The sequence below is a fragment of the Genypterus blacodes genome, unplaced genomic scaffold (genome assembly GCF_046128005.1).
Source record: "Genypterus blacodes isolate CSIRO-AG114 ecotype Tasmania unplaced genomic scaffold, CSIRO-AGI_Gbla_v1 ptg000072l_1, whole genome shotgun sequence".
Lineage (NCBI taxonomy): Eukaryota > Metazoa > Chordata > Actinopteri > Ophidiiformes > Ophidiidae > Genypterus > Genypterus blacodes.
The window spans coordinates 3352858-3497036 of record NW_027466882.1 but is presented as its reverse complement, the minus strand read 5'-3'; the positions used below and the strand labels follow the sequence as shown (position 1 = coordinate 3497036).

The window sequence follows — 144179 nt, the reverse complement described above, 5'->3', positions numbered from 1 at the left end:
CTGGAAAAGGGCATAATTGTCCCCTGTGAGGATTCTCCTGTGCGCACTCCTATCTTTGCAGTAAAGAAAATCCGAGGGCCCAGCCAGCCCACGAAATGGCGGTTTATTCAAGATCTGCAAGCTGTGAATGCAGCCGTTCATGCTAGGGCTCCAATTGTGTCAAATCCACACACAAAACTGACACAGGTTCCAGCCTCCTCCACCTGCTTCAGCGTGGTGGACCTGGCTAACGCTTTCTTCTCTGTACCTGTGGATAGGGACAGTCAGTTTTGGTCCCCGTTCACATTCAAAGAAAAATCATACACATGGACTCGTTGGACGCAGGGCTACACGGAAAGCCCGTCAATTTTTCAAATTTTCAAATTTCAAATTTCAAATTTCAAATTTCCTGGTTCATTCGTGCTGCTTCAGTATGTTGATGAATTGTTGATTTGCAGTGACAAAGAGGAGACATGTAAAGCAGACACCGTGGCGCTGCTTACATTTCTCCCTGATAAGCCTTCTTGTCTCCATTACAGTTTGCTCAAACAGGGGTCCAATTATGGCCATTTAATCTCCTGATCCTGAAAAGCAATTCACTCAGTTTGTGGATGTGCGCAACATGTTTTTCCTGTTCTGTGTTGTGTCAAAAGCATGGGGATAGATTGCGTCCTGTGGCGTATTTCTCATCCCGCCTGGATGCTGTTGCAGCTAGGTTGCCTCTCTGTCTGCGAGCGGTGGCGGCAGCAGAGAAGGCCGTGGTTTCATCACGTGACTTAGTGGGTTACTCTGAACTCATTGTTGTTGTTCTGAATCCCGCCACCCTCCTCCCTTGTGAGGGTGACGGCGAGCTGCACTGTTATACAGAGATTTTACAAGCTGTGTGTGCGCCCCGGGTCGACCTGAGTGACGTGCCCCTGCCAAATGCTGGTTCTAATTGTTTGTGGATGGCTCTGCCTCTGCCTGATGAGAAGGGTAAGAATAGAGTCGGATTTGCTGTCGTCACGGCATCCGCCGTTCACACGGGGGTTTCTCACGTCGAACGCAACCACGTGGCACATCATCGGCTTCTGGTTCCTCTGTTTTCTACTCCACGAGGCCATTGCTGTGATTAAATGTGCGGTGCATACAAAGGCCTCAGACCCTGTCTCCAGAGGCAACACATGTACAGATGTAGCTGCAAAGTCTGCCTCGCTCACCCCTCCCAACTCTTCTTTCTGCTCCCCTCCTGAGTGTTTACAACTTCTCTGTGCCTCGACTGTGAATCTTGTTGACATTCCTACTCCCTCACCCGCTGATATTGCTCAGTGGCGGGCGGCGGGGGCAGTGCATTCATCTAATACACTGGGCGGCAGTGGCTTTTGGGGGCGGCAGTCGCTCAGTCTGGAGCAGTGCTTCTCAAATAGCACTGCTATTTGAGAAGCAGTGCTATTGAAGCAGATGCCAGGGCGCGTGTGACCCCGGGGAACATGCACGGCGAAACTTCCGTTTACTTTTTCATTGCCAGTTTTCAGTACCAGAATGTGTAATTGCACAGCCGCTACCATAGGTGGCAGTGGCGCTTTCACGCCAACATGTAGTTCTCAAATAGGTGTAATAATGAGAGTATATGGCAGGTAGTGTTCCATTTACTCTCATTGTTAGAGTTGGAGATATGAAGCACCGAACATCCGCACACACACACAACACAAAGCCGAAGCCGGCACAGAAGACACAATGGAAAAATACTTAACAGGGATGAAAAGAAAGGCAGAGAGAGACGGAGATATGACAAAGACAAAAGTATCCCGAAAGCCAAGACGAGGAAATATGACGAATCATATGTAAGCAATTGGCTTCACTGTGACAACGGTGGGAGACGAGGAAAGACTGGTGTGTTTATTGTGTGTAAAAATGTTGGCAGCGGACAGCATGAAGCCAAATAAATTAAGGCGTCACTTGAACACCTCACACCCCAACCACGCTGATAAGCCGCTTGAGTTTTTTCAGCGAAAACGTGCCGAATATGGCCAACAAACGGTGCAAAAAAACCCACACCATAGCAGAGGAGCTCATACTTCCCGCAGCAGTAGAGATTGTCTCTGTCATGCTAGATAACGCAAGTGCCGAAAAATTTTAAATTATCCCTCTGTCCAATGACACAATCGCCAGACGTTTACATGACATTGCTGACGATCTTCAAGAACAGCTGGTGGATAAACTCAAAGGCAAACGTTTTGCCTTACAATTCGATGAAGCACCTGACAGCAACAAAGACTGCTTGTTTATTTATATTCATTTGAGAACCTGCAGGAATTTATTGAAACTACTGACTATGATCCCACCTCAGTGATTCCATGTATTAAGCAGCAAATTTCATCACTGATGGGATTCTTTAAAAAGTACTTCCCTGAAAACAGTTCCCAGTATGACTGGGTGAGAGACCCTTTCAATACACCAGCTCCCACTGGTTTCAGTTCTGCAGAGGAGGACCAGTTCATTGACATGACGTCTGACTCCACATTGAGACTGAGAGGTTCACATCACAGACACTGAGTGAATTCTGGAGTGTAGAGAGGCAGTATTTATTCATTTTATTGAAGTTTATTTTCAGGATCAAAAGGCTCAATTAGTTGGTTAATGTGTTGATGGTGAAAATGTTTGGTATAGTATAGTAAAATAGTTTGCACTTTAAATATTTTCTGGTTCACACTAAAAAACAAGGTTAATTAAGTTATTCTTTGTTGTGGGTGGATCTATCTTTCTTTTCTTTTTCTTTTTTTTAGTTTTCCTTAATGTTAATAAGGATACAATGTTATTCAGAGGTGTACTTGTAACAATTTTATAGACAAATTATACTATTTATTGTCGTGGCAGAGGGTGGGGGGGGCGCAAAATTTTTTCTTCTTCCTTGGGGGGGGGGGGGGGGTCTCAACAGAAAACAATTGAGAAGCACTGGTCTGGAGGGTCGCTTGTCTGGTAGCCGAAGGGTCGCCGGTTCGAGTCTCAGGAAGACCAACATGAAAACGGACGATGGGCTGGTGGCTAAAAGGTATGCCAGCGCATGTCCTGGGCACTGCCGAGGTGCCCTTGAGCAAGGCACCTAACCCCCAAATTGCTCCTGGGCGCCTGCAAGAGGCAGCCCCCCCTCACTCGGCATCTCTCCGCAATAATTGTTGTATATGGACCTTATTAGCATGTGTGGGGGTGTTTACGTGTGTGTATTCTGTCTATGTACAATAATAATGCAATGCATACAAACTGAGTGAGGAGAAGAATTTCCCTTCGGGGATCAATAAGAGTGTTTGTGCTTTCTTTCTTTCTTCTAATCATTGGGTCAGCCCAGATGGAAGACCGTGCCTGCCTCGTGCTCTGTTTCGCATATGCTACATTATCGCATGGGATCGATCTTGCAGGCAAAGGGGAATGATGAAATCGGTAAATTCAATGTGGTTCACAAAAGGGTTTTCCGTTTTTGCTGCAGACTTTTGCAAAAAGTGTTTAATCTGTGCAGCACACATTGCAGAGGGAGCTCAAGCACCATTTGACTTAAAACAACACTGTGCGTACCACCCTTAGAGTGGAGGAGCAGTGGAGCGTCAGAATGGCACACTCAGGCCAAGTTGTGCAAAGCCTGTGATGAAACAGGAGTTTCATGGGTTAAACTTTTACCCGTGATTCTATTCCATATGCACACCAGACCACAGGGTGGGCTTGGTCTACGCTGTTCGAAATTGTTTATGATAGACCAGCTCTTACTGCCTTAACACCGACCATGACCCCAGACCCTAACCTACTTGTCCATGACATGATACAATATTGTGTGCGGCTTCTCGTCTAAATTGCATCAACAGGTGAAAGCTGTCCAACGGCCTACTGCATCAGGACCACAGCACCCCTTCAAACCTGGAGACTGGGTGCTGATCAAGGACTTCAGGCGTAAGCATTGGAAGTAGCGGCGCTACCGGGGGACATTCCAGGTTCTACTGACCACCTACAAGGCACTAAAGGTCGAGGGCCGGGTCGCCTGGGTGCATTGCAGCCACTGCAAGGAGCTTACATTGGACGGAGCGGCCTTTGAGAAGCCGGCTGACGAGGTGAAATAGTGATCCACTGACAGGATCACCTGCTCCAACTGCACTACACACACACACAATTCACACGACCAGGGTGTACGACGTGCTCTGCCCTGCTGATACTGACATCACCGAATTCACACGACCAGGGTGTACGACTTGCTCTGCCCTGCTGATACTGACATCATCGATATACGGTTGGATCCATAGCCAACCTGAGACCACAGGAACACCTGCAGAACATCAAAGACTGCTAATTGTGATTCTTTGCTTTTCAAGTTTAAAAAAGGTTTCCAATATCAGGCAAGTGATCATGCCCGATTGGAGACCACTCCATCGCTTTGGGCCAGGGCCAATTGCTTTCCGTGTCATTTTATTCTTTGTAATGCTCACAATTCCGTTTGTAGCAGGGTTGATATGGAGAATCCAGGGAAATTCCACAAAGGGGGAAATGGCCGCCCCGCGCACCAAATGTGGCCTATCTGCGGCTATCTGGCACACTGAGGGGCTTGCGAAGCACCATTTCCAAGCTAACGTCTGGTGCCGTTATGCCAATCACACCACCTTTTACAATGGCCAAACTAACTGTTATGTCTGTTCTATTATGCCCTCCTCCGTCTCACAGCAGTGCATATGGGCACACCGCGGATCCAAGGATACATGGATTTGTGCGTTTCAGGCATCTAATAATAGGGCACAACCCGCAACTGATTGTTCTGTTACCACATTGCCAGAGGAGCCCGAGGATAGATCAATTGGTGTTGTGACAGAGGGACGCAATCTGGTTAATCTAACTTGCTTTGCGTCACCCCGGCCTGTAGGTACAAAACCGGGTGGGTGAAACTTGGGTGTTATAGACTTGTTCCGATGCGGAACCATTCTGTCCCACCCTACGAAGTGCATCAGAGGGGCAAGGGTCCTTTACATAGATAGCCAGGGCATTGAGACAATTTGCAGTTATTGCCCCCACCACTTCAGGCACCATCTCAGTAAATTCCTGGGCTTGGATCTGTGGTGATCACCAGACTTATACATCTCTACCTCCCCTTTGGTCTGGCGTGTGCTCTGGTCCAATTTTCTGATCACACTTACATCGTGTCCGCTGACACGGTCCACATCGAGCGCCATGAGGCCCTCTACAAAACGCATGACCAGAAGGTGGCACTCTCCCTTTTCCCATGGGCCGGTGTTGGTAAGTTGTTGTTGCGCCTGGAGACTACAGAATACCACCTTCAATCCTTCGCGAACATTTCCATTACAAATGATAGAGCTGTGAAATCTGAATTGTGATCAAATCACCGCCCCCCCGCGTTTGTGTGTTACTAGGCGTATCCTGCTGCACCTACATTCCTGACAATGATGCTGATGGCCAGGTAATCGATCAGGCCTTGGCCAATTTGATCGCCCTTCGTGATCAATGACGGCTGAGGAGGTCACGGATGAACCGTTTGGCCTCTGGGCCATCCTAAAGTCATGGAAACACTGGGCTTCTGTAGTATCCGTCATGATCGTGGGAGGCTCAATTCTCCTGTGTTTGTGCTCGGTTTGTTGTGTCCCACTGCTGAGGCACTTTGTGTCTCAAATGATAGCGTCCTTTGCCTCGCGTGACAAAGCTTGCACCACTCATCCTCGCTTGGTCCCCGGGGAACCTCTGAAAATTCTTGTTTATGAGGTCTTGTTTGTGATATGCTTCTTCTCATCCCCGGTAGGGGCGAGGGAGTGTTGATGTCACAAGATGCTCCGAAATGTCTGTATTTAAATTCTGTGTGTTTTCCCAACTCCCAACTTCCTGTGTTTTTTCCCTTCCCTTTTGTGTCAATTGTTTGCATATCTGAGGGTTAACGAGTTGCGTGGAATGTGCCACCTTGCCCTGTACAAGGTGGGGTAGATATGTATTAAAGGTTTCCTTGTTATTTTTCTCTTCTAGAGTTTGTCAAATATGACAAAAAGTGGGGAATGTTGTAGAAAAATAACTATCTGTGTGTATTACATTACATTACGATCATTTGGCAGACGCTTTTATTCAAAGCGACTTACATTACATTACCACCCTTCGCAGAGGGGGGAGCAATTAAGGGTTTGGTGCCTTGCTCAGGGGCACCTCGGCAGGGACTTGAACCGGTGACCCTCCGGTTCCCAATCGGAAGCTCTACCCACTGAGCTACTGCCTCCCTAGTGTATGTATCAATAACCAATCAAATGTGTTTAATCATATATATTCATCAACATTTAATAACCAATCAATGTTGTAGGAGGACCGAGCAAAGAGTCCTCCAGCGTGTTCGTTGGGTTGGTGAGTTGAATGAGGAAAAGACGGACTGAAACTTTCAAAGAGTTTTATTGTGATAAACCGGAAGCAGCTCTGGTCATCTCTCAGCATGCGATGAAGAAAGGCCACAAATTATCTCCGGACATTTGCCTAAATGCTGTGAACTGGGGGCGTTCCCAAGCTCAAGATGACGCTGCGGTCAGAAAGCTGCGGATTGGTTGGCCGGTGGTTGCCATAGCGACGTTACTACAACCCCTAGTTGTATAAGCTATTTGCTGGGGGGTGCACAGGCATGTCATGTCCTGACTGTTTGTAGATGGTCATCCTCTGGTCAATTTCAGGTTATCTTCAGGTTATCTACAGCTGCAGAACCTCCTGGACTTTTATTGCCAGGTGTGGGCCCCTGCACATCTGTGTAATCACAAAATCTTAGCCCTCTAGCTTTTAGAATGGGCAACATATGTTTACTGCAGGTAACATAGTTTTACTACTGGGATAATCTGTCTGTTTTCTGTCTTATCTCCAGACTTGTCGGGGCCAGCACTCTGGCTACTGTGAACTATGTTCACCCCAGCTTCTTCATTCCATTCTAAATTTACTCTAAAATAATTGTTCTATCTCAACAATGTGTTTAGTTAATCAATATAGCCTGTAGTGTGAGGTACAAAATGATGTGTGTTACTTGGGCCTTCACCTTTTCCACATAAACCTGAAGATTGTTAAGGGTTTCCTTGTGCTTGTTGTCGCACTCTCCGGCCTTGGGTCGGAGGTGCCTGTGTATCTCTGTGCTGTGACTGGGAGCGGACACCCAGAGGCGCCCCTGACGCCCTGGAACCATCCAATCCCTACTTAATTTTGACTGTTTAAGAAATCATGTCATGTATTGCATCTTGGTCTTTCAGTTTAGAACCTGAGTTGACCCACTGCAGTGTAAAGGAATAAATTGATTCTTCATATTTACTCCTGAGTCTTATCAATTGTCTCACCGCAAATTTCCACCACAGTTTTGTAATTTTGTAACAATTTTGGTTTGTGGTGTGGCTTGTGATTTTTTTTAGGATTCTGCATCATTTATCGTATCTCCCCTGTACTTAACAAATTCTCCTTTGCCAATTGAATACACCACGTCCTGCAGAAGACAGCAAAAACATCTTCAACAAAACAGGAAAACTTATCCATTCTACCATTATCAATTAGTCTATAGTAATATGTATAACACACATCTTGAAGATACCGGGTACCTCCTGCCTAACAGGCAAGCACCTTTACCTGCTAGGTTACCAGGACGGCGGTTAATAAGTTATTAGCTATGTAATATTTGTTCTAACTCTTACGCTTAGATACTCCAAAAGCACTACTTAGATACCTTCCAAGATGTCTGGTTCTCTCTGGCTACCACCTCTGACAATCATTTGAATAACAGATCAGACTTGAATAGAAAACAACATGGGAAATCTGATATTGTGTATAGTTCAGCTGCTGCCTTATCATGCCCAATGTTAAATGATCCTACACTCTGATTTACTCTGCGCACATTGGTCCAAGGGAGATACCTGACATCCAATCTTAGATGCTAGTTCATCCATATTTGGGGTCAGGTTCTGAGAAGAGGAAATCCTAAGGATTGAGTGAAGGTGTTCATCAGTGAGATGACCCCTGTGTGAGGTTTTGTTCATCTTCATCAAAGAGAATAGTTGTTCATACAGACATGTGCTGTCGAACATAGAAAGCTTTTGAGCAGCTTGGGGACAGATATGGGGCATTGCGGATGAAACAAGGAAACTGTGCAACGCCAACAGAGCCATACTTTGTTGAGCGTGTCACTACACTGTGTTCAATCAGCTCCATTTGGAGGTTGGTTGGTGCGCTTTCCACGTCAACTGCAAACGGATGACTAAGCAGTCCAAACCCACATTTCTGGGCTTTAAAGTTGGCAAATTGCCGGGTAAACTCGGCTGCATGGTTTGGTAGCACGGAAAATGGTTCAAGTTTCCTTGCAGCATCCGAGTCTCCCACAGGCACAACTTGGTTTGCCCTCACGGCAGCGCACATGTCTGTAATGACACGGGCCCGCCCCTGAAGCTGCAGGTTGAGCACATCCAGATGGCTTGTGGGATGTGTAGTATTACCGGTGCATGGGCTATTTACCAGCGGGCCAGCTGTAATAGACATTTAATATTATCTCGCGGGCCAAATATAATTACACTGCGGGCCAGATTTGGCCTGTGGGCGTGACTTTGACACCCCTGACTTACAGTATATGCATGTTGTTGTTGTTGTTATTGTTATTAAAGTGGCAATCGAACAACAAAAATCTGCCACTTGAGGGAATTTGAAGTCCTTTCCAACGCGTCACGATGCAAGAACGAGGTCCTCCATTTGATATACCTTTGACATTTTATTTTGCCTTAGATGGAAAAAAGCTTAAACCAAAAACACCAGGCTTTGAATATAGAATACAGCCCGTAATATAAAACAAACAAAAACACTACCAAACAGGTTACGTTACCTTTACGTTGACGGTTGAAATACTGTGTGGCTTCCCAGTTCCTAATTCACCTGTGACTCTCCTTTATAGACTTCATGAATGATCACCTCCAGTGCCCTCTGGTGCGCAAGTGGAGCAGTAACAATAACACTCACGCAACTCACACACACACACACACACACACACACGCACACATGCGCACATGCACACACAATATAGCACACATCAAATTGGCTACAACACACTGGCCCCTAATTGTTACTGTAAAATAACACAACAATTAAACACCATACAAACAATGGAGCCAATGAAATATCCATAATGCTCATGTGAGTGTTCATGAGGTAAGAGGTACCCCCACGTAGTCTTGATTCAGCTTCCTGCAGAAGACCTTTCTAACTGGTCTCTCCAGTATGTTGCATTTGGTCTGAACTTTAACAGACCGCACAAGTTCTCGTGTGTCAGAAAAGGTCTGCAGTAGTTTCCCCAACAACCACGAACCGCGAGGGGCTGTAGAGTCAGCTACAATGACAATGTCTCCTGTGACGAAACTTCTCTTGTCCTTTAACCACCGTTGTCGTTCCTGTAGCAGTGGCAAATACTCCCGAATCCATCTGTGCCAGAAGAGATCTTAGAGGAATTGAACTTGCCTCCATCGTCGTTTGGTGTACAAGTCGCTTTTCTCAAAGAGCCAAGATGGTAGAGCAGGTTTGCCTTTCAACAAGAGGAGGTGATTTGGAGTCAAAGGTTCGAGATCACTAGGATCATCTATGACCTTTGGGATGGGACGATCATTCAAAATGGCTTCCACCTCACAGAGAAAAGTTTGCAATCCTTCATCATCCACACTTTGCTGATGAAGTACTGAGTTTAGCACCTTTCTGACCTTGCGAATGATTCTTTCCCATACTCCACCATGATGTGATGCAGCAGGAGTGTTAAAGCTCCATTTGACTCCAGACTGAAGTAATGAGTTTTGAATTTTCTTGTGGTTCAGAGCTGATAGAGTCTCTCTCAGTTCACGTTCAGCTCCCACAAAGTTGGTTCCATTATCTGATCTAATATGTGATACTTAGCCTGTTCTGGAAATGAATCTGCGCAGTGCACTTATGCAAGAACTGGTGTCAAGTGAGTATGGCCCTACTGGCCATGCAGGTGAAGATAACTCTGTAGCGTTTAATGAGGCTGTGGCCTCTCTTCACCTCAAAAGGGCCAAAATAGTCAATGCCCACATTAGTGAAAGGTGGGAGGTCAGGTTGAAGTCTTTCTTTTGGCAAGTCTGCCATCTTTTGTTCACCCAGCTTTCCCCTATAACGTCTGCAAACGACACAGGAAGAGAGGATCTTTCTAGCAGCCACATTTGCGCTGGTGATCCAATACTGTTGCCGAAGCCTGGAAAGCATTTGATTTCTTCCGCAATGTCCTAGTCGCTCAGGAATGTGGCGTAAAATGAGAGTGGAGATATGCTGGTCTTTAGCAAGAATGAATGGGTGTTTCATGCCATCAGGCATTCCTGCTCGGCTTAGCCTTCCTCCCACTCTCAAGAGCCCCTTTTCCAGCACTGGATCAAGTTTGTAAATGTGACTGCTTTTCTTTACTCCAGATGTTCCCCTTTTCAAAGCAGTTATTTCCTCACTGAACTTGTCCGGTTGACAGTACCTGTCAAGTTCTGTGTGTTTTATGTGACCACAATTCTGCCCAAACTTGAAAAACTGCTTGATCAATCGTTGAAGGATGCAAAGGACAACTCAATTCTTCTTATTCTGTGATTTTATTTTCTTGAAGATGTTTTGTTTTGGTTTGATGGTTTCAAAGACATAAACAGAATAGTGGAATAGGTTGATAACCTTGGAGATAAACAGAAAAGACATGCATTAGTTTTCACTACCTCAAATAAACACAAATAAACACTTTTCTTTACAGTATTTCTAAAAAATAAATGTATGCTAATGTGTACTAGACTCTCGAAGCAAACAAGGTCATTCAAATTAACATAGGATTTCAAACTAGTTAATGATTAAAGTAACAGTATACATACTTAACTAAAGTTTCAATAAAGTACATAGCTTCAATTAGCATAAGCAAAATTCAATTCAATCAATCCAACTCAAATTGCATGTGACTTACTAATTCAATCAAAAGGGCATAGAGAAGCATGACATCAATACATCATCCACATTCAAAGTTGTTTTATCCTACCAGTTGGGTCTTCTGACTGATCAGGAGCTGTGGTCGTGTTCTGTGTCCAGGAGCAGGTGAGAGAGCTCTCTGAGCTACTTCCAAACATTTCATGCCATGCTTTCCCATGGGTGCGCAGGCTAATATGGTCCCCCTAAGAGCACATCCTGAGAGTTGAGTTCCACCAACTAGGGCGTGTGGTTGCCCCCTGCAGGACTGGAGTGCACCTGAGTGCATCTTCTGAATGGGCTCAATGCAATGGGACTTGACACAACAGTACCGGATAATGGCACTTTCAGCAGTGGCATAATCTTCAAGAGACAAGGTTTGACCACCCAATGTGGCTCTGAATCTTTGCATCTCCTTTTCTACTTTGTTCTTTTGTTGAGTTATGTGAAGTCCACTGCTGGACACAGAAGCTTGCATTTCTTGTCTTGTCTGACTCAACAAATGTAACATCTTTCTCACCTGAAGAAAGCAAGCAACTGACGTCTTTAACCTTTTCCAGGAAGAGAAATAGGTTATCAGCTGGTTCGTTGCATTCTGTGCATTTTTGATGAAGACATGGTTATATTGCTTCACCAGCAGTTCCTCTATGTTAGCAATGGATAGCCGGTTAGCTGTAATGGCTGGACAGCTGTTCTCACTCTCATTGCCTCCTCTCAGTGGTCCATTGACGACCCATCCCAATAGGGTTCTGACAGCATAAGGCCCTTCACCCTTGCTGTTTACCACTTCCCATGGTTCCATCACTTTTGACACATTGGTCCCAATTAACAGCTCCACATCAGCATCGATGACTGGAATTTCCACAGAGTTTAAGTGTGGCCAAGCACTTAACTCTTCCTGTCGTGAAATGTTATTACAAGTCACAGGCATCTCACACTGTGTGTACACATCAGGCAATTCAATGCAGGTGTTACTGTTGAGAGCAGCTAGTTCCAATCCTGAGATAACGTGACTACTGACAAACCTTTCTTGGTTCATTGTTCTCAGTAAGATATTGGCGCTTCTTCCTTTCACCTTTAGATCCTTCATGAGTCGCTCGGAACAGAACGTGGCGTTGCTGTCGGGATCTTAGAATGCATAGGTCTTTAGTATTTTGCTGCCTTTCTTATCCTTGATCTGTACAGCCACAATTGGCAAGAAGCAATCCTGTGCTCCGGCCCCTATATGGCCACATGTCTTTGGAGAACCTGCATACCTCTTCCCTGCTGTTTGTTGCTGTGTGTCTTCTGATTTGATTGCCTTCTCCTTTGAATGGATGTGGAGGATGGTAGCATGGTTCAGGTTACAGAACTTGCAAGATAGACGGCTATTACAGTCTTTGCTCATGTGTCCAACAGACAAACTCCCAAAACAAACTCCTTTCTCTCGGTGCAACTTCTTTTCCATGTTGGGGCACACCTCCAATCTGTGCCCTTCTTCACACAGCAGACAAGATACTTTTGTTGAGTTTTCCTCCCTTTGCCTTTGAGTTGCAATTCCTGATTTAACAGCTGCCACAGAAGTAGCGAAACTGCTTCCTTTTCCCTTGATGCAAACCTGTGGGACTTTGCTTCCACTTCTATCCTTTAAAGGTGAGATAAATGTGTCTTGGATGTTTCCAAAGATTGGATTAGAAACAATAGACACTTGTCTCTCGATGAAATTGACAATGTCACTGAAACCTGCTTGACGACGGTGCTTCTCCTGTAGCTCATAGACAGTGTTTCTCCATCTTTCCCTCAGTTTATATGGTAACTTCAAGATTATAGCACGCATGTTGGATGGCATATTCATCTCTGACATGTGACAAAATTCGCATTACAGCAGACAAGTAGGAACAAGGCAAAGGCTTGCAAGGCCTTGACATCCTCCGATTTCACTGGTGACCATCCAAGAGCCTTTTCCATGTATGCAATGGCTAATCTTTGCTCATTTCCAAAGCGTTCTTGTAAAAGTGTCTTTGCTCTTTGATATCCCCTGTCAGGTGGCATGTGTTGACAGCTTTTGACCAGCTCCCTAGGTTGTCCTTTGGTGTGCTGCTCCAAAAAGTACAAGCAGTCTACACTGCTAGCAGCCTTTCCTTCCACTCCGTGCTCAAAAGCTCTGATGAATGTGATGTACTCCAGAGGGTCTCCATCAAAGCTTGGTATTTGTCTTGGGGGTAATAATAATGAAGATTGCTGCTGCACTAGTAGAGCTTTTATCTCATTTTGCCTTTGCATGATGGTGAGAAGATTGCCTTGGTCCACGTCGGTTTGTGCTAAACCAGCACGCTGAATGGCTTCATGCATCAAATGTGTGTCAGATTCCTGTGTGGGATGCATGGCGTGATGTGTTTGCTGAGATCCTTGAGGCATGCTTGGTTTGGGATTCAGAGCATGAACTTTTGGTCCTGGTGGTGGATGACTGAACTGATGGCTTGAGTCCTTGGGCTGTGCCTCCATTGGCACTGCAGCTATGCTGGCTCCTAGTGATGGATGACTGAACTAATGGCTTGAACTTTGAGGAACAAATTCCATAACAGAGCGTCTGAGAGAAGATTTCCGTTTTAAAACGAAAAAATGAATTAAAGCATCAGTTGCTGAACCTCCTTTGTTAGTTTGTGTAGTTTCTTTATCCTGGAATTCCTTTCCTTTTGATGTGATATTATTTTTGTTTCCAATGCTTTAACCGTGAGTTTGACCGGTCATTTACCAAGCTCCTCCTCCGTTTCATTTTGATTGACAGGTGCGCTCATGTTGGTCGATTGATTGATTGATTGATTGACAGTTTCTCAACAAAGCTTGTAGCCAGTTTTTCAACAAAGCTTGTAGCCAGTTTTTCAACAAAATATAGTGGCAATCAAACAACAAAAATCTGTCACTGAATTTGACGTCCTTTCCAAGGCATCACGATGCAAGAACGAGGTCCTCCATTTGATATACGTTTGACATTTTATTTTGCCTTAGATGGAAAAAAGCTTAAACCAGAAACACCGGGCTTTGAATATAGAATACAGCCCGTAATATAAAACAAACAAAAACACTACCAAACAGGTTACGTTACGTTTACGTTGACGGTTGAAAAACTGTGTGGCTTCCCAGTTCCTAATTCCCCGCTCACCGTTCACCTGTGACTCTCTTTTATAGACTTCATGAATGATCACCTCCAGTGCCCTCAGGTGCGCAAGTGGAGAAGTAACAACAATAACACTCACGCAATTCACGCGCACACACACACAGACACGCACACGCACACACATGCACGCACAATATAGCACACATCAAATTGGCTACAACAGTTATGACATGTGATATGTGTTAACTGATGTCAGGCTGTGGTGAAACATGAATGGGTTATTATAAACCTGAGCATTTGTGAGCATTGATGGGATGGTTTCCCATCTTTGCATATTCATAATACGGTGTATTGCCTCATGCTGGTTCTGTGAAGTCTAGTGACACAAAACTGTGTCACTCACTGTTGTCAAATCCTCTGTTTTATTGTTTCATTACCAAACTTGTCGGGCCAGTACTTTGCCTTACTGTGAACTATGTTGCCCCCCATTTTATTCTATATATATTTTTCCACAGTTGTTCTATATCAACAGACTTAAAAAGCAAATGTTAGGCCCTTTTCCTTCCTAACTATTAGCTATATGTAAGACAGGATTTTCCCACCCTAGCTGAGAGGGTTCTGAAATGACTTCCATTTGCAACCACTTACTTGTGTGTCTGGCTTTACAACCTTTAAAGTATAAAATACAGAGCACGTGTAAATGTGGAGAATGACACACATGTTGCACTGACATGAAGCCCAGGCTTGACAAACTGCGTAGGAGCCACCACTCCCATCAATGTGCTCTCTCAATATTTCTCTCTGCCCCCAGCAAATTGATTTTCTTTTTCATGGTTAATTAATCTATTTTTTATTTTGTTGTAGTAGCCTATTGTCACTGCGTTTAGTAACTCGCTTGCATATGAGGGGCCTTGGCTTGGCTGGAATGTTATGGTATATAGGTATATACATATATATATGTATACATATATGTATATATATATATATATACCATATATATGTATATGGTATATATTTGCCCAGCAAAGGATGTTCTTCCTGAGTCAGCTGAAGAAGTTCAGCCTGCCAAAAACATTGATGGTACGCTTCTACTGTGCCATCATTGAGTCCATCCTCACCTCCTCCATCACCGTCTGGTACGCTGCAGCCACTGCCAAGGACAAGGGAAGGCTGCAGCGTATCATCCGCTGTGCCGAGAAGGTGATCGGCTGCAACCTGCCATCCCTCCAGGACCTGTGCGCCTCCCGGACCCTGAAGCGGGCAGGCAAGATTTTGGCCAACCCTGGACACAAACTGTTTTTAACCCTCCCCTCTGGCAGAAGGCTGAGGTCCATCAGGACCAAAACCTCACGCCACAAATCCAGCTTCTTCCCCTCGGCAGTGGGCCTTATCAACAAGGCCTGGGTCTTCCACTGACTCCACAATAAACCCCTGCATGTTCACTTTATTAAACAGTAGTCTTAAGTTAATTTATTTTTTATTTTAACACCTTATTCATCAGCACTCATTTAGTTAACTTATTTAATTTAGTGTGTTTTTAATTCACCGAGCTGCTGTTTGTACATGTTGTTTTATGTTGTTTTATATGATGTCTTCTGTTGTATTTTTCTATATGTTATACGTTGCACCCAGAACCACAGCAAATTCCTCTTAAGTGCAAACTTAATTGGCAAATATAGTGATTCTGATTCTGATTCTGATTCTATCATGGAAAAGTTTAGGAACCCCTGCATTAACCAACTCAAACCGTCTTTAAATGACATTTTATGGCAGATCAAGTCAAGTCAGTTTATTTGTGTAGCACAGTGGGTCCCTCGGGAGGTGCAATTCCATGAGACATTCCCTGTCCATGAATGGCTTGGTGTGCAATAGGAACTTCCAGTGGGATTATACAGAGGTACAGAAGGCATGCAGGGCAAAACACATAAAAGTCATGCATTGGGAGATAGCATGCAACCAAGGGACGAGGGACAGAGAGAGAGTGAGAGAGTGGGAGAGGGAGCCGCAGAGTCCTGGTGGTGGAACACCCCTGCATCCTTCTGGGAAGGCGGTGTCTGTCACTGAAACAGCCATGGAGCTGAAAAACAACTGACCGCTAATCACTTTCCTGCAAGTAGGAGACTGTGCCTACTGCCAATTTAGCAGATATCGAAGTTTACTGAGAAGAAGTTTGTTTTAAGCGGGATTTGAAAACTCAGAGAACCTGCCTCTTTAATGGGTGCAGGAAGTGCGTTAAAGAGCAAAGGAGCACGGTACGAAAATGCTCTATTTCCAAAGGTCTTCGTCTTGACCTTCGGCATGAAAAGCAGGCCTGCCTACTGAGATCTTGTAGATCGCCCGGGAACGTACTTGGAAAGGAGCTAGGCCATTTAGTATCTCTTCCGGTTCCGGCGCTGTGCAAGCGGCAGCCAGCAACAGTTGCGCTCCCTCTCTTTCTAGCCTTTTAGCTGTCTTCTATTAATGTTATGTGTTTTTTGTTGGTTAATCAGTTGACTCAGTTGACTAGTGATTCCCTAACATCACATCACAATGCTGTGGAAAGTTGTCTCTGTTTTCTCTCATTTTTGGGACAGTTCTTCTCCACCACGTGGCCGTCTTTGCTCAACACTACGGCAAAGTCTTTGTTTACACACGCAGTCAGCTGGTTTATCTTCGGCCGACCGCGATGGCACGGAAAAAGCCTGAAATCCCCAAGGAATTGAGAAGGAAGTACAGGGGATGTAAGGCTGGGGTGAAACAATGAGAGAAGAAATGGAGATACAAACCGTATCTCCCTTCGATCACCATGGGGAACGTGAGATCGCTAGCTAACAAGACGGACAAGCTAGCGGTCTTGGTGAGGACTCAGCGGGCGAATCGTGAGAGCAGTGTTTTGTGTTTCACTGAGACATGGCTCCACGAGGACATCCCGGACTCCAACGACAAACCTTGGGGTCTCCTTTAATGAGAAGAAGAGAGCCTTCCAGGTCAGTGATAGGGAGCAGATGAAGCGCGTCCGGAGGCTGCTGAAGGAGAAGATCCAACAGGGCAAGGACACCTACAGAAGGGGGCTGGAGCGAAAGCTTCAGCAAAACAACCTGAGGGAGGTGTGGAGCGACATGAGAACCATCACTGGCTAGAAGCGGACCGGTAGCCAGTCAGCAGGAGGGGACCAGGACTGTGCCAATGAGTTAAACCTGTTCTTCAATAGATTTGACCACTTCTCCAGCTCTTCAGCCATCGACCCCCCTCAGCCCTCCAGTCACACTGATTCCCCTCCCGCCACCCTTCCCCCACAACAACACCATACCAGCTATCCTCCCCCTACCTCCACCTTCCCCCACCGATACTAACTCCACCCCCATGCCTCAGAACACCTCTGCCCCCACCACCACACACTGCACACCTTTCTTCAAAGCAGAGCAGGTCAGGAAAGAGCTGTGCAAACTCCGCCCAGGTAAGGCTGCAGGTCCTGACGGAGTCAGCCCAAGGGTACTGACAGCATGCTCTGCCCAGCTGTGTGGAGTCCTGCAGCATATCTTCAACCTGAGCCTCAGCTTGGAAAAGGTCCCGGTGCTGTGGAAGACGTCCTGCCTGGTTCCAGTCCTGAAGAAGTCACGTCCCAGCACCCTCAACAACTACAGACCGGTGGCGCTGACGTTCCACCTGATGAAGTCATTGGAGAGACTGGTCCTGTCACTCCTTCGGCCCCTGGTCAAACCGTCACTGGACCCTCTCCAGTTTGCCTATCAGCTGAAACTGGGAGTAGAGGACGCAGTCATCTTCCTGCTTCACTGTGCCTATGCCCATCTGTACAGACCCGGCAGCACCGTGAGAGTCATGTTCTTTGACTTTTCCAGTGCATACAACACCGTCCGGCCTGCTCTGCTCGGGAGGAGCAGGTAAACTCTCCCCTGGTTTCCTGGATAGTGGACTATCTAACTGGTCGGCCAAAGTTTGTCAGACTGCAGGGTTGTGGTTCTGACACTGTGGTGTGCAACACTGGGGCCCCACAGGGTACGGTCCTATCACCATTCCTGTTCACCCAGTACACATCCGACTTCCAATTCTGCTCGGAATCCTGCCACCTGCAGAAGTTCTCAGATGACTCTGCTATAGTGGGCTGCATCACTGAGGGGAAGGATTAGGACTCCTTCGTCGAGTGGTGCGAGCTGAATCACCTGCAGCTCAACACTGACAAAACTAAGATTATAGTATATCGCACTACACGAGCTGGTGGTGGACCTCTGCAAGAAGAAGTCACCGCCCACACCTGTGTCCATCAATGGGGTGACTGTGGACTCAGTGCAGGTATACAAATACCTGGGAGTGCATTTGGACAACAAACTGGACTGGTCTAAGAATGCTGGGGCCGTTTACAAGAAGGCACAGAGTCGACTCTACTTCCTGAGGAGGCTTCGATCCTTCAATGTCTGTAACACCATGCTGAGGATGTTCTACCAGTCTGTGGTTGCCAGTGCCATCTTATTCGCGGTTGTGTGCTGGGGCAGTAGGGCGAGTTCAGCAGACGCCAACAAGATTAAAAAGATCGTCAGGAAGGCTGGCTCCGTCCTGGGGGTTGAACTTGATTCGTTGGAGGATGCTGCGCAAGCTACGGAGAATCATGAACAATGACTCTCACCCTCTCCACCAAGTGCTGGCCTCATACAAAATCACCTTCAATAACTCCTCCTCCCAGGTGTACTACTGAACGCCACAAGAAATCCTTTCTCCCTGTGGCCATCGGACTCTATAATAAATCTTACCTCGGGTCTGGGTGGGACGTTGGGGACATAGGGATCTGAGCCCCCCCCCCAAACCTGCTTCACTGTCACTTTATAGTTCATCGCACTACACGTTGCTGTATATCATATAAACACACCGTTTATGCTGTAGTTGTATAGATCGTAATTACTCATACCTCACAGTCAGATGCACATTTGCACTTTGTAACCTTGTCCTCCTTATATACTTATACTGTCAGAATCAGAATCAGAATCAGAATAGCTTTTATTGCCAGTTAAGTTTACACTTAAGAGGAATTTTTTGTGGTTATTGGTGCGATATTGTGTGTACTTATAATCTACTTGCATTCTTGCACATTTCTTTATTGCACTAGTTTAGGTAATTTCTGGTTCTCGTTTTCATTCTGCACTGTACTGTACTGTACTTTCCCTTGGGATAATAAACTTTTATCTTATCTTATCTTATCTTATCTTATAGTGAGAAGTAAAACCTTAAAGTCAGCCCAGGCACTGACAGGAAGCCAGTGTAGCGACGCTAGAACTGGTGTAATATGATCAAACCTAGGGGTTTTTGTTAGTAGTCTTGCTGCAGTGTTTTGAACAAGTTGCAGTTTCTTAAGGACAGAGAAGTCCAAACCAGAGCTGAGAACATTACATTACATTACATTACATTACGGTCATTTAGCCGACGCTTTTATCCAAAGCGACTTACAATAAGTGCGTTCAACAAAGGTCGATAAACCTTAGGTCACTAGAAATCGTAAGCGCTCACAAGAAATCGTAAGCGCAAACATTACAGTAATCCAGTCTGGAGGTGCCAAATGCAAATCTGTTTCTCAGCATCTGCTTTGCTAAGAAACGGTTTGATTCTGGCTATATTTCGGATATGGAAATAAGCAACCCCTGTAGTGTAATTAATATGGCTGCTAGTTAGGTCATCATGAATGAAGTGATGGGACAATTTCCAAAATAAACTAGTAGATTTTCAAGTTTCTGTCTCTGCTTATTTGGTCCCAAGATCAGTATTTCACACTTATTAACGTTAAGAAGCAAAAACTTGCATTTTTTAGAAGGGGTTTAATGACAGCTGTTTTAAAAAGCAGCAGGCACAACCCCTGTAGAGAGCAACATATTTATAACTTCAAGAAAAGAGGCTCCAAGCACTGGGCATAGATCCTTTATCATTTTAGCAAGGAGAGGATCAAGTAGGCAGATAGTGGGTAGTGTTCAAACTGGCCAGTGAGACTGTCTCAAAAAGGCTTAGTGTACATGACAGAGACTGTCCCTCGTGGGGCGACATGAGAAAGTGATATCGTAGTGGGAGCAGAGTCATCAATTGTTGTTTTATATCATCAACCTTGTTCGTTAAAGACTCCATGAAGTCATTTGGTGCAAATTCAGTGCTGACTGTGGCTGCAGGTTTGCTCGAAAGCTTTGCCACTGTGTCGAAGAGGAATTTGGGGTTGCTCTTATTGTCATTAATTAGATATGCTTGAAATGAATATAATGTCAGGGACAATCATTGAACTGCTTGTGTTTATTACAATAAAAGGCTTTTTCTGTCCGTTTTGGCATTTTCAGCTTCTAAGACTACTGTTTTGCATGTTTTTACACAAGAATGTATAAACTCTTCAAACACCAAATTAAACCATCTGTTTTTATATTATATTATATTATATTATATTATATTATATTAGATTAGATTAGATTAGATTAGATTAGATTAGATGGGGAGGCAGTAGCTCAGTGGGTAGAGCTTCCACTTGGGAACGAGAGGGTCGCCGAGATGCCCCTGAGCAAGGCACCGAACCCTCAATTGCTCCCCCCTCTGTAATGGGTGGTAATGTAATGTAGGTCGCTTTGGATAAAAGCGTCTGCTAAATGATCGTAATGTAATGTAATGTAGATTAGATTAGATTAGATTAGATTAGATTAGATTAGACTATATTAGAATGAAATGCAGTTAGCATCCAACCAGATGTGCAAAAATGTACTATAATATATACAGAATAAACTATATATATATACAGGTAATAAATGTATAAATAGTGAGTAAAATAGTGCAAAACGGAGGTGAAATGTAATGATCAGTGCTAATACAGTACAGTTGTGCAAACGGCAGTGGAGTGCAAAATGATGCTGGTGGGGGGATCGAGTAGAGTTCAGCAGGGCCACCGCTCTTCCTTAGCCTGCTGGTGCGTGAGCAGAGGCCTCTGTAATGCCTGACGGATGGGAGGAGGGTGAAAAGTTTATTGTTAGGGTGGAAGGAGTCTTTAATGATGTTCTTGGTTTTTACCCAGACAGCGTTTACGATAGATCTGTTCGATGCTGTCCAACTGTGTACCAGTGATCCTTTGGGCGGTTCACCAGGATCCTAGGACAAAGGTGAGCTTTCTTAAGGCTCTGAAGATCTATTTTATGGTAGATCTGCTTGAAATCACTTTGTAGTGTTGTTTCTGTGTCAATCTTTAAACTGCCTGTATATATTAAAATGAAAAGTATTTTATGTCCATTTTTGCATTTTCAGCTCATATAACTGCTGTTTTCCATGTATTTAGGTAAAATTATTCAGAAACACTCCATAAATGTTCACTGCTATGCGGATGATACCCAACTATATCTATCAATGAAGCCAGGGTCCAGTCCATTAAAATATCTCCAAGCATGCTTTAAGGACTTCAGACACTACAGAAGTTATTGTACTTGGCCCTTCCTTGTGCCGGTCCCAAGCCCGAATAAATGCAGTGGGTTGTGTCAGGAAGTGTATCCGACGTAAAACCTACGCAAAAAAATCAATGATGCAAGTTTATCTGATTTCCATACAGGATCGGTCGAGGCCCAGGTTAACAACGACCGCCACCAGTGATGTTAACCTGCAGGGTGCTGATGGAAACTGGGCTACTGTGGGGCGAAGAAGGAGGAGAGGAGGAAGGTGTGTTCATAGGCAGAGAGAGAAGAGTAAAGTCAAGAGGCTAGGATTGAGAGTAGGGACTTTGAATGTGGGGACTATGGCAGGAAAAGCTAGAGAGTTGGTTGACATGATGCAGAGGAGGAAGGTGTGTCCAGGAGACCAGATGGAGAGGTAGCAAGGCCAGGAGCCTAGGAGCAGGATTTAAGTTGTTCTATAATGGTGCTGATGGTGCGGAGTTATCTTGAAAGAGGAGTTTGTTAGGAATGTTTTGGAGGTGAAAAGAGTGTCAGATAGAATGATGAGTCTAAATCTGGAAATTGAAGGTGTGCTGTTGAATGTTGTCAGTGGTTTTGCCCCACAGGTAGGATGTGAGATAGAAGAGAAGGAGAAATTCTGGAATGAGTTGGATGAAGTAATGCAGAGTAACCCCAGAGGTGAGAGACTGATGATTGAAGCAGACTTCTATCATCTTTTGAAATGTTGGTGCAGGCAACAGAGGTGATGAGGAAGTGATGGGCAGGTTTGGTATCCAGGACAGGAATGCAGAAGGACAGATGTTGGTAGACTTTGCAAAAAGGATGGAAATAGCTGTAGTGAATACTTTCTTCCAGAAGAGGCAGGAACATAGGGTCACCTTTAAGAGTGGAGGTAGGAGCACACAGGTTGACTACATCTTGTGTAGACGATGTTATCTGAAGGAGATTAGTGACTGCAAAGTAGTAGTAGGGGAGAGTGTAGCAAGACAGCATAGGATGGTGGTGTGTAGGATGACCCTGGTGGTGAAGAAGATGAAGAGGACAAAGGCAGAGCATAGGATGAAGCGGTGGGAGCTGAAAAAGGAAGAGTGTGGCTTTCAGGGAGGAGCTGAGATAGGTTCTGGGTGGCCAGGAGGTGCTTCGAAATGACTGGACAACTACAGCAAATGTGATCAGGGAGATGGGCAGGACAGTGCTTGGTGTGTCATCCGGGAGGAAGGTAGACAAGGAGACTTGGTGGTGGAATGAAGAAATACAGGAGTGTATACAGAGAAAGAGGTAAGCTAAGAAGAAGTGGGACACTGAGGGGACGAAAGAGAGTAGACAGGAGTACAGGGAAATGCAGCGTAAGGTGAAAGTAGAGGTGGCAAAGGCCAAACAAAGGGCGTACGATGACCTGTATGCTAGGTTGGACGGTACGGAGGGAGAGACTGATCTGTGCAGATTGGCGAAGCAGAGAGACAGAGACGGGAAGAATGTGCAGCAGGTTAGGGTGGTGAAGGATAAAGAAGGAAATGTATTGACAGGAGCCAGAAGTGTGATAGGAAGATGGAAAGAGTACTTTGAAGAGTTGATGAATGAGGAAAATGAGAGCGAACGAAGAGTACAAGAGGTGACCGTTGTGGACCACAAAGTACCAAAGATTAGTAAAGGTGAAGTTAGGAGGGCATTGAAGAGGATGAAGGGTGGAAAGGCAGTTGGTCCTGATGATATACCTGTGGAGGTATGGAAGTGTCTGGGAGAAGTGGCACTAGAGTTTTTGACCCCGTTGTTCAACAAGATCTTAGAGAGCGAGAGGATACCTGAGGAATGGAGGCGAAGTGTGATGGTGCCAATCTTTAAAAACAAGGGAGACGTGCAGAGTTGTGGCAACTACAGGGGAGTAAAGTTGATGTACCATACAATAAAGCTGTGGGGAAGAGTAATAGAAACTAGGTTACAGACAGAAGTGAGCATTTGTGAACAGCATTATGGCTCCATGCCAAGAAAGAGTACCACAGATGCAGTATTCGCTTTGAGGATGTTGATGGAAAAGTACAGAGAAAGACAGAGGGAGCTTCATTGTGTCTGTGTAGATCTCAAAAAAGCTTATGAAAGGGTACCGAGAGAGGAACTGTGGTACTGTATGAGGAAGTCTGGAGTGGTAGAGAAGTACTGTATGTTAGAGTGGTGCAGGACGGTGGTGATGTGTGCCGTAGGTGTGACAGAGGAGTTCAACATGGAGGTGGGACTACATCAAGGATCAGCCATGTGCCCCTTCTTGTTTGCTATGGTGATGGACAGATTGACAGATGAAGTCAGACAGGAATCTCCATGGAGGTTACAGGGAGAAAAGATAAAGAAGGTGGAGGATTTTAAGCACTTAGGGTCAACAGTCCAGAGTAACAGAGTGCGGAAAAGAGGTGAAGAAACGTGTGCAAGCAGGTTGGAACGGGTGGAAAAAAGTGTCAGGAGTGATGTGTGACAAAAGAGTATCAGCAAGAATGAAAGGAAAGGTGTACAAGACCAGCGATGTTGCATGGTTTGGAGACAGTGGCACCGAGAAAGGGACAAGAGGCAGAGTTAGAGGTAGCAGAAATCAAAATGTTGAGGCTCTCTTTGGGAGTGACAAGGATGGATAGGATCAGGAATGAGTACATAAGAGGGACGGCACATGTTAGATGTTTTGGAGATAAAGTCAGAGAGGCCAGACTGAGATGGTTTGGACATGTACAGAGGAGGGATAGTGACTTTATTGGGAAAATAATGCTAAGGTGGGAACTGCCAGGCAGGAGGCCTAGAGGAAGAACAAAGAGCAGATATATGGATGTAGTGAAGGGGATATGAGGTCAGTTGGTGTAAGAGAAGAGGATGCAGAGGATAGGGGTGGATGGAGACAGATGACTTGCTGTGGCGACCTAAGAAGGGAGCAGCCGAAAGGAAAAGAAGATTGTACTTGGCCCTAAACACCTTTGATATACGAACACTATCTAATGAGATAGCCATCATGGATGACGTTGGCTTTGCCTACAGTGCCACCTTAAGAAATCTAGGAGTCTTGTTTGATCAAGATCTGTCGTTTAACGCCCACATAAAACAATTTTCAAGACAGCATTCTTGCTGGCTTCAAGTAAAACTTAGAATAGAATTTAAAATCCTCCAGCTTACTTTTAAAGCTCTCAGGCTCCATATTACGTTTAAAGTATTGTTTGTGCTTCAGGCATTGAACTGCTTTTGGAAGTCTTGCAATCGCCGCTTTGGCTTTTTCAGCTTCGAAGACTTGTTTTTACACAAGGGTGTGTATGTATTCTTCAGTAACCAACTCAAACATCTATAAATCATATTTTATTGTAGATATGCTTGAAATTTTCGTTTGTCAAGTTATAAAAATAAATAAAAATGCCTAGAATCAGCTTGGAGTTTAGCGTGGTCATAATAGCTTCTTAATTCCCTGGTCCATACTCCAGTCCAAACGGTGGCGGTAATGAGAAATTGTGCTGGTCCGCAAACCAGTATGAGGCTAGAAGAAGAAGAAGAAGAAGAAGAAGAAGAAGAAGGGGGAAAAAATGTTGTAAAATCTAATTATACGCTACATTTGAATTGTTTTAAATAAAAGTTGTTGGAGTAGAATTGATGGAATGGTCTGAAAGACATGTCTATGTAATGGATGTGTTATAAAGGATGTGTGGGTTTGAAACAATATCACTTTAAAATGATGCTTCGGTGCCAAGAAGTTCGTCTTTCCGACAGACCTGAACGCAGCATTCGGCATGTTATGCCGGACAAGGACATAGCACACTTGGCTGGAATGACATTTGTGTAAGTAAGCCGAGTAATATCTAGTCGTTTAATAAAAGTGTGGTTCCCTTTGACGTTTCTCCACAAAACTCGAGCCGGGACAATCATAAACGAACCAATTACTTACTCGGAAACACTACTGGTACGTCGACAAGCTGATGCACGTCAGTTTGCTAGCTTAGCTTGCTTAGCATCTCTCCCTGGCAGGCAGTGCAGACAGCTAACCAGTGTGAAGCTTAAGGTGTACGTATATGGAATGTTGAAGAGTTGCCCGTCCTCATGTGCATCTTTGCAATCAAGAAATAAGCAGTAGGTTCACAACAATACAGCGAGGTTTCTGAAAAAGTAGTTCTGAATAGTAGCTAACGGTGAAAACCAGGGTACCGATTCCTGATGACGTCCAACAGTGGTTGGGGCAATCCACCTTCCTAAAACCCTGGACTGATTAATCTATTAGTCATCAGACGTAAGTGATTCATCCTGTAATGTAGGATATGAAAATGCGCAGCAAACACAGTGAGAAGATTTCGAATGTAGTGGTTGTTGAACTTTCCGTTTGAACCTCAGAACTGGAAGGATGCAGCCTTGTAGTCATGCTTCCTTGATGTGCAGTACTGTCTGACCCCTTGTCCCTCGAGTCTCTGATTATTGGTAAACATCAATCCAAGACCCATTGCAGTGTTTAGGATTGTTGATGACTGGCCTATTGTTAATGTCTGAGAATTTAGGATGACATTATGGATGACATGCCCAGTTTCTGTGTGTTCATAGACTGTTAGGTCACCATTTTCTCAGTCACTCAGGCATCAGTAATTGCTCAAGCGAGCATTAAGTTAACCCTAACAAACTTAAGAATCACATATGTATAACTTTTTCAATTGTATGAAACCACAACATCCAACAAAGAAAAGAAGGGTTATGTTCCACAATCAGTTCCTCCTTCAACATCTGTTTAGAACATGAACAAGGACATCACAAATATTTGATAAACAATTAGTCAAGGAACCAGTTTTGCTTGTCAATATGTCACAATTCTAAGTTCTCTGAAAATCAGAACTTATTGTTACTCGCTCTGACCTCTGTGTTCTCTTGCCTCCCAGATTTGTTGGAGTAGAGCGTGTGCTGCCATAGTTGAGAAACCATACCATCTCAAGCCTGCTGGTGTGGGTTTGTGGTGTCTGCTGTGCCTTGTGTGATGCTCAGCGGGTGAGATTCCCCACCCCCTGTGGTGAATGGCTGTGAGCAGAGGGGGCATCGCCTTCTGGGTGGGTTGTGTCAGAAGCCACGGCAGAAGGCTGCCCATCAAGAAACAGCAGTGGAGTCTGGACCAGGTAATTTACTATCAGCACTACTCTTTACTTTTAACGCAGTTTCCTCACAAAGCCTAGTCTAATTTTTTCAACAATCCTTTTTTGCGATAAATATTACATTTGTTGTCCCTAATGGTTACTCAAATTGAATACATGCATTGCACAATTGCATTTTGTCAATCTTTACCCCTTTTCTGTAATGGCAGATGAGGCCAGTAGTTTGTAGAACAGTACAATATCAGGATATGGATGTTACAAGTGCATACAGTCATGACTTAAAAGTGTTAGTAGCATTCCAATAATTTCAAAAAACACACTTTTCCTCTGAAATAAGTAGAAACTGAATGTAATTGGCGTCCGCCATTCTTCATTCCATATTTAATAGAGCTGACACTTTGCTTTTGATTGTTGATATAACATATTTCTTTAAATAATTAAATGGCATGGACACAATTATTAGGACCTAATATTTTCAGGCAGTCACTGCAATCAAGCACTTCCTGTAGCGTAGAATTAACAACACTTCTCAGCTGGTCATTTGTTCCAATCTTAAAGTCATTTTCCTTTTGGAGGAGCCCTGACTCCTCTGAGACTGAGACACAGCAGCCACATCCAGTGAGATTTGCTACAACCCCATTGACCTTAAACTTCCTGATAATATTAACACCTGTGGTCCCAGGAACATCATGCTGCTTGGAGATATATGGAGCTCTTGTATCCCTCATTCTGACCATGCTTGGCAGTTATTTTTATTCTCTTGTCCACGTTCAGTGTGGTGTACTCAAAGACGACAAACAGCACAGGGATAACTTTTGATGACTTAATGACTTATTATGAGATTGAAGACACCTGTGACAATTAAAGAAAGTATTCTGCCTGAAATTTGACTACAGTTCAATTACTTATTAACACTATTACCCGATGGCATATCAATAATGTTGTCCAGGCCATTTTCATTTAATTTCATTGCAAAGTATGAGTTCTATCAGAAACAGAAAAAGAAGAGGAAAAAGGGGTGGACACTAATATACTTTCTCAGTTTCAACCAATTACAGGGACAATTGTGGGATATCATTTCTTTGATTGGAACAGTACGTTTTTAGTTACATCTGTATATGTACAATTAGTGTACATTCATTCACCGAAAAGACAAGTCTTCGGGTCACAGAGATGGAAGAAGGCGTAGTTCATAGTTCTTTGGTTTCGTCCCGTAAAGAGACGGAAAAAACTCCACAGGATCCGGACGTGAGTAGAAGGTCTCTTGACAGCAGGCCCTACAACAGGCCTCATACTGTGATTGGTTAATATTCAGCAAATCATGGAGTTCTTTTCGATATAATAACATATTATAATCAGAGTATTGAGTACATTTAGTAACTGTCTTCAATTGGACTAGGTTGGGGGTTACAGGGGATTTTAGGGAACTGAATTTAGCATTGATAACAGCAGACAGGTGGGTTTTCAGTCCTCCGTAATGTTTAGAGGCTGCTTCTGCATTTTTGGGATCCATCATAATAAACCTCTCTCAAACCATTTGTCCTCTGTTTGAGATAGGCATATTAAGGGACTCAAACCTGTGTGTAGACGTGACAACTAAATCCTACCCTGTGTAATTTGCTCTATTGGTATTTAAAATAATCTTTTTGCTCATGCAGACAATTGCCTGGCAGTGGATCAGTCAGACTCGACCCCTCAGCAGTGCATCATGGTCTCTGGCACCCCCCAACAGCTTGAGGTACCAAAATGTGAAGCAGCCAGTCCTCTCTCACCCATTTCATCATGCCAGTCAGCCCCAGAGAAGCACCTACTATGAGGAGGAGTGGGAGGACGCATTCAGTGTATGTGTGTTGGTGCTACAGGGTGAACCGGACAGCCAATGCACTATGGTGGAGATCCCTCTGGTCAACCAGATTAAAATAGGAGAGCTTCTTGCTCCAGTTGGTTTTAGGTCCATGCAGCTCCCCTTCCCAATGACCACAGTAGATGGCAGCAGAGAGGATGATATCAGTGTGGGGATTAAAGCTGACTGCATAAACCATGCTGATGTTGTAAAGAAAGAACATGGACGTTTCCAAAGCCTCTTCGAAGATGAAAGATGCCCTGCACCGTTCCATTATGGCTTGCATTTTTATTGTTTTCATTGCCCGGTTATAGAGCTGGCTCCTGGCTGCCGGCTTAACTCCAGGCATGTTATTGGACTTCTGAACAAGCCCATGGAACTGCCTCTGCTGCTTCCTAGCTCCCTGTGTAGCCACGCAGAGATAGCAGGGGGTCATCCTGAACGAGACAAGGAAGGAGAGGAGAAACTGGCCTTAATGTATGAAAGGTTGAGGATAGAGGTAAGAACAGTAGCATTTAGTATGAAATTATGTGATAACAAACATTCAAATCATACCAAGTACCCAAGGGGGATTTGATATGATTTTGATATTAAGATTGCAGCGTAATGAATAATGCATATCCCATGTTTCAGACAGCTGCAGGCACTCCTTTTTTCTGGCAAACGCCACCCAATTTGCATACTAACTTGAGAGGTGCTCAATACTCAGCTATGACTGAAGTCTGAATTCGGAAGAGCGCAACTTTGATAGGGCCAATATTGGCCCACTTACACGCTTGTATTTCAACTATTAATATGGCCCAAGAAGACTACATTGGCCTTGATGTCTCATTCTGTAATTAAAATAATTCAGAAAAATGTTTTACTTTCAATTGAGCTTCAACGGGATAAAACTGGGAAAGCCATTGGGGAATATGTCTCAGTTAGCGGGGATGTTGCCTATCTTTTACTAATTCAAGCTGTATTTTATCATTAAAAAAACTTTTAACAGTGGACACCGAATATGTGAAACAATATTATACCTTATTGTTGAGAAATAAAATTTTACTATTTTCTTTTGCAGCTTCCAAGTTTCTTTTGGAAGAACCACGATTACAGCATGTACTCAAATGATGTGGAATTCATCAATGGGCTCCTAAATACAAAGACGAGGTGAATATGCTCATCCTTTTTTTTATCTGTGCCATTATCATACTCTTGTTGGAGAAATAAACCAATACTTCTGTATTTGCACTCTTTGTTGGGGCACCACATCCCAATGGGTAAATTAATTGATTAAATTTGACAAATTTGGAGGAAATTAATCAAACCAAATTAAGACAACTCAATTGAATCAATCTCATATAGGAACTAGTGAACTCTCACATTGACCCTTTGCACTCTGTTTTAAAGAAATGTACACAGACAAACCATTACCAATAAATCAATGTTTATTACTAAGTAAATAGACAAGCAACTGAATGAATGCAATAATTAAATTAAGTTGTTGCAGAATCAACACACGAAATGTACTGGAATTCAAGGCAGATTAAAATTACATATGACCAATGGTGAAGGGTAGAAAGGAATTAATAAATTAATCGGAAATAAAACCTGAACGCTGTTATGATATTTATTAAGTCTGAACTTCCTTTTAATCAGAGCTAACAGACACCAACTCTCTCATAACCTGTGCACCTGGAATGTTGTCCTCTGACCGGCTTGAAGCGTGAGGGCAATGATGGCAGGCTTGCTGAGTGATGAGGACAAAACCAGATGATGGGTTTGAGTGGATTCTTCACCACTGATCTGAGGATTGCCCAAGTTGATTGAAAGAGAGCTCAGTTGGAAATCCCTAGGGTAGGATTTTGAACCAGCAGTTTAACATCTTTAAGATCGGCTTGATCCAATTCAGCTGAATTCAGGCTTTGAGTCACAGGAAATTTAAACATTCAACGTAATAACTATAAAAAATACTCTCGCCAGCCGGTTGAAACTAAACTTACTTACAACTTAAGTGCGGACAGAATTAAAAGTAATGTGCTTAGCTTGGCATAGAAAAATAAGTTACTTCAAATAAGTAGCAAATAAATAAATATAAATAGCAAAATAGTAGAACACAAAAAGACTGAAAAACTAAAATTAAACTGAAGACTGAAATAAGTTGAAGACAAAGAAACAAGGAGAAAACTAAAACTAGACTAAGGAGAAGACAACTAAAGAAAAAATGAAAAACTGAGCAGAAGACTGAGCTTAGAGTAGAGTCTTCTTGGTTCTTGTCTCAAACCAGGGTGAGTGATAGGCTAGGCTGAGAAAGATTTTGGCCTAAAACCATGTACTTCTTTGTCCTGTCTGTACTTTGTAATTTACTATGGTTGTGAAATTCCGTGTGATCGAATCTTATACAGGTGCGGCTCAATAAATTAGAATATGGTAGTCTTCCCCTGTCACGGTTTGCAGAACAGAGGACCTAAGTGCAGATTCACAGAAAACACAAGTATTTATTAACACCGCAGAAGTATCCAGAGGAGCAGACAAGAGGCGGCATTGGGGACAGGCAGACTAGATCTGAGGGCTGGAGACGAGGTCAGGTACACATGGGTGGGAGACAGAAGACGTGATCGGGTTCAGGCGGAGGTCCGAGGTCGGGGGCACGGGAAAACACAGGGAATCGAGAGGGAGATACTGCCACGGAGGACACGAGAAACCACAGAACGGGTGCAGCAATGTTCACCAACAGGTCACTCGGTTCTGAGTAGCTCACGAGAGGTTCAAAGACTGCGTCCATTTAACAGCACAACGTCACTTGGTAAAGCTGTTTAAATCTGGTTCTGAATAGCTCGCAAAAGGTTCAAAGAATGAATACATTTGACAACACAACGTCACTTGGTAAAGCTGTTCAAATCCGGTTCTGAGTAGCTCGCAAAAGGTTAAAAGAAAACGTACATTTGACAACACAACGTCACTTGGTAAAGCTGTTTAAATTTCTATACAATCAAATTCACAAACATCTCGCCCCGGTTATAAGGCAATAAGCTGTCAGTCCAACAAATGACACTGCTGTCAAGTTTGATTACGTGACACCGTAACATTCGGCTGGCAAGCGCACGCCGGATTTGTTGATGACTGCCCCGATAAATGCAACAAATATACTATTTTCATGAGGAATTCAAAAAAATGTACCAATGTGAATGTCAAGTGTGTGCGTGTCTCATTTGCGGCGCAAACTCGCATGTGGAGCGCCACTTCACCAAAGTCCACCGGCTGCTAGCATGCGAGATGTGTCGTTAGCAAACAGGCCGGCTCAAAAAGGAGATACAAGACAGAATGATAGGATGGTCTTCTCTGTGTCATGAACATGGGGAAGGCTGAATGTTTGAACTGATGTTGTGCCGTTTGACCAATTCACGTGAAGACAGACAACGATCATAACATCAAGCAGGGAGGGGCGGGGTGTGCTGACGGTCTATTACAGGTACAGAGCAGGACAGAGAGTAGCAGAGCTGGAAAAAAGCAGCATTTGGATGCATTTTAACAATTGTGACAACATAAAGGCAGAATGCAGAATCAAGCAGTCACGTCGAGCAGGGTCCACAACAAAACCTTCACAGACATGAGAACTGTGCAGCCAACAGTTCAGTTGTTAGAAAACATAAGCTCCACCCAGGCTCTCAATCTAGTGTATGTTCTTCCAAACAGGAAAACACTCATTCCAAAAATGTACATAAAAGAACGTGCTTCACTGCCAGAACATTCCAGAACTATTTTAATTCCTCGTGAAAATAGTAGCACACTCTGTTATCTCACTAACATCAGAGCAGACTGAATGCATGTGAAGAACAGATGATATCGGAACTACAGGGAATTCCCTGAATTACACGGAATGTGAAGGGAAATTGTGACAGACATAAAATGTGAAATATTAGTGTATATATGTATCATTGTACATTAAAATAGTCAAATAAGTAACTAATAATATAAAAAAATAATAACATTGTTTTGTTTTCTATGAGATGAATATGATGTGAATTCATTAGTGTGTTGACACTGAACATGTATACAGAAAAAAACAAGCTTATATTGCTGAATTGAAGTGTTGGATATCAACATTTTGTTAATGTTCACATAAAAGACGCTTCTTCAGCTGGTAGAATCAGCCATGTGGATAAATGTAGTGATGTGTCCTTTCGTGGCGAGGCTTCGAAGCGTGTGTCGAGTAATCCAAGAAGATTTTTCACGAAGCGGTATCGAGGCGTGTGTTGGTGGCGTTTGTGGTGACGTTCTAAGCCTCGCAAACCTGCCGTACCACATGACTGATTCAGGAGCTGGTTCGCCGGTGTGGCGCACGATATGAGGGGCAGCGAAACACAATCGATCCCACGGCTGACGTGGTTCTCGGCTCGAGTGCTCACTGATTTTTCTCTTGGTGTACAAGATTTTCATATTGTAAAATTAACATCTACAATGCATATGCCTATATTTAGTAATACAGACAGAAAGCGGTCCGATTTCAATGTAATATTTCTTCACATATAATTTGTCATCACGCAAGCTTGACAGATGTCTCTAAGGAACGTTAATGTTCCAAACATGAATCATGTGCCATCCCACAACGGTGTGTGACCAGGCTGGTGACCACCATGAGGAAGAGGTGCCAGGCTGTTGTGGCTGTGTATGGTTCTTCCACATGCTACTGAGGCTCCTCTGTTAAATTGCCATTATGTGTTGTTTCATCAGACTTCAATCATCCAATCCACCAAACAACACCAAACAACAGTCAACAGCAAAAAAAAAGCTGTTTTACATTGGCAGAGAAGATTTTGCTAGTTTTTCAGGGGCGCAACCCATGTACTCAGCTCTGGTGCTCATCTCACAAATGCATGTTCCTCACAAATGTGGCAACATTTCTAAAAGGGACATTAACAGGCTTTCCAATGCCATAAGATTTATTGCCGAGAAGCACCAGCAACAAAGAAGTAATCTACCAAACACAAATTTCCTTAATTTGTTTGCTATGTTTATTTACATACATCTACGTATCCAAAATTCACCCATAGTAATGTGTAAACGCAATCAAATGAAGGAAGGGCACAAAACAATTCTGACCTATAAAAGGGGGCCCTGCAGAAAAAGTTTGGGAACCACTGGACTAGTGGATCAATTTCTAAACATTTCATTGTAACGTAACTCATGTATCTCCATAGGGATATACAAAGAGTTAGTTAGTGAAGATGCAATGGAGAGCACATGGTATGACATGAAATGTCTCCAAAAGGGGTTAGTGTTGCTCTTTTGTAGGTTTCATATAAATTTAAATCATATTTTGGTAATTTTTTGTCATAGAAACTTTAGAGTTGGATTGATTTTAATAATATGTGCTTTACAAGATGATCATGACATTTTTATTAACCACTGTTACAATCTTGGACTAAACTTGTGAGGAAGAAGAGAAGCAGATTAACTTCAGGAATGTGCCACAATTTACAATGTTAGACCTGGTGAGGAGGACGATCAGATGGAACTTTATTTATCCCGAGGGAAATTGTGATTGATTGAGAAATTGTGTTGAGCAAAATGACAAGACATTGAGAAAATATAATGCTTAGTCCTATTGATATAATCTCACTTTGTCCCATATAATACAGTACGTCGTACAATAAAACCTAAATTCTTTCTTTTGTTTTTATATTCCATAATCTCACATCAGGTCTCCTACACTCTGCAGCTGTCATTCATTTGGAATCCTTTAGGCCAAAGTAATACTTAAATGTCATTGTCAACATTGATCTGCATTGCACTGCATTTTTGTGCCAAAGGCTTTAACGACCCCAGGGCAACATCGTACACTACAAAGCACTTAAGCAAAGTTACATGTTTAAGTGTGAATCAGTTTTGCTTTTCTAATGCAACAATATTGAAATCAGAAGTCAACATGGAGCAGGCATTCTGCGATCAAGTAGTTCTTACAGAAATAATATCCCATGACAATGAGAATGGTTTGTATTTGGACTGATGACGATCAATGTACTATGACTATGTTTTCAAACCAAGAGCCCTTTTTCTGTTGACGTCTTGTAGAGGCCGTGTAGTGTACCAGCTGACCCTTTCCTTGTGGCGGCTTATGTGCCTGTGTTATTATGCTGAAGCTCGGCTGGAGGTCCTGAAGCTGACCAGGCACATGGAGGATGGAACCATCAATGCTCGCTGGAGGATCAGGGGTCTCCCCTTCCACTCTCTGCTGCTACGCTTCTACCGCAAGGACAAATCTCACATCTATAGGTTAAATACGTCCACCATGAAGCTTGTTCTGTGACACTGTTTAGACTGACGAGTCCAGTATTTTTAGCCACCAGTAGGAATGGAACGTCAGTCCGGCACTTTGGCTTGGAGTGAAATACCTACAGCTGCTTTATGGACAGCTGAATGACACAGTAGAAGGGCCACTGTTTGAAAGTTTTCAAGACTAGAATTGTAATATTTTGAGATCAAAAGTCACAACGTTATGAAAATAGTGATAATATTTCAAGACAAAAGTTGAAATGATACAATTAAAAAAATGTTCCGATAGTTCACAGCAGAGGCTCAGGACAATGGTTTTATGCCATAATACTGATTATAATCTTTTGTAATTTCTAAATTAAGTTGACTAGGATAAACTTTATTCCCCATACGGAAAATTAGGTTGGTCACTTAAAGGATTAGCACACAAAGACCGTTCAGATAGACACAAAGAAATTGACAGGACAAAAACACACCCAATGAATTAAATCCCTGAGGAACGAGGCACAGTCAATTGTTAGAAAAACTACTGTAGCATAGAGCAGTCTAACTATTGGACAGATGTTGAGATAAGTAAGTAAACAGCATAAACTCACACGTGACCAGCAAGCTTTACAACTGTTGGCACAAATGACAGTGATAAAGCTTGCTGCCTTTTTTATGTTCTTAAGAAATGTATACTTAATCAAACATCAGCAGACCCTCCACATGTCCATTCTGACACACAGGGTGACAGACTGCTCTGTTTGCGCATTTGCACAAAATTCACACTTTTTGGCTTGTTTTTCTTTAATTACAACATTATTACATCCTTAATCTATGTTGAATTCTTTTCAGCACTGACCCATACTACCTCTGTGACATTCATCCATGATTTCCAGAGGATAATTCAAACAGCAGAATTTAATTTCTCAAAGTTATGTTTTTTTCAATTAATCAAAGTGTGTTATCTCACAGGTCGTATGATGTTTTCTCTACATTTTACATTGGTCACGATGGGCTCATTCACTGTCATAAAGTTGAAAAGGTAAGCAGATAACACTACTGCTAATGTCTATATAATTTCTGTAGCATTTGGAAATTGTGTTTGTGTGTTTTGAATAGAAAGATACTGTAACTTTCTACATTTTGGCATTTTTCTTATGTACAAGACTAATACCTATCTGACTGTCTTTTTGGTCAAGGTTTTAATCAGGAGGTTATTAGATCATTCATAAATCATCCTCTCAGAACAAATCTTCCAGGATTTCATTACATCCCTAATGTGTGATGCTATTTGTATGGTGTTGCAGGTGATGCCGGCACAGCCCCCCGTGGTGCCAAGAGTAAGATCCCTCCTGACAGGGATTCTGGTAGCGCTTGGTGTGCAGGAACATCGTCCTGCCCTCAATCTGCTGCCCCTCCTCTTGTCCTCACTCCGACAGGACAGAAACTGATGGATGCAGCGGATTAATGTCTAAGAGCCATGTCACTGAATATTCACCAACATATAACTGTAGTTTCACCATGTTGTTGTTGCCTCTGGATGCTATTTCAAACTTTTGAAATGTCATTGTTAAAAATCATATAAATGACTGAAAATAGTCTCAAACACAAAACTGCGGCTTCAAATCCACTCTTTGCATGTTTAAAATCAACAGGCGTTGGAATAAAATGTAACCCAGTGTTGGATGAACATTTTCATTGTTATTTATTTTTTAAATGTTAAAATTGAACCTCAAATAAATATTGGTCTAAAATCATAGAAACATTTTATGTAAAGAAGCAAGAACGCCAGTAGACGTGTTTCCATTCTAGTTTACTGCAAATCATAGCAATCTTATAGCAAATGTTTATTAGGTAACAAAGTTCTAATGCAAATTGGCTGTGTTTCCGTTAAATGTTATATGAATATGGTTTGCTTTTCTCATCCTGTGATATTGAGATTAGATAACAACATTGGTGCAAGCTTTGCACCATCTTGCAGCTCTTTGATAATTCATAAATATATTCTCAAATCTATCTTTTGCTCACAAACAGGATGCTTGGGCTTTAATGAGACGTGGCCTTTCACTGACAAAGCATTTGTCATGCAGCCCTTGATAAATTGAAGTTTTATGCTGTTGCTTTCCATGTAATGTAGCAATTACATTAAACAATTACACATCTTTCAGTGGCTATTTGGAGCATGATGAGGCACCACAAAGCACAAATTACCACAAAATGATGTGCAGTTGACAGCTTATGTAATGCAATCATGTTGGCATGGAGCATAATTTCAATAGAATTTGTTTTAACATCTTGTGGAATCCATGCCACCAAGCAGAGCAAAGGGAACTCTTATCCAATATTAGTATGGTGGTCAGTGAATGTCATTTTGTAAACAACATTAAGAACAAAACAAACCATTTAATGATCACAGCTGAATTGAAAGAAAGCACATGGCGAACCAGCAAAGTTATGTTATGTTGTTAACACAGGGTATACAAAAAATGAATCTAGACAATGACAATATATCCCCCATTTCATTTTAAGAGCACCTCAAATTCACCAACCAAGTTAAAATCATATCCAAAAAGTAAGAATTTTCTTTGGAATTTCAATTTTGTCCTACCACGTAGTCATAGTAGTTCTCTATTGCTATAAATCAATCATTACCAGTAACTATGGAGAGGTACTATTTTACCTCTTCATAGCACCTCAAATCGCAGACATCAAGCCATCTAGCCAGCTATGTAAAAAAATTAACTTGAAATTCTTTAAAATGGTACAATAAAGGTGCTTGATTTTGTGTTAGTGTTCAGTTGTCTTGAACTCAAATACAAATCGTCTGGATTCGGATGTGTGTCCCTAAGTTTGCTGTGTCGTACGTGCCATTTCAATGCATTTACCATCACGGCGAGAATGTTTTTATCCCCCACAGCAGTGCTGGTCTGTGGCAAAATTGATTGGAGTTTGGCTGAAATATAAGGCATTTCAACTAAAACCATAATAATTAAGGTGTTTTTTGCATGAATGGCCCATATAAATTGAAAATCGGACAATACATGCACACAAACTCCTCAGATGTGAATCATGTATCTGCACGTGACCGTTCCATCCTGTAACTGGAGGTGCCAGTCTGGAGGGGACAAACACGTGAATTAGCGTTTCAGCATCCGTTTTGCTAAGAAACTGTCTGATTCTGGCTATATTACAGATATGGAAATAAACAACCCATGTAACATTATTAATTTGGCTGCTGAAAGTTAAGTCCTCGTCAAATGTAACACCCAGCTTTTTTGGGATGGGACCATTGTCAAAGTTAACTAGTAGATTCTCAAGTTTCTGTCTCTGCTTCCTTGGTCCCAAGAAGCATTTCCGTTTTATTAATGTTAAGAAGCAAAAAGTTGTCTGTCATCGAGCCTTTAACGGCTTGAAGACAGGACTCCAAATTGGAGATCCCAGATTGATCGTTGGGATTTATGGAGACACACAGTTGGGTGTCATCCGCATAGGAATGAAAATCTATCCCAAACTGGCGAATTATGTTCCAGAGAGGCAGGATATAGATAGAAAATAAGAATGGGCCCAGTACAAAACCCTGTGGAATGCCACATTTCACAGGGTGGCAAGATGAATCGAGATTGTTTAATGAGACAAAAAGAGATCTATCTAGGTAGGATCTGAACCAAGAAAGTGCAACCACAAACGCCGATGTGGGTCTCAAGGCGATTGAGTAGGATTTTATGATCCACAGTGTTGAAGGCTACACTTAGATCTAGGAGAATTAGAAATGGCACCAGAGTCAGCGATGAGAAATAGGTAGTTTGAGACCTTTGTTAACATAGTTTCTGTGCTATGTAGGGGCCCAAAGCCAGATTGGTGCGGCTCAAGCAAGTTATTTGCATCAAGGTAATCAGTAAGCTGATTTGCTACCAGACGCTCAAGAGTTTTAGAGAGGAAAGGGAGATTTGAGAAGGGTCTATAGTTATTTACGGTGTCGTGGTTTAAGGTGGGCTTTTTTAGAAGGAGTTTTTTGACAGCTGTTTTTAAAGCAGCAGGCACAACTCCTGTAGAGAGCGACCTATTCATGACTTCAAGAAAAGAGGCCCCAAGAAACGGGCATAGATCCTTTATAGCAGGGAGAGGATCAAGTAGACAGGCAGTGGGCTTGGAGAAGGCAACTTGTTAAAACTAGCCAGTGAGACTGTCGCAAAAGGCTCAATGTACATGACAGAGGGTCCCTCGTAGGGGTGACATCAGAAAGTGATATTGTAGTGGGAGTAGAGATATCAACATGATGATGAATAAAGTATCTTATCTTATCGTATGTTATGTAATGGCATATGGTCATCGTCCTTGAGCCATGTCTCGCAGAGGCTCAACATGTCAAGGCTATGCTCTTGAATCAGATCATTAACCAGGAGTGATTTGCCGGCTAGGGATCTGATATTAATCAGGCCCATATTAATGCCAGTCACTCTCACAGGGGGGCATGGCGAATCCTGTGCACATATGTTAATCCGGTTGTTAGTAATTGTTGAACGCACTTATTGTAAGTCACTTTGGATAAAAGCGTCTGCTTAATGACCGTAATGTAATGTAATGTAATGTAATGTGTCGAGTGCGAGTTTGCCGCACTGACACTACAGAGTCAATTTTTTGCAGCCTGTTAACAGGAAACTAGCAAAATTCTTCTCTCAATGGAGTGAAACAATTTGGAGAGTCTCCAACCTCAGCAGGCGAGTGCCTAACAGGTTCTCTGAGAGCCTTTGACCTGGCAAGCTCTAAATTAGCGAATCACTTTAGTGCACGGTTAATATTTTTGGAAAGTAGATGGGCTCCGGAAGCATTAGGGTGGAGGCCATCTCTCTATAGCAAGCCAGGTTTGCCCCAGAAGGAGGCCCAGGTGTGAACATTAACTAAGTGCTGCTCCTACAGAACCTTGCCAGCCACCGGTTCAGAGAAAACAACCTACTAAACCTATCATCGTTACCCTTTGCGGGGAGGGAGACAATAATTCGATGCTGACTCACCTTTCTAGCAAGGTCACACACCCTAGCCAAACTTGTTTTGGTGACCTCAGATTGTCTCATCCTAGTATCATTGATGCCGTTGTGGATCACTACATTATCAAAGTTAGTAACACTGTGAGAGCTATGTGTGTGCGAGTGTGTTTTAAGTACAACTGAGCTAACTGAGCTAGCAATTGACTATTCAGGCTACTCTGTTTCTCCTCAAGCAGATGTATTCATCTCTCTAACTCAGAAAGCTTAAAGCAGTAAGAGCAGGAGTTAGAGCAGGAGGGAGAGGAAGAAAGGGCCATACTTACCCGCGAATGAGCGAATAAAAGATGTTTTGCCAGCATATGCATGTATGCTGATTGATGACCCGGAAAGGGGTGCCTGCAAAGGTATTCGCTATTGATGGAGCAGCTGGTGATTGGCTGATTCTGACAGCCTGCGTACTTTAAAAGCCTGGGACATCCTACTGCTCTCGCTGACAGTTCACAGTGTCTTCTGTTCCCCAACTGATTGTCAGAACTCAGTGTTCTGTGTTAATTGAGTTGGTTGACCGTTTGGTGTTCTTTGTACATTGTTGTTGTTTATGCTAGTCGTTACTTTGATCACTGTATCACACAAGCACTGCATTCAGAATGTTTAGTGAGTGGCTGACTTGGGGACATTTGTACTTTTTTGTTTTTTACATTTATGGTGTGTCCCAATTCCCCTAGACCTGTTCAATAGGCAATATAGCAATACGAACATATTGTAATCTGAAATTCAGTGATAAAGTAAAAAGCTAAAAATACAGCTAAAGATGAATATTTATAATAACTAGAATGGCATTTCCTGAAGAAAACGCGCTGTGATTGCAACTGCTGAAAAAGATTGAGGGCTGGCAGGCATGTTCCTTACAAATGGGGAACCATTTAAAAGGGGACTAAACAGGCTTTTCAACGGTATAAAATGTATTGCCAAGAAGCATTGTTACAACAGAGAAATAATCTTCCAAATACAAATTTCCGAAGTTCGATGTTTACATGGGGGAAGGCTGAAAAATCTCAACTATTGTAAACTCGAGATATCTGAAGAACTAGAACTAGTGCCAGTAAGATTGAAGTCTAAAGGCCTGAAAAATGTTCTCTACCTGAAAGTACGAACAAGTTATAAGGGCCTGAATGTATTAAGTGCCTGAAAAAATTTGAATGTATTTTAAGAGGGATTTTTTTCAGCTAATGTGGACAATTATTAAAGACATGACTATAAAAGTCATTGTGTCCCGAATATTCTGAACATTTGAATATTTGAAAAGGTATTATAGATCATCAAAAAACTTAAGGAAGAACTGAAAAAGTATATGATTGCTCAAAGCAGTCACAGCAACTATTGAGGCAATCACTGCAATAATATGAGTCCTGAGAGCGAGAGAGCAAGAGAGAGAAAGAGAGAGATTCACACATGCAACTGCGGGCCTATTCGTGAATCTCTGCGCCTATTCAAACCAGGGACATGCGATCATGAAAATAAAAAATATTATTTGTCCACTCATCTGTGTTACATATATCTACATGGATATTCCAAACATTTTAATCATGTCAATTAAAAATCGCTGTATTTCTTAAATACTCAAATACAGGGAGATATGCGATGTGAGGCCGCGACAAGATGAGCTCACCTTCAATTGTGAGATATGAAACCAGTACGGTGAATTTAAGCTACTCTATTCAATTCATATATTTGCAAATCTCGACAGTTGACAGCTGGGATTGGCTCCAGCGACCCCGTGACACACTAGTTGATAAGCGGTGATACATAATGGATGGGTGGATGGATTGATTCTGAAAGAGTCAGTGCCTCACCACCAGTCACAAACCTCACCGCACGGCACTGATTCAAACGTGCCATGGTTGTCATGACCGGGCAAGGGACGGTCCAGCAGATGGCGGTAATGCAACAGAATGGATGCCGACTGTCAAAAAACCCAACAGATTGTCCTTGGAGAATTCTGCTCTCCGCACAACATTTACAGACATTACTGTAAAAGCCTGTTTCATCATAACTAGTAACCAAATTATTTTTTGCCTTATATCAGTAAAAATAAGGGTGTAAATCTTTGTCCCCAAGTCGATTCGATTATGAATAGGGAATAAATCACAAATATGTTAACCTCAAACACAGCTCGATTTGATCTTGACACACTTTGTTAAAGACAATTTTTATCTTCACTTAATTTACAAATAGAACCATGGTGACATAATTATTGTGGAGTACAAATAAGATCTTATTCTAGTAATATGCTTAAGGTTTACTCTTAATTACATTTCCCCCAAATCATCTGCAGCTGATCACTTCTTAACACCTCAAGCTCTCACATTAATCGTCTTTAGTCTGTCATACCATACGTAGGCTGTGAAGCGTCGTCACAGAACCCGCACATGAAATTTTACACACACTCATTTGGCATACAAGGTTATATTTTTATTGCTAAAACACACCTATCGGTGTTTATTTTAACAGAGAACCAAAAACAGACAATAAGACACTGAAACCAACAATGCCCTTTAAGTGAGTGAAGGAAGAATTCCAGCTTCACTTGGTGAACATTAATCCACTTGTGGCTGTTTCTTAAGGGTAATACTGGGGGAAGTCTTGGATGACTTTCAGTGCTTCGTTGTACAGCTCTAAATCTGTGGGTTCAAGGGGAGAGTTAAATACTTTAATACTACTATATGACAACCAAATTCCTGTTAATAAGAGGAAACCTACCAAAAGGAATGCCCTCATTCTCTCGTAGCACACTGAGGGATGTAGCCATTATAGCTCCTTTGTTGGACACCAGACCAATCACTTCCACAATTCCACTTAGCTCTTCTTCAAGCTGTTGAAAACAAAAGGCTTTTATACATTGAGAAATATTCAATTATTAATATATCCCCATTTCCTGAATGGGTCACTTATTACTTACTACTCTGGTTATGGGGACAAACAAACGAAAGAACAGAATAATCATATAAGGGGAAAAACAATCTCCCTGAATCCTGGAAGTTCTTGGACCTTTTCATTCAGACATTTGACAAGAAACTATATTGATATACGTTTGTTTGCTATGGGCATACATGTCATAAGGTGTGCAAGCACGCACACGTTGAAAAGCCATGTGACTTCACAATGATTTTAATTACATATTTCTTTATGAAAGTGTCAACAGAACCTACCTATGTGTCACAGAACCTAGAGTCAATAGGCATAGCATTTTTGTAGCCTCGAAAAGGGTGGGGGTTAGGTGTTACTCTTAGAAGGCAAATATTACAATCTGCTTGGGTCTGAGAAAAATCCCTCATTTGCATTAAAGAGGACTAGTGTTTTATTTCTTCCTGTGCTAAAGTTCACATTGCTTAAACTACCTTTGTTGCTCACGTAGCATTAGGGCTTGGGGTTAAGAAGAAGAACACCCTTTATTAATCTCAACCCTTGAGAAATTTGTTTTCAAATACATGCATCTACACTATATGCCAAACAACAATTCAATTCAAAAAATGAACTCTCACACATTACAAATTCATTACACACAAAGTGAAATATTTTGATATCTATTTTGATGATTATGGCTTACAGCTCATGAAAACCCAAATTCAGTATCTTACAACTATTGTGAAAAAGTCAAAATATTGTATTCTCAGGTGTCGCATTCTAATCAGCTAAATAACTCAAGTCACATGCAAAGGTTTCCTGAGCCTTTAAATCGTCTCAGTTTGGTTTAGTAGGCTACACAATCATGGGGGAGACTACGAGATTCTAATTTAGTGAGATGCACCTGTGTATCTGGTATTATATTGTCAATACATTTTCCCTATAAATCATGTCACTACACACATGTGAACAAGTATCTGAAACAGATTTGGGTGGATAATGGTTACCCTGTGTTTGCCCCAAAAAATACTTAGTTGAAAGAACTACATTACAAGTCAAACTACCTATGGTGTGCCATTCTGACACATTTCGGTTAATTCAAATGATTTTTACGACTGCATGAAACAAGCCATTCAAACAACCAAGAGGGATCATAAGCATAAAAATGAACACCCCTGGTTTAATTTCACTATAAAAAAAGGTAGCAGGAAAAAGTTTTAAGCGTCGATTTAAACAAGCTGGGAGTTGGAGCAGATCTCAGACCTGCTGGAAGTTTGTTGTAGGTCTGAAGCATATGCACTTCAAGCTGCTACACAAGTATGAAGCACGCTACTGACCGATTCCAAATACAAATACTCACAACTGCATCAAGTTCAACCGCTGTGACCGTTCCTTCTCCATCTGTCATTGTGAATGTTTTCCCCATTGGATGAACCTAGCAGAATCAGAAGAGACGCTTATTTTTTTTTACCATCACGGAGTTATGTAGGTTATCAACATTAAAAACATGTTAACTCGTGCTACAACCTTCTCAACACGTCCAACGAAGCATACCGGTCGATTTATGTGCTGTGAGAGCATTGAGCAGTTTATTCTCGGCTTTGGTGCGTCCGACGAAAGTGCCATGATGCGTTGCTGCTATGGCGTTGGTGCTATACTGTCTTCGCGGGAAATATTTTGTAGCATATATTTGTATACCGGGGCAGCCTCAAGGGGAGGGGTAAGGCGAAGAAACGCTGTGCGGACCGTTGTGGTGAAACCAGGAAAATAAATCGAACGCCTCCAACATTGTTCACGGTATATCCGGATCGTGGGCTAACAAACACGTCCGTCGGAAACATGTGATAATGGTTAGTTCTGCTGCTTACTCTGTCAAGATCCTTTGTGGAAGCGCTGTGTACGCGCTTATAGTTTCTACACGGACACGGACGGGATTCAGGCCAGTGATGTTGATATCACAACCATAACAAAACACTAAACGAAGATTACCTTGTTTTTGTGAGTAACACACCTGTAAACGTACCCTTATAAGAACCATACCGAAGTTAAACTATCCTGATGATTTGTATTAATGTTAAAAATCAGATCCTGTGGAACTCCGCTGGACAACATTTATGGACGGATGCTGTACTTAATAATAAGGGGAAAAGATAGTAAGACCGCCGTGATTGCGACGGGGAGAAAATAAACAAGAAATTTCGAGAATAAAGTCGTGATATTTAGAGGAAATGTGTGAATCTTGTTGATGAGCAACCAGGAGAGAGCAGTCTGTCAGCGTGTGTGTGATGATGATGAATGATAACATTTATCTGTATGACCATCAGTGAGGTCAAAGATGTACACTCATGTAAAGACATTGACACTACACACTGACATAAATGATTGTCATTCTAATCTTTTCTTCATTTTGATAACAGGATAAAACAACCATGTTCAGTTTTCTTGGACTCCGTAAAGACTCCAAGAAGTCAACAACTGAACAGGAAGTAGAGGGAGGCTTCGTTATCGTTGGTGAGAAATATGAGTACATATTAAAAGCAAATTCACATTTTGGAATGTTAAACGACATGTTTGGGCCTTTAGAGTAATCAATTACATTCAAGCATGAGCTGTCTAAGTTAACAATAAAGGTGAGTGTTTTTTATGGGTTGTATGAAGTGTTGCTTGGTGAATTTTGAGCAGATCTTAGTAGACTAAGATCTGAGTAGACTGAGTCACTGGCCAGCTCCATGCCAAAACTTTTAAAATTTTTAAGTTTAATATTGTACAATTATTGGTCCAGTGACTTTGAAAGCCAGAATGCTGCAGCGTGACCTAGAAATGAACTAATAATGCAAATAATGGAGCAAAACCTTGTTTAATTGACTATGTATGGATCATCTTTCACAGAATATAACGGTCGTAAATTTCACAATTTCTTCAGAATTTGGTGCGAAACCAAAGTGTAATAACAATAAAAAGCTTGAAGTGGTTCTTTACCCTGTAGTCTGCCGATATACTGAAGTGGACACAGATGGTTCTGAGCTTTGTATTATTATTAACTTGTTTACCATTTCAATTGAGATATTACCGTGTTAATTTGTGACAACAATGATAAATCATCAGTGTGATTATATACACTCTTCTGTGATTCAATTGGAGTTAGAGGTGATTTATTTACGTGATTTTTTTCTTTTAAAGCAAGGTTTTCTTTTTCACAGGTAGATTTCAATTGAATAGAACAATGTCACGGTTCTGCACCTGACGCAATGCATCAACCCCTTGAGGGTTGGATTCAAAATCAAACCGAAAATCTATCACAGCCTTATCCAACTTGCGTGAATTTCATCATGGCAACTCATAATGTGACACAGTAGTGTGTGTGGCCCCTGCGTGCCTGTATGCACTCCTCAAAACGTCTGGCCATGACTGATGAGTCGGAGGATGTTGTCCTCGGAATCTCCTCCCAGACCAGGATCAGAGCTTTAGTGAGCTCCTGGACAGTGTGTGGCTGTGCTTGAGGGCATTGGATGCTCCGATTCCTAATGTCCCATAGGTGCTCCATGGAATTTAGGCCAGTGGGGCCAGTCAACGGCATCAATGCCTTTGTCAGGAACTGCCGACACACACTAGCCACATGAGGCTGGGCATTGTCCTGCACCAGGAGAAACCCAGGGCCCACTGCATCACCGTAAGGGCTGACAATCGCTCTGAGGATTTCATTTCGGTACGTAACAGCAGTCAGGGTACCTTTGGCTATGACATGGAGGTCTGTGCAACTCTCAAATAATATGCCTCCGCAGACCATGACTGGCCCACCGCAAACCGGTCATGCTGGATGATGTTACATAACGTTCACCACACCATCTCCAGACTCTTTCATGCATGTGAACTTGCTGTCATCTGTGAATAGAATGGGGTGCCAATGACTGACTTTCCAATTCTGGTGTTCTCTGGCGAATGCCAATCGAGTTGCATTGAGTGCAGATCCCACTAGTGGACATCGGGCCCTCATGTTACGCCCGTGGAGTCTCTTTCTGACAGTTTGGTTAAAAAAATGCACACCAGTAGCCTGCTGGAGGCCATTTTGTAGGGCTCTGGCAGTGCTCCTCTTCTTCTTACTAGCAAGGGATCAGATACTGTTCCTACTGCTGGGCTGATTACCTTCTGCAGCCCTATCCAGCTCTCCCTGTGTAACGGCCGGTCACCTTGTATCTTCTCCATGCTGAGAGACACAGCAAACCTTAGAACAGCGCGTATGGATTTGCCATCCTGGAGGAGCCTGGACTGGTCAGAAGTGACAAGGCCACAAGCAGAACACAAAACTAGGGAAGAATCAGTCTGAAAGGATAAGGAGATGGTAATTGTCTCCACACCACATGCAAAATTCCCCTTTGAGGGGTGCACCTGTGCACCAAAGCAGTTGAAATAGATTCACAATCACTTGTGTTTTTTAAATGGACAGATTGATACCACTGGAGTTTAACTGAATTGGTGTTATGTTGTGATGATTAAGAGTTCCCTTAATTTTGTGAGCAGTGTAGTATTACTTCACCAGTGTCTGCACATCAGCAATGATTAATTTTCCACATGTTGTCTTCACATGAAACTCAGTTTCTGCTGGCAGAGGTTGACAGAATGACCAGCGTAAGGAAACTATCCCAGGTAACAGACCATGTATTTGTAAAGTTGACGGTGAAAAAGGATAAGCAAGGACTTCAGTGTTTTCCCCAAGGGCTGGCAGAGACCAAAACAAGCTGAAGAGAGAATTGTCATTTTTACTGTCTGCTCATTTTTTAGTAGTCACATTGTATAAGAAGCCATTACCACTTTGTCAGGAGTTTTGTTCAGAAGTTATTTCTGAGTTATTTTATCAACCTAGGGGCCAAACATTGATTGTGGCAATTTTAAATGAAATATTTATGACATGGCTTTATTTTTAGTAAAAAGCCAATAACTACCCTTTCCCCCCTCGTTTGTGATGGTGGTCTACAGGAGAAACTGTTGAAGAACAGCAGCGGATGATGCAGGCCATAAACATTGTCCAGCCATCAACAAACGTCATTGTGCATCCATCAAAGGTGAGCTTGTGAATGAGCACTTAAGGATTCTGTTCAAAATATAAGATAAGCTAACCTTGATGAATGTGACTCGGTTCTTTCAACTGCAGTATCCAAGTCTCTTCAGTTGAAGGCTGTGATTGTGATGTTTGAATTGGGCCTGGAGTTTTGAACCATATTAGAACCTGTAACCTGCAAGTGCTGTCTGTGTGTATGTCCAACCCGTCCTGACACAGTTTTGAATCTGAGTTTGAAAAATGTCTGACTGACCCCAACCCCACCAGTAGGCAACAGCATTCTTAAAAAAAGCATCTGTTTTTATCACAATCAATTGGTTTTATTTCAGTAAAAATCCTCCAATCATGCATCATTACTTCTTCTCCATTCACTTGCACAGGCCTTATGTGGATTCCGGTGCTCGGACCATCAACATTAAAATTTTTAGCCTGACCTGCGAACTCACACACCCACATTCACACCTATGGGTAATTTAGAATTTTAGTTCATCTAAACAGCATGTGTTTGGACTGTGGGAAGAAACTGGAACACCGTGAGGAAACCTGAACAGACAAGGAGATACCATGCATGCTCCACACAGGAAGGCCCCAGTCACTGTGTCCACCATGCCTGTAAAATGGTGTTGACAAAAACATTCATTTGACATATGGCCAAATCTAATTGAAAAGCCCTCTATTAAGCATTTAAGTTTCACTTTGTTTTTTAGCTGTGGAGAGTCGGCACTGTTTATTGACTATAAATCTGTGTCCTTTTTTTATTCAGTCTTCATGTTCGATCCCAGCACAGCACACAGATCCTAAACTCTCCACAGCTTTGACTGCCATCGGACCCACAGCAGATCCATCACTCCAAGATCTCCTTGGGGATGTCCCCTTTGCTTTGGCTCCCCATGTCTTGGCCATGCAGGCAGGGTTCACCCTAATGCCTGATGTCCTGCTATCCAGAGACATTAACTACAATCTGGCTAATTTCCACTATGACTTTACTCTGGAGAACTCTGTGCTTTATAATGTGTAGTGTGTCTGATTAAGGACATTCTGACAGTTAAAATGCTTTCACACTGTGAGGAACTTGGATAATTTGTCACTATTCTGAATCAGCCTTATTTAAATGTGAACAGATTTGTACTCATGGGAAATACCTTCTAATTCTAAAACCAGATGTGGCTGTTCTGTCGGCATATTTCTTAATTCTCTCCAATAAAATCTTTAAAAAATGTTTCTATAGCACCTTTGTAAGAACAGACATGATTTTCACATATCATGTGAAACTGGCCACATTTCCAACATATATACAAAACAACAAAAGGTTGATCACCCTTGGTTTATAGTTGGTTGGTTGGTTTTAAGAATGGCTGTACCACCTCTGTGAAATTATTTTTTTTAAATTGATAGGTATTTACTACATTGAGCCATTCAAAGAACAGTAAATGTGTGTGTCTGTTTGTGTGTGTCTAGCCATGAACAGTGCCCTCGGTCTTTCACTCCACTTTCTCACTCAGTAGCACATTGAAATGATTTAAAACAAGGGAGATGCAGACACACAGAAGTTGTGAGTACAAGTTATTGCAAAAGCAACAGGGGAATCTTATTTTAATAAATAATCTTCAAAACATGTATGACCTTTCCATGAAGGCAGGATCCTCCTGTGACCAGACGCATCCCACCGCCTCAGAACTCTGTGTCTAGGTTGATTTTCCAGTGAAAATACATTAGCGTCAGTTTTAGGGTTGGTGGCAGTGGTTTAAACACAGCTCGCCAGCTCAGCGGGATCAGTCCCAGTTTTGCTGGTTTTTGAGAGTCCCAGTCTACCACCCAAACACCTAAATTTCCATGTTACCTATTCCCATATTAGTTTGATAATAAAGGTATTCATTATCTGTGGTGGCTTATGTGGCTATTGTGCTTGGAGTGTACTAGGAGGGTTACCCAGATAAGCGAGACACTGAAAGTAGTCAAATCTTAGTTTACTACAGGGGGTTGGTACAGGGGTATATCCCTGGTATCTTAAGTAAGCTTGTTTGCTCTGCAGAGCCAGCTTTGCTGTTATTTATTTTGCCAAGTGCCTCTGTTGCTGTTGCTCATGTTTGTGTGTTGCCTGGGGTTCTCCCCACTTTGCCATTTTGGTGGTGAAGGCTGTTGCCTTCACCACCAAAATGGCCACTCACACACACAGCTGCCAGACTGCCAGAGACATTTTTAACTTACCTAACTTATTTAGTGATATAGCCTATTTAAATTTTTCACTCTGAAATAAATACTGAGGTCGGGACCTCATGGCTCGCTTTGGCCATGGTTTTAAGAATCCAACCTGAACCCTGTATCTGAACCTTTGGAATGCTGTAAGTGAATTCTTGTGCATTTTACACTAGACAAAACTAGTGTTAAAGAAATGGGGAGGGGTAGGGCCTGGAACTAGCTACCCTCCGTTTCCCAAGCCAAGTCCCTATGGACTGAGCCACTGCCGCCACAAGTGTTTTACTGAGTTCAGTTTTTATACATTTTCAAATATCCAACTGTATTAGTTGTTTTTTAATAGTTTTTTAAATCAATAGAGTTATGTTCTGTTACTGCAAATTAATCCTTCCTTAGAGTGCCTTAATGGTTTGAGTTCATTGCACAATTGGTCACAATCCTGTGAAATAGTTATAATAGAGATAATGTAAATAATGACAGAACATGATGACAGAAGGACAATATGTCTTTACAAATATTTCATTAATATAAAGTGAATATAGTTCAGTCAAGTGAATATAGATTCAGTCAATATAAAGTGTTTTATTTACTCCACAGAAAATACCAGGCAATGACTTATCATTATAAATTAATGTTATAAACATACATATGACACAAGCCTGTGATAACAAGCCTGATATGCTGTCATGAGATTATGACCTGGAATTACACTAAAAGTAATGTAATGGAGTGAGTGAATTAAATGGAATGATTTTAGATATATTGAATAATGTTTAAATTTGATAAGTGATCCAAAAGTATCAGAGTCAGACCTCTGAGTTGATGTCACACAGATCTTCTGTTTGCTCCCAAAGGTAAATCACAAGCTTGTGAAGCTGCCCTTAGTTTTAAGATGAGATAAGATAAGGTACTTTATTAATCATCATGTTGCATACAATTCACGGCAAATCGCATGCAATTGAAATTTGACTTGCACCCCCTCATATCATACACACACAAACACAAAATGCTCCCATTTGCTGGAATACTTTGATTGCACTAGATGTTCTCCAAAATTATCCTTGAACATTTGCCTACAAGTATTATTTTGATCACATTTATTTTGGTTTGTTTCTTCGAAAATTTGCGCTGCGATTGACTTTGGTTGACGGGGGGCGCGCTTCGAAATTTGCGCTCGCGATCTGTCGGTCTGACAGGAATTATAATCACAATATAATTATTTATATGACGTAATCGGAAGAGTGTCTGGCAGGCCGGCGGTTTCCCCCCGATTTAAACTAAACATTGACACCAAAACATTACTTTTGCACCAGTGTAAGTAAGTAAACATAAGTGACTAAGCTTGATGGAAATTTATATAAAAGATTTGTAATTGTTATATTTTCCTGTCGCCCGTCTACAATTATATCATACACACTCAAGGTACAAATAACAGGTGGTTTATTTCATATTCAGGTGGTTTAATTGTTACATGAATAGATAAACAAAATCGACATTTGCAAAATTTTCATCCAATAAAAATGCAGTTTAGTTATTTGGGAAGCGGTAATGAATTCAGTAGTACGAGAATTGAACGCTATTTCGATTCAGCAATGCGTCGCGAAAACATTGTAGAATAATGTGTGTCACAAAATGGTCATAACTGTTATTTGCCAGTGTATGTAATTGTACTTAAGGGGTATGCCAAGTAATACAATTGTGTCTTTGTCTGTCTGTTAAACCTTGTTGAAGCGTGTAGCGAGTGGTGTACTAACAAAGACCAAATGACATTACATATTACATTATAACGTCTTAGATAGCAGTAATCGTGCAAGTATTATTATCAGCAACAGCCAACCCATCTCAGCAGCGGGATAAACACCGCGGCTCCCCTACCAAATATTTCACTAGCCGTTGCTCCGGTCCCGCCAACCCGGGTGGAAGCTGCTCGGACAGCCGGCTGGTGCTGAGGCAGAGAATCACACCGCCGGACAGCAGTAGTTACTCGCTTGAACACTCTCCTTATTATTACCTGCTTCCAAAGGTAATGCCATCCTTTAAGGTAATTTACGCTTGTCTGTACCTACACATTCGATAGCGTTAAGCTAATGTGATGCTAAGTGTCGTTCCATCTCAAAGTGAGATAGCATTAGTTAGGCCAAATTACCTCAACAACTAAACAGACACCTACAACATCAATAGATTAACAATTACGCTCACTACATGATGGAATTCAGTAACTCCTCCAAATCACCACAGATCACCCTTATGTTCGGCATTAGTATAGTCCACCACTTAGCGCTTTACTTAAATAAAATTACACATTTAATAATTGCTTCTCACTGTTTACCATCCGCCACGGATATTTCAGGTTAAAGATGGTAGTACAAATGACAGGCAACTCAGTTGATCGAGTGATATTTTAATTGAAATGAATGCAGTTTGGTGAATTATTTGTATACCGAATTTTTAAACGGACGTAAAATACTCAGCAAATGTATAGGTCTTGTTTAAGCAGTCATACATTTAGCCACATTTTCATAGCTAGCTTTGGCGTAAGGTTCTTCCCTTGGCTGCGGTGGAAGTACACAGATGCTAGCCTAGCACTGCTAGCTTGCTGGCATCTAATGCTGCTTCTAGCAAAACAGGGAAATACTACACAATGTGACACAAAAGTAGACAACAGATACTGCAACTGTGTTCCAGTTTCCATCTAAAACGTTACGTCTTAACTACAAGACATTGAAGACTGATTTTGATTTAATTCGAATGAGTTACGATGGCGACGAAGATGGGATATGCAAGACAGTGCTGCTGTCAGAATCAGAAGAGCGTTATTGTCAAGTAAGTTTTCACTTTCAAGGAATTTGTTCTGGTCGTTGGTGCGATCAACATATAAGAGCAACAGTAAAGCTACAGTCATTTCATTAGAGGTATTAGAGTCATTACAGTACAGGTAGTTTTCTTCATAATTATCGTGTTTTGTTATATATGCCTGTGTCGATGATGCAGCTGTGCAGTCAAAAACAGCATTCACTTATCTGCACGATATGGTTGATTAGGATTATCAGATCTACTATTCACACTGAAACCACACACAGTATCACCATATATGACCGTTTGTGGTCGTTTACTGGCCAGCCTCTGCAACAAACAAACAAATAAACAATCTATCTCTCTCTCTCTCTCTCTCTCTCTCTCTCTCTCTCTCTCTCTCTCTCTCTCTCTCTCTCTCACTCTCTCTCTCACACACAGACAGACAGACAGACAGACATATACCAAATCCGATTGATTTTTTTGGTCAAATTTTAGGTTCAATCTTTTACAGGAATTAACAGGCAACATAAACCTGGCCCCAGTGATATTTTTGTCAATATAAAAACATCCATTAATAATTGTAATTATGTTTTCCATCTCATAGCTAATACCTTGTGGAAATCAAATTCAAGGATTTTGCATGGCCAATACATTAGTAACCTCTTGGCTGAGTTGTTTGGTTGCACACACACACACACACACACACACACACACACACACACACACACACACACACACACACACACACACACACACACACACACACACACACACACAGATCTGAGAACATATCCACAGGACCCGTTCAAGGTCCTCATGGTGTCTTGTGAAATCGGCTTTACACTTCTCTTTACACCCCCTTCATGAAAATGGTGATATCTGTTTTAAGTATTGGAAATTTGGGAAATCATATAAATGACAGGCAGAGAGTTATTTTTTGCTGACATTGCTAGCATCGTAACATCATACTCCACATCAAGAATCTTTTGACAGATGGGGCAGTCAATTAGTTAGTTAGTTTGACACCTTTTGCAATAACAACCTACTGTATTTGCTTTGTATATGACATATTTTTTATGATCTGACTCTAGTGTAGCTGCCCTGAATAATTGAGAGGGCCATTGGGAATGGAAAAAAGTAACCCCTGAAAGACTAAATACATTTTTCTTCAAAGAACATTTGTACCTTTCAAAGTACAAGTACAGGTTTTTGTTTTGTTAGGAATTACCAGTTCCTCTTCAGTGTTCCAATCTAGAGCTGATTGTAGTCGAATTACCATTGATTTAAGTTTACATTTAATTAGGATTTTTAAAGTGCAAAAAGCTGTGCATTAATTAATTAAGATACATTATATGTGTGTGAGTGAGTAAGGGAGCGGAAGCTGTAGAGCTTGGCTCTGAACATTTGGACCTGATCCAAACCTGTAACCCAAGTAGGGCTGCACCCAACGATTAATTTTTTAACGATTAATCTACAGATTATTTTTTCGATTAGTCGATTAATCTATAGACGCAATATAGCAATTATTTCCCCCAAAATACATTTTTAATTTATCTCATTTATATTCCATATTTTCTTCAATTATCTTCTCTTGAAAACAAACAAATGTAACAAAGTTTTTGCGATGCATTATTCCACAAAAAGCCACCTTTTGACTGATAATCTCCGTTTTACAATCCAACAAATTGCTTATTCAATTCAAGTAAAAGTGATTGTGCGCAATCTGCATTCAACAACAAAACGCAGGTCAGTTAGCGCTGTGATCAGACAGTCTGGGGGGGGGGGGGGGGAGACTTTGGGCTGAGCTGGCGAGCCACATGTCAGCCGGCAAAGAGTTGCATCCGGCTCGCTGGACACAAAGTGCTGCCGCCTTGACAACGCACTCAGCGATGCTTTCACATTAGACCATGGGCGACTTTTTTTGGCCGCAGCTTGTTCTCCAGTTGCGTGCATGCTTGCTGACGCAGCCACATGACGCAGCCACATGACGCGTCGGCGCATGGTTAAGCAAATCGACGTAGTTGGGTAGTCGGTTTACGTCGACACGTCTACCCACCCCTACAACAAAGTGTATCTCGAGGCACATTTCTTACAGAGAACATAAAGAGAAACCAAACATTCCTCGATGAGCAAGCAGTTTGGCGACAGCGGCAAGGACAAACTCCCCTTTAACGGGTCGAAACCTCAGGCAGAACCTGGCTCTAGGTGGGCTGCCATCTTCCTTGTTAGGTTGAGATACTTGATTGAGGTATGTCAGCAACTCAAATATCTATCCAGAACGAGTTTGGACTTCCAACTCAGCGAAACATGGTGTAAATCGCACATTGGGTTGCTCCTACAGAGTCTGTTTTTCTTAATTTAACTAGGCACTTTTTGTTCTCTTTTTACAGCTTAACTCTTACATAACTATTGGTTAACATAGTTATCTTGATCTGATCATTAAAATGCTGCTGAAGACTAATAAAGTTGGAAAAGCCAGTCACATCTGCGGCCTGCGACACAGGGTTTTCCTGGTAGAAGCACCGCTTTGCCACGAGAGGGCAGCTGTTGATAATACTGCGCTTAAAACCCTCTCTTCTTCTTCTCTCCGCTCTTCACAATGATATCAAATGAATGGAATTGTCTGGTAGCATATCCAATCAGATTTGTTACACTCAAGGGCAGAGTGACAGAAATGGAGTTGTCAACGTGCACTGATGGCATTGTTACGCCTCAAACTAAATGTTACTTTATTTTTCTAAGAACTTGTCAAGATGGAAAAGGATTTTGAGTATAGACCTGGCCGTCTGGATTGAACTCCAACGCTACGGCACCATCATCAGAAATATCCATGCCCAGCTAAAAACGTGTTCATGAATGTAACTTGTGGCCCTTCTAAGGTCTCTGGAATACCAAATGCGCATACATTCTTTCACATACTCCTGACTCCAGGTCCTCCATTTTGGTAATAAGCAACTTGTTGCACTTATCCAGTGTCTCAAATATTGCCTTGAGTATACTGATCCTGTTGTCATGTTCTTGTAGGGAGGTTTTGACCACAATGAGACGTGAACCAAATGAGTCCATGATGAACTGCAAAGTGCCCATTGAGCAGTGAATTCACCTGGGCACGTTTCAATAAGTTTGATCACAGCCACAAGGGATGGGTCTTCCTCGTTGTTGCCATGCTTGGATGATAGTGAGGGGTTAGCTTTCTCGCTGACACATTGAGATGGGGCTCAATTTGTACAATCTTGGCGAGAGCTACCTTTCCCCGCCATATTGAGATGTATCTTGAGAACTAAATAAAGATTATTTGAAATAGAGGGTCGGAATTATGTTTGTTACTCTTTTAATAGTCAAATATGTAGTAGCTGGAAAAGACGCAACTACTTATTACCCATACTCATGAGCGCCTCCAACTTGATTCTTGAAAAAAACGATTTAAAAGAATGTGAAGAATGCAGTAATTCACAGCATAATGTCCACCAGGCCCCTGGATAATTGACATCATTCGGAGTTCTCCTGGTCCAATCTGGTCACTTAGCCTCGTGTAGCTGCTTGTGTTAGCATTGTGCCAGCAGACTTTTAATAGCATAGAATTCTCTACTAGATAAGATAAGACACTGCTTTATTATTCCGAGGGAAATTGCTGTGCAACAGTTAAAGTACAGTGGAGAATGAAACAACAGAATCACCTGTAGTCCAAAAAGAGTTAGAAGTATTTACAATTTATGCAACTTATACAGCATACAAGTGTGGTAAATATGATATCAATGGTTGAAGAGCTGGGGGAGGGGTGGTCAGTGGACCTCTCATCAAATCTATTGAAGAACAGTTTCAACTCATTGGCCCAGTCCAGGCCCCCTCCTGTAGTCTGGCTACCTGTCTGCTTGTAGCCAGTGATGGTCCTCATGCCACTCCACACCTCCCTCACGTTGTTCTGCTGGAATTTTCTCTTCAGCCCCCTCCTGTAGCTTTCCTTGCCCTGTTGGATCTTCTCCTTCAGCAGCCCCTGGACGCGCTTCATCTCCTCCAGAACTTCCTAATGATATTTTGACATAACAAATCTTGATTGTAGAGTCTCAGAATGTTTGCTCGTTGTGTTGTCATGTCAGCTTTAATAGCAGTGAACCTTTCCTCTCTCCTTCAGCCATTTGTGGTGCAGCTCGTTTTAAAAAAAACTTTTTTAGATGCCAGCATTGTGAGAATATATTTTCTGGTTGAAATCCCCTATGCAGGAAAAACCCTGTGTAATATTGTGTATCACATTTGACATTTAACATATTGTCAAATCATTAACATCGATTTTCTTGATCTCCTCTTTATATTCCTCCAGTTGCTGTTGTCTCCCACTGTTCTACGATCTGCTCTTCCTCTGTTGGATTACAGCAAACAAAACTGAGGCAGTGGCTCCAGCAGTTAACAAGGATGATGCTACAATAAAGAGAAATACCCTTCAACACCATCACTTATTCACCCTCACTAGGACCATCAATAACACCTTGACGGCAGCCAGCCACTCGCAGGTCTAACACCAGACTGAAACGAAACCTTTGCGTGATAGTTTTATATGAAAATGCAGAAAAACACAAAAAATGCCAGTACTGGATATTTATGAAAGAGCATACATTGTTGTGTCACACAACTTTCCCAGAGTGATATGTTAATTTTCACGTTGTGCTTTATATTGTATTGCCCCCAGTATGTCTTGCTCAAGACAGTAAAACATGTTAAAGGCGTCTTGGAATTTAACAACAAACCTTCCAGTTTATGTGCAACCTGATTTACCACCTGTGCTACTATCACCTTTGCAATGGGTGATCATTGAATATATGTGGGACATAGATATTAATGCTGTTGTATATGGTGTACTCCCAATTTGGACAAAGTTTTGAACACATCTGAATAGAAAAGGAGGCCTCTCAGTCCCTAACTCAAATGCCCTGTGTCTCTCTACTGGAGCAGTTTTCCATGTCAAAATCGGCGCAGATGCCGCTGTCCAACACCACTGTGCCGAAGCCCTCCATTTCAAGAGTTCCCAGCAGCATGGAGGGCATTAACCACGAGCTGGAGAAAGTCTTTATCAAAGACAACGTAGAGAAAGAAGAGTTGAAGGTGGGTGTCCCATATCCTCATGCTTAGTTGGAGTACAAATGGCATTGATAGTGTTACACACTGGTCCTTTGACATGCTAACATTTGCTCTATTGGTTGTATTTGTAATGATTGCTGTTCTTTTTCATTTCTTCCACATGCTTTTTGGCACATACTTCAACCTACAGACACTATTCATTACAATGTTCAGAATATTTACACTATTGGCATTATTGCTATGACTTTTGTGCTCACACCTTTCATCCCCAGATGAAAAATCCCATTTAAAACCCACTAAAATGTCCTAAAATTTTGTCCAGGCACTTCATGCCTTCAGGCTGTGCTAATCTCAGGCCTTTCAGGAGAAACCATTCAAACATTTTTTCAGGCCTTAAGGCTTCTGTCTTTTAACCCCCTTTTCATCGCTCTCAAGTTTTTCTTGGTTTATCAGATATCGCAAGTTTAAAAATTGTAAAGACTTTTCAGCCTCTAGAGTCAGCTGTTGGAGAGTTCAGCTTCAAAAACATGTTCAACTCTTAAAAATGACACCTCATAAAACAATACATACGTAGAAAATGTTGTCTGCTTTCAGAAGCGGTCTTCTGTTTAACTCTTTGTGGCCAAATGTTACATTTTCAGCTAGTTTATTTTCTGACCTTTTTGTGCCATGATACAGCCTTACCTCACCATGGTCCAACCCGTACTCAGATTGGAGTTATGTTTTTTTCGAGAAAGCCAGTTGTTCGACAGGTGGTTTTCAGGCATTTTCAGCCTTCAGACTCTTTGTCTGCTTACAAGGGTGCCCCTGTGATTATAAACAAACGGCAGCTTAAATGTATTCCACCTGTCACTAATGACTTGTAACGTTTACATTCTTTCAGGTATAGAAACCATTCAAAAAACAATTTCAGGCCTTCAGGCATCAATCTTTCAGGCACATATGTAAATCTTTTATGGTTTCTCAGATAAAATAACTAAAACACTGCAGTTTTTTTAAGGTTATTCAGCCATTCCTTTATAAAATATACTCTGATTTCCATCAGGCCCTTCATACTTTTAAGTACAGAAACCATTCAAACATGTTTCAGGCCGTCACACAATTGTTCTCGCACCTCTTAAGCATTCTGCAAAAAGCGTCAGCATTTGCAGTCACAGCGCATTTTCTTCAGGAAATGCATTTCTCGTCAAACTAAAGCTACTGTGTCTCACTGTGCCATCAGTTTAAAACAGTGGTTCCCAAACTTTTTTATAGATCAGAATTTTTTCGCAGAAGTATCGGCTCATTCATTTACCTGTGGCGGTACTTATTCATATCGCTCCTCTTCCAATCCCGCGCAGTGCCCAGTTTAAAAGAATATGAAACAACAGTTTAACCAACATGGATTGGAAGTTGATACTTAAGTTGCAGCAGCTCATGACATTCACTACTATATGCTAAAAAAGTTCAATGCGGAATGTGGGTGTTTTTCCCAGAATATGTGGGGGAAAGCCTGTCAATGGGCGTCAGATCAAAAGCCAGAACATGATATATTCGTGTCCATACCAACGAGGCATCCATGAATAAGTTATATTAAAAGGGGCATTGTCAACTTCAAATATCAGCAGGCATGTGTTTCTGTCCAACACCTGTATTGCCCTGGCTGCTCAATTTGCATTTGTACTGCTTCTTCACCTCTGTGACTGAAGGCCCTGGAGGTTCCTGACGGAAGGAGAGCACCTTTCCCTCCACAGCAACGCAGCAGCAGCACACGCAGTGTAGACACGCGGACTCCTTCAGCCCATGGCAGGTCCAGCAGCTGCTCCAGCCTTTCTCCGTGCCCCTCCCCAGCCTGCCCACCACAATCCCATGATGGCAGTCCTTACTCCACAGATGATCAAGTATATGACCGAGAGAAAGGTAAAAAAAATAACCAAAGTCATTAAAGACATTTCAAAAACACTTATAATATGCCTTCCCTATTGATTTGGTTATTTTTAGTTAAAATGTTTGTTGCCAAAATATTACTTTTCATACCATTTCATATTATTTCAAATAAATTTGGTTTGAACATTATTGCACATTTTAATCAATAATGGCCTTCAAATAACTATTACATGGTAACTGACAATTGGACTCATCTCTGAAGTTGGTGAAATGTAGAGCTAAAAAAATTGCTTAATTTAGCTTCAGCCATGCTGTCAAGGATTTAACAAAGGGCAAAGGTGAGGACTGAAATGCAGGGCTCAAAACGTAAACTGTAAAGCAGTCTTGTATTCAATAGTGTACTGAGCAAAAATGAAACCGCAAATTCAAGTAGTGAGATACAGGCCAGAGGGCATAAATTGTCCAAAACTCGAAATGACCAAGCCAATGATATTCCCGGCTTTCCGTGCCTTACGATCTTCCCAAATTGATCTTCTTGATCAATTTGCTCTCCCCAGCTTTCCACAGCAGTATCCAAATCGCTCTTTTACGTTCATTTCCTGCTTTGAACTTTTCAGTAAATGCCGCGTGTTTGTTCTGGAAATGTCTTGGAATATTTTGCCTTTTACTTCTCTTATTTATTATAATTTCTCTCTCTCTCTCATCTCATTATTATTTATTATTATTATTTATCTCCTGTATTGTTGTCAGTGAAAGCTAATTTTAACTGTCCAGGCAGAGTTAAACTCTGTTGCTCCAAGACTTTTTCAGAGATTGTTCAGTTCACATTTCTACAAAGATGTGAAAATGTATGTACATTTAAAATCAAGTTGTTTTATTGTTTTTTCCCTGCAGAAAAAGTTTGATAACCACTGACTCAAGAAATTTCAAGTTGTTCATAATATGTTTTGTTAAAAGATAGTTCAATGACATTTGCAATATGAACCTGTACTTCTTTGCACTAAAAAACAAAAGGAAAAAATTATTATGCTATGATTTTACTACTCGGGCCCACTTGAATCTTAATTGGGCTGAATGTGGCCCCGAACTAAAATGAGTTTGACACCCCTGGTCTATTGTGACTGACATTGTCAGTATTCTATTCCCTTTGTAAAAAGACACCCCTGAAATTATTGAAATAAAAAGCGCAAGTAATTATCATGATATAATAAATATCGACATGTCATTTCTCCAGTTTCTTCTTGGTACGTCCCCTTCACTAACTAATGACAGACGGATAGACACTAAAATACAGAAAAGCGGGAATATTATTTGGTATCTGTATTTATCCACCCTGTTTTAATGTCACGCTCGAGAGAACAACTAATTTCGGTTAAATTGCGGGTAGATGCCTTCCTTTAGGTTTGAATAATTGTTTCATCTTGGTTTACTGACTTATTTTTTGGTGTTGTTCTAGTGTTAGTGGTTTGGAGAAAGTGTTCCATTCTATATTGTCATTAATCATTGATATACTGTATTTCCGGAGTGGTTTGCCATAATGTATACCGAACAAAAATGTAATGTAATGTAAATGTTACACTTAGGTGATAGTGGGTTCAGTTAACCAAAATAAATTCATCTAGCACTCATCTATTGATATCATGTGAATAAGGATCCAGATATGTAGACAACTTCCCCGAAAAAGAATATACCATGATTATCACTGCATGATTTAAATTCAACTGATTTTAAAATTGATAGTATTAAATATAATGTAGTTGTTGTGAATTTAATTTTATTGATTAAACGAATCCAAAACATGTCAGAGCATATCTATCTGCTAGTCTGTATAAACCCTGTGTCTCTGTATGCTTACAGACAGTGGAAGCAGCTCTCCACTGCCCAAGTTTGCTTCCTCACCAAAACCCAACAACAGCTACATGTTCAAGCGTGAACCCCCAGAGGGCTGTGAGAAGATTAAAGCTTTTGAGGAGATGAGGTATGGACCACAGAAAAGATTGTGTACATGAGTGCAAAAGTCCAACTCTACAATAGTGTTGGATTTCTGCTTTAGAGTAAGGTGCATAATAACCTGCATAAGTCTTGTTATTCTGAGCCACTCAATGCCCCTCAGCATCAAGCATGCAAGTATGTTGTCTGTTTTTATGGTCCTCACTTTTACCTTGTTCTCACTGCTTGTGGTTTGCATATGTGAAAAGCGGGGGGGTTGTACAAAATTAAGAATCACAACAAAATAAATGATTACATTAAACTATTGGCATCTAAATTCATTGTGTGGGGTGCTAAATACTTGCTCAGTCTCAACATCACTTTGCTACTTGCATGCATGCATGACATTTTGAGTGTATCCACATTGATGTTGATTACAGTACATTTCTGTGCTCTGCAGCTCCAGGCAATCCACCGCAGCATCGGCCCTACTCTTCTCCTGCCCTGACAAAAACAAGGTCAACTTCATCCCTTCTGGCTCAGCTTTCTGTCCAGTTAAACTCCCTGGCTCCTTGCACCTTAACCCAGCCTCAGAGCCCGAAGAGGAGGAAGATATCCCAGAGATGGGCCCCAGCCCAAGGCCACAGGGGGCCATGTCATTCTATGGTGCCCCCACTCAGGTCTCCACGAGCACCAGCACAGATGAGCCTCCAGAGGAGCCTGGCTCACCCTCAGAGACTGCTGCCTCCCAGAAGGACAGCCTAGCCATCAGCTAAACCTGAGCAGAGCTGGTCTCTGCCCTTGGATTTAACTAAAGCAACTGTCAACTATCACCACTGACTCTCCTGCCAACACCTCCCTCAGCTGTGCCTGGGTAGCCTCCCTCTCTCTGTGCTGACCGTCCCCGTCCCCCATCTTCTATCTCTGCCTAATGTAGCGACAATGTCCCAAATAGCAACACCTCCACAAAGATGTATCACTGCATTGTTGTGTTCTGCGTACTGTGGAAACATAACTCTTTAAGAGGTTCTCATATGCAAGCATTGGAGGGAAGACCAGAGCACTATGGATGGGTGAGCATGCATTTAAACTGCTAGTATATTTCTGATTAGATCATGTGTTTTGTGTTTTGTTCATTCACAGTATAAATAAGCTCACTACACACACACACACACACACAAACATATATATATATATATATATATATATATATATATACATACATACATACATACATACATACATACATACATACATACATACATACATACATACATACACAGATAACCTTTATAACCTCTTAAAGAGTAGTGTTTCCACATTGCACTGGGGGAGGCAGTAGCTCAGTCGGGCTTCCGTTTGGGAACCAGAGGGTCGCCGGTTCGAGTCCCTGCCGAGGTGCCCCTGAGCAAGGCACTGAATCCCCAACTGCTCCCCCCTCTGTAATGGGTGGTAATGTAATGTAGTCGACTTGGATAAAAGCGTCTGCTAAATGATCGTAATGTAACACAACAATGCAGTGATAAATCTTTGCGGAGGTGTTGCTACTATATATATATATACTGTTTATAGTCATACATATATCTCTATGAAAAGAAAGAAAAATGCTTGTGTTAATCCAAAACTGAGTTTTGCTGTGTTATGTACAGAATAAGATACAATCATCGGTAACATTCAGGATTATGTTTACAATGTCCATGTCACATGATGAGAAATTATGTATTTTAAGCAACAATATTTGGCTGAGACTGCTATGGTTACCAGGCAATAGATACATGTTCTTTTGCACAAGTATGAAATTGACATAGTGTATGGGTCTACTACAACAAAAACAGGAAGTAGTCAAGTTAAACACTACAAAAAAAAACATACATTTCATTTCCACTGACTGCAGCCGCTGCTGCTTAGAAAATGGCCACAGTCTGTTGCACAGTGTCTGCATCTTGCCTTGCTTCAGGTATTTTAATTGGGGTCTATACTCAGGTAAATTGGAATGTACAGTATGTCCACACTAATATCTACCGTTTTGATGGAGTGCTCATTCATTTCATCCCTGTTTTTCATACACAGACTACCAAAAAACATTCCCTTATCTTTTTTTCTGGTCTTGACTAGACTGGTTGACAGCTAGCTGTTCAAAGCAGACTTTCACCACTTGATTGACAGATAGCATTTATGGTTGGGTGTGTTCTGATGGAAGAATGCTGGAGATGAACTTGGATTATGTGGAATTGTTTTCTGTTATTTAAGCCTAATGTTAATGTGTAATTTGTTCTCCTGAGCTCTCAGTCTGCAAATAAAGATACAATTAGACTGAGGCGAATTTTGATTCTCCTCAAATGCAGTTTAGAGTTTTGCTTCAAAGGCCCTCATATCTTGAGCATTTGCAAAGCCAAACAATAAGGTTTTATTGGGTCAATTATTTATCTGTGAATCAAATGAAATCATAGCCCCTAGTCTCCTTCTTAATACTGTATGGGGGCGACAGTAGCTAAGTCCATAGGGACTCAGCTTGGGAGCCAGAGGGTCGCCGGGTCGAGTCCTGTATGGACCAAGAAAGTGGACTGGCAGCTGGAGAGTTGCCAATTTGCCTCCAGGGCACTTGAGCAAGGCACCGAACCCCCAAGACTGCTCCACGGGCACCGTATCATGGCTGCCCTGCGCTGACCCCTGGAAAAAGCGTGTGTGTGTGTAAGAGGGGCACGCAAGACAAATTCCAGATTGCCGTGTTTGCATGTGTGAGTTGACCCAATAAAGATTCTATTCTATTTTATTCTATTCTATTGTAATAAGTGTTGTAGGCACCTTGAAGTTACTGCAAAGCAAAAATTCACTTCATTACTTTAGGCCACACAGCACTGTTAAATGAACATTGCTCAAAGTGTAAATGATCCAACATTTTCATTTTAACAAGTCAGGAGAGAAAAATGTTATGGAATCTCTGTGTTGATGCATTCATGTGTTCTATATATTTGGATTTTAAACAGGCTCAATGCAGTGTTGTGGTTTTGTCTGTGTTTTCAGCACCTTACTAAGGCCTATAGCTTTTCCAATGTCCTATATACCTTTGGCATTGGTAAACTTGATGTGTGCAATAATTGGAAAAAAGCTGTCCTCCCAGATGTCGTCTGTTCTTTAAGACATCTGTCTCATCTTCCTTCAGTTTTTAAGACAACGGCTGGATCAGTATGTTTGTTGCTAAAGCCATCAGTCAATACAAAGCCAGCACTCAGAGTATCACTGATAGGTCGGTGTTCATTCGCCCATTTATTTGCCCACAGATGTGCATGAGGCTTTGAAAGGGGTAAAGGCCACAGTATGGCTCATCCGATGCATTCTGAAGATTTGGAACTTAAATGTGTTGCCTTTTCCATAAGCCCACATTGGAAGGTGGAGTGAAACACTCTCCATTGAAGAGTTAGGCTTTGTTTTGGTTATCTCAACACAATTTATCATATAAATGGGGGAAGTGGCGGATAACCGGAGTGCTTCCTCTGCTATGTTTGTGATTTTGACACGCTGATGAATCGGGATATAAAAACAAGAGTAACATGTAAATTCTTCAGTTACTTCTACTTAAGTAAGTGCGTAACTTCAGTACAATTCTGTCCATGGAGCACGGTCACATTAACTAAGAGAAGCAAGAAAGCTTCAAAGAGAAATATAGCCCTCCTAACTTTCACACCTTGTGGGACCCCTCCACCTGATTGTGTGTGTCAGATGAAGAACACTGTGGTCCTCTCTCTACTGTGTATATGTTGAGGCCATTGTAACCAGTTTTCAATTCTAATCAATATATATAGAAAACAAATTGAAGAAGCCATGTAGCATTTGGCTTCCATAACCGCTTACTCTGTTCCAGGTCTGAGCGCAAAGTTGTTGGTTTGGTGGGTTAGCTGATGAGCTTGGTGAGTACAGTCCATTGGTCCTCAGGTGCTGTTCTTGACCTGGTTACAGGTTACACTTGTCATTTCATTGGTAGCCTTTAATTGCAGTGAAATGTATGATCAAGGCACCATTAGATCTTGATTTGTGGATATCTTAGCATTCAATATTTTCCACCATTACAAAAAGTAAAACTTGTGGCTTCAGCATGTACTGTGTATACAGTAATATGTAGAGGTTCTAAACAATAATTATGAGTGAAATTACAGCAGGTTCTGTCCCATATTTAACAGACTTAATAAAACTGCATCTTTAACCATAGCGACAGATTTGGGAAACTCAATTGCGATGCCACATACAGATATTTTTTTGTGTGTAATTTGTTGGCTATGTTTGGCTGATTATTTTGTATTTTTAACATAGAAATATTGTGTCTTATTCAAATAAAGTTATTAGCAGAACCAAAAAGTCTCCTTCTTCCTGTGATTAGGATTAGGTGGGCCGGGCCTGCCTATAAAATGTGCTCATTATTTACACATAATTTTGACATGTTCTCTCCCTGTGTAATAATAGATAAAAGTCACGTGATAAATTGATATTATTACACCATGATGAAAACAGTAGTCATTTCATTAATTAAGACCACATTTCCCTTAAACACGTTTGCCTCTGATTGCGATGATGTGTAAACATGTTAGAAAGGAATTCATAAAACTCCCCCAAATTCTGTTAAGCTGTACTGCTCTGCAAGGCATGGTTGGTAAGGATTCATGATTAAACAATGTTTGATTAATTAACCAATGAAAAATTTTGAATATGTAGGTTATGTATGATGTCTCTCTAGCTTGTTCTTTTCAGTCCAAACTGGCACCTCAGTGTAAGTAAGATTATACTGTGCAAACATGAGCATTAAACAAAATAATTTACACTAAAAGGAGAAATAACGTGCCTTTAGACATGGTAGAGCAGTAATCATCACTTCACTTGAAATAACTTGAGAAATGCTACAGTCCAATGAAGAAGTGGTGTCACTGTGTGTCAAAGTGATTGTTGGACACCATTTGTATCAAATTAGTTTGAGACCTCTATATCATCAATACGAACACACAATCTGCTTCATGATTTCTGGTGGAGCATCAGTGCATTGCAGGCACTCGGGCAGTAGATATTCTTTAGAAGCTAGAACCTAAACATATTCACGTGAGTTAACAACATGGCATTTTGAACAGCACAAAGGTTTAGAGGCCCATACATACATAAAAGCCTACAGCTACTTAAACAATTAAAGTATTTAAATCTCATGTGTAAAAAGTTGGTTTGACTTGGTTATTGGAGATTTAACTGGCATTCATATAAATACATGTGTTACAAAAGTTTTATGATCTGAGAAAAACTAAATGGACTAAAAAGTGTTTCAATGCAATCTTGAGTTCTCATCAGTTCCGTTATTGCCATATATATGTCATTGTGTCTTTAAGATTGGCCATGAAATGGTATTTGGAATTGGTTTGATTTGGTTACTGAAGACTAAAATGACTACCATGTAAGTAGCACCAAATAGCACCAAATAGGTGCAATAGAGTAGATTTAGGGGCTGGAAATACCAGAGCAGACATAACAAGTGTTTTAATGCAAAATTCACTAACTATTCTATTATTGCCACAGAACAGACATAACAAGTGTTTTAATGCAAAATTCACTAACTGTTTTATTATTGCCACAGAAATTTCCTTATAACTTGATTTCAAGCTGATTAGCCATCGAATCAAATTTTGCTTCTCTAACACAACACAAAAAATTGCCTGAGGTTTTACACCAATTTTTGTGCCCAAATAGGTTTAAATCATAAGACAAGGAAACATCATTTGTCTTGGCATAGTGAACCATAGTCTTACACTGCCATCTACTGTCGTAGTGTTGTACAGCAGGGTTGTTGCTTTGAATGTCACAGCTTATTTGAAATAGAAAAAGATATAAAATAAATACATTTTCATTTCATGTCTTTGAAGGCTCTCAGTCGTCCAGCTCATGGTATCCAAGGAAAGTTAATCTGGCTAGCTAGAAAAATTGCAGTCTATAGAAACCACCTATGGTTCATCTTGAGATGCCAACAACACAGACTCATTCTTAACAGTTTGTGTCTAGGTTCCATGGTGAAAGGCCTAGAGCTAGGTTTATTCTAGAGAAGGCGCAATGAGGGTGAGACAGGTCAATTTCACCTTTGACGCATTGAAGAAGGACGCTGACGACTTAACTCGAAGTCACACCTGCCCAGTTAAATTTTGGAGGATGTCACTGATTTCACCAACAAGGTCCAAATCCAGTTGCCTAAGATTAACTTGGATTGGACCTCCTTGGATTTTGCACCTCCCCAAATTATTCTGTTAAACCTTTTAAGTTTGCAGATGATACTACTTTGATTAGTCTCATCACAAATGTTGATGAGTTCTCTTAAAGGGAGGAGGCTGGTGGCTTTGTGTCAGGAGGAAATTAGGGCAGTGGCGGAGGAGGAAGAGGGTCTTCAGGTTTAACTTTTTATCAACTGTGTAGTGCAGCCCCACAAATCATCCAGTCACTCCCTAACTTTGCCCACAGCCTTGAAATCCATAACCTGGCCCACAGCTCTGAACCCCCAGCTTATCATGTAATGTACGTAAGTCAGGGTCTGCTTGTGTGTTCTTTGTCTGTTCCTCCGAGATGCTTGAGCTGTTCAGACCCTGCAATCGTTTCATTCCTTCTCAGAAATTAACAACAAGAAAGACAAGATTGACTCCATTTCCTTATTAGCCATCAGATTAATAAATGGCCATGACATGATGAGCGGAAGTTATGAGGTCTCCACACAGCCATCAGATGTCAGATGAGAACCAATTGTGATCCCTTGCCCCTGTGATTAAGATTATTTTCATTTGTTATATCACATACAATTCAACTTTGTCCTGCACACATGCATTACAGAGGGGTCAGCGCAGGGCAGCCACTACACAGTACCCTTGGAGAGGTTGGGGGCTCGGTGCCTTGCTCCTCGGCAGCGACCCGGAGGCAAACTGGCAACTCACCAGCTACCAGTCCACCCCCTGTGATCCGGTGGGGGATGCCGTCGTTGAGTTGGTTGCTGCTTCCCCTTGATATGCTTCAAACCAAATTAGTAGTGATTGCATCATGGTGAATATTGTTGTCAAGAGACACATTGTGCCCCTGATGCCACACAAGCCTGGCAGCATGAAAGGATGCCAGGGACGTGGTCCTGGATGTTCCAAGTCTATATATTTGGTCTTTTCGCTCTATTCCGTCGGAAGGTTTATTGGTTTCTTCACTGAGTTTGAGACGGGCTAACCAATATAAGGTTAAACCCCCTTTGTAGTCAGACTTTTACCTTCCTCCAGAGTTGGCTTCTACGTCTTATCTATGTGTTGCGCTTCTTTTCATATGAGAGGTGTATCCATGACGTTCTCTCAGTAATCTTTACTGCAGTGGGGCTGGTTAGTAACACCTGATACGATCCTTCCCACTCTGGTGATGTCCAGTTCTTTTTATGACTCTCACGTACACCCCCTCTCCTGGGGAGACTTTTTCCAATCGTGTCGGGATGTCATCACCTGGAACAGAGTTAGCAGAAGAAACTTCTCCACAAGTTAGCAGATCTCTCATATATTCAGTCAGTATCTTATCTCTGTCCTCATCCTCCCTATTTTTAATATAGTGCCATTATGTCTCTCCCCAAATCCTACTGATTGTGGATGATAGGCACATGCGGTCTCAGATTTCCTTGTGCATTGTATTTATTAATTAATAGCATTAATATTTGTGTTACCATCCATCCTGTTGAGACATGGCTCAGCCCATGGCTCAATAAAGAAACACAAAAACTGAATTCCAATTCCAAAATAAAATAAATCTAAATTGTTTGTAATGTTTGTTAATAGTTGTACAAAAAGAAGAATTCATAAGAAATATTATTATTGTATTATTATTGTATCACTTCCTAGGATTTAGCAGTGATATTGTAGCTGCAGTACTGTTATGGGCCGGTGGAACTGCTGAGTCACTTTCTGAATAGATGAAGCTTGTTACTGGAAAATCTAATGCAATAATTATTTTGGGATTTCCCGACAAAAAATCCCTTTAAACTTCAGCAGCGTGTCAGCGGGTACAACTACGTGATGCGCTGAAGCTGAAAACCCCGGGAAGATCTTTCAACTTTCCACAAAGTGTGTGGAGGATGAAAACTTGTGTTCTCAGGCACACAGACACACACGCTCACGCAGCACTCTATACTGCTCCCGCAATCTCACACACACACAGTGACCCTCCCCCTTCTCTGTTCACTGCAAGTCACACACACACACACACACAGATACAAAGACACAAGATCAGATCTCTCTCACACAAACAAATCACACAAACTCATACAACTATCTCTCAGACACACATGCTAACAAATCACACACACATAAACTTCTTTCAGTCAGGAACGGCGATCATGCATCCAAACAGTCAGTCTCTCACTATCTCTCCCTCTCACTCACACACAGACATACAGCTTTGTTATGAAAACCACGTGTGGCCAAACACAAGTTTCACAGAACCTTCAAAGCAGATTACACTTTATCTACCAATATAATACAGACAGTTTAAAATGACATTACAAGAAGCCCCCTGGCTTTATCCGGACCTCAATAAACGATACTACAGACAAGAATATAACTCTTATACGAATATTCATCCACTTGACTATACGACTATCTCCTAGGCAGGACTTAACACAGAATCACTTGGAACGATTGTTAATTACTCAAAAGTCTGTTTATTCTTCATGTTGTGTCAGTAACCTGCCATTCCTCTGCCACAAGTGCTTGATTATTTAACTAATCAGGCTAACTATAACTGGGACTCAAACTCAAATGTGATTACGCCGAATCACGGGAACGCCTCTACATTCCAGATGCTGAAATGCTAATTCACACATTTGTCACCTCCAGACTGGATTACTGTAATGTTCTCTTATCTGGTTTGAAGTCCTCTGCCCTTAAGGAACTGCAGCTTGTTCAAAACACTGCAGCAAGACTACTGACAAAATCCCGTAGATTTGACCATATTACACCAATTCTAGCCTGCTATATTGGCTTCCTGTCAGTGCGTCTTACCTATAAGATACTACATGGCCTAGCTCCTGTGTATGTTTCTCACCTTAGTTCCAATTACGTTCCTGTGCGATCTTTCAGCAAGCAAGCCTGCTTGTCATTCCGAATGTCAAGACGAAGACCTTTGGAAATAGAGCATTTTCTTACCGCGCTCGATTGCTCTGGAACGCACTTCCTGCACCCGTTAAAAAGGCAGGTTCCCTAGAAGTTTTCAAATCCCGCCTAAAAACGATCCCCTTTTCAGTAAATTTCGATATCTGGCCCTGGGTCCACGGGTCAGCTGTTCATCAGCTCCATGGCTCCAAAACATGATCTAAAGCAGGGGTGTCCAAACTATGGCCCGCGGGCCAACTGAGGCCCGTGATCCATTTTTAATTGGCCTGTAGCAAATTCTAAAAATATAATGAAATATGGCCCGCACATGGGACTTGCACTTGACTGTATTGTATTTCTTAGTTTTAACACTAGATGGAGCTACTGTCTTGAACAAGGCACAAAACCACACACGCAACACAACACCACCACTCAAGAAAACCAAATAAACACTTTGAAAACACTCGCAACGAGTGACCGAAAATGGCAGAGCCAAAGAAGCGCAAGATAGCAAGTGAGTGCAGAAAATTTCAGACACGGTGGAAGAATGAATATTTCTTCCTAGAGGTCAAGGGGAAGTGCGTCTGTTTGATTTGCAATGAAACTGTTGCCGTGATGAAAGAGTATAATGTACGATGACACTACGAAACTAAACATTCAAACTACACGGCTTACACAGGTGCCGAGCGAGAAGAGAAGGTTAATCAAATGGCCGCTAGCCTGCTAGCTCAGCAACAGTATTTTTTCCGGGCTAACAAAACACAAGAAATTGCTACAATAGCTAGCTACAAAGTAGCTAAACCCAGCAATGACAGGCAAGCGCAACGGCGAGAAATCACGCTGTTGTCCACTCCCTTCCTGATGGATGCAGCAGAAGTTGAAGACAGTCTGCAATTAGAACTTATCGAAATGCAGTGTGATGATTCTCTGAAGAATCAACATCAACGTGAACAACTTCTACCGGAGCTTGGAAAAGGCAAAGTTTCCTATGATGCGACGCCACGCAAGAAGAATGAGGAGCCTGTTTGGCTCAACATACATATGTGAGCAAACATTTTCTCTCTTAACTCTGAACAAAAGCAGACTGAGGACCAAAATTACTGACAGCCATCTCTGTGATGTCCTTCGCATCTCAACCACCAAACTTACTCCTGACCTGCCAGCCATCATTCAGTCCAAAGCGCAAGTTCACTGCTCCCTTTAAGTGCTACGCTGTTTCCATTACAGGTAAGTCAAATATATATTACACAGTATTCATGTGTTAACAAGCCCAATTACTTTATAAATTCAGTCAATTAAAGTTGATAACATTTTCTTACAAACATTGATGTGTTTACAAGCCTAATCAATTTTTGCATAATAAGCTTAAATATCTCTCTCCCCTTTCCCCTTATTTTTCCCTCTTTATACAGGGCTGGGAAGGGGGATCACCATCCTGACTAAGAAGCTATGAGGCTGCTGTTTTGAGAATGTGCTGCCAACCCTTTTTGTTACAAAATAAATGAAAACCAATTAATGGAAAATTCTGATGTAGGCTGTTTTATTTCTTTAAGCATGTTCAACCATCAAGCATAATTAACCTACATTTGATTGATTTTGCTATGTTTAATATTGTAAAGGTGAGGCGACATACTTAATCTCTGGTGAATGGCCCAGACCTTTATATATTTTTCTGTATGTGGCCCTCAGTTTAAAAAGTTTGGACACCCCTGATCTAAATAGATACAAATGACAAAGAGAAACTAAGATAAATTAAGATAAACAAACCAGGTAATGAATGTCAAGAAGAAGTGAAGAATGGAAAAGGAAGTATAGAGAAAGAAAGAGCAAGAGAAGGAAAGGATCAGGGAGAAAGAGAAGAGCCAGGGAGACAGAGCCCCAGGTAGAAGAGAATATAGAAGAGCCAAAGGTAGCAGAGCACAGATAGAAGAGCCGAAAACAGAAGAGAGCGAGCCCTTTTCACAATGGCCTCTTAAATACCCTTATCCTGGACATTTACATACTTTTGCCAAAACCAATGAAAGACTGACTTTGGAACACCCACTGACAACAGACTGAGATGTGTGAATATATCCACTACTTTTTCCTCTCCCCTAGAGGTCAGTGGATTGAGACAACATTCTTTCACCATTTGCCTATTATCCGGCCCTCCATGTGACACCAAGGTATGAGGTGTGATCTGAGAACATTCCTTTCTTTCTTTTTAATTAATTGTCATTTTGCATGCAATTCACAGCAAATTGCATGCAATTGAAATTTATCTTGCGCCCCCTCATATGCAGGGTGCAGGGCAGCCATTATACGGTGCCCATGGAGCAGTTGGGGGTTCGGTGCCTTGCTCAGGGGCACCTTGGCAGTGCCCTAGAGGCCCCAAGGCAGCAGACCATGCAGCATTCCTTTCTGTGGTTAAAGCATCATCCTTGGCCTTTTATGTTGAAGTTAAGATAAGGTTAGCCCTGAGATCCCTTTGCAGTCTCTGCGTCAACACTTATTAGAAACTGGACAACAACAGACCCAAGCACAGTTACATTAACACAGGAACAACAATAAATAACAATTTGGATGTCCATTTTGGTCTTACAGCTTGGCCCTCTTGACAAATGGGCGATGACAAAGGAGTCCCATGAAGTCAACTGTGCTTGAATTGACTTTGCTTTCACAGGAACACAAGACGGTTGTCTTTTTCTGCCTTGCTTCCTCCTTCATTGCAAGCTTGGCAGTGTCATTTGATGGGGTCTCCTCAAGATGTCACATTGTCCTTTGGGAGCTCTGTTCATCTTTCTCCAAAGATCTGCCATTGTTGTCAACATGTGAATGCGAAGCCATTTGACAATTTTGAGGTCAGACAATAACTTGGTAGGGGGTAGTTTATCAGCCCCACAAATGGTTAAAGAGTAATTACAATTCCTTGATCCTTGGATTGGGACACAACATGGTTGTAAATGCAACCAAATAATAGGTACAGTGTTTGATAAAATAATGTTTATCAAAACCCATGTTTCATCAACATATATGGATAACTGTATATCTTTAACTCATGACATCCAGAGTCTTAATGAGGATTGGTACAATCAGAAAAGTCTCAAAAAGAACAACATTAATTAAGCACTGAAATCTACATTGTGATTTGTGCAAAGGTAGAGTCCAAACACTCATCACATTTGTATAAGATACCTGAGTTGGCTGTTAAAACACAGAAAATGTCTTTCGAACAACACTGCAGTCTATGCACCCTGTGCAAACAACTCACAAGTCTAAGAACTATATTGCCTTTAAGCATCTAAGAATTACATAAAGGGCTGTGACAGCAACCACAGTAAGTTTAGCTGCTGTCAGTGTAGTCAAATAGCATTGACATACTCTATCTGCTGAAAACAGTGACCACTTATCTCTACATTTCATGTGTTGCACCATATTGATATTTGTGAGATAACCATATAACTCTGATACTGCACATGCACAAAGTCTACACGTTCCGCAAATGGCATATAGATAGTGCCCAAATGCTGTGATGTGCAAACAGTAGATGCTGAAAAACTACCTAAGCATTAAGATCACACAAACAACTAATGAGTACAGTCTAAGTGTCCCAACAGCTACAAAAGCAGATGAGGCATTAGAGTTCACACATGCTCACATAAAACTGCTATTGGAGCATCAGCTTAGTGATGTGAATTAATTAACTAAAAAAAACCCTACTGTGTTCTTGGTTGAGGGCTTGGAGAAATCAAATTGACAATGAACAATTCCAAAATCATCAGCAAAGTATTTGTCCATGATAACATATTTTGCTTGGTCTTTTTCCACCGTGCCCTCTGTTGTTCCATGACAATAAATTGACTGAGTTACTCAAGTATCCTCTGTGCATTCTCCTCAGTGAATCTGAACTCTGAATCTGACTGGTCCGAATATCTTACAGTGGAGGACAGTTTCCTCTTCAAGAAATATGGTGAAGGCCTACCCCTGCCCAATTCCCGGCATTTCTGTGGCTCAACTCCAACTTTATGGCAGGTCTCACAGAACTTGTTGCTATGGCGAGATGTAAGCGTCTGACGTTTGGTGCTCTGCATTTTCGCAGGAATTGCACTGCAGCAACAGGAAAATTGTGGTTTTGGCTTTGACTTGAATTTGAATCGGTTTTGGAAGAAACCTCTTCAGTTGTGTATAACCGAGAATCACAACTGAGTATAGGGGACGTAACATGAATGCTTTACTCTCCGTTTTGTACACTGCATGTCTGACTTAGAGCTGTTATGCGCTCATTTTATTTGTCAGCGTTTGTAAGTTTGTGACTTATGTTTTATAGGTTTTCCAATTTATTTAGGTGCTCACGGAGGTTTACAATTTCCTCATAATATTTCTTGTTCAGCAGCAAAAGTACACCTCCCATTGAAAGGCGTCTTTTGTTCTTTGATTTGGTTTTGCCAATTGTATTCCGACATTCACAAATTTCGCTCTCACTTGCACTAGCAGTTTCTGTGAGTTTTTCAAATGTGTCACCAACTTCTGCAAGCCACAAATCATGCAATGCCATGATAGTTACGTTATCTCTGTCCCTGTTTGTTAAGCCCACGAAGATCTGAATATGGAAGCCTATGCCAAAGTTTCTATGGCACCGGGCTTTCAGATGGCTTCTGTGGAGCATCACGGCGGGGTCACCATTTGTAATCCTCGGGATGTCCTTCTCCCCGGCCCAATGGCGGTGTCCAGATGATACAGGATAGGCGTTGTTAGATCTCCAGACGTCACTGTGGGTTTATTCAACCACACAATTAAATGTGTGGTTGAATAATGTGTGTTCTTTGTTTATCTGACTCCATAAAATAAAATTACAGATTGTGACAATTTAACTCCAATTGGTGTGGTTCTGATTAAGAGAGGTCGCCAATTCTATATTTGGATTAAGAAGTTTTAGGTTTCTGATCGTTATTGTAGTACAGGAATTCATAATTTAGTATTGAACAACGCTCTTATTTACTTTAAGGTTATGTTATTCGTTCGAGCCCGGAATACTTACATCTCCCAAGAAGTAATTACCAGCTGGATAAATAATTCTATGATGCCTCCTGGTAGAGTTTGGGTGCTATGGACCGAATAGTAAAATACTCCCAAAAACTTGCCGGCAACTTCGTCCCCATTAAGGTGAACATGTTTTATAAGCCATATTTGTCATATTCTTTAACTAACTCAGAGATTTCAACTAAGCATGGTCAATAAGCCATATGTTTTACCTCACTCAGAGTTTTCGTTCACATTACCCTGCACACGTGTTTAACAAGGTTTTCTTTTAACTCAGAGACCTGGGTGCGTAATTGTCCTGAAAACGTGGTTAATCATATTCTTACCAACTTAGTGGCGTGGTAGCGTAAGGTTCTCCAAGTACAGTGTACCGATTCTGTTTTCTAAACAGTATCCAATGTCCATCTGGATGCATATAACAATCCCGAAAATCTTTACGCATTTGAGGCGCGGAAACGCAGGTCTCTCGAAAAATTCTGCAATCATAACACAAATAGTAATCAGAGGTAAATCAAAGTTAACAATTGACAATTCATTTCACTTTTAACATTTGGTTTTCTTCAAATCTACAGGGATAATCTTTTAGTCACGAAAATACATGATTGCACATAACATTTGAATTCCCATTTGTCAGGTATATTAGAACCTTTCACATACCTCATGACTATGTCAAGCAGCAAGTAGGGAGTAGTTAACACAGTGTTCTGACGTGGGCAGATCTGGAGACAGATGCTACCGGAATGAACCCTACAGCCTATCACGTAGCTACATGAAAAACACAGAATGTACGTGGGAGTCCCTGCTTACTGGGATTCTCCTTGAATTGTTCGTTGGATTAGAGTGGGTATGATGTCATCAGATTACTATGTGCCTTGTGAAGTTATTGTTGTACTTGGCCTGGCTCTGTGGCTCTGTTATACCAGGAGACTTTTAGTCTCCTGGTATAACATTATTACATATTGTTATTACTCATACTATATATCTTAAATTTGATGTTCATGGTAGGACGTAATAAATGTGAGTGTTTGGTGAGATGAAAAAAGCACACTCTGTATCTGTGGGGGGAGTGTGTGCGTGTGTGTATAATCCCCTGTCAGACCGTCAGAACGCAGTGCAAATTTCAAAACGCACCCGAGGCTGAGGTCCATCAGGACCAAAACCTCACGCCATAAATCCAGCTTCTTCCCTTCTGCAGTGGGCCTCGTCAACAAGGCCCGGGTCTTCCACTGACCACTTAGTAAGTTGCAAGTTCAACTTTAAGATTCAAGAAACTTTATTAATCGTCATTTTGCATGCAATTCACAGAAAAAGCATGCAATTGAAATTTATTTAGTCAATTTATTTATTTGATTTTGTTTTTTTAATTGGATTTTTTGCACAGTTGTTATTTTCTATGTTGAGCGCACTAACGACCAGAACAAATTCCTTTGAAGTGTAAACTTAATTGGCAATAAACCTATTTTGATTCTGATTCTGATTCTGATTCTGGTGTAGAGCAATCAGTTCTCTTGGTGTTGTGTATTAGAACATTGACAAAAAGTTTTCATTGAACCATATTTTCGTCAACAACCAAAAAAACGAGACCAAAAAGTTCGGGAGGGACGTATCAGGAAGCGAGCCAATCAGAATACCAACTGCCCTTAAAACACCAACAAAGGAGAAGAAGAATATCCAATCAGAAGTGTGTTTGCAGTCACGTGATTCCGACTCTATTTTACCAACAAGCATGCTACAGCCACAGCAATTAGAAGGTAATTACAGGTAATATCACAAAAATGTCAGCCGTCATTGGAAGAAAGAGGAGTGATATTTGGACCCACTTCACATTCAATAAAAAAAAAACAAGTATTTGCAAACAAAGATTAACCTCCCAAAACACAACAAACATGAAGCAACATCTGCAGACAAGCCACCCCAGCATTCATGTGAAGGTACCACACAACCTTTTTAACCTATCACAATCTTTAAGGACATAAAAACTATTATTTTTAGCGTGTCAATCAATCTCCACACGTTACGATACAACTTTGTCAGCTTACAGTAATTTATTTCGCATCCAGAGACAGCTCCGTTCAAGAAATGTGCAGTTTGAACATACAGTAACACATATGACACTCATACACATACAAAATTGAAATGTAGTATACTTTTATGTATTTATGTCTTGTTATACATAGGATGGGAGAAGGGAACAGAAATGGATCTGTGTGTGTGTGTGGGGTGGGGCTTGATTCACGTTTGCCAAATGTGACATCAACACTAGTCGGAGAGCAATGAAACTCACTGAAGGCAACAAACATTTTTCATGTACATTTACATTTTTGGCTCCTAAAACTTTATCAAATCTTTTAGAACGTCTTCTTTCTGCTTCCTGGAGTGCTGCATTGTGATTATCTTAATTTTTGTTCTATACTACACATGACCTAATTTTCTCTCCTCCTCCCCTCCTGTTTGCCAGAGGGGTGGAGATGTTAGGGGAGCAGCTCTGTGTTTATTAGTCCAACTGTAATTTGGTGTCAGAGACACTGCAGCAGAGCCTGTTTATAGTGATAGACGTGCTCATCAGAGGATGGCTGCACCCCGGAGAGGAGATCTGTCAGTGTCTGAGCGGAAGATCCTACAGGTTATTGCATCTGGTGAGAAAACCCTTCTCACACTCAATCTGCTCCTTTATTCCAGAAAGATATTATTATTATCACTTATTCTTTGTTCAAGTGTATTCAAGTTTTTCAAATATCTTTTGATTACAAATTACAATTGCAATACCTTTCGATTTTGCCATACCATACTTTTGTTAGTAATACACTCATTCATAGTTACTTAACTAGACTAATCTTATTTTGTTGTAATCTTCTTGTGATCCATTTTAATAGAGGTGCGTAACCTACTCCTAATTAAAAGTTTAGATAATGTGCATAGAAAGATACTTAGTATAAATGTAACAAATTCTTTTTCATTCATATTCATTATTTTCACTGTTTCTGGTGTGTAGATGATGTACAAGAAGCAGCCAAGCTGCTGGAGAGAAAAGAGGTACGAGTCAACTGCTTGGATGAGGTAAATAAATGAAATCCATACTTCAGTATTATTGAAAATGATTGAAAAGTTCTTCTCAAACTGACCTTACCGGACACTATAGCTTAGTAAATTTTACACTGGGCTGTTTTTATACTTATTACTACTACAAGTAATTTTATTGAATGGACATAAATCAGTCAAGATAGCAGGGAAAGTTAATGTTTTGATTAATTGTCCCTTTAATCCTGTATAGACTAAGGAAGAATAGAAAACATTGAAGCCCTGAAATGTGATAAATAACTCAAATTAGAAAAAGTTCACTGAGGCTTTTATTTATCAGCCAGTGTACCAGACAAGGACATTGGAATACAAACATCTGAAAGGTCAGATTTTTGGCATATGACTGAGGATAACAATGGTGTTTGGTGAAGGATAAGTTTGCTTTTTTTCACCTAAGCTTTTTTAACGTTGTTTGTCCTGAGCACAACAGAACTGATTTCACTTTTGAAGCTCCCAGTGAAAATGAATGGGAGTCAATAGGGCAAATTTTCAAGTCTCTAAAACCCCTACAAACCCTCAATATAAAAAGGAGACATATGGTTGGTTTGTAGAGGACTGTGAAAAGAAATATTGCCAAACGTATCTGGTTTTAATGTTAAAGAATATATTTGAATTTTGATTAGTGTATTATTGTGCCTGTACATGTTAAAAGCAGGAAGTAACTCTCTCACTCAAGTAGATTGCACAGTTTCAGCAAGAGGCTCAGTTTGTTTATGAGGTAAAGCTGGCTTCTGTCATCTGTTGTATCTGGCATGTTGTTTATTCAGTGTGTTCTCCAGGCGCTCTCCCTGTATTGGAAAAAGGAATTTGTAAGTAAAGTGTCAGGGGAAGAAAGGGCATGCAGGGTTTTTAGAGCCTTATCATTTTCCATTCATTTTGACTAGGAGCTTCAGAAGCAAAACTAGTTTGGTTAAAAATGCACCAGCCAGCATTGCTTTGAATGTTGAGGATGGGCCACAAACAATGTTGTAATAGAGCCTAGCTAAAAACAAAACAAAATGGAATTATCCTTATCCTAACATACAGATTCCAGGGTGTTTCCTTTCTCAATGACCCCTGGGATAGGCACCCTTGAAAAGAGAAGTGGGTATAGAGAATGGATGGATGGATGGATGTTATTATTATTGCAGTTGTTGTTGGTTTTACTATTATATTGTTATTATTATTAAATACCAATGTGAACTAAATTAAAATCATCAATTAAAAAAAAGTTCATCAATAAAACAGAGCTAAAAACTAGTAATTGTTTTTAGACAATCAAACCCTCATTGATAAGTGTTAGTGTGACAAATTGAAGAACATGAAAATGACCACCCTTCCCACCTCCACTTATGGAAGTGTAACATATGTTATCTATTGTCATGTAGACATATGGAGATGACTGTTGAGAGGTGGATGCAGCCCTTGAAGCTCTTTGATAATAGCATTGCGCCACTAAATGTAGCATGCAGACTCTTTTAGACAGCATGCTTCACAAGTGCCCCGTCTGTCAAAATCAGGTGTGGTGACACAGTCACAAACACATGGACGTGCGGTGACAGACCGTCTATGAATGTGATTTTGTTTGATGTAAGTTAATTTATTTTAAACTGCCAAAATAAGACACCAGGGAACAGAGAACATTACCAGTATCCAAAGAAGTCACTCAACAAAATCAAACATATCAGATCTTTAACTTGGAATCTATAATTACATTGAGGCTGATCAAAGCTGATGTTTTCTACTGTTGCTGAAGTTACAAACATCTTTCAAGTCTACATTTGAGTAATTATTACTCAAAAGATCACCTGTTTAGACTAATGGTTACATTTTAAGAAGTAACCTTAACCCCAGGGTGTCAAATTCATTTAAGTTCGGGGGCCTTATTCAGCCCAATTTAAACTCAAGTGGGCCGGATTAGTAAAATCATAGCAAAATAACCTGTAAATGGATGTAAATGGACAACTCCAAGTTTTCCCTTTTTTTTCATATTGCAAATGCATATTTTAGTTCATATTGCAAATGTTATTTAACTATTTTTTTCAAAACACATTATGAACAACCTGAAATTTCTTAAGTAAAACCAGGGGCGCCTGCAGAAATTATTCCTGGGGGTGGCCAGATGGGGCCACTGAAAGTCTTGGGGGTGGCCAACCAAAACGTCTGCGATCTTTGTGCCGGGGGTCGGAGGGGTGGGGGGTGTGTGTGCTGTCTGCGATCTTCGTTTTGGGGGGGAGGGGGTGCTGGGAAAGTGCTGCGACAAGTGCGCCGGGTGTACTGCGTGCCGCGCCAGCGCCGGTGAGTGCGCCGGCAGCATAGAGTGTGCCGGCAGCAGTGAGTGCGCTGGCAGCAGTGAATGCGGCGGTGCGTGCGCCGGCAACGGGGGGTGCGCGAAAGTGTGAGTGATGGGCGGCAGTAGCTCAGTCGGTAGGGCTTCGCTTGGGAACCGGAGGGGCGCCGGTTCAAGTCCCTGCCGAGGTGCCCCTGAGCAAGGCACCGAACCCTCAACTGCTCCCCCCTCTGTAATACGTGGTAATGTAAGTCGCTTTGGATAAAAGCGTCTGCTAAATGACCGTAATGTAATGTAATGATGGAAGGGCAAGTGGCCGGTGGGGGGGCCACTGGGGGGGCCAGCGATTTTCCAGGGGGGGCCGCTGAGTAAAGCAAGTCCAATTTCAACAATAATAACAATACAGTATTTATAAAACAACTTGTCACTCACTATCCATGGATAACTCCAAAAAAGTCTTGGAGGAACATAGAGTTAAAATCTGCCTGGACAGTTACAATTTGCTTTCACTGACAACATCACAGGAGATAAATAATAAAAATTAATGATAATGTGCTTGGTATATGGAGAGAAATTATACTAAATAAGAGAAGAAAAAGGCAAAATGTTCAAAGACATTTCCAGAACACACACGCAGCTTTTACTGAAAAGTACCAAGCTGGAAATGAAGCAAGAAGATCGATTTGAGAAGATCATAAGGCAGGGAAAGCCGTTCTCAGACGGAGATTATATGAGAGAATCATTTACTAAAATATCAGAGAATTTATCCTAGGAAAGTCACCTTCGTTTAACGCTGATCTGACGCTGATGTGGAAACGCTGCATCTTAGTGGCGGGATGCCGTCAGTTCGCGAGACACAAAATCGACATGCGTTGTGGGAAATGTAGTTTATGGACAATGTACGCTTATAGATTAGGGTTAGGGTTATTATTTTGCTCTTGCGGGCCACATAAAATGACGTGGCAGGCTGGATTCGGCCAGCGGGCCTTGAGTTTGACACCTGTGCCCTAACCCAAACAAACTAATTGGGTGTGCACACACTGAAACACAAATTACATGTTGTTGATATGAATACCACAAATATTACACTATCTAGCATGAACAGATTGGATATGTAGCAGGACTCTTAGTAGTTGCCTTGTTGTCATGTTGTCATGAGGCACTATAAATGCAAATGTATTTAATGGCTACACCACTGAATGAACGGAATTGAGTTGAAATGTTGTCTCTCTCTCCTTTGGTTAGTATGGAATGACTCCGCTGATGCATGCAGCCTATAAGGGAAACGCAGATATGTGCGAGCTGCTGCTGCAGCACGGGGCTGATGTGAACTGTAACCAGCATGAATACGGATACACTGCCCTAATGTTTGCCAGCCTATCAGGTATGTGGGTGCACATATACTATGCTATGTGGGGTGGTAGGAGCACCTGAGTTATAGAGGAAAGTTCAAGTCTCTTTTTCTGAATGTGTGGCAGGGAAGACAGACATCACCTCTATGATGCTGGAAGCAGGAGCAGAGATGGATCTGGTGAACTCTGTGGGCCGCACTGCGGCTCAGATGGCAGCCTTCGTAGGTGAGACAGGGAATTATCATAAGAGGACTATACATGTAGTGGCTTGTTGACAATCAGATTTACTACATCATTTTCTTGACTTCTTCTTTATAGGTCAGCATGGCTGCGTAACAGTGATCAACAATTTCTTCTCCCGTGCGAAGCTAGAGTACTACACCAGACCCCAGGGGTGGGAGATAGAGCCCAAGCTGCCACCCAGGCTGGCAGGACCCCTTCATAAGATCATTATGACCACCAACCTCAACCCGGTCAAGGTAAGATGGTCTAATTGAGTTGAAGCCTGCCCTCTAGTTCTGAAGGTGTATGAATTTGCTCAGTAGTTAGATACCATTTGATTTTGATATTTCTCATTTGTAAGTGAATGTGATGGTGGTGTGAATTGTTGAGATTTACTATGTCTTTCATGTTTTGCTGTGAATATAAACATGTTCCTTACATTAGGAGCTTTCAGCGTGAAGCATTTGTCCCTGCTCCTACATTTGGACCTTTTGTGCTTTGGGTGTGTTAATTTGATAATTTTTTCCTAATGAAGTAAGCTAATAGCAGTACTGCATGAGCCCAAAAGTCTAATTAAAATCTGCCAGTAAAGCATCGGAGGCTATCATAAGCTTTTTTAGAAGGAGATACAGATCTATAGCTAGCTATATTTCATCTGTTATCTTATTAGAAATTCAACATGAATCCTTTTTCTGACATGACCAAAGACAATACATAACACAGGGGCACACTACGGAAATTGGCCTCACTGAATCAAGTGTAAAAAATTTATGAATGACTGACACGCATGTATTTCACACTAGCACAAGTCTACTATTGGCTGACCTCAGGTCAGTGGTACTCAAACTTTTTCCGTCAGGCGCCCATTTGGAGAAAGCCCCCCTCCCTCCATCAATATGAACATGAGCATTCCTTTAAAAAAAATACAAAAATCACTTTGCTAGAACAGTGATTACAAAACAATCTTCCATAAGTCAAATAACAATAATTAATAATAAATGATGCAATTGCGCAATCCCTTTGCTAGAACAATAACTTATAATATTTAGCCACTTTGCAATCTGACCAAGATGGCGCCGCGAATGGCAGCCTCGGTGTCTCGGTGCGACTTGTTTTTTGTTATTTGTTTGTTTGCTTGTTTGTCAAACTCGGCTCTTGGGGCCTCTCTCAGCAGAGAGGAGCTCCTTAACATCAGGGGATCTACTCCAGTGGATCTTCTTCCTACTTTTCTAATTTCATCCGTAGAAATACTGGACATTCTAGTCAAGGGTTCGCTAGCCCTTGTTCACACAGCGAAACGCCGCAGGAGAGGAAAGCGAGCCGGCGCGCTTGTGCGTCTACGCAGGCGCGGATTGCGTACTCCGCTTCCGGGGATATTTCTCTCCAATGTGCGTTCACTTTGCAATAAACTTGATGAACTCCAGTCACTGGTTGGGAGAAACAGAGACTTCTCTACAGCGTCAGTTCTGTGCTTCACAGAGACCTGGCTCAGCGGTTTAACGCCGGATTCGGCGCTGCAGCTGACGGGCTTTGAGCTGCTCAGAGCAGACCGTGTAACCAAACTTTTCGGCAAAACCAAAGGTGGAGGTAGCTGTTTTTACACCAACAGTGGCTGGTGCAACGATGTGACAGTGATCCTACAGCACTGCTCTCCTACTCCGGAAATATTTATTATCAATTGCAAACCCTTTTATTCCCCCCGTGAGTTCGCTTCATTCATCCTGGTCGGTGTTTACATTCCACCGAGTGCCAATGTGCAAGAGGCTCAACGCGCACTTGCCGACCAGATTCTGTGTGTGGAACGAACCAATCCGGACTCCTTAGTAATTGTCCTCGGCGACATTAACAAAGGAAATTTCACTGATGAACTCCCCAAATTCATTAAATGCCCGACCAGAGAGGAGAACACCTTGGATCATTGTTACACCACAGTCAGTGGGGCTAATCACGCCGTCCCCCGTGCACCACTGGGTCACTCGGACCACGCCGTGGTCTATCTGATTCCCGCATACAGGCAGAAACTCAAACTGTGTAAACCTGTTGTGAGGACATCTAAGATGTGGTCCAGTGAGGCTCTGGAGAACCTGCAGGCGTGCTTTGACGTACTGACTGGGACGTTTTCAGGTCTGGGTGAGCTTTAACAACGACAAACCCTGGTTCACAGTCAGACTCATGCATCTCCGCCGGCAGATGGAGCAGGCATTTAGGAGTGGGGACAGAGACGGGTTTAGAGAGGCTAAGTACAGATTTAGCAAGGCAGTGAGAGATGCGAAAAATCTGTACTCTGAGAAACTGAAGCAGCAATTTGCAGCAAATGACACTGCATCTGTGTGGAAGGGTCTCAGAAAAATCACAAACTACAAGCCTAAACCCGCTCAGTCCCTAAATGATCTGTGCCTCGCCAACAGGCTGAATGCGTTTTACTGTCGCTTTGATGGTCAAGCTGCCAGTTCTGACACTGTCCCCCTCAACACCTACAACCATCACCAGCCCCCCCTCCCTCCCACCTCCCCCTCCCACCTCCTCGCATATGGCCCTCACAGTGACCCTCTCACTTCAAGAGAGGGACGTTAACAGGCTGTTTAAGAGACAGAATCCCCGCAAAGCTGTCGGTCCGGACTCTATCTCACCCTCTGCGCTGAAGCATTGTGCCGATCAGCTGTCTCCGGTGTTCACCGACATCTTCAGCACCTCATTGGAGACATGCCACGTACCAGCCTGCTTCAAAGCATCAACCATCATCCCCATCCCCAAGAAGCCAAGGACCACAGGACTTAATGACTACAGACCCGTTGCTCTTACCTCTGTTGTCATGAAGTCTTTTGAGCGCCTGGTGCTCCCCCATCTGAAATCCCTCACCGACCCCCTCCTGGACCCCTGCAGTTCGCCTACAGAGCCAACGGGTCTGTAGACGACGCTGTCAACATGGCCCTCCACTTCACCCTCCAGCACCTGGACTCCGCAGGAACCTACGCCAGGATCCTGTTTGTTGATTTCAGCTCTGCCTTTAACACCATCATCCCCTCACTGCTGCAGAACAAGCTCTCCTCGATCCACGTGCCCGACTCCACCTGCAGGTGGATCACAGACTCCCTGACTGACAGGAAGCAGCACGTGAAGCTGGGGAAACACGTCTCTGCTTCACGCTCCATCAGCACCGGTTCCCCTCAAGGCTGCGTTCTTTCCCCTCTGCTCTTCTCCTTATATACAAACGACTGCACCTCCAGTCATCAATCAGTCCAGCACCTGAAGTTCGCGGATGACACCACCCTCATTGGACTCATCTCTGATGGGGACGAGTCCGTCTACAGGCAGGAGATTGACCGTCTGGTGAATTGGTGCGGGCAGAACAATCTGGAGCTAAATGCTCTCAAAACAAAGGAGATGGTCGTGGATTTCCGACTGAACGCAGCCCCACCCTCCCCCATCACTCTGTGTGACTCCCCAGTTGACACTGTCGAGTCCTTTCGTTTCCTGGGAGCCATCATCTCCCAGGACCTCAAGTGGGAGCTCAACATCAGCTCCCTCACCAAAAAAGCCCAGCAAAGGATGTTCTTCCTGCGGCAGCTGAAGAAGTTCAGCCTACCAAAGACATTGATGGTACGCTTCTACTCTGCCATCATTGAGTCCATCCTCACCTCCTCCATCACCGTCTGGTAAGCTGCAGACACAGCAAAGGACAAGGGCAGGATCCATCACCCAGTCATACTGAGCACTGTTGTTTGGGAAGTATATTTGGAAAAATCCCATCAGGGAAGAGATGTGTTGCTTGAGACGGGATCACTGTGGTGGCTTCAGAATCACTGCTTTCTGCAAATTCAGTCAGATTCTCAAAGGCATCAGTATTTCCTTGATCAAGGCGCCTGCCCCACATCTCCAGCTTTTGAGTGAATGCATTGATCTTGCCTGCCAGGTGAGGTAGGTGCTTGTCTCTGCCTCGAAGCTGAAGATTTAATTCATTCAGCTTTCCAAATTCATCGCTGAGATAGGCCAGTTTCATCAGCAATTGTTCATCACTGAACTTGCTTGCAGCTTCATGCATGCTCTCCTCCCCCAAGAACATCCGAATCTCCCCTGTGAGCTCAAAGACTCGCGACAACAAACTTTGGACAAATTTTGTTTAGCTCGGGCTAAGCTGCCTTGATGCTAGCACCTCACTGTGAATGACACAGTGCGGCCATTGTGCGTTGGGCGAGACCCTCTTGATAAGTGCCTGCAGTCCCCTTCTTTTCCCTGACATGGTCTGTGCACCATCCAAAAAAAAACGGCCACACAGTTGTCCCATTTCAGTCTGTTTTCTGTCAGGTAACTGGCAAGGATCCCGAAGAGCCCATCAGCTGTTGCTCTGCGTTTGACGTACTTGCAAAACAGCAACTCCTCACTCAGTGACTCGGAATCGACAAAGCGAACATATGAAATAAACAAACAGTCTTTATTACTGTCAGTAGCCTCGTCCACTTGTATTGCAAACGGTTTGTCTTTTAGTTTCTCTGCGAGTTGTTCTTCAAGATCATCTGAAACGTTGCATATACGACTTTAAACTGTGTCATTGGACAGGGAGATAGCCTTCAATTTTGCGGCTGTTGTTTCATCAATCATTGTTGACACCATATCAAGAGCAGCGAGGAGTATGAGATCCTCCGCTATCGTGTGTGGTTTTTTGCACTTTGCAATTCTGTATACAAGTAGGTATGACGCCGTTTGGGCTTTGCTGTTCACTGATGCAGCTTTTACCATACAATTTTCCTGGTCACGGTATTCCTCTAATTTTCTCTGGAAGAAGTTGAGGGGCTTCTTGACATGACTGGGGTGTGATGTCTCTATGTGTCTTCTTAATTTGTTGGGTTTCATACTGTCAGCTGCAAGGGTTTTCAGACATAAAACACACAGGGGTCTCACCTCCCAACACATTCGCTGTGAAGCCAAGAGCAAGATACGCTTCGTCATATTTTCTTGACTTGGTTTTGGGTTAGCCTGTTTGTCTCTGAATCATCGTCAGTTTTTCTTTTCCCCCGGGGGAAATATTTCTCCATTCTGTAGGTTCGTTTACATTCCACTTTATTCTTCTTTTAACTTCGCCTTCTATCCTCATCATGTACGTCACACACCTGTGTCCTACAGCGCCCTCATAGTTTTCTAAGTGTAACTTTAGAGCAGTGGTTTTCAAACTTTTTACATAGGCCTACCCTAATCAGCTGCTATGCAAAATACACACAGGAAGCAAATTTATTCCTCATTAGAATATTATTTAATTTGACCTTGTCAGTCACAGCCACATTGTACAAATTGGTACTAGAACTCTCTCATATGAACAACTCTCCTATATGGGGCAGGGGGCAGTCCCTCTTACACCCACAGCATGTTCACACACACACACACACACACGTCATAGTCAGCTAATAGTTGACGTTTGCACAAAGCGCCACCACGGTAAGGGGTAGTTGTGTGCCGTGTGCAAACATTTATTTTAAGTCGCATTTAAATTTTTTCATGGTTCAGATTTTTTTTCCGCCATACCTCCGCGTACCACTGGTAGGAGCCTGCGTACCACCGGTGAATAGAAATTGCAACTTTCAAATTGCTGCTGGAATGTGGGCACAGACAAAAAGGTTATTACTGTATAAATGCATGAAGATCGTCATGCAGTAAATAGGAAACATGAACCACTTAACAACCTGCCCACTGCAATACAAACCAATCTCTGGACAATGAGACTTTTAATGCAATGTGTAAAAGTCACATTGGAAACTGTTAATTTATCTGAATTCAGATATTACATTTTAATTTGGGCTGGGCAACAATTAAAAGTTTTGATCGCGACTAATCGGATGATTTGCTGCAATTAATCACGATTAATTGCATTGTTATGCGCAAAATTCAATAATGAATTCAAAAGCAGTGTACTGCACACTTTGATTTTGAAAGTACTGCAATGTGAACAAAAGTGCAATAACATTTGGTTTGCAAACACTTAAAACAAATAAGTTGCTTCTTTACAGCAGAATTCCTTTTACACAGTAGCAATTAAAATATTTCTTGTAAATCTCAACTTACATTAATGTAATCAAATCAAACATAAAGTGTGTGTGTGTTTGTGTTTAATATGGCCAGGACACTGTCAAACGCACTGTTCTGCAGCACTGTGAGAACACTGGGGACTGTGAGCAACGCAGGGGGCGTGTTCAAAAGGCAGACGTCTCGCAGCAGCGGTCATATTTCTTGGACTATCTGTACTAAATGTGCTGACTTTATTTGAAACATTCCAGTGCTGTGCAATATGAAAATGTTCCACAGACGTTTCTGCAAAATGTTTTCTGTTTTCATTCCAGTCAGAGCATGTGAATGCAGCTCCCACTGTTCATCAATATAATGCACTGTAACCCCAAGGTAATCATGGTTACCCTGCAATGCCCAGTAGTCTCCAGTGAGAGCAACAGTTGGTGCACATTGTAACGCCGTCGCTTTTGTACTCCTCTCCTTTTCACACAACTCGTGTATTCTTCTTGTGATGGTGCGTCTTGAGGGAGGCTCATACGTGCCGCCATTCGGTGCGATCCTATTAACGTTCCTCAGACCGACATCTTCCACAATACTCATCGGCCTGCAGTTTGCAGCTAGTGAGCAACAGACTTTTTAAATAATAATAATAAAAAAAATAAAAAACTGCGTTAATGCGCGATGAAATAGTATAGTAATTGTCAGCGTTAACTAATTAATGATTATAACACATTATCTTACCCAGCCCTAATTTTAATGTAATGCATAATACATCCTAGACATGTTGGTATAACTAAGTCTCCAATCCGTCAGATAGTCATGCTGGTGAAGGAAACCCCTTTGCTCTTGGATGTGGTGGCCCTGGAGAAGTGTTACCGTGTCATGGACCTGCTGTGTGAACAGTGTGTGAAGCAGCAAGACATGAATGAGGTCCTGGCCTTGAAGATGCACTACATCAGCTTCGTGCTGCAGAAATGCCTGGCCTTCCTGCAGAAACAGGATGACAAGCTGGATGCGCTTATCAAGAGGTGAGTCCTGTAATACGCATGTCTCTTGAAGAGACAAGTACTCTGCATATGACTGGATATGCCATTGACATATTTATGTCACAATTGGGTTCAAATTTAGTGAAAGTAAATTTTGTGTAATGCATTTGCATTGATAAACACAAATGCTTGTTTTCAAATTAATTACAGCAAAAAGGAATCTTGATTTTAAGATGATAAATTGTCAAGGGGTTAGAGTTAAGGCAATATGAAAGCACAAGCCAATCCCACACAGTTTTATCAGACAGACACGCCTCAGACATGGAAATCTGCTTCTGAGCAAATGTAAGAATTACTCTCATTATCTAAGTTTTACTTTGCCTGAGTCATCATTGAGTTAGACGAAGCAGAAGAAGAAAGAAGAAGAAACACTTTTATTGATCCCAGAGGGGAAATTATTTTCCTCACTCAGTTGTATGCTTTGCATTGTTGTTGTACACAGACAAACTGACTTAATGTGTATTCAGTGCAGATCTGAATGCTAAAAATAACCATAAAACAAGAATTTAATGTTGCAGTTCCCGATCTGTGGTATTGTGAGAAGAACAGATCTTTCCTAAGCTTTGTCAACATGTGAATTATATACACAAAATCTGTGGTATAGCTTATCTTTAAACTTGGCATGGTCACAAAGAGATTGAAACAGCTTTGGGCTGCCCACAGCTTGCAGAGAAGCCGTGTCATAGAGGAAAAACATTTGCTTTGCATTTTTCGTTAATAGTTTTTATTGAATAAAACATTTTGCATGACAATGCGGTCATACATGCATTCATACAGTTATGGGACATTTTGGAGATCGTTTTTTGTATACAGAGAGAAGGGAAGAGATGAGAGAGGAAGCGAAAAAAAGGATTGAAAAGTGGATTGGGTCCTTGGGAATGTGATACACATTGTAAAATTATGAGGCTGTTCTTCGGGATGTCAGGGTAAGGTGGTGTACGGTTGTTGAAAAATACAACAAACAAGGTTTTAACAAACAAAAAGGCTTTTAATTCCCACACGGTTTAGTCCAAAAGGTTCAACAGAAAGTGTTCCGGTCCAAATAGACAAAACATAAGTCTCACAATAAAGCTCAATCAAAAGTAAAAAGGTTTGACAACGCATTACCAGTCTGTAGATCAGGCCCCAGATCATTCCTTTCATCCTCGCCCACTTTCCTTTGTCTGCTGTGGCAGCAGGAATGATATATGTAGGGTGAAAGGAATGATATATTGTATATATATATATATTTACACAGGCAAAGGAAAGTGATCTCCATATATAGGCCTGGGTGATTACCATCCTGATGTCCAACAGGTGTCCACCATCTTTGTAGTCTTCTTTATAGTCACCATTTTAGGTTTTGTAGTCTAGAGTTCAACCAGCAGAGGGAGACATGCCTCCCATCCAGGACTCAGCCTCTCGTGGTGTCACACATCCACGCATTTCCATGGCACTGGCCAGATCTGTTAACAAGTGAAAAATTGAACGCTTGAAGACTCAAAAACCATCCGATCACCCGACTGTTGGTTAATTTGTTTCTGGCCATCCAATGTAAAGGGGCATGTTGCGTCCTTAGATGGCCTTCATTCTATCCCTCATGGCCTCAACATGCTCAATCAGTATGCAATGGGGACAGGTCTGCTCCTCCCAAGCCTCCTTGGCAATATCCATCAGACCCTTGGGGTTTGTGATAATAGAGGAGATCTGAAGGTGAGAATCCAGTGGAAGACTGAGGCACTTCCCTTACCGCAAACATCAGGTGCAGAATCAGATAATCCCAGTTGCGTCCATCTCTGTCGATCACCTTGACTGACTACCTTAGTCAGTCAAGATCTCCTTTGGAATTCCAACTCTGTTACTCAAAAGAAACAATTCCTTAGTTACTTGTTTCAACGTGGCTTCTCTGAGGGGGGCGGCCTCAGGATACCGGGTCGCATTGCCGAGATTGCCCAGAATGTATTACTGCCCTGGGCACTTTTAGGAAGGGGGCAGACAATTACGAGAGCGATCCTCTCAAAGGGGGTCTCAATGGTGGGTAATGGTATTAGGGGGTTCCTAAAGGTTGGTTGGAGCAGTGATTTGGTCCTGAGCAACTACGACAAAAGATTTCAATCTCCTTGTGGACTCTTGGCCAAAAAAATGCTGTAAGACTCTCTCCTTAGTTTTTTCCCTCCCTAGATAGGCCCCCAATAGGTGGGTGTGGGCCAGGTGCAAGACCGTTGCACGGTAGACCTGGGGCACCAGTAGCTGCTCACAGGAAGTCTCGTCTTTCTTCATTACTTGGTACAGCGAACCACTTCGTACTGCAAAATGGGGTTCTGGGGGTGTCAGTCTGTTCCCTAGCACTACGCTCTCTACGACATGTACATTTCTTAGTGCATTTGTCAGAGTGGGATCCTGTGTATGAGCAGTTCCATATGGTCTGAGAGAGGGGGGTTCCACTTTGAGTTTCTGGGTTGTCCTCGCCGTTGACCTCCTGGGCGTTGGCCTGGTGTCCGTCTGTATCCTCTACCTCTGAGTCGGACACGGTCTCATCTGGGCAGTGAACCACACCTACAAGAGCCTGTGCGGGAGAGCGGGCTTCCAGAGGGTAAAGCAATCACTGGATTTCCTTCTCGGGAGTTTGGCCTTACCTCTATGCTTCCGTGGTTCCCTGCTCCACATTTTCCGCTAAAGCAAGGCAACCCATCACCGATTCAAATACCTCATCAGCGGAGTCATGTGATTGGTTTGCTCACGCCACCTGAAAGCGTCAGAGGAGCATAACTGTGCTGGCACATTTCCTTCGCTCATTGGAAACAGACACATGCAAGCAGAATCCCAAAATTGTTGATTGAGCTATGATAAAGTTGGGTCAGAATATCCCAGAATATCAGTAATGCACCCAATCATTCATTATGCTTGCATATACTGCATGTGAGAATGGAGCTATACAAATTACTCCTTTTTATCTGACAAAAATACCTGGTGTATGCTTTTGTAGAAAATGGCTAGGCAGACCGCGCTGAGTGTGGACTGATACACTACATAATTTTTACAGTTGTGAAAATATATAACAATATAAATAACAACAATAATAACAGTTAAAATTAAAAGTTACTCAGAGCCTTGTTTTCTGAAATGTATCGAATTTCTCTTCCAATGAGTGAAAAAAATTACCTTGATTGTCGACCTGTCAATCTCTTTAATGACTACTTCTCAAAATATAACTGCCATCACATGAATTGGAATGTGTTAGGTGTCCAACTTGGTACACATATCGCAGCAATCTCACAACTTCTATTTGACTTGACTACAACAGAACCTACAACCCTCGGCCTCAATCCACATGCACGACCGGTCGATCTTTTATCCTCGCTAGGGCGTTTGCCACTTGATTGACGTACAGAGATCTCTTCTAACACACACAAAGCAAGCCAGCTACCGCAATACTCCAGCAAGCTAAGTGACCTTGTTAGCCTTCCAATTTACCGTGGTCAATATGAGTAACTTAACAGTACGCAGGGAGGCAGTAGTCGAGTGGGTAGCGCTTCCGCTTAAGAACCGGAGGGTTGCCGGCTGAGTCCCTGCCGAGGTGCCCCTGAGCAAGGCACCGAACCCTCAATTGCTCCCCCCTCTGCGAAGGGTGGTAATATAATGTAATGTAAGTCGCTTTGGATAAAAGCGTCTGCCAAATGATCGTAATGTAATGTACGCAAAACACAGAGCAAATTGAAAATTGTCTTTCAGAATTTGACAAATGGTTTCAAGACTTTGCTTTACTCGAGCCAATCGCTACATTTATGTGCTAGGGTTAGGTATATGGGAAGCCTGCCTTAGGCTACAAGGAGTTACTGTCGGGACTGTGCATCCCTGGCTGCCTCCATTCAGTGCAGATAAGTAAGAGCAAGATAGTGACCATAAATTCACGAGTTCAGTTCAATTCAATTCAATTCAATTCAACTTTAGTCATATAGCGCCAAATCACAACAAACGTTATCTCAAGGCACTTTACATACAGAGTTTTTAAAGAAGCCTAACATTCCCCCATGAGCAAGCACTTTGCAACAGCGTCTGTTTACAGCGGGGAGGTTTTCGAAGTTCACATGTTGAGTCAGTTCACATGAGTGGACAATGCAAGACAATATGAAGCACTGTGGTGTTGAGTGGAAGTCTATCAAAGGACAGCTATATCAAGTCCAGAGGTTTTCAGGATCAATGAGTGAATCAAGGGACTGAATGCATCACATGTTGCACATCGGGGATATTGCATGATGTGATAATAGGACGGGGATCACTGGAAGAAGTGGTGATTGAATAATCAATATGGGGAAGACGCCACTATCATATCATCTACAATGCACAGGATGCATGAAGAGGGATCCCCACATTTGAACAGTGTATATTGTATGAAAATCCTGAGTTCTGGGCTCATTGAGTGGAGGTGTATACAGTTAACTGGGTTGCAGTCTGTGGACCACTGAAACTCAGTGAGACCTCAGCTGAGACCATGAGACCTCAGCTGAGTTATGCTCTGTATCATTATCATGATATTATATTATCAAAGAAAGTTATAAGCCTACTATTAAACATAGAGAGGGTGTCTGCACCCCTGACCAAATCTGGGAGATGGTTCCACAAGAGGAGAGCCTGATAAGTAAAGGCTCTTCCTCCCGTTCTGCTTTTGGAGATACTAGGAACCACAAGTAAGCCTGCATGCTGGGAGCGCAGTGTTCTAAGGGGGTAATATGGTACTATGAGCTAAAAGGTAAGATGGAGCCTGACCGTTAAGATCTTTAAAAGTGAGCAGGAGGATTTTAAATTCTATTCTAGATTTGTCTGGAAGCCAGTGCAGTGAAGCTAAAATTAGAGCTTCTAGCAGCTCTGTGGGCCTAAGTGTCCTAAAAAAAAGAACCAGTCACTCCCTTCCCAGTAAATTATCTGTGCTATTACTTGGCCATGGACCCAATGCATCCAATGAAATATTTTGCATGCTGAATTTTTTAGTTCTGGCAAACTGTCAATTAACTGAAAAGACATCCTCTTCTTAAAGCACTGCTGGAGCATATATTAAAACAAATTTACAAAATAATATAAAAACAAAAATAACAGTTCCAGAAAAGCTGGTGCAGATAAAAAACCCAAGGAAAAGCAATAGGGACCCATAATTGCGGGGACTTGGACCCCTGATATTAATAATAAAAACCTGGCCAAAAATAATAGGGTTCCAGCACCACTAGTGCTTTGACTCAAATTCATTGCATAAATTAATATGTTTTGGCCCAACTAACAATGAAACAAATTATAATAAAATGTTTAAACATATCTTTGATTATTATTTTATTGGGTAAGTATTATCACGTGATTTTGTGTTGCAGCCTGCTGAGGGGGAGAGACAGCGATGGCTTTCCACAGTACCAGGAGAAATTTATCCGTGACTGCATCAGGAAGTTTCCTTATTGTGAGGCCACACTACTTCAGCAGCTGGTGAGGAGTATTGCACCAGTAGAGATTGTAAGTGAAGAATACACGTTGATTTGGGAAAGTGTGGACTTGAGTCATATGTCAAACTTTATTTGGACAAGTCACAAATTTGGTTACATGATTTGAAACTTGACTTTGATAGGATAGTATGATGAGATACCAACGAAATGAAGAGCAGATCTACTCTACACATATTTTTTTCTGTGAAATTTCAGTTTCAGTACTTTGTATTTAATTTAAATAAATCATATACTTGTTTACAGGGTGACGACCCAACAGCCTTCTCAGTATTAACGCAGGCCCTTACAGGTCAGATGGCCTTTGCGGATGCTGAATATTGCGCTACATGTGGGGAGAAAGGAGCAGATAAGAGGTGCTCCCTGTGTGAAACAGTAAGACCTAAGTCCCATAATACCAATCAAAATTGTTGTTCAAAATCTCCCTGTTTATTGGCATCCAAGAAATGTTAATATTGTTCCATTTCTTGAAGGTGACATATTGCAGCTTAATGTGCCAAAAGATCCACTGGTTCACCCATAAGAAGATGTGCAGATCTCTGCTGGAGCAAGAACCCGACCAAGACAATAGCCCAAGACTGAAAAAGCTAAAAGGTAATCATCTACAGTATACAGAGGGGAAATTTCCTCTCAGAGGAAAGGAAGATTAGAAATTGGGTCTGTAATTATTAAGATATCTGGGTCTAGAGTACACTTTGGTAAGTTTGATTACTAAAAGCATTAGGTACAACCCCTGTGGAAAGTGACTTGTTTATAATATTAAGCAGTGAGGCCCCAAGCACCAGGTGTAGATCCTTTACAATTTTAGCAGGAAGAGTATCAAGCAAGCAGGTAGTAGGCTAGGAAGAGGCAACTAATTTATAGAAAGTGACCAATGAAACTGTCTCAAAAAGATTGCTCATAGTCAATGTTCCCTCTAATTTGCTGGGGGTGCTGTCCGCGATCGTCGCGTAGCGTAAATGACACCTGTCACTCACTGAGTTACATTGCAAATTGGTACAGAAAAAAAGGTTATTGGTCTAATTCATTTACAGTTTATGTTGAATTTTATTTTATGCGCAGCATAGTTTTTCTTTTGCGCTGAGAATGTGCGAGTAGTGCGCGATTGTGCAGGCGCGCAGCTTAGAGGGAACATTGCTCATAGTGTCAACATTGTCAATTAATGCTTTTATATTGAAAGTGTTGCCACTGTGTCAAATAGGAATTTGGGGTAACTCTTATTGTCATTAATCAATTTTGAGTAATAGGCCATTCGAGCAGAATGAAGTGCTTGTTTATAAGTTAGTAAGCTATCAGACCAGGCAAACTGAAAAACTTTAAGCTTGGTCAGATGCCACTTCCGTTCTAGCCATCTGTTAATGTAATGTTTTCTGTTAATGTAATGTTTCCTGTTAAAGTAGCGTTTTCTGTTAACATACTCAATGAGGCCTCATTAGGGTTCAATGAATTTAGAGCTTGCTGTAGTTTCTCAGCAAGCTGAGTAATAATGCTAGAGCTTATAATATAGCTAGAAAAGGCTTCGGACTTGCTTTTGTCGCAGATCAGTCCATCAAAGTGAAACATGATCAGTGAATGATCTGATAACATGGACAGAACGTGAAATATTTTCACACTGGTAACACCTAGACCATGTGCCAGTACTAAGTCAAGTGTGTGACCACCTCTGTTGGTTGACTCTTGAACTTATTGGGAGAAATGCGGTTGGAGTAAGCGTTAGTAATTCATTCTCAAAATAAATATTAAAGTTTACATGAGTTTACATGGAGAATCCATCTAGGAATGTAGTGTAAGTGCCAGAAGTACGGTAGATCACTACAGTACAAAATGAAAAGTGGTTGACTTACATAGAGCATGCTGGGTTAAGTATTAATATCTCAAAACACAAGAAGTCTGTGCTGGTGCATCTTTTGGTGGCAAGGTTAAGAGACTGGTTAAATTTAAAGCCTATACCACCACCTTTTTTGGACATGTGTCCAGCATAAGCATGAGTGAAGTTAGGAGGAGAGGCTTCACAGAGAGTACAGAAGATAAGGTCTGCTGAATGGGCCCCGGGGCAGGGACAGGGAGGTGGTGATGCAAGGGTTCAAACCTGTGCCATATGGGCCAGTCCTTCTTGACTTGTCCATGTCTGCCTATAAGATAAGATAAGATAAGATAAGATGAAAGTTTATTATCCCGAGGGAAATTACTGTGCAACAGTTACAGTACAGTGCAGAATGAAACTAGAATGAGAAATCCCCAAACTAGTGCAATAAACAAAACGCGCAAGAGTGCATGCAGATACTAAGTACACACAATAAGGGGTATGTACATGTAATCGGGGAACAGTACATGACAGTACAAATACAGTACATGACAGTACAAATGACTACAAATACATGAGGAGGACAAGGTTAGATGTGCATCTGCCAATATAACTACAGCATACACGTATGTATATATGATATTACATTACATTACATTACGATCATTTGGCAGACGCTTTTATCCAAAGCGACTTACATTACAGTTGCCACCCTTCGCAGAGGGGGGAGCAATTGAGGGTTCGGTGCCTTGCTCAGGGGCACCTTGGCAGGGGCTCGAACCGGCAACCCTCCGGTTCCCAAGCGGAAGCTCTACCCACTGAGCCACTGCCTCCCACAGCAGCATGTAATAAGGTAATTTAGGTCATGTAGTGCGACATACTATAAAGTGACAGTGGGGGGGGGGGGGGGGGTCCCACTGGGATCATAGGTGGAGAGGGTCATTGTTCATGATGCTACGTAGCTTGCACAACATCCTCCTCTCCAACACACGCTCCAACGAATCAAGTTCAACCCCCAGGAAGGAGCCAGCCTTCCTGAAGATCTTGACCTCGCCCGACTGCCCCAGCACACAACCGCAAAGAAGATGGCACTTGCAACCACAGACTGGTAGAACATCCTCAGCATGGTGTTGCATACATTGACGGACCGGAGCGTCCTCAGGAAGTAGAGTTGGCTCTGTCTTTTCTTGTACACTGCCTCAGCGTTCTTAGACCCGTCCAGTCATCCCATAGATGGACACAGGTGTGGGGGGTGACTTCCTCCTGCGGGGCTCCACCACCAGCTCCTTAGTTTTGTCAGTATTGAGCTGCAGATGATTCAGCTCACACCACTTGATGAAGGAGTCTACGACGCCCCTGTACTCCTCATCCTTCCCCTCGGTGATGCAGCCGACTTCTGCAGAGTCATCTGAGAACTTCTGCAGGTGGCAGGACTCCGAGCAGATTTGGAAGTCGGAGGTGTACAGGGTGAACAGGAGTGGTGATAGGACTGTACCCTGAGGGGCCCCAGTGTTGCACACCACAGTGTCAGACACACATCCCTGCAGTCTGACTAACTGTGGCCGACCAGTCAGATAGTCAACTATCCAGGAAACCAGGGGTGGGTCTACCTGCATCGCCGACAGCTTACTCCCGAGTAGGGCAGGTCAGACGGTGTTGAATGCACTGGAAAAGTCAAAGAACATGACTCTCACGGTGCAGCCGGGTCTGTCAAGATGGGCAAAGGCACAGTGAAGCAGGAAGATGACTGCGTCCTCTACTCCCAGTTTCGGCTGAAATGCAATCTGGAGAGGGTCCAGTGACAGTTTGACCAGGGGCAGAAAGAAATGACAGTACCAGCCTCTCCGAGATTCATCAGGTGGGACGTCAGTGCCCCCGGTCTGTAGTCATTGAGGGTGATGGGACGTGACTTCTTCAGGACTGGAACCAGGCAGGATGTCTTCCACAGCACTGGGACCATCTCCAAACTGAGGATCAGGTTGAAGATGTACTGGAGGACTCCACACAGCTGGGCAGCACATGCTTTCAGGACCCTTGGGCTGACGCGTCGGGACCTGCAGCCTTACCTGGGCGGAGTTTGCACAGCTCTTTCCTGACCTGCTCTGCTGTAAAGATAAGTGTGCAGTACGTGTTGGTTTGGGCAGAGGTGTTGTGAGGTATGGGGGGAGGCTGTGTGGGGCTTATACTGGTGGGGGGAGGTGGAGGTGGAGGCTGAGTGGTATTGGTATTGGTGGGGGGAGGGGGGGGGTGGAGGCTGAGTGGTTTCAGTATTGGTGGGGGGAGGTGGTGCCATGGGGAGGATAGCAGTGTTGTGTTGTTGTGGGGGAATGGTGGAGAAGGGGAGTCAGCGTGGCTGGAGGGTTGAAGGGTGTCGATGACTGACGAGCTGGAGGTGTGGGCAATGGGCCTCTCGTCAAATCTATTGAAGAACAGGTTTAACTCGTTGGCCCAGTCTTGGTCCCCTCCTGCTGTCTGGCTACCGGTCCGCTTGTAGCCAGTGATGGTCCTCATGCCACTCCACACCTCCCTCAGGTTGTTTTGCTGTAGCTTACGCTCCAGTCCCCTCCTGTAGGTGTCCTTGCCCTGTTGGATCTTCTCCTTCAGCAGCCTCTGGACGCGCTTCATCTCCTCCCCATCCCCAACCCGGAAGGCTCTCTTCTTCTCATTCAAGAGGGCCATGATGTCTCTGGTCACCCAAGGTTTGTTGTTGGGGGAGCAGCGTACAGTCTCTGTGGGAACAATACTGTCTACACAGAAGTTTATGTACCCTGTTACACAGTCCATGAGATCATCAATGTCCTCTCCATGCGAGTCACAGAGCATGTCCCAGTAGGTATAGTGTTTTGTTGTCTCTGGTTGGACAGTCCACAAACTGCTTGAAAGTGGGCAGTGTCGCTGCCAGAGAGACATGGTTGAAGTCCCCAGATATCGCAATGAAAGCCTCCGGGTGTCAGGTCTGGAATCCGGCCACAGATGAGTGGATGACGTCACTCGCGAGCGACGCGCTGGCAGAGGGAGGAATGCAACACACAAGAGGATAACATGTGAGAACTCACGGGACAAATAATACGGCCTTAGACTGACAGCGAGCAATTCCATACCTGGGCTACACAAACATTCTTTCACAGTGACATGTCCAGGATTACACCATTTGTTGTTAATAAAAATAGCAATCCCACCACCTTTTCTCTTGCCACTCTCTCGGTGAATCCTGTCCGCCCGAACACTTTGGAAGCCGTGGACAATAACGTTGGAGTCCGGGATGTCCTCATGGATGTCCTCATGGATGTCGTCAACTTTTCTGCATTTGGCCAGGACATTGTCAAACACTATCACTAACCGGAGTGCATTAAGTCTGTCTAGGACCTAAGTTTAACCTGGGTTGCCTAATCACTTTCCTTCAAGTAGGAGACTGTGCCTCCTGACCATTTAGCAGTTATCGAAGTTTACTGAAAAGAGGTGCGTTTTTAGGTGGGATTGAAAGCTTCTAGAGAGCCTGCCTCTTTAACGGATGCAGGAAGTGCGTTCCAGAGCAGAAGAGCACGGTATGAAAATGCTTTTTTTCCAAAGCTCTTTGTCTTGACCTTCGGAATGACAACAAGCAAGCCTGCCTGCTGAGATACTAAAGATCTAGCGGGAACGTAATGAGGAATAAGGTCAAAAAGCTACAAAGGAGCTAGGCTATATAGTATCTTATATGTAAGAAGTATCACCTTAAAGTCAGCCCTGGAACGGACAGGAAGCCAGTGTAGCGACGCTACTCTGGCGTCACTCACTGCTTACGGGCTTTTGCAAGTAGTCTTGCTGCAGTGTTTTGCTGCAGTTTCTTAAGGGTAGAGGAGTTCAAACCAGAGAAGAGAACGTTACAGCCATCCTGTCTGGAGGTGACAAATGCGTGAATTAGCGTATAGATTATGCTATATTACGGATATAAAAATAAGCAACCCTTGCAACGTTTTTAATATGGTTGCTAAAGGGGGGGTCCTCATTGAATGTCACACCGAGATTTGTTGTCCGAGAGGGAGCCAATGTGGGTCTCAAGGGGATTGACTAGGATTTTATGATCCATGGTGTCAAAGATCTAGGAGAATTAGAACCCAAAAAGCGCCCTAGTTAGTGGTGAGAAATAGGTTAATGCAGTCTCTGTGCTATGTAGTGGCCTAAAGCCAGATTGGTGCAGCTCGAGTAAGTTAGTTGCGTCAAGGTAGTCAGTGAGTTGATTTGCTACTTTTTCTGAAGGGGTTTAATGACAGCTGATTTAAAAGCAGCGACATATTTATAACTTCAAGGAAAGAGGCCCCAAGCACCAGGCATAGCTCGATTAGAATTTTAGCAGGGAGAGGATCTAGTAGGCAAGTAGTGCGCTTGGAGGAGGCAACTAACTTGTTAAACCTGGCCAGTGAGACTGTCTCAAAAGGGCTTAGTGTACAGACATCAGAAAGTGATATTGTAGCTCATTGTAACGGTGTCACTTTAGTAGTCTTCTCCTTTTCATACAACTCGTGAATTCTTTTTGTGATGGTGCGTCTTGAGGGAGCCTCATACGTGCCGTTAGTTGTTGCAATCCTAATAACGTTCCTGGGAACGACATCTTTCACAACACTAATTCGCCCTGCAGTTTGTAGCTAGTGAGCAACCGACTTTCAAAATGATAATAATGAGAACTGCGTAAGGCCCGATAAAATAATTTCAACGTTGATTTATAACTGCTATAACGCGATAATACCACTTTAACTTGTGCAGCCAGCATAGATATAGATATATAGATAGATATAGATATAAAGACAGATGTAGATATATAGACAGATACAGATATATAGATATTGATAGATGGATAGATCGTGTGCTTCTTCTGCTGTAAGCTTTTGAAAGTTGCTCCCTTGTGACCAAGGTCAACCTCAGCATAGGTAAATCAATTTGACAAGAGGGGCACCGGTGCTAGTTATCAGCAATTCCTGTTATTCTGATAGAAGCCTCTGCTTTAAGAAAGCAAGAAAGATACTTTATTGATCCCCTCGGGGAAATTATGTGATTTTATCCAGATGAGTAGTGTACTATTATGCCAGGAAGTAATATCTTGTTTATGTTTTAAGTGGTAGTGTGAGATGACCCTCGGAGGGGATGAGGTGGGATGCTAATTCCTTGATGCTTGCTCCCTGTAAGATGACGAGAGCGACCTGGTGTTGGAGACAGCCAACTTCCTGCAGGAGCTGTGTCTGCGGGCTGAGGAGAAGGTGGCTGCTGCTGGAGGTTGTCCTGCTGAGCTACTGACCTGTCCATCAGTTTCTATTTTGGGACCAACCAGCACCCAGCACCAGGGAGCCACAGCCAACCACGGCCCTCAACCAGACTAATATGTAATGCAATCTAATCACAAAAGATACATATGGAGAGAAGTTTGAATTTTGAAGCATTTTTATCTTCATTTGTGTTGGCAAGTAACTTGTGTTGAAAGTTGACACGCAGGAAGAATGTAATTTATTATGATGTTCTCAAAACCTTTACCAAAAATCTGTAACGCTAATGCGTTGGCTATATGGCTCAGAAATAAATATGTAGTTGCCACTCTGTTCATCCTGATATTAAACCCATAGGTAGTAGTTTCCATCCTAAGAGCTCTGTTAAGCCCACTACATGCTACCCTGTTTGGTAAAGAAATTTTAGTAGTATTGAGCAAGTCTGACAAAACGTAAGTGTTCAAAATGGTATCAATGCATCTTAAATCTAGAGCATTAATACCATGGAAGACAAATAATCCTTACCAGGCAAAAATGCCAGATTCAAAGTTACTCAATGTATATCACCACTAGTAAAATAAAGACACATATTATTTGAGGATATGATTATGAAGAGAGAAGATAAAACAAGACATGACACATCATCAGACCATGCATGTGCTTATGTACAGCGTGAATTTATATGATTAAGCTTACTGCATCTTCACCTTAGATAATGCAGTTCAGTTAGGTTTCCCCTCCACTCCATCCCTGCATTCATCTTGATATGAATTCATAGAAAGGCTGTATCAGCCAATTATATCCAAGAAAACTCGATCTTTGATCATTGTGCAGCAATGACTTGGAGAAAGTCTGCATTTATTAAACAAAAATGTGGTTTGTTCCATAAAAAGTAAAAATGCAGTGATTTCATGGTGGCAGTTTGTGTGTTCTTTGTGTTCAATTCAATTCAACTTTATTTGTATAGAGCCAAATCAAAACTAAAAGTTATCTCAAGGCACTTTATATCAAGAGTATTCAAAGAAGCCCAGCGTTCCCCCATCAGTGAGCACTTGGCAACAGCCGCAAGGAAAAGCTCCCCTTTAACAGAAAGAATCCTCAGGCAGAACCGGGCCCTAAGTGGGCAGCCATCTGCCTTGACCGGTTGGGTTGATAAAGAAAGAGAGAGGGAGGCAGAGAGAAAGAGAGAAAATAACAGCAACAGTAGAAAATAAGTAAAATTACATAAACAAAGTGAAATTATAATACATTTAAATAAATATGGCAAATGATATTAAAACTTATAGCAGGACAGAGTCTTTATCTCTACAGGACAGGCTTCCGCAGCAGCAGAGAGAACAAAGAAAACTCCAGGGTAGAAGTAGAGTTAGTGGAATGCAGTGGTAATGCAATGTCATGGATATGCACAGAAAGAGAGTGGAGGAGGAGAGAGGAACCATCTTGGGAGATGGTTCCACAAGAGGGGAGCCTGATAAACAGAAGACCCGTTCTACTTTTGGAGATACAAGGAACCACAAGTAAGCCTGCATTCTGGGAGAGCAGTGTTCTAGGGGGGTTACATGGTACTATGAGCTCTTTAAGTTAAGATGGAGAGACTGACAATTAAGAGCTTTAAAAGTAAGCAGAAGGATATTAAATTCTATTTTAGATTTTACTGGAAGCGAGTGCAGCAAAGCTCAAAATGGAGAAATATGACCCCTTTCCCTAGTTTGTTAGTATTTCTGAATAATTGTACCTAATGGAAGTAGATACAGAGTGAATAGTATTGGTCCAAGCACTGAAACTTGAGGAACACCGTGTCTAACTTTTGTGTGTATGGAAGATTCATTATTAACATGGACAAACTGAAATCGATCTGACAATTGTGATTTAAACCAGTTCAATATGGTTCCTCTAATGCCAATTAGAACAAGAACAGATAGAAGTCCTTTATCTGATGCAATAAGAAGGTCATCTGAGACTTGTCTCTGTGCTATGGTGGGCTCTGAATTCGGAATATAAACCTCAAACTATTCTCAAGTAGAAATTCACATAATTGGTTGGCGACTACTTGTTTGTGGATCCTGGAATGAAAGGGAAGATTAGATATAGGCCTGTAGGTGGCCAGTATGCCTGGGTCAAGAGTAGTTTTTTTAATAAGGCAGCCCCCCTCACACAGAATACTAAACTAGTTAAAAAAGCAAATCTGCTCACCTCTTTATGGTCATACTTCTGTGTTTGGAGACAGACCCAAGCCCTGCCCCCGGTTTGGTCATCCAGCAGGTTGCTGTTGTCAATCTTGTTTAAGTGACACCAATTATATAGAAGTTTCCAATGATCTTTTTTACCGAGACAGAATTGAGAGGCTTCTTCTTTTATTCAATCATACATGAGCGATGTATCACCAGTCATAGTGAACACATGCACTGAGTTATTCCTAGAGCAAACACATTTTTATATCAGAGTGTATTAGGGTGGATGCCTTTCCTGTAATCATTTCCTCACTAAGGTTCTATTGTAAATCATGGCTGCTTTAGCAACTATGTCACAATGACCTGCCAAGGTATAATTTTTTTTCTTCCGCTTGTATAGCGTTTTCCTCCACAGGGTTTACAGCTACTTTAAAGGATTGTGGTATGTAGCCTGCTACTAAAGAGAGATTGAGTATATTTAGTAGAGAAGTGCTATTTGAAGGATGGAAAGACTTGCTTGAGCAGCCTGGAATTGGGTCTAGAAGACAGTTTGATGATTTAGATGAGGAAATCATTGAAGATAGGTTAGTTAGTTAGGTCAATTAGAGACAAACTAACGAAATATATATCAGGTTTTACAGCTATTCCTAAGGTTCCAGTGATTGAGGATAAATCACTGCCTATGAGGGCAGGAGGTGATGTATTTTGTTTCTAATTGTTATAATTTTATCGTCAAAGAAGCTCTTTCTCTCTTGTGGATCGCCATATTCTCTCAAGTTTCCATGATGTTTGTTTTAGTTCACAGGTTTGAGTCTTGTACCACGGAGCTGATCTCTTTTCTTTGATTATCTTCTTTTTTTCAAGGGACAATGGAGTCAAGAATAATTTGCAGTGGCCCTGCTGTACGATCAACAAGATTATCAATCTGGGAGGGGCTAAAATCAGAATAGGAATTGTTAATATATGAAATTCAGTTCAGCGCTGATGGAAATGCTTCCTTAAATTTGGCTATAGCACTATCAGACAGACACCTAGTGGAAGTATTCTGCTCTGCAGGTTTTAGTCCAATAATTTAAATTTGAAGGTTATTAAGTAGTGATCGGATATAATAGAATAGGATTATGTCGGAAAACTATTAACTGATCTATATCGATGCCTTAGCCAGAACAAGGTCAAGGGTGTGGTTATGGCAGTGAGTGGGTTAACTTGCACTCTGAGAGAAGCCAATAGAGTCCAGTAATGAAATAAAAGCAGTGCTGAGGCTATCAGTATTGACATCAACATCAATATCAAAGTCATCCAACGATTATAATTTTATCAGTATCCAGGACTAAGTGTGATATAAAGTCTGAGAAGTTGGATAGAAATTTGGTGTATGGGCCAGGAGGACGATACAGAATAACAAATATAACAGGTCATGATGTTTTCCAGGATGGGTGTGTAAGAACATGAATAATGCTTTCAAATGAGGTGTAGTTGAGTTTAAGTCTAGAGTTCATTATAAGGCCTGAATTGAAAATGGCTGTGACTCCACCTCCTCGGCCAGTGTTACAAGGAATATGAGTATTAATATGACAGGGGGGAGTAGATTCATTTAAGCTGACATAGTCCTCATGACCCAGCCAGGTTTCAGTAAGAAATAATATGTCAATATGATAGTCTGAAATTAGCTCATTCATTAATAGAGCTGTTGTGTTGTGTAGGAAAGGCTGTATTTCACAACCTGCTTTTATTGCTCTTTCGTTCTGAAATGTACCATATAATAATCTTTATCTGCTCTTATCTGTAATGTTGGCCATATTAGTAGAGTATGTTCCTATTAAGAAAGACTTAGACATCTAGATAGTGGAGGATGGAAAGAATAACAATATAGTTGTTAGTACAAGATGGTTGATTACACAACAGGATATGACGTTTTCGGAAAGACACAACAACACACATATATTCTGTTGTTCTTAAATTTACAACTTATATAGTCCTTACATAGAAACAGCAGACACTGCAACATACATAATGAAAGATATATTGTCCAACAACACAAAACCTGTAAAAAATATTTACATGCACTTATACACATTTACTAATGTGTATTCATGTAGCAGACTATTTTATCAGAAGTGATATGAATGTGAGGTACAGTTCACTTTAACAAATGTTCAAACAGAAAAAAGTAATCATAATAATTTTTTTTCTCCGCAGATTTACAAAATGATGACTTCAGAATGGTTACAAAGGGTTTCTCTGGGGAAAAGGGGCTCTTCTCTCTTTGTTTCTCACACATGACGAACATCCTTTGGCAATGCCTCAGAATTCTTTTCTCTTCTTCAATGCATTGTTCTCCATTTTTCAGTGCTCAGGCTCCCATGGGAACATGCTTACACAGCTGCTCTAGCTGTTACTGACTGCACATAGACATGACTGGTGAGCATGGCTGTTTTCACCGCACCTGTCAATAGAGTCATAACTCAACTCAAACCCATACCCCTCCTGCTGCTGCGTCAAACAATGAGGACTGATCTCAAATTTCCGGTAGTTGAGATGTAACAATGGCCAAAAGCTCTGCAGGATTGAATAACTTTGATGATCTTCCTTCAAGCCCAAGTTTTTTTCCCTCAACCCGCCCCCATCTAGTCTATCTACAACCTGGTGATGCAATGTGGCAAACACTGCTTTTAGAGGTAACTGGAGATTATTTTGACCGAAAAGATAAGAAACAAGGAGCAGTGTCCACGAGGAGAAAAAAAAAAGTAATTGTGACAAAAGTGGAATGAGCCAGAATGTTTTTTCAAAGGGGTGGCAGAGCTAAGGAGAGTTGAGCGTTGTAAGATAACACCTTGTTCTTATGGGCAAAAATTTTGCAGATTGAAGGTGTAAAGAAGACTTTGTCTTAATACGACATCATTTTTAAAATGGACACAGTGACATGCAGTACATCATCACTGTGACATCATCCACACCACTTCGCCAGATAGAACCAATGGATCCAAAGCCTAATATTTTGACGAAAGTTACATTAATAAACAGGGCTGCACGTAAGCAGTACACAGTAAGGCCTTAGCTAGCCCTGAGGTTACCTTGGTAATTTTCACGGAGTGAAAAAAAGTGTAGAAATACTCAGGGGGTCCTGTTACTATAGCTCGTGTTAGTGTCTGTCTAGTAACTCTCTGTGTGTGTTGGACGTCGGCCCCTCCCACCCAGCACTCCAAGGATCCACAACTGACATAAGACAGACAGATCTCAAGCAGCTAACCCAGGAGAGCTGGCAGATGATGTACCACGTGTACTAATGTAAATGGTAACCTCACATTATGTACCATAATATTATTGCTGTTATTCTTGTGTGTTTTGCTATATTATTGTATGTCCCACCTACGGTTCCTATTGCACACCTGGCTGTTCCTGGAGAGGGAAGCTCTCTTTGAAATGCCTCTCCCAAGTTTTCTTCCTTTTCCTTATACATGTTTTAGGAGTTTTCCCTTGACTTCTTAGAGAGTGCTTGGATGTCAGGAACCATGTGCTGTTGTGGGCATGTACAGCCCTTTGAGACATTATTTGTGATATTGGGCTATAGAAATAAATTTGATTAGATTTGAAAAACTCAAATCTGATGATCACCACGTGATCACCTGGTGATCATCAGATTTGAGTCTTATATGAGACATGGAGGGAAATGTTCAATAAATACACATTCATGTGTTTATTGACACATTTACAGAAATGGGTTTGGGTTAGATAAATGGTGTATGTGTAGTGTATAATAATGGTGGGATTATAGTATGTTTTATAATTTGCTGATTGTACTGTACTGTTTGGTTTTCATCAAATGGCTTCACATAGTATTGAAATCACCGGAAATGCATAAATAACTTTCAATTTCGAGAATAAAAACCTTTTTTAGGTAACAAAGCAAATACTCAACTGAACTGAGTATTTGAGTCCAAGAATTCAACTGAAAAGTCCTTGAGGTTGTAGGTGAGTACTTGTGTAAATGTACTTCTTAGTCTCCACCTCTACTGCGCCGAGTGAGGTGGGTGTGTCTTGTTCATTCATAAAGTGTGTGAGCAGGTCTGGATATATAAGCTGTAGCAGGATAGAGGTTCATCTGATTTGTGTGCAGCAACAGCCAGGTGCAGCTATGGCCCACCTGACCAGAAGAACCCAGCTCCTCATTCTCATGCTGTTCTTCATGAGCAATGCAATAGCTTACCACAATGATGCCACAGAGACAACCAACACTCCAGGCAAACTTCTTCAAAGCACTCAGGATGAGCCTGCTAATGAAGCTGCAAACCAGGCCAGGAATGGTGGGAGACATCCAGGGGCTACTGTGCATAACGGTGAGTAAGAATACAAACTACATTAACTAGGTAGCATGGCTGTCAGGGGAAATTTAGTACACCAGTACCAGTGCAAATGTTGGACCTTTAAAAATGAGAGCACAACACAAGGGTGAGTAAAACATCACTTCTTACTTGTTTTTGTGACAGAGTCATAAAACCTTCTTCCTTATGAATGATCTTGTAACTTGTGACCCAGTGTCATCCAATTATGCAGTTTGAAACAGTGACTTCAAAACTTCTGATTACAAGTCAGAAAGTGGTACACTTGGAACCGCACAGAGATCTGATGACATAGACAGATTGTATGTGCCAGCTGTGTTCTGCTTCATGTTTGTTCTGGCCCTGCAAACAGAGGACCACTGCAGGATTGAGTGCAGGATTTGAGAAAGAAAGAAAGAAAGAAAGAAACAAAGAAACAAAGAAAGAAAGAAAGGAAGGAAGGAAGGAAGGAAGGAAGTAAGGAAGGAAGGAAGAAAGAAAGAAAGATAACCTCTTCCATCTAAACTTACAGCTGTAGTATAAATTAAACAACGTTAAATTCATTGAGCAAATGATGATAGCAAAAGATTTGGCAAGAGAGACATAAAACGAAAACAAAAATATCCTCTATCAAATGCAAAGTTATAGTACTTGATTAATGCTACTGTTGTATGAATACAAAAAACAACAGCACTGATATATACTGATATATATGCTGATATATATTGATAAAGGTATTTGGCGCTCCATATTCTGCTCTCGATATATTCAGCTCTCCATATTCCCCTTCATTCTGTATTCACTGTCTGCATACATTACAACACTAAACAACATTTAAACAACACTGGATCACCCAATTGATAATCACCTTAAAGCAACTAGGCCCAAGGTCTTTCTGGAGTTATTTTTAAATCTACACTACCCTAGATTAACTCTGAATATACCTCAGATACATAAATAATTATCTGTTTGTTTTTAGAATAGAATTTAGAATAGAAAAAAGAAATTAGTGGCATGGTAGCTCAGTGGCTAGCATTGCGGCCTCATTGCAAAATTGTCCTCGGTTCGATTTCCGACTGGGGGTAGGATCTTTTTGTCAGGAGTTTGCAAGTTCTACTCGTGTTTGCATGGGTTTCCTCCAGGTACAAACATGTATGTTAGGTCTCTGCTGTCAGTGGAAAGGCTATATATATAAAGGCTCCAAACCAATGACAAATAAAGCCTTCTCCTTCTATCATTAAGATGTACAGTGGTTTAGAGTAGATTCAATAGTTTAAACTCACTGCTATTTGGTGGCTTATCTTGTAAACAATATATCAAATATGTCAGGCAGAAAATTATGCATATGACATTAAGATGTAGATAAAAATCCAAGAGAAAATCAGAAGTTTAGAAAATGGTAATTTTCCTCACAGATAGCTCCAAGTGCAGTCGAGTCAGACTGCAGGTTACAGCAGCACTCTGCAGCTGATGTTGAGCATGTACTGTATGTAACTAATTTGTCATGTTACAGTTCCAGAGCAAAGCCAGGTGGGCTGCAGGGAGCTGAGGTCCACTAAGTACATCTCTGATGGCCAATGCACCAGCGTTAACCCCATCAAGGAGCTGGTATGTGCTGGTGAATGTCTACCAGCTCACCTGCTGCCCAACTGGATTGGGGGTGGGGGTTACACTGGGAGGTACTGGAGTCGCAGAGAAGCTCAGGAGTGGCGCTGTGTCATCGACCGGACCAGGACCCAGCGTATCCACTTAGAGTGCCAGGATGGCAGCTCCAGGACCTACAAAATAACAGTGGTGACTTCCTGCAAGTGCAAGCGCTACTCCAGACAGCACAACGACTCAGCACACATAGATCCAAATGTCGATGTCAATAACCAGAGGAACACTGGGCTCCCAGATGAGTCCAACAACTAAACAACACATACTTTTGCGTGGGGGACTGTGTCAGAAACCTTGGAGGTCCACTACAGAGATAGCTGTGTGAAAAAAATAATTACACAAGTAAAATATACCCACATGTAACCGGCCAGGGTGCTGCATTTGTTTCTAGATTTAGATTATGGTGACAGAGAAATCATTGTAAACCACCTAACCAGTTTAAGATAATCCTACAGGGACAGTCCAACCTTTTGGTATACTTACTATTACATAGGTTTTATATTCATTTAATGTCAGCTTGTCCAATGTACAGCATGTCCAGGATGTATTTAGGTTAGCTTAGCATAAAGACTATAATCGGGGAGAAACTGCTCCCCTAGCTCCATCTAAGGTGAAAGAACAGCCAACAGCTCCAAACTAGTCAGAATTACACATTGTATTAAGCTGCTTTACAAGAGTTAAAACACTAGATATTCAAAATGCTGTTGTACAATAATTTTCCATTTCTATTTCTACACAAGATGAACAACGATGATACAATACATTAATAATTTCGCTCTGGGGCTGTTGGAAGGTTTTTTCAAATGTGTGTTTTACCTCCTTTTTGCAAGGTTAAGGCCTCCCAGACCTCTCTGAACTGGACACAGAATGTGAAATCCATGTTAAACAAACACATTTCCCAAAATGTTGTTACTTTTAAGCTACAGTATGTCACTTTAATAGAAATGTTTTGTTGTTTTCACAACTCCGTAACACCATCTCTTTGTGAAAAATATCATCTCTGTCGCACTCCTACTGATGGAGTCTGGGTAAAACCTTCAAGCTCAAGAATTATTACCATGAGGGTATTGCTATCTCAACTGTCAATATGTCTTGTGTTATTGGACTCCTGAAGGCAAGAGGTTAGAAGGAGTGTAAAGTGTCATTCAAATTTCCTCCACAATTTTCACCTACTCCGCACTTACTGCTTTAACATGCAGGTAGTAGCCTAGTGTCAACTTGATTATATGATCATCAACAACAATTTTATGTTAATCAACAACATACCAACCTTATAACAACAATCTATGAGAGACATTTTAGGACACAATTCAGCTGTCACTGTGTGACCACCAGATCTCTGGACCTATAATTTGACTACAAATGAGTGCACATGAATGATCCCTCTCCACACAAGGTCTTACAAAGATTTACACCTAAAATGTGAAACTAAAGGAAAAATACACGTGAATGCACAGTGTAAATACACAGAGAACACCACTAGGTGTAGTGTAATCGGGTTGATTGGGTTGTAAATATATTGATCAGTTACAATTATCCAGGTGTAAATGCAAACTGTAGAGTTAGGACACATTTGTTAGATAATGTCCACCCATGAGTTGTAAACTTCAACATCTTTTTGTTCATTCTTATGAATAAAGGTCTTTGAATCTGGAGTTGTGATGTGCAGTAAATGCGTACCTGCACTCAAATGTCTACGGTGACATAGACAAAAAAGGTATATAAAAACATTAATGTTGCATGTCTTTGATGCAAGGAAGAAACACAAACCACCTTATGAGCTACCAATGGCGATCCAAACAGTTTGTAGCAGGATCCAGATAAAATAAGACAAGTTAATGATGTCAGACCTCCTAATCTACACCTTGTATACAGATTGAGAAGACATATTAATGTGAGGTGATAATTGGGCCGGTATGAAAAGTCTGATCAGTCTTAAACTTGGTTTCTTGTGTTTATCAACACAGGGAAGATTCATGGTTAAAAGCAGAATTAATGTCTGTGGAGGTCAGTCATCCTGTACAGTCATCCTGGAAAAACTTGTCAATCCAATATACCAAAGGTATGGCTGTGGGGCCAAAAAGTGTTTCTAGGATTCATAAAAAGATTTCAAAGTTTGAAAATGTGGAGTTTCTGTTCTGTATACCATACAGACTAAGATGCCTAGACATAGTTTGAAGCAGAGCATATTAAGGAGGGAAGTCTTTTTTTTCTTTCTTTTTTTTACCTTTCAGAGTGGATATTGACAGTATGTAATTTCTTTTTGTATGTGTGGTTTTTTTTATATATTCTGGTCATTATAACCACTGTCTGAAGTCATTTGGGGCTTAATAAATAGTTGAATGAAAACTGTTTATATGTCTGTGTTTCTGACAAACTGTAATTCTGCATGAAGCTACAGTCATATCAGACAGGCTTACTGCGAACAGGAACTCCTGAACAACAGAGGCATTAGTCAGTGACGAAATCCTCTTTTCAGCAGACCGCATACTTTCTCTTATTGTGAAAGGAATACCTTCACCTCCAGGCTAACAGGGCTTACTCCAGCAGCGGCAACATGTTGAGACGTTTTATTGTATCATATAACCATTCTTTTTTCTTTTTTTTTACAAAATGAAAGCTAGGGACTGAGGGACACTGAATAGAATCACCTGCACTGCATGAGTGCACAGGATGTTTAACTAGTGTTACCTAATGGAATCAGATGGGAGAACTAATGTGTCTTTGTCATAATACCCTGTAGGTACAGTGCTAGGAAACCACAACACAAAAGATGTGAACACTGCGTATGTCATGAACATTCGCCTGTGTGAATTAATAAAGGGCAACAGTGATGTACCGCCAAGATACTTCTCAAAGAAACACTTTCAATGAGTTCTTCTGAAAAACCATTTCTGGAAAGCGACTAATAAAAAAATACAGTAGTTATAACACAGTGTCTAAAACAGCTTTGAGCGTAATGCAAACTTGTCAACACAAGTCATACATGGAATAATACTAAATATAGCTTTTTTTTATAGATTTTTCTTCAAACTGTACGGATATGCTTTCTGGCCAATTGCGTCAGCTACTTTAACACTTAAATCTCTGAGGATCTGAGGATCAGTCGTGTCTTGATTTATGTCTTAAGCTTGAGATCTGTTTTTATATTAGTCTATATTCCAGTATCTTTATATGGTTTTTGTATGGTAACTGTCTGGTAAATGATACAATATTCATAAGATATGACAGTAGGAAAAGAGATTACCCACTCTCATCATTTGGGGCTCAAACCTGACTTTTGACATTGGATCGTTTTTACTAGTTTGCACAGACTTTTTGACTTTTAGGAGTGCCAAATGAAATTAACTTTTCCACCATTTTTCATTGTACTGCCTGCAGCAGGAGATGGTGTGTTGCATTAAGCAGGCTTCGATAGATGGAGCTGCTTTGGAATTACTTTTCTGGCTTGTGTCGCCAGCGCCGCTACTGTATATAATGGCTTCTTTTTACAAAGTTACACCTGCTTTTCAACTTTTACATTTGCAATGGAGCTGGCATTTGGAGTGTCACTGAAGCAGGGGTTGGCTCAGTTTGAGATGAGAGAAAGAAAGAGAGAAGACAGTGCAAGTGGATAAGAGATAATCAGAGAGTGTGACACATGCAGAGAGACACACAGAGAGAGGCACAGTAACAATAATAGAAAAAATTTATATTTCCAATGATAAGACGAAGAAGACAAATTTCAAGCAGGGCAGGATCTTCATCTCTATATGAGAGGCTTCCACAGGATCCTGTGAGAAGATAGAGCATCAAAAAACTCTGGGGAAGAAGCTTAGTGTTGTTGTTAAGATTGGTTATATACCGTAATGCAGTGGTTCCCAAAGTGGGGGGTGCGCAGAGCTACACCAGGAGGGGCGCGGATCAGGACCGGAAGAGGAGTGATATGAATAAGTACAGCCACCGGTAAATGAATGAGGCGATACTTCTTTGTGTCTGCAGGAGAATGAGCGTCCAGAGCGCCGCCCCCATCAGACTGCTCAGCTGTCCCATATTGTTTTATATCGTCAGCATATGGTTGGGTATTAGTTATCAAATATTTTGGGGACTTCTAGTATGAACAGCTCTCTGATGGCGTAAGGACTGCAATGATTTGGCAATTTTCAAATCTAATTTTGTTAACCAACCACCCAAGCTGACCACCAAATGCTTCATCTCAGCCAACCCGTATCCGCAGCAATTCAGATCCATCATACAGAGACAGACAGAAGAGGAGAAACACAGAGACAACAATGTAACCCTGCTGTACGCTACAAGTTCCGACCTGTATTTCTTCTTAATGAAAACAAATACTTTTTAAAATCTTTGTACAATATAAATATAAGTGAAAACCCACTCTTTGTGCTTTTCTGAATACCGTTTAGAATCTTTACTTCCTGAACACACACAGTGCATGGAAGGGCATGTTTGATTTATTGTTCCTGTTTTTTTGAAGACTAAACCACACACTTCATTGATGTAATTTGCAATGGGTAAGAATGCATTCGTTGTTGCAGCACTTGCAATAATGAAGGTGTTGTAGCAGTCTGTCAAGATGAAGAGGAAGCTTAGCCAGAAGACAAACCTTTTCGTTTAGTCCTAACATTCATTGCTAATCTACATATTGGTATCTGAACATTGAAATTAAACAATATTGTGGAATATGGCTGGGCTTTTCTGCATTGTAACTGGGCTGTCTTTGTATGTGAGGAGCTTTGATATCTTTAGGTTGGACTATAACCACCATTCCTTTATGGTGAAAGGTGTCAGCTGACATCTGAGCAGGATGCCTTCTGGACACCTTGCTGGGAAAGTCTTCTAACGTGTACAATTGGTGAGAGAATACAGAACATTTGGAATCTCACAGGGAGGAGAGGAGGATGTTGATTGATGCTAATCCAGATGAGGAGAAAAACAAAAATCTTCCATTTGATTTGATATAGTGGGCAAGCATTGTACTAGGTGAACAAGGTGAGCAACTAAAGATTACATAGGGTCACAATATCTATATATCTATAGTATATATATCTATAGTATATATATATATATATACTGTACCTGCCTTTTGAAGAGAGGCCACATGCATTCATCATGAATCAATGTGCTGCCTTGTGATCAGCAGTAAATGGGGGCATGAGCGCATTGGTTACTGCATTTTAAGGTGAAGTGCTAGCTGTCATAAAACACTCAGATAACAATTCATGTACATTTACACCTTAATTCTGGAAGTCATTTTTTCCAATATGTGCTTATTTCAAGTCAGAGCAAACAAATGCAAATACGCAAAACTTTCACATTTTCTTTGTGACCCTCCCGAAATATTTTTCTCCTTGATATTTCACTCACTTTACCCCAGCCCTATCCATCACAATAGCATTGGCTAGGAGAGGAGATAAATAATTTATTCATATTTATTTATAGAATCAGAGATTGCATGCACACAGGACTACCAAGACCACATTCTCACATGCAAAGCTTGCGCTAGCAGGCTCATTCAGGGCATGGGACTCTGGGAGTGTGCAGGTGAGCAATGAAAGTTTAAATTCAGTCAGATCTGCATATCAACAGACTGTTAAGCTGCCCAAGTGAGTGGTAGAGAAATTCACTGGACAAATAAGTCAGTGGCAAGAATTCTTGTCTGAATATGAAACAACTATTCATAACAAAGTTCAAAGTTATTTTTTGTCATGTGCAGTCATACAAGTATAACAACAGTAAAGTGCTTTTCCTAGTAGTTCTCCGACTATGCTTCATACAACACTAAAGGGTCATCAAAGGTGCATGCAATTTACTACTTAAAAGTTCATATAATTTTCGTTTTACAGCTCTACATAGTGTAGAGAAGAAAGAGAACTCATATGGACAAATGCAGTGGCGGGCCGAGCATTTCACACCTAGGCCTTCTGTGTTGTCCATTTCCACTAATAAGTCCTTTTCTATAGCCATGAGGGCTAATGCTGAAAGCCGAGTCTGTCCAGTAGAATTTCTGGCATAAGTTTTAATTTGCTTTAAGGCCGGGAATGACCGCTCGACAGAAGCAGTGGACACAGGGATTGTCACTGCCAGACATGCCAATGTGTAAAGCTGCTCTATGCTCTCACTTTTTATTTTTATTTTTTTTTCTGCTTAAGGAAATCAAGCAGATCAGTGGGACTTTTCCCTTCAAAATCAGTCATTGCATACATTACAGTCAGTTCTGTTTGTAGCCAGGACAGATCAAACAATGTTCCATGACTCTGTGTTTGAGAAGTTGGAGAAGGCTGTTTGCGGAATTTCTAAAACTCTTTTCACAATTGACTCACAAAAAATTGACTGTGTATTGTCAGTACGTCGCACTCTTTGCAGAGGTGCTCGCTACTCTGACACTAACAACCTGATAAATATATGTGCACAGGAATCACTGTGCCCCCCTGTGAATGGGACTGGCATTAATATGGGCCTGATTAACATCAGATCCCTAGCCAGCAAATCACTCTTAGTTAATGATCTGATCCAAGAGCATAGCCTGGACATGTTGAGCCTCTGCGAGACATGGCTCAAGGATGATGACCAAGTGCCTTTGAATGAAGTGTCCCCCCCCTGCTTCACCCATGCTCATGCTGGACGCTCCTACAAAAAGGGTGGTGGCGTAGGCTGTAATTTTAACCTGTCTCTCTCTCTCCTTGTCGCCAGGAAATGCATTAACTCTGTTTTCTCCTCGTTTGAGGTACTAACTCTCATCATTTCTGTGGTCATCTACTGCCCTCCAGGCCCTTATACTAAGTTCCTGGATGAATTCTCCACTTTTATTACAGATATGGTAACCCATGTGGACAATATCATAATTCTGGGAGATTTCAATATCCACTTCGAAAATGGAAACGATTCCTTGTGCAAAGCTTTTACCAACCTCATCGACTCAGTGGGTACGTCCAGGAGCCTACCCACAGAGGTGGCCACACGCTCGATCTAGTCCTGGCACATGGGCGAGGCGTAACCAGTGAAAGAATATTCCCGATCCTGCCCACATTATCGGACCATTCGTTTATCATTTTCCGTGTGGAGGGATTGGCTATTATTCGAAACTAATAAATGACAATAAGAGCAATCCGAAGTTCCTCTTTGACACAGTGGCACAGCTTTCGAGTAAACCTGTAGCCGCAGTCGGCTCTGAGCTGTCACTAAATGACTTCATGGAGTTCTTTACGGACAAAATTGATGATATAAAAACATCAATTGTTAACTCTTCTCCTACTACGATGACACCTGCTGATGTCCACCCTTCGAGGAACCCTCCAACCTGCAGATTGAGCCTTCTTCAGATGATCTCACTGGCTAGTTTCGACAAGATGGTTGCCTCCTCCTAGCCTACTACCTGCCTACTTGATCCTCTGCCTTCCAAAATGATAAAGGACCTATGCCCGCTACTCGGGGACCTCTTTTCTTCAGGTTATAAACATGTTTCTCTCATCGGGGGTTGTGCCTGCTGCTTTTAAAACAGCTGTCATTAAACCCCTTCTAAAAAAGCCTACCTTGGACCTGGATGGCTTACATAACTATAGACCTATCTTAAATCTCCCGTTCCTCTTTAAAAAAGAGCGTCTGGTGGCAAACCAGCTTACTGACTATCTTGATGCAAATAACCTACTGGAGCCGCACCAATCTGGATTTAGGACACTACACAGCACAGAAACTGCGCTAACAAAGGTCTCAAACGACCTACTTCTCACCGCTGACTCTGGTGCCTCGTCGGTGCTGGTTCTCCTGGATCTATCTGCAGCCTTCGACACTGTCGATCATGGACTCCTACTAGATCATCTTGAGACCCACATTGGAATCTGTGGTCTCGCACTCTCCTGGTTCAGATCCCACCTAAACAGACACCCACCTAGACAGAACTCATTTTGTTTCATTAAACAATGTCAATTCTTCCTGCCACCCTGTAAAATGTGGCGTTCCACAGGGCTCTGTACTTGGCCCATTGTTGTTCTCTGTCTATTTGCTTCCTCTTGGTAACATTATTCGCCAGTTTGATATTGATTTTCATTCGTATGCTGATGACACCCAACTGTATGTCTCCATAAACCCTAATGATCACTCTGGGATCTCCAATATGGAGTCCTTCTAGCTGTTAAAAACTGGATGACTAACAACTTTTTACTTCTTAATGTTGATAAGACAGAAATGCTGATCCTGGGACCAAATAAACAGAAGCAGAAACTGCAGAATGTACTTGTTAACTTTGACAATGGTCCAATCTGGCGCTCCGCAGTGGCTAGGAACCTGGGTGTAACATTTGACGAGGATCTAACTTTTAGCAGCCATATTAACAATGTTACAAGGATTGCTTACTTTCATATCTGTAACATAGCCAGAATCAGACCATTTCTTAGCAAAGCAGATGCTGAAACCTTAATTTATGCCTTTGTCACCTCCAGGCTGGACTACTGTCACAGTGGCCTGGGTGCAGTCCTCTCCCAGGAACAGGACGGAAGAATACGACCTATTGCATATGCAAGTCAATCTCTCAGACCTACGGAGCGGAATATGAGCAACTACAGCTCAATGAAATTGGAGTTTTTGGCACTCAAGTGGGCCATAACAGAGAAGTTCAGAGAATATTTGCTTGAACATAAATGCTTGGTGTACACTGACAACAACCCTCTTAGCCACCTCTCCTCTGCAAAGTTGGGTGCTGTAGAGCACCGGTGGGCAAAATTTCGTCTCGTGCAAAATTTGGCCCCTGGGACTGCAGTCCCTACGCTATTGCAGCGTGTAGCAGCCCCAGAAGGGAGTATCCAGGCAACCCAACTAGTCACCTCTGTGTTGCCATCTCATAGTCCCACTGATTTATGTTCTTTGCAGGCAGCTGACCCCACGATTCAGACAGCCCTGGTCTTCTGGAAAGACCAGAGATGGCCCACTCCAAGTGAAAGACAGAAGCTCACTCCCCAGGTGCTTACTCTATTGTGCCAGTGGGACCGTTTACTGGAAAATGAAGGGGTGCTCTACCGAAGGGTCCTTCATCCAAATGGTGGTGAGGAATGCCCCAGGTGTCAGGTGGCTAAAGAGACCCGCCCACCTGCTTCTACGTTTATGGGTCATCTTTTAGCATCGCAACCCAACAAACTGGTAGCAGTTGATTTTACGACTCTGGAGCCAACTGCCAGTGGGCTAAAAAATGTACTGGTAATCACGGATGTATTCAGCAAATACTCCATTGCTGTCCCCACACGTGACCAGCGGGCTCCCACGGTGGCCCAGGCCCTGATTATGGAGTGGTTTTATCGGTTCGGGATCCCTAGCCGGGTTCACTCTGACCGAGTATTATTGATTTGTGTTTGATCGTGGCGATTTCCTTCGTGGGCAGCCACAAGCGTGGATTTGTGTTCTGTTTGAACTTGTGCGTGTGTTTCTCATGTTTGTTTTATGGTTTCTTCTTTTGTTGCAGGAGTCGGGTACTATCAGCGGGGAGGCCTGGCACCTGGTGGTGGGTATCCGTGTGCCTGTCTTACCAGCTTCTGCAGTGTAGTGTCACCTGGGTGTGCAGCGCAGTGTATTCACAGGTGGTCCCTTGGACCCAGCTCTTAGACAGATTGCCCCTCCCCCATTCTGGGAAGCTTCTCCCTCCTGCATATGTTTGGTGTCTTGTGTTTTTGTTGTGCGACGGGGAACTTCTCCCAAAGCCCAAAGGAGAACCCCATTACCTACTAGACTGCTTATGTGCACCTCCATTCTGAGTGTTTGATTAAATAAAGACGTTCATTTAATTGTAATAGAATCCTGTCTCTGCTTCCTCCTTGCAGGAACTTGTGTGCTGATTGCATACTCACCTTATGTGTTCCTAATGGGAGCCTAACTCCTATAGGTGGCGTTGTCGACAACTGAAGTATTGATCGTATCCCTTGCCCTGCTACACACGGACGCAGCCACTGTTCTGCTGATCTGGAGTACCTGGTTGTTAAGGGCAGACCCTTTTACCTTCCACGTGAGTTTACCTGCATTGTTGCTGCTGCGGTTTATGTCCCTCCAGATGCTAATGCTAAAGTGGCCATGTAAGAACTTTATACTGCCATTAACAAACTGCAGACCATGGATCAGGATGGGGCCTTTATTGTCGCACTTTATTGTTGGACTGTTCTTCCAAAGTTTTACCAGAATGTCTCCTGCACCACAAGGGGACAAAGAACTATGGACCACCAGTGTGGCCGAGGCATACAAAGCCACACCCCTCCCCCACCGCGGACACTCTGACCACCTGTCTTTGTTCCTGCTCCCTAAGTACACCACCGTCATTAATCAGGTGAAACCCACGACAAGGACGTCAAGATCTGGTCCGAGAGTGGTGACTCCGTTCTCCAGCAGCAATTCCAACAAACAGATTGGAATGTGTTCTCTGCTCAGACTCTCTGACCGACATTGACATTGACAAACTCTGTCCTGGATCAAACCAGGTGTGTGGACAGACTGACATCACTCAAAACAATAAAAACTTTCCCCAACCAGAAGCCCTGGATGAACAGAGAGGTTTGCCTTCTGCTCAAAGCCAGAGGGCCAACCTGAGGAGGGGAATCTCACAGGCCAAACATGGCTACACCAGCATATGTGGCAAGGCATACAGACACTCCCCAGCTACAAAGAGAAAGAAGAAGAACACTTTTTTACAACACTTCTTAATCTGCCCAGACATCAAAGCCTTACTTAATAGAATCACGTCCATTTTGTGATTCTCTGTAGCATCCATTGGACAGCTTAGCTGAGGGTCTACTGAGTCGATGGTTTGTCCGTTGTGGTGAGCTTTGCTCTGAGTCTTCAGTTCCGGGCTTGACAAAGTTGGAAAATTGTCTATGTGATATTATATGGAGAAAAAGGGGAAGGTGAATCGCTGCTTGGTCCACAAGTTGAGTTACGGTCAGACAATTTTTGAAAGCAAACGGAGGTGCAGGCCTTGCAGGTTTTGGGTTTCTTCCTCTTCCTTACTGCTTGGTTGAGCTGGAGAGAGTTGATTTTGATTTTCCACGGATATTTAAACTGCAAATGACCTCACAGCCAAGGTTTAACCTTTTGACCAATGTCGTGGCAGCTGTGTCTATGACATCTTCACATCAAGGTGTGAAGAGGGGTTTGGTCCACTACAACTCTAGGTTGTAGTCTTCTTGTTTTATGAACACAGGACCACATGGCCCACCACATGGTCTTCAAGATTGGACTGTGACCATAGGCCCCTACAGTTGGACAGCATCGAACAGATATATCATAGACACTGTCTGGGTAAAACTGGGAACATCATTAAAGACTCCTTTCACCCAACAACAAACTTTTCATCTTCCTTCCATCTGGCAGGCGTTACAGAAGCCTCCGTTCCCGTACCAGCAGGCTCAGGAAGAGTTTCTTCCATGAGGCTGTGACCCTGCTGACCTCTAATCCATCCCCTCACTAGCATCATATTGCAATCTTCTGCTATTTGCACAACTGTTTCTGTATTTGCACTATCAATCCATTTCGCTCCAGACTGATCTACTGTTTTGCACAAAAATCCTTTGCACTATTTTACACACTATATATTAAATTATTACCTATTTATCTTGTACATATAATTTATTCTGTTTATAATATAAAACCATCTTTGCACTTCTGGTTGGATGCTTACTGCATTTCATTGGCTTGTACCTCTACTCTGCTCAATGACAATAAAGTTGGATCCAATCTAATCTAATCTGATCTACCTGATGTACCGATTCCTGACCCAGCTGGATGACATCCTGGAACACAGGAAGCGCTGCTGGATCATGTTCTTTGACTTCTACAGTGCTTTTAACACCATCCAGCCATCACTGCTGGGGGGAAAGCTGAGGGAGCTGGAGTTTAAGAGTTATAAATACCTGGGTGTTCACCTCAACAACAAAATTGACTGGTCATAGAACACAGACGTCAAGTCAAGTCAGTTTGTTTGTATAGCTCAATATCACATACAATGTTACAGACCAACAACATCAGGAAAATTCCTGACCCAGCCTAAAGCTCTCTAGGAAGACGAGGAAAACTCCAGTGAAAACCTAAATGGATAAGGAAGAAACCTCGGAAGAGGCCATTCCATGAGATTCCCTCTATGTTCTGTACAGGAGGGGCCAAAGTCGACTTCACCTGCTGTGGAGACTGAGGTTCTTCAGAGTGTGCAGGTCTCTGCTGAAGTCATTTTATGACACTGTGGTAGCATCAGCCATATTCTATGCAGTGGCCTGCTGGGGCTGTACAGGTACAGAGGTACAGGAAGAGGCTAAACAGGCTGTTGAGGAAGGCCAGCTCTGTCCTGGACGGCCCCCTGGACTCCATCTAGGTGGTGGGTGAGAGAAGGATGTCAGCCTTGTTGTCTTGTTTCTTCCTTGTTACTGATAGACTTCAATCATCCAATCCACCAAACAACACTAAACAAGAGTCAATAGCAACAGCAGATTAAGCTGTTTGGCATCGGCAGAGAAGATTTGGCAAATTTTTCATGAGTGCAACCCACATACTCAGCTGTGCTGCTCATCCCACAAATGGATGTTCCTTACAAATGGGGAACCATTTAAAAGGGGACTAAACAGGCCTTCCAACGGTATAAAATGTATTGCCAAGAAGCAACAGAGTGTGGTGACCCACATAGAGAGACATTCACCTAAGATGACCTGTGCCTTTAAGAGCGGCAGAGGGGGTGGGTTTCCGGTTCCGGTTTAACCGAGGAGTAGTTAGTATTATTCCGACTGTTAATGTATACGTTAATTAGTGTGAAATAAACAACCAAGACTACGTCTATCTCCGTCTCCAGTCTCGTTGTTTCCTTCCCTACAGGAGAAATAATCTACCAAACACAAAGTTCCAAACTTTTTGTTCGATGTTTATTTATATATATATATATATATATATATATATATATATATATACAGAAGTGACAATAATAATGATGACAATATAACAGTATTGTGTAAATTGTTTTTTGAGTGGATATTGTATACTGTGTATATTGTGTCATGTGTGTATATTATCTATCTATCTATTGAGGGAAGGAGGTGATGAATTTTGAAGTGAAGTTGGATAATGTCCCACGGAACACCTGAGGATGTCTCGTGGAACACCAGTGGAAAGCGGCAGTAGCTCAGTGGGTAGAGCTATCGCTTGGGAACCGGAGGGTCGCCGGTTCGTGTCCCTGCCGAGGTGCCCCTGAGCATGGCACCGAACCCTCAATTGCTCCCCCCTCTGTTATGGGTGTATGTAAGTTGCTTTGGATAAAAGCGTCAGCTAAAAGGTCGTAATGTAATGTAAAAACAGTGGGGGATTCGTATCGTGCCAGCCTCCGCAAAGCGAAAGCCTGTAAGCACCAATTGTTGAACAGCTGTGTCTACCATTAGCCAAAGCCACTTTCAAATGACACAGTGTCGCGGAGAAAAGGAGCCATGGCAGATGACATTAGGAAGACACTGATTGAATGCATTAAAAATAGTCGCTGTTATTCCACTGGATGAGACTACTGATGATGCAGGTTTGGCCAATTAACTTGTTCATGTCAGATATGAGCATGATGGTGCAGCTTAGGAGGACTTTCTGTTCTGTCAGGCTTATAAGAGTTCTAAATAGTTGCCAAAATGCTGTGTGTTTGAAGTAGTTGTTTGTGTTTTTGACTGAAATGCAGTTGTTATTTATGTGTGTGTGTGTGTGTGTTTGTGTGTTTGTTTGTGTGTGTGTGTGTGTGTGTGTGTTTGAACATGCTGTGGCTTGTTGTTCACATGAGAGAGTTCTAGTACCAATTTGTACAATGTGTCTGTCACTGACAAAGGTCAAAATAAATAATATTCTAATGAGGAATAAATTTGCTTCCTATGTGCATTTTGCATAGCAGCTGAATAGGGTAGGCCTACGCTACTGTATTTTAACATCGACCATAGTAGTGGTACTTGGAGAGCCAAAAAAATTCTGAGGTGGTACCCAATGTAAAAAGTTTGAGAACCCCTGATCTATGGGGATGCAAGGGTCAATGCAGTTATGGCGCTTAGTCAGCCTGGCTAAAGTTCTGAAAAGAAACCATGGGCTGTTTTTGTTCTCTTAAATTGGTGACGAGTAATAGGCAGCTCTGGCATTACAGAGGGCCTTTCTATATACTTGAGGCTGCCTTGCGAAAATGAGTACGACTCTTCCTTCCATATCCTCTCAAATTTCTGTGATGTTTGTTTTAGTTCACGGGTTTGAGTGTTGTACCACAGAGCTGATCTCTTTTGTTTGATTGTCTTCTTTTTTAAAGGGGCAATGGAGTCAAGAGTAATTTGCAGTGACCCAGCTGTACTATCAACAAGATTATCAATCTGGGAGGGACTAAAATCAGAATTGGAATTGTTAATTGAAATTGAGTTCAGCGCTGATAGAATTGCTTCCTTAAATTTCGCTACCGCACCATCAGACAGACATCTAGTGAAAGTATTTTGTCTGCGGCTGTGAAGTTCAATAATATAAATTTGAAAGTTATTAAGTTGTGATTTGATAGAATAGGATCATGTCAAAAAACTATTAACTGATCTATATCAATGCCATAATCCAGAACAAGTCAAGGGTGTGCTTATGGCAGGGAGTGAGTTTACTTACTTACTCTGAGAGAAGCCAATAGGGTCCAGTAATGAAATAAAAGCAGTGCTGAGGCTAGCATTATTGACGTCCACATGAATATTAAAGTCGTCAACAATTTTTATTTCATTAGTACCCAGGACTAAGAGTGATATAAACTCTGAGAAGTCGGATAGAAATTTGGTTTGTGGGCCAAGAGGGCCATACACAATAACAAATACAACAAGCTGTGATGTTTTCCAGGATGGGTGTGTAAGAGTAAGAATAAGGCTTTCCAATGAGTTGTAGTTGAGTTTAGGTGTTGGAGCAGCCTGGAAAGAAGGGCGGCTGGGTGATTTTCCGAAGGAATTTTTAAAGAGCAATTAATTCACCGTGGGATTGAACGGGCGGGTGTCTGTCTTTCCGGGCCAAGGTCAGAGTCATTAAACACAACAGAGCATTACTCTCAGCACAAGTCTTAACTGCCGCCATCAGGTAGCGGAACATGGTGACGAAGAAAAGAAAAGTTCATGCTGGAGGTCGTTCTTTCCAAGACAAATGGATAAACGACTTTTTGTGGAAGTGAATAGCAAGCCTGTGTGCCTAGTTTGTGGGGATGCGCTGACTGTTCTGAAAAAAGTAAATCTCGAGCGTCATTACAGCATGGACCATATATTATAAATATCACCTTTCATAATATAAAATGCTGCTAAAACAATTTAACATCAGTGAATATAAAACCAAGCGGAACAGATTCTTAAAAATAGAGAGCAATAACAATAATAATAAAACAATAACAAACAATGGCATGGATACATTTAAAATTGGTTAAAAACATGAAATTAATGGTCACAATCCTGATTTTATTTCAATTAAGTTTAAAAAGACCGTAAAAATACGCTGTGAACTGCGTGTCTTAAACATTTCAACAGAAGTTTTTTTTTTTCTTCCATAATTTAGTATGGCCCCTGAGGGATGATGTAAAAATCAAAATGGCCCTCGATAGAAAAAGGGTTACCCACCCCGACCCCAGAGGATAAAGAGTTTGCTTTAGCTTCAGAGCTAGTGGCAAGCAGTTTTAGGAATTTAGCTCGGAAGTCGCTAGAATTGAGGAGAGAATTACTGTCTTTAGCCAAAAGTAGCGTACACTTAGATGCACGGTGGCAATAATCCTTATTAAACTTGTACTGTAGTGAGTTTGGAAAGTTCAGAGCAGCCAAAACTCACTGTAAGTGACAACCGTAAATGATGCATCATTTTGCTGAGAGTTTTGAGGAAAGGTATGACTTGAGCATAGATGTAAAGGAATTCCCTTGTTCTTTGCAGACCATTATTTGAACCCCTTAAGGATTTCTGTAAAATAAAAGGGGGGTGAATACATCAGGGTTTTTGATTATAATTGTATACTTTGCAGTATTTCCATGTATTCGTGTTAATGTCATGCAAATCCTTCTAGTTGAGGCTTTATGCTGTGTTGGAGAAGGTCTCCTAAGTTTGTCCCAAAGTGCTACCCAGTAGTATAGAATTGACTGTAATTCCCAATCCCACTTCAGTCTCGAGACACTGAGAGAGGTGAGTATCCATCGCAGGGGTGTCAAACTCAATTTAGTTTGGGGCCACGGCGGCCCAATTTAGATTCAAGTGGGCCGGATTAGTAAAATCAAAGCATAATAACCTATAAATGGATGTATATGGGCTACTTCCCTTTGTTTTAGTGCAAAGAAGTACAGGTTCATATTGCAAATGTACTTTTATTTAACTATCTTTTTACAAAGGCATTACTAAAAACCGGAAATATCTTAAATCAGTGGTTCCCAAACTTTTTCTGCAGGCCTCCCTTCTGTAGATAAAAATATTTTCGCCCCCCAACACACAGACACATAGACACATAGACACACACACACACACACACACACACACCTTTAGCTTCCAAACTCCACTGGAATTTAAACATTGTAATTTATAAAAAACTGCAGCTTATTATTTAAGAAATAAGTAAGGAGACAAATCACCTTTACAGTGAAATTATGAAAAGTCCAACTGTGTAATACTGTGTGATTTAATTTCTAAATTAAGCTTTTCTTTGCAAAAAAGAACACTTTTTATCGGCACATCTTTTCAGTGATTGGTGTGGGCTTGAGCTTTGTGCTGCAGAACTTTTCAAAATCGGGGTTGCAGCTGTCCGGACGACACTTTTCAACTGACAACTTTGTCTGAGGCGATACTTATTATCGTATCTTATATGCTCCCCTTCCCATCGCGCACCGCAATAGCATATCAGAGGCTACCTTCCTTGGAAAATCACCTTCGTTTAGCGCTGATCTAATGCTGATGGGGAAACGCTGCATTTTAATTGCGGAATGGCGTGACTTCGCGGGTGGATCACTGAATCGACACGCGCTGTGGGTATGGACAATGTACGCATAAAAGCTCTTTGCTCTCGCGGGCGACATAAAGTGACGTGGCGGGCCGGATTCGGCCCGCGGCCTTGAGTTTGACACCTGTGATCTATGGTATCGTTGGGTAGTATTCACATTAATAATACAGTTCACTGCTGAAATATTATGTTTTTTAATAGGTTTTCACAATGTGTTATGACAGTCGACTCAGTGGACCCTCAGCACAGCTGTCCAATCGATGCTACAAGAAGAATCACAAAACGGACGTGATTCTATTAAGTAAGGCTTCAATGTTTAGGTAGATTAAGATCTAGAGTCAGATTTAGATCTAAGTAGATAAATACACTATATGGAATACTGTATTTTCTATGTTATATTTCCGCTATTGTGTTCTTTAAGTTTAAATGCTTTTCAGCACAGAACATGTACTTTTTTTTTCTCTCTCTCTCTCTCTCTCTCTCTGTCTCTCTCTCTCTCTCGCTCTGCCCATGGTGATAAGACACACTAAAGATGGTCATTCCGGCTCTTTCAAGAGAGCCAGTTCTTTTGGCTCTTCTCACTAAAAAGAGCCGGCTCTTTTGGCTCCCAAGTGGCTCCTCAGATTTTTTGTTGCTTAAATCATTATTACCAAATTGTGCGTAAAATGAATTACTAAACACACATTACATCAAATGTTTATTATTTATATGGCTTTATGAAATTACCCAACATGAAACAGAGTTCAACAATACAAATAATACCAAAATAAGACAACTCAATTAGAAAAAAGGTCCAATCTCTGTGTATATTATTTATAAATTTGCAACTATGTACAGTGAAACGACACACCAAAACATCAGCAAAACATCACTCAATAAAATATGAATTAAAATGTGCAATACAAAAAGAAAAGGAAGCATCCAGGTTTTTGCAAGTCTTTAGCGAAGATTGGCATTCAGAAAAACCAAGGGCCTCAGCTTTGAGGGGCGCTTTGTAAGAAGTGGGTAGACTGAACACTTGGTCTCCCACCAGCTCAGTGGGTCTGCACTTTACACAGTCTACACTCTGACTTTGAACTATCTATCACATTAAAATGTATCCAAACTTTACTATGTTTCCTGTCACTCATTTTCCTCACCTTTCCTACTTGTAGAGTCTTGCAAAGTTATCTCTCTCTCTCTCTCTCTCTAGTCTTGCTCCCTCCTGTTCTTGTACTGCTGCTCACTGCGACTGCGTGCTGTGTCTGTGACACCTCCTCCTGCCCCTGAGACACAAAGCTTTGAATGTTTGTATGATTTAACCTCTGCTCATGCCAAGTCTCACCCTTCCAGATTGATTTCGAGCGCAAAACTAATCTTGAAATTATTCACCATTTTAATAATTAATTAATTTGATCATTTCAAATGATAATTAGGATTTATGGTAAATCTTTGAGGCTCAGGTCAATTAGCTGCTATCCCTTTTCCCCTTTACAATAAGGGGTGGTTCCCCGAGGACTTTAATTTATCAAAGTTATTATTTTCATTTTATTTTATTTTTATTTCATTTTGATAGCAATATTTGATAGTATTCTGAACCAATTTCGTTTGTATGGACACTTGCCTGTGGTGATGAATATAATAATCTTATCCAGCTGCTGAATTTGTTTCCGAAGCCAAATTGCTTCAGTACTGCAAATAAATATTCCCATTCTACCCTGTCGAAGGCTTTTTCAGCGTCCAGGGAGATTACAATCTCTGGTGAAGTTACAAAGTGAGAGGAGTGGATAGTATTTAGAAGGGTGCGAGTATTGAAAAATAGTTGTTGACCTTTAATGAAGCCATTTTGCCCGTTCAAGATAATAGTGGGCAAGACTCTTTCCAAGCGAAGAGCGATAATTTTGGCTTAAGATCCTAATGTCAGCATTTAATACGGATAGAGGTCTTATAGGAGCCACAGGCGATGGGGTCTTTGACTTTTTTAGGGAGGAGAGCTATTGAAGCTTGACGCAACGTGGGCGGAGGTGTGCCTTTCTCTAGGGATCATCAAACATTGCAAGGAGTAGGGGTGCAATTTTAGTAGTGAATTTCTTGAAAAAATCTATAGGGAATCCATCGGGGCCAGGGGCTTCGTTGGATTGCATGGCTCTGATTGCGGAGTGTAATTCTTAAGAGAAAATGAAGAATCCAGTGCTGTCGCAATGTGTCTGAAGGAAATTCGGACTTGTAAAGGGAGGAGTAGAATTATTTAAATATGGTGTTTATTTCCACGGGGTTAGTGGTGGGGGTGTTCTTTCTGTTAAACCCCGGAAGTCCCTCCCTTGGTCCAACGACGGCAGCCAATAGTAGCAGGGAATGCAAGTTGAATTTCCAAATCGGCAACTTGAATTTATTGTTATTGTTGTAGTTAAATGATCTCGTTTATCTGACTCCATGAGATAAAATGTTTGTTTGCCAGTGATAATTTAGTCACTAATTGGTTGATTCTGTAAATAGATGTGCCAATTGTCTGCTTAGAGTAAGAAGTTTTAGTTTCTGATCATTATATTAGTGCAGGAATTTGGGATTCATTTAGTATTGATTATACGCTCTTATTTACTTAAAGATTATGTTTTTTGATCGAACCGAGAATACTAAAATGACTCCCAAGAATTGATTACTGGACGGGTAAATAATTCTCTAATGCGTCCTGGTGGAGTTTTGGGTTCAAGGAACCAAATAGCGAAATATTCCCATAAACTTGCTGGCACAAACATGTCTAATAAGCAATATTGGTCATATTTTTAAACGAACTCAGAGGTTTCAACTAAGTGTGATCAATTAAGCCATATGTTTTCATAACACAGAGGTAAAATTCACATTACCGTGCAAGCATGTTTAAGTTTTGCTTTTAACTCACAGATGTGGGTGCGTATCTGTCTTGAAAACGTGGTACATATTCCAATCAATTCAGAGGCCGTTCATGCGTGTTTGGCAAGCTAAATTCTTATCGGATTCTATTCTCGGCAGCTCAGTGGCATGGTGGGCGTGAGGTTCTCCAAGTACAATTTGTTGATTTTATTATCTACTCAGTGTCCTGTTTTCGCCCTGGTGGGTAAGCAAACTCGAAAAGTCTCCATGCAGTTTGAAGACGCGGGAACGCAGGTCTGTCAAAAATGCTGAAATTGTCACATAAATGGTAATCCGAGGTAAATCAAAGTTTAACAATCATCAATTTATTTAACTCTCAGAATTAAACAAATATCACTAGTAATTGACGCTTGAATTCCCATCACAACCAGAATCCAAATATACTTTTTGTGTGTATCATTAAGCAATGAGCAGTTAACGCAGCATTACCACATGGGAACCTCCTATAATGGAATGGACCCAGAATTATCTGCTTCTCTGCCTTAAGTATGGACTGAGCAGGAGGTCATAACATTACTATTCTTTTGATAGGGATGTGTCCTGCTGTGTGTGAACAGATTTTCTGTTTTCTGTCCTGAGTGCTTGTGTGTGTGTGTGAGAGAGCCCTTTTGTGGGTGAAGGGATGAAAGTGTCAGCCTTTGTCTTGAAGCTCAGGTAGTTATTGTACACATATGTATGATTTCTTGGCCTCCCATGGTGAAGAGACATCAAACCTCTGAGGTTTGTGTATTAGACTCAGACTGTTGGAGCCAGTATTCTGATTGTGAATGTAACTTTAAGTTGACCATATAATTCTTTTTAATGTTTTTTTGCAATTTGTTTTTATTGAAGCAAACATTGTACATGACATTGCGCATATTACATTACATTACGTTCATTTGGCAGACGCTTTTATCCAAAGCGACTTACATTACATTTACCACCCTTCGCAGAGGACTCAAACCGGCGACCCTCCTGTTCCCAAGCGGAAGCGCTACCCACTGAGCTACTGCCTCCCTGCATATAGTTCTAGGATATTTTGGAGATAATTTTTTTATATAGAAAAAGGGGAAAGAGAAGGAGGGAAGGTTGAATTATCACTACTATTGTTGTTTATACATAGACCCTGAGGTAGAGTACAAGTAGATTGGAATTGCAATGATGTCATAGGGTACATACAGTTCTTACAGGATGATGTCAAACAGCAATGCAGGCTAGTACAAATTGCATCATAGGTTGTGATAGAGAGAGAGAGGAGAGAAACAGAAAAAAAACAAATAAAACAGAGAGAGGACATCCCACCCAGAAACCCCACAGAGGTCCACAGTCACACAACCTCATCCTGGCCTGCTGGGGATGTAAAATTAAATGAAAAAATAAAATAGAAAGGAACTGTTCGGTGTTCTGGTAATCAGTCACTGGTCTGGCATAGCCTGTAAATCTTCGAAGTTAGAGAGAAAAGGTTGCCATCTCTGATAGAACATATCAGTGTGGTGCCTCATAGTGTACTTGATTTTCTCGAGTCTAAGAAAAGTATATTGTATCCTTAAGCCATTGCGAAATAGAGGGAGGGGTGAGGGATTTCCAATCCAGGAGCAGGCGTCGTCTAGCAAGCAAAGAGGTGAACATGATCATTTCCTTTTGTGGGGTGTTAAATTGGCGTAGGTCATATGGACTGCTGAAGATGGTAATATGAGGGGAGGGTTGAACTTGCATTCCCAATATGGTGGACAGTGTGTTGAAGTAACCCGCCCAGTAGAGCCTGGGGCAGAGAAAAAACATGTGGCTTAGGTTACAGTGAGGCTTCGAACATCGTTTACATTTGTCATCTACGTCTATGTACATTTCGGCCAATCTGGATTTAGAAAAATGGACCCTGTGCACGACCTTGAACTGGATGAGAGCGAGACAAGCACAGGATGAGGCAGTATGCAGATTGCGTATGATTTCGTCCCACCAGTCTATGTCCAGATGGAGTTCAAGCTCAGTCTCCCAGGCAGCCCGTCTTTTCGAATTAGATAAGTCCCCAAGGTCCAGAATAAGGCTGTAAATCTCAGAGATGGTCCCACTTGTTGAAGTCCTGAACGATAGCAGAGTTTCCCACATGAGTTGAGGGGGAGGGGAAGGGAATTTTTGGAATTTGCTGCAGGCAAAGTGTCTGATTTGGAAGTACTAAAATAATTGGTTAGCAGGTAGTCTGTGTTGAGTTGACAGACTGGAGAAGCTGTTGAAACTGCCAATGGAGTATAGGTCAAGGAAACATTGTATGCCTTGGTGGTGCCATGCTGAGAAGGAAGAGTCCAAGAATGAGGGTGGGAACAGGTGTTTGTTGCATACTGGACCCAGGGGGGAGGCGTTTACGAATTTAAAGTGTTTCCTGAATTGATATCAAATCATTAGAGTAATACTCTAATGAATGTAATGAAATATTAATCATTAGAGTTAATACTCTAATGAGGGGTCGACCAGACTGTTCTGGGAAGCAAAATCAGAAAACGCTTGGGCTATTGCTGACAGGGATAAAGTGCGGGGATGAGGATGAGAACGATCCAATGTTGGGTCCAGTACGCAATTGAAATCGCCACCACATATTAGCCGATTGGTATTTAGGTGAGGAATAGTACTGAGTAATCTGTTGGGGAACTCAACGCCATCGAAGTTGGGCACGTAGACATTTACCAGTAATACCTTGGTTTGCATCAATGTGCCTGCAGCTATAACAAATCAGCTTTTTCCGTTTTTATCAGCAACAATATCTGTACATGAGAATGGAGTTCTCTTGTTGATTAAAATGGCGACCCCTTTGGATTTTGAATTGAAGTTGGAGTGGTAAATTTGGCCATATTGTTTTGTTTTGATGTTGAAATTGCATATTTACAGTAACAGTATAATTAATAATGTTTAGCTCTGTATATGAAGACAATTTTGTACATGGTAACAGGTATAATTGACACATTAATTGCAGACAGGCAATGGGGGGGGGGGTTCTTCTACGGGCAACACTACTGTAACTACTGTTGTTGTCTGGACGGTGAGCTGAGGTGCGGTGCTAATTTCCTTCATGTCTTAATGTCTTACATGTGAGAGACGTTCCCATTAATAAACAATATGTTTATTACGTAGTAGATAAGGATTACGGCGAGATGAGTGGCCGATGTATGAATGCCCCGTTTTTGTCAGGAGCCGATCGTGATCGCTATGTTTGTTATGCTTTTTCTGCTCTCCTCTGTTTTCCTCTCTGTGTTCCCCCTACCTGTGCTGTCATTCCTGAAGGGGCGTGGTTACCTGATTCCAGTTGCCATCATCTTCTCCACACACCTGAAGCTCATCAGCCATTTGGGATTGGTCAGCTGGAGGCATTTAAACCCCGGCTCATCCCACCAGCCTTCGCCAGACAGTTCCGTATTCTTCGTTGCTCTGTACGAGATGCATGGAGGTGGTTTATTGTGGCTTGTACCTTTTCTGGCTCGTCAGTTTTGTAATTGTGCTGTGTCTGCTCATGGGCTCCTTTGTAGACACGATCTGCCTGCTTCCAGTCACCACGCCGTCCGCTCGACCTCATCAGCCGTGACGGATTCTGTTCCATCCTCACTGACGTACCGGATCCAGCTCACCTGTGTTCTTTGGTTACTACTCGGACCAAACGCGAAAATAAACCTTTGTTTCCCTTTTCCCCTATCCGAACTTCTGGTGTGGTGTCCGCATCTGTGGGTCCGCTTCCCCGAACTAAGGATCACAGATCCCTAACAGTTTTGTTATTGTTATAATAGCCAAACGCTGGAGGAAAACAACGGATAAAGTTACAGTGATTATGCTCGTCGTGGAGAGAGCGTGGCCAGGTTAATTACGAGAGCTATGCGAAATAAAGTTGAGAACGACTTGTGCGAAGTGTATGCATGTTTTACCCTGATGTACAGTGTTAACTGGTCATGTGAATGTTGTTATGTAGCGTTTATGCTGTTGTTAAATTATGTTTTGTGATGATACACGCACACATACACACAGACACACACAAGGTATTAGCAGAGAGTAATTGCTGAGTAATTGTGTGTGTGTGTGATATGTAAGAGGGGGTGCAAGACAAATTTCAATTGCATGTGATTTGCTATTGAATTGCATGAAATATGACAAATATAGCTCTAGCAGGTTAAGACAGAGTTGCTGTGAGGCTCCTGTGGCTACATTGACCTCCACCCAAAGACTGTGAGCTTGCTCATCATGATAATGAGTAGAGTAGTATTTGGCGTCTCACCCAGCCCATTCCTCTTAGCTGCAATATGAAAACATATCAAGCAGTTGCGGAAGAAAATAGCATGTGGAAGTAAACATTTTGTCTTTGGCATAATTGTCCCACCAGAATCCTTATTAAAGAGGAAACATTTTATCTTGGCAGGTCACTGTAACATGGTTGCTAAGGCAGCCAGGAGTTACAATAGAACAGTAGTAGGGACATGTTTGCAGGAAAGGCATCCACCCATACACTCAGGTATTAAAAAATTGCTCTGTGTATGTATTCACTGTGACATCTCTCATGAATGATTGAACAGAAGAATAGAAGAAAGCTGTTTCCGAAAAATGGACGATTGGAAACATCTATATAACTGGCGTCACGTAAAGGATTGACAAGAGCAACCTGCTGGACTGCCACACCAGGGGAGCACATTTGCTTTTTTCATTTTTTTTTTCAGATTTGCACCAATCAACGGAGAATTCAACATAAGCAAAACACTTGTACTTACAGAATTAAACTACAGTAATTGGAGCATTTTAGATGTGTTAATTTGCTATATTTCTGCATAATTGAAATTGACTTTAAATGCATTAAAGTGAATTTTAAATTTTTTTTTAAATTTTTAAAAATTTAAAAATTTTAAAAAAATTTAAAACAAATCTTGATGCATTACATGTGTATTGAACAATTAGAGGTTGGTAAGGGTGTGGTCTCAGTCTCAGGAAATCCCGGAGAAAGAGAGAGACACACTGGACATTTGTTACACAATCACACCTTGCCCACTCCTCAATAAGACCGAACCAAATGTATGAATTTAAAGATACATAGATCACAGTAAACAAATAATAATTGGGACAAAAAGAGCGATAGGTGAATTCAAAACAACAAAAATCTTGGAAATGTCGTACAAGCTGTTGTTAATTATTACAATTGCTGCGCCTTTCATATCTAAGTTGACAATAGCATTATGTGTGTGTGTGCGTGTGTGTGTGTGTGTTTGTGTGTTTGTGCACAAGTCACAATGAAAGTTTGAATGCATGTGTGCAGTGAGGAAGGGTGTGGTCCATGTGTGTGACTGCAACAACAAAAGGGAGCCCTGTGTGTTCCCAGTTTGGGCTTCATTGCAAACATAAAGAATATTAGACTGTGAAATTTGAAGCTGAGAATTGGAGAAATAGTACAACTAATAAAAATGTGTACCATAAAGTAGTCAGTAAATCAGTTAGAAAACCTGTTGTTCTGTTGTGTGCTGCAGAAAATTGCTGAAACTAGACTTTTATATTCAGTGCTGCATATTCACTCAGTGTGTTGAAACAGACTGCTGTCCCGCTCACAACTGAAATGTAGGAGGGGCATATACAGGGGCCATTGAGTGGGCGTGATTCGATCTCACACACCCGGGCCTTCTAAAAAGAGAAACAGACAGAGAGGAAGACTTCCTTCTCCTCATCTGAGACTCTGTTGTCAGGTTAGATCTTACTCCATTATTTGGTTTACACCACATTTTCTGTACATAAACTGAGAGCTGCAATACAGAATTGGCATATATTGTTGCATTATCTGATTTAAATGTATTATCAGATGCTGCATTCATAATAAGGGCCTAAGAAAAGGTAACTTAGGACATATAACAACTATAACTTGTGCTTGGAACATGTATGTTGCTAAACTTAGTTAACAAGACTAAATTGTGATTATTGATGTTGATGCGTACAGCAAAAATGGACGGGATACCCGTAACCCTTTTGGGAATGAAACATCCCCTGAGCAAAAAAGACAGAGTCAACATCTGAAAAATGGGAGAAACAAACTAAAAAAATATGCAGTCCTTGGCCAGCTGGAGGCACATTTGATGTCAATGCATGTGAAGAGATGCAACTCTGAATAAAAGACTACAAACCATCAGACAAAAGCAAGAAAAGACAAAAAAAGAGAGAGAAAGAGGAAAAAATAATGAAACTGTTTAAAGATGAAGGCACTTACTACAGAAACAGTCTGATCCGAGAGAATGTAAGGGGTAAAAAGGTTAGGGCAGAAAGGAAGCAGACAGAGAAACAGCTAGTGTCACCAGATGCCCCAGGAATATATCCAAATCCAGCAGGGGTCGTTCAAATTTCAGGAGACATTGACTTAGAAAGTTACAGAGCATCTCCTGTCCAGTATAAAGAGTTGACTCCAAAAGCTTAGCATTGAGAAAGGAACAAGGAAGTTACAAAGTGGACCAAAGTCTTAGACTGCTGTGCAGAGAGAAACCAGGCTCTGAAAGAAGAAGATGCAGAGACATATTGGTTGAAGTTTGATCAGTCAGGTGCAGAAAACCAAGAACATACTAGGTTGAAGAGATGGAAGTAGAGACAGAAAAAGAAAGAGGGCGAAGAGGTAATGTTTCAGTTTCAATTTAATTTGTCATTTGCACAGTAAAACACAGGGTCATTCTGCATTTTGCAATTCCTTGTGACATGGCAACAACAACAGCATATTGGAATTGGTGCAATTTGTGTACTAAGCATTAAAGAAAATGGAATTAAAGTGCAGACCAGACTGAATAACCACAGATTGAAAATACAGACTATTACAAATAAATAATTCTAAAGTGGCATGAGTGCCAATGATGATAGAGTGCAAAGTGATAATAGAGTGCAAAGTCACTTGTTAGGGAGCCTGATGGCCTGGGGGAAGAAACTGTTTGTGAGTCTGGTAGTCTGTGCCCGGATGCTCCGGTAGCGTCTACTAGATGGCAGAAAGGACAGTCCATGTAATGGGTGGCTATGGTCCTTGGTGCTTTTCTGTGCTTTTCTAAGGCATCGTGTGTGATAGATGCCTTGCAGGGGGGTGGAGGTTGGAGCCAATCATGCACTCAATCATCTCCTTTTTCTTGTATGAGACTGGCACTGACCTCTCTGTATGACCTCGATGCGGTCTCATCGTTGTTGGAGATTGAATCAAATTTTATGATAACATTGTAGCTTCTTGTGGCCACACAATCATGTATAAACAGGGCGTATAGCAGGGGTTAAGTACACAGCCTTGGGGGACTCCAGTGCTCAGGGTCAGTTCAGAGGAGGTGAGGTTACCCATTCTCATCACTTGGGGCCTGCCCGTCAGGAAGTCCAGGATCCAGTTGCAAAGGGAGTTGTTAAGATCCATGATCCTGAGCTTGGAGACTAGTTTGGCGGGCACAATTGTTATGAATGATGAGCTGTAGTCTACAAAGAGCATCCTCACGTATGTGTCCACCATGTCCAGGTGGGAGAGGGTGGTGTACACAGTCAGGGCGATCGTGTGGTCAGTGGATCTGTTTCGCCAGTAAATTGAAGGAGGTCCAGGGTGTCAGGAAGGGTGGAACAGATGTGGGTTCTGACAGGCCGTTTGAAGCACTTCATGATGGTGGATGTCAGTTCTGTCAGGGCAATAGTTGTTCAGGCAGGGAATGGAGGGTTTTTTGGGTACAGGGACAATGGTGGTCTGTTTGAAGCTGGTGGGAACTACAGACACGTACAGGGAGAGGTTGAAGATAGAGGTGAATACCACCCTAGCTGATCTGCGCACGCTCTGAGGACACGGCCTGGAATGCCATCTGGCCCTGGAGACCTCCGTTGGTTTACTCTTTTGAAAGCTCCCCTCAGGTCAGCCATGGTTAGGTACAGAGCGCAGTCGTCCTGGGCCTCAGCTAGCCTCACTTCAGGGCTGTTGTTGCTCGCCTCAAACCATGTGTGGAAGGTGTTGAGTTCATCTGGGAGAGGCGGCGGCCGGGGCATCACTGCTTTTCCTCCCCTTGTAGCCTGTGATGGAAGGTAGTCTATTCCACATGCGTCTGGGGTCAGGGCTGTGGTTAACAGACAGGATCTTTTGGCATCTCTGATGGTCCTCTGGAGGTCGAATCTGGATTTCCTCAAGGCCTCCAGGTCTGTAGGAGTTGTAGGCAGAAGACCGTGCCAAGAGCTTAGCACAGACTTCACCATTAAGCCAGGGTTTTTGTATTCTCTCCATCAGCTGCATCACAGAACATCTGCCAGTCTGTAGTTTCGATGCAGTCTGGAGGATGGCGATGTATTCCTCACTCCAGCGTTGTACTGTTTGAATAACCGGTTCTTACTGTTGTCTGTAGGTGGGGAGGAGGAGAATGGAGATGTGGTCAGCAGTAACAGTTAGTAGCTCCAGTTCTGGAGAGCAGTGTGAGTTAACCATAATGCACACCCCACCATCCCTACCTTTACCTGTCTCCATAGTTCTGTCCTGCCAGAAGGTGGAAAATCCAGCAGGGGAGACAACGGAGTCGGGCACCATAGGATCCAGCCAGGTCTCGGTGAATGCCAGAACACAACAGCTTGCAATGTTCCGCTGGAAGGAAATCCTCGCGTGTAGTTCGTCCATTTTGTTGTCCAAGGATTGAACATTTGCCAGTAAAATGCTCAGTAGTGGCGGGCACGAAAAGTGCCTTTTGGTCATATTGGAAGAGCGACACACGACAGTTAATAATAAACAAATGACTTTATGTTTTTTGCGGAGCCATCGTCAGTGCAGCCTTTCTACAGCGCACCAGAAGCGGAACATATGAAAGGTAAAGAAAAGACACAGTATGTGAAAGAGCAAGGTAGGAAAGTAGGAAGTGAAGCTTAAGTAAACTACACGGAAGGACCTCTGGAAGTAGAACAGTGAGATATTGTGGCAGAATGTATTACATTTGCTGCAGGAAGCCAACAGGGAGCCAAAAGAAAAGAGAAAGATTATGACCTTGGATACAGACCTGCAATACGGTCTCCAGACAGATGACCCTGGCCAATATTCAATATTGATAAAGGGGGCAGAGGGACAGTATATCCCTTGGCAAACACTCAACCTTGAAGGGTTGATTGCTCAACTTCCTAACGTCCATGAGGGGGCCAGCAAATGGATAAAGGAAAGAGAGCAGTGGGCAAAATATTGGCTCTTGGCGACATTAAGGCACTGTGGGCCAGAACCATGGGTGTGCCAACAATGGAAATGTCAAGGACAAGGATAGAATGAGGGAGCAGGAGAAAGACATTCAAAGAAAAGTTGCTCAGCTACATCTTGGTGAACTGACCAACAAATATAAGAAAAAGGTTCAAGCCCCAGTTCTGAACAATCAGTCAGGTGAAGAGACACCTGTCACTAAACCCTCTGCTCCACCTCCTGTCCAATCCTCTCCCATCATCAATGTCTAGCCCCAATAACACAATAACAGGCTCCAAGGGCGAGGAGACAACCTGCATCACACCGCAGAGCTGGCCAGGGGGGACGACCTTCAAGACGAGGCCCACCTGAAATCTGTTGAGGATGCCGGCAGCCTGGACACAATAGCCGAAGTTGTCCATCAAATCCATGGCCGACTCCAAATTGGACCGAACGGGGTTCCGGTGATCAGCCACCCAAACAGAAGACAAACAGAGCTCCAGAGTGCCCGTGTGGGTGTACAGGTGTTACACGCTCTGTACGATGGTGGGGTTTATGCGTAATAAAAGTTTATTATTTTCTTTATTTTCTTATTAGATTGATAGTTGCACATGTGGCATTGCTAACCATGTTGATTTCTGATTCACACAGTGTAGATTGGTTGCCATATTTGCAGACAATGGTGGATGATGTGCTTGGACGATGTGAAATTTTTGCCCAAAATAATGTAAGAAAGGGAATAAAAACACCAATAGGCACACATTGAACTCTGAATGTGTAAAAATGCACATAGAGCTGAAGTTGACATCACACATTGCCATGCATGAGGACATCTACATCACCATATGTGAACTTCGCACTTTCTGTATCAGCATAGATAGAGAATAGGTTATGTATACTCTATACTGTATATGTATACTCTGTATCAACATGTTAACATGCATTTGTTACTCATAGTATTTGCATCTGTATTGATAAATGCAGGAGCTACAATATTCCTATAGGTTGAAGTTTTGATTGTGTAAGTTAATTATAAATCTCATTTGGATCCTATTTTCAGTTGAGCAGGTAATTCATTTACTCAGCAATCACAGTAAAACAATTTATATATCTGTTTAACATTGTTGGTTTATAATTTTGATCTACATACAACTGCACACCGTAGGCAAATGTTTGACATGATCTGCCAGGCTTACATTACATTTGTAACCTATTTTTATATACAGTTGTAGTAAAAAGTTTGCATATACTTGTAAAGAACATGTATGTCATGGCAGTCTTGAGTCTCCAATAGTTTCTACAACTCTTATGTTTCTGTGGTAGAGTGATTGGAGCCCATACTTCTTTGTCAGAAAAAACATTCATGGAGTTTGGTACTTTTATGAATTAATTATGGGTCTACTGAAAATGTGAATCTGCTGAGTATACATACACCAATGCTAAGATTTGGCTACATGTCCCATGGCCAGTTTCACCTCAATTAGGCAATTTTTAGCCATCCACAAGCTTCTGGCAAGCTTCTGATTGAATATTTGACCACTCCTCTTGATAGAATCGGTGTTTTATCGGTCAAGTTTATTTGTATTGCCCAGGGGTCAGCAACCTTTACTATCAAAAGAGGCATTTTGGCCCCTCTCCCAAGAAATACAATTCTTATGGAGCCGCAAAACCTATTTTACCCTTAAAATTGAGATAAAACAGAGCATACATTTTTATGTATCTTTATACTATATATACAAGGGGATTTGATTTTATTCAACAGAAATATTTAAAAAAAAAATGTATATATATATATATACATATATATATATATTATGTTTGAAATCACATATCCATCTAATTTTTCTGTTGGGTACTGCTGGAAACAGGTATTGCTCTCAATTTAATATCTTAAATGCTTTGTAAGGCATAGATAGTCCTCACTGTAGATGAGGTCACACAAAATACGTAACTGAACTAGTTATCTGAACTAGCAACTACCTGAAATAGTCATAAATTGCAATATTAGTGTTTATAAAACATCTATTAACACACTCAATAACCATTATTGCATGTGTAAGTCATTACTTGTATAAATGCATGCATATATGCACATCTGTTTGTTGATTATTTACTTACACTTCCTGAATGATCTTAGGAACCACTGACAACTCCTGAATAAATGGTTTGTAACTGATATAATAGATTTAGATTTTATTTATATATATATAATACTTCATTAAGTGGTGAAACCCTCATCAATGAAGTATGAAAATACAATCATTGGACACATGGTAGATTATTTCATTAATCAAGAATAAAACAACTGTGTTAATGAATTATATACTAATCAGTATTAATGTAGGAACAATGCTAAACTAATACTTAACTAATGCTTCATAGCGTGTAGTTATTATTAAGTGTTACTGTTATAACAAAGGGAAAACTTCAAACTCTTGTGAGGAGGAGAAAAAACATGTGTAGACCTGCTTTGAAATAGAACACAGAACCATGCAGGTCTATTTCCTTACTTTATAACTGGAAAAATAATAAAATAAAAAGCAGCCCACTTTGAAATAAATAAAACATAGCTGCAGCCTAATAGCTCCACGTAAAACATTTTTCGTTGTTTGCTAATTTCTCGCCACATATCAAGCATTCAGGTAAGCCAGAATCATTAGTAGGAAAAGCAAATAAATCTATCCACGCTGAATTGAACTCTATTTTATTTCAAGACTTCTTTGATTTATCCATGGTTAGCTACGGGGGGTCGGAAACTCAAGATAAGCCACCTGCAGGCGGCAGGGAGAGGTGCCGGTGTGAGACACACATTTTCTTCGGAGGTATTCCCCTTCTTCATTATTCCATTTACTTTCTGTAAAGCACCAGTTCTATTGGCAGCAAAACATGCCCAGAGCATAATACTACCACCCCCATGCTTGATGGTAGGCATGGTGTTCTTGGGGTTGAAGGCATCACCTTTCTATCCTGAAAACAAATTCCTGGTGATTGTGGCTGAACAACAAAATTTTTGTTTCTCTCTTGACCATCCTGACCAATTGTCTCTCAGCAGTAGGTGATAGCTTGCGTTTTCTTCCTGATCATGGCAGGGGCACAACTGTGCCATGCACTTTAAACTTGCAAATCATTGTTTGCACAGTTGATATTGGGACCTGTGGCTGATTTGAAATGGCTCCAAGTGACTTACTTGACCTGTTCAAGTCAATGATCCGCTTTTTCAGATCCGTGCTGAGCTCCTGTCTTGTCTAAGTCCATGTCAGAATGCCAACAGATTTAGCTTAACTACACCGATTCTATTAAGAGGAGTGGTCAATGATTCAACCAGAAGCTTGCCAGAAGCTTGTGGATGGCTACCAAAAGCGCCTTGTTGAGGTGAATCTAGCCATGAGACATGTAACCAAATATTGGCATTGCTATATGTATACCTTTAATCCAGCAGATTAGGTCACTTTGATAAAAGTACCAAACTTCATGAATGTTTTTTGTGAAAAAGAAGTATGGGCTTCAATCACTTATAAAAAATGATAATTGTAGAAATGTTTGAAAACTCAAGACTGCCATGACATACATGTAATTTACAAGTGTTTGTAAACTTTTGATCACAACTGTATTTGAATGTATTGATATGGAACCATTACTAGAGCAAAAGCGTGATCGCCCATGACTAAGTTGAGAGAGGCAAGGGGGTTGTGAGGGACTTTTCCTAGCATACTGATGCTATTTTTTTACCCGTCACTGGTTGATCGGTTCCAGCTAAAATATGTATATCATCATGTTGCCGATATTGGAATCTCCATAGGGGGGATATGTGGAAGAAAATAGCATTATGTGGAACTAAACATTGTGACTTTGGCATTATTGTTGTAAGGCCCTCTAAACTGAACTCCAATGCCCACAATGCCTTGCAATGCCTTCTGGTTGAAAGAAACCAATGACATTCCGTGCTGATGGAAGCCCACGAGATCGCGTGGCGGATGAACACTTTTATCTCCTCACGGACCATGGAGTTGGAGGTTGGCACTACCTGGAGAACAGTCATTTGGCGAGGGGACCCCGGATGTATGCTGGCACGTTGTTGTATCTCGGCGAGATAGCTAATTGCTTTGGGCCGCTGGTGCTGGAGGCTTGCTGGCGGGACGACACCGGACTGCGTTGGGCTGTATGCGTGGCTGCTCCACTTTGCTCCACTCCCGGGACGTGGCTCCTGGCTGCTGTCTGCGATGATCCAGTGAGGAGTCGCTTCGCCTGTGCCGGGCACACCGGAGGATCAACCGCGCCGCAAGAGTTTGCCTGCTCATTCCAACCTGCGGCTACCTAAGAGACTTAGACTTAGACTAAGACTTCCTTTTATTGTCATTGCACAAAAAACACAACACTGAGTCTTGACAACGAAATGTCGTTGCTTGGCTTCCGGCATAAAAGCGCTAAAACTTCCCCTGTACATCAATAAATAAAATAAATAAATATGTCTACATAATAAAATAAATAAGAAAGAAAAAATAGAATAAAATAAAATAAAATATTGCATAGTGTTTGGAATATTGCACAGACTATATAACATTTATATGACATTTGTACTACACAGAAATGTAGTATAAATGTGCGAGTATTGTCCATGGGGGCTTGGTTTGGGGGTGGGGGAGGATGTTATATGTTATATGTTATATGATATATGTTATATGGCGTTATATGGCGTTATATGGCGTCGAGCAGTCTGATGGCCAGGGGGAAGAAACTGTTCCTTAGTCTGTTTGTTCTACAGAAGATGCTGCGGAACCTTCTGCCGGATGCCAGCAGGGAGAACAGTCCATGGTTGGGGTGGATGGGGTCAGAGAGGATCTGGTGGGCTCTGGATAAGCAGCACCTGTCTGCTATGTCCTGGATGGGGGGGAGCGGAATCCCAATGAACTTCTCCCCTGTCCTCACCACTCTCTGCAGAGACTTCCAGTCGGAGGCCCTGCAGCTCCCAGACCAGACGGAGATGCAGCTGGTCAGCAGGCTCTCGATGGTCCCTCTGTAGAAGGTGTGGAGGATGGGGGAAGGGAGGGAGGCTCTCTTCATCCGATGCAGGAAGTGCAGGCGTT

The 144179-nt window shown here is 41.9% G+C and overlaps 6 protein-coding genes across 8 annotated transcripts; 5 read left to right on the top strand and 1 right to left on the bottom strand.

The window, feature by feature from the left end:
* The first annotated feature begins 24947 nt into the window (after positions 1-24947).
* cunh6orf136 (chromosome unknown C6orf136 homolog) lies at positions 24948-37363 on the top strand. 3 transcript variants are annotated; one of them, XM_076157143.1, is made up of 7 exons: positions 24948-25203; positions 26283-26513; positions 28148-28831; positions 29396-29484; positions 34390-34590; positions 35548-35617; positions 35883-37363. In XM_076157143.1, the coding sequence occupies exons 2-7, from the start codon at positions 26415-26417 to the stop codon at positions 36024-36026; spliced, it is 1287 nt and encodes a 428-aa protein (XP_076013258.1). In that variant the 5' UTR covers positions 24948-25203; positions 26283-26414; the 3' UTR covers positions 36027-37363. The 3 variants fall into 3 exon arrangements, with proteins under 3 accessions (XP_076013258.1, XP_076013260.1, XP_076013259.1); XM_076157144.1 differs by lacking the exon at positions 24948-25203 and adding an exon at positions 25224-25324; XM_076157145.1 differs by lacking the exon at positions 34390-34590.
* A 4656-nt stretch (positions 37364-42019) lies between these two features.
* rpa3 (replication protein A3) lies at positions 42020-44229 on the bottom strand. Its single transcript, XM_076157149.1, has 4 exons — positions 43992-44229; positions 43825-43899; positions 42321-42432; positions 42020-42241 (listed from the first exon to the last, which is right to left on the bottom strand). The coding sequence occupies exons 1-4, from the start codon at positions 44088-44090 to the stop codon at positions 42180-42182; spliced, it is 348 nt and encodes a 115-aa protein (XP_076013264.1). The 5' UTR covers positions 44091-44229; the 3' UTR covers positions 42020-42179.
* An 87-nt stretch (positions 44230-44316) lies between these two features.
* On the top strand, positions 44317-48739 carry umad1 (UBAP1-MVB12-associated (UMA) domain containing 1). Its single transcript, XM_076157147.1, has 4 exons — positions 44317-44462; positions 44882-44975; positions 47439-47524; positions 48284-48739. The coding sequence occupies exons 2-4, from the start codon at positions 44894-44896 to the stop codon at positions 48536-48538; spliced, it is 423 nt and encodes a 140-aa protein (XP_076013262.1). The 5' UTR covers positions 44317-44462; positions 44882-44893; the 3' UTR covers positions 48539-48739.
* A 2657-nt stretch (positions 48740-51396) lies between these two features.
* glcci1a (glucocorticoid induced 1a) lies at positions 51397-64145 on the top strand. Its single transcript, XM_076157095.1, has 6 exons — positions 51397-51403; positions 51543-51757; positions 57460-57609; positions 59274-59484; positions 61309-61429; positions 61841-64145. Exons 1-6 carry the CDS (start codon positions 51397-51399, stop codon positions 62154-62156), a joined length of 1020 nt encoding a protein of 339 aa, XP_076013210.1. The 3' UTR covers positions 62157-64145.
* A 13945-nt stretch (positions 64146-78090) lies between these two features.
* LOC143005766 (ankyrin repeat and MYND domain-containing protein 2-like) lies at positions 78091-102829 on the top strand. Its single transcript, XM_076157146.1, has 10 exons — positions 78091-78157; positions 78514-78578; positions 82114-82252; positions 82347-82445; positions 82539-82699; positions 89253-89467; positions 94825-94960; positions 95194-95322; positions 95421-95541; positions 101915-102829. The coding sequence occupies exons 1-10, from the start codon at positions 78091-78093 to the stop codon at positions 102103-102105; spliced, it is 1323 nt and encodes a 440-aa protein (XP_076013261.1). The 3' UTR covers positions 102106-102829.
* Positions 102830-108294: 5465 nt separating this feature from the next.
* On the top strand, positions 108295-110392 carry LOC143005736 (sclerostin domain-containing protein 1-like). Its single transcript, XM_076157094.1, has 2 exons — positions 108295-108496; positions 109992-110392. Exons 1-2 carry the CDS (start codon positions 108295-108297, stop codon positions 110390-110392), a joined length of 603 nt encoding a protein of 200 aa, XP_076013209.1.
* Positions 110393-144179: the final 33787 nt, after the last annotated feature.

What these genes read in the sequence shown, in the direction of transcription:
- umad1 (XM_076157147.1), top strand. Translation starts at nt 44,894, where the DNA reads ATGTTCAGTTTTCTTGGACTCCGTAAAGACTCCAAGAAGTCAACAACT. An exon ending in GGGAGGCTTCGTTATCGTTG is followed by an intron (nt 44,976 to 47,438) that starts GTGAGAAATATG and finishes GGTGGTCTACAG; the next exon opens with GAGAAACTGTTGAAGAACAG. An exon ending in TCATTGTGCATCCATCAAAG is followed by an intron (nt 47,525 to 48,283) that starts GTGAGCTTGTGA and finishes TTTTTTATTCAG; the next exon opens with TCTTCATGTTCGATCCCAGC.
- LOC143005766 (XM_076157146.1), top strand. Translation starts at nt 78,091, where the DNA reads ATGGCTGCACCCCGGAGAGGAGATCTGTCAGTGTCTGAGCGGAAGATC. An exon ending in CCTACAGGTTATTGCATCTG is followed by an intron (nt 78,158 to 78,513) that starts GTGAGAAAACCC and finishes TCTGGTGTGTAG; the next exon opens with ATGATGTACAAGAAGCAGCC. An exon ending in AATGTTTGCCAGCCTATCAG is followed by an intron (nt 82,253 to 82,346) that starts GTATGTGGGTGC and finishes AATGTGTGGCAG; the next exon opens with GGAAGACAGACATCACCTCT.
- rpa3 (XM_076157149.1), bottom strand. Translation starts at nt 44,090, where the DNA reads ATGGCACTTTCGTCGGACGCACCAAAGCCGAGAATAAACTGCTCAATG. An exon ending in CGGTTGAACTTGATGCAGTT is followed by an intron (nt 42,433 to 43,824) that starts GTGAGTATTTGT and finishes TGTTTTCAACAG; the next exon opens with CTTGAAGAAGAGCTAAGTGG. An exon ending in GAATGAGGGCATTCCTTTTG is followed by an intron (nt 42,242 to 42,320) that starts GTAGGTTTCCTC and finishes TTGAACCCACAG; the next exon opens with ATTTAGAGCTGTACAACGAA.
- glcci1a (XM_076157095.1), top strand. An exon ending in TAGAGAAAGAAGAGTTGAAG is followed by an intron (nt 57,610 to 59,273) that starts GTGGGTGTCCCA and finishes CTGTGACTGAAG; the next exon opens with GCCCTGGAGGTTCCTGACGG. An exon ending in AAAGCTTTTGAGGAGATGAG is followed by an intron (nt 61,430 to 61,840) that starts GTATGGACCACA and finishes TGTGCTCTGCAG; the next exon opens with CTCCAGGCAATCCACCGCAG.
- LOC143005736 (XM_076157094.1), top strand. Translation starts at nt 108,295, where the DNA reads ATGGCCCACCTGACCAGAAGAACCCAGCTCCTCATTCTCATGCTGTTC. An exon ending in AGGGGCTACTGTGCATAACG is followed by an intron (nt 108,497 to 109,991) that starts GTGAGTAAGAAT and finishes GTCATGTTACAG; the next exon opens with TTCCAGAGCAAAGCCAGGTG.
- cunh6orf136 (XM_076157143.1), top strand. Translation starts at nt 26,415, where the DNA reads ATGGCTGTGAGCAGAGGGGGCATCGCCTTCTGGGTGGGTTGTGTCAGA. An exon ending in AGCAGTGGAGTCTGGACCAG is followed by an intron (nt 26,514 to 28,147) that starts GTAATTTACTAT and finishes TTGCTCATGCAG; the next exon opens with ACAATTGCCTGGCAGTGGAT. An exon ending in GACAAATCTCACATCTATAG is followed by an intron (nt 34,591 to 35,547) that starts GTTAAATACGTC and finishes GTTATCTCACAG; the next exon opens with GTCGTATGATGTTTTCTCTA.